Source organism: Vulpes vulpes, chromosome 1, assembly GCF_048418805.1.
Source record: "Vulpes vulpes isolate BD-2025 chromosome 1, VulVul3, whole genome shotgun sequence".
Taxonomy (NCBI): domain Eukaryota; kingdom Metazoa; phylum Chordata; class Mammalia; order Carnivora; family Canidae; genus Vulpes; species Vulpes vulpes.
The window spans coordinates 176232359-176376537 of NC_132780.1; the positions used below are offsets into that span (position 1 = coordinate 176232359).

Genomic DNA, 144179 nt, shown 5'->3' on the forward strand with positions numbered 1-144179 from the left:
CCAAAACCAGAACAGTAAGTAGGAGCTGATGCCACTTGCTCAAGGAGATTTCAAATCAAATATGTAGTTAGAGACCAGAGATTGGGACCCAGAGACATAGCTTTGTATCTGTGTGAGGTTGGAGGCTGAAAAACAACTCTATGCATAGAGCTCAAAGTCTTAAAAAGCTACCCTATTTGTCAAGAGATCTAGAAAAACTTTTCCTACCAGTTCAGAAAGACAGAAATAAAGTTACTATTTATCCAAGGCCTCAGGGGAAGGGGAAAGAGTTGCTTATGAGAAATTTAAAGCCACATGTGGGTTGTGCCAAATGTAGGTGTAGTCTGAATTTATTCTACTAGGGTGGTACAGAAAACTTAAACCATGAAATTAGCATTAGAAGCTGATTTTGGGCTATCAAATGACTTGAAATCCCCAATGAAAACACATCTGAAAGGACTCAAAAGTGTTTTATTTTTTTCTCCCACATTCAGAGCAATCAGGATCTCCAGGGAAAAATAGGCTCTGCAGAAGATGAGTTCACAAATTAAAAAATTACAAACCACACGAGGAAATGAGTCACCATGAAGGAGAGTCAAGACATAAAAACAAATGAAATCTAGCTACCACGTCTTGAACATAATAAATTTTGGATGATGCAGATTTTGAAGGCATTAAATAGAACTCCTGGAAATGAAAATAGTGATAAAAAATTTTAATGCTAAATAAAGGATAATAGAATGATGAAAAGTTTTTTATCAGAAATAGATGTTTTTATTTTATACTCTAATGATAAATATTACAAGCATAAGGGAACTTTATGTAATGTTTATTAATGTCCACTATGAATATCTATATTAAATTCTGAAGATATCAAAACCAGTTAAGATGTAGTCTCTGATCTTGCAGAGGTCCTATTCTAGAACAGACCACAACAGTGCAGAAAAAGCAATAGAATGTTGGAGATGAATAAGGTACAAAGAGGGTATTAAGGAGGCAGTGGTCAAGTCTATCTACTGGGTTTGGGCAGTTATGAAAAATTTTTTAGAATTGGATATAACTGAGTTGAGTTCAAAAGTTGAATGGGTGTTTTCCAGACCCATAAAGCGGGAAAGCCACTAGAAATAGAAGGTGCATGATAAAACAACATGGTATGTCTGGGTTACTGGGTGTGAAGGTGAAGGAAAGGGTAGAGAGGTAAGTAGGCACAGATCATGAATAGCATAGGGTGATTTTTACAGAGAGGTATGAGGGAAGCACAGGAAATCAGACTTCCTGATTTAAATCTTGGGCATAGAATTTACTAGTAATGTAACCAGTCTCAAATTACTTAATATCTCTATATGTCAGTTTCCTTAATTGTAAGATAGGGAGGAATAATACAAAATCTTCAAGAGATTGGTATGATAGTTAAATGAGATTATGTAAGTCAACACTTGGCACAATTTCTAGACTGTTTTTTTTTAATTTTAAAGATCTTATTATTTATTCCTGAGAGACACATAGAGACAGAGACATAGGCAGAGGGAGAAGTAGGCTTCCTGCAGCAGCCTGTTGGCAGGACTAAATTCCAGGACCCTGGGATCAGGACCTGAGCCAAAGGCAGACCCTCCACCACTCAGCCACCCATGCACCCTTTTCTAGGCTATTTTAATGGACATTAGACTTAGTTATTATAATTACCATTCTTATTAAGATAGAAGTATTTTGAGAGATATGGAAGCAAAAAATTAATAAATATGTCATTCAGTAAACAAATAGTGAGACACTGTGGGAGAAATTAGGATTATTGTAATGAACAAGACAGACTTTGCTCCTTCCCTCAAGACACTTACATTCTAAATGGGAAGACAAATATTAAAAAGATGCAGAGAAATATTAAAATGTTAAGGAGGCAGAAAAAATGATCATCTCAATTAGCATCACCTAGGAACTTGTTACAAATGCCATTTTTCAGATTCCGTTCCATACCTACTGAATTAAAAACTTTGTGAGTAGGTCCCAGCAATCTGTGTTTCAACAACTATTCCAGCTGATTCTGATGCAAGCTAAGGTTGGAGAATCATTGCACTAGGCTTTTATTACAACTTTAATGGAGGGAGTTCTTTATCGCAGTTAAAAACACCCCAACAGCACCTGGAAGGAAGCCACTGAAAATTACTTGGCTCCAGGTACTCTTACGGTGCCGTCAGCTTTTCATGTGTTTTTCTGAGGACTAATTTAGGTTTAAAAGACCTTGTTTTTTAAATTGAATCTTGGTAAAATTTAAGGAAGAAATCAACAGCTAATTATAGTCTGTTTGATTTCCCCTCTTCACTACCCTCAGGGGGATAGAATATGGGCCTGTTGCCTACAACCAGGGGCTCCATGATCATCCAAAGGGACAAAGAGATAAACGTGGGTCAACCTTGTAAAGAATACATTCTGTGGATTGTGCCCACCATCCAGCTGCTTACCTGCTACTTAAAGTACTTAAGTAGTTGCTCATAAAATACCTTCAAAGGAAAGGAGATTCAATTAATTGCAGAACCTTTAATTTTGTCATTGGTTGGGCATACAAATCGAAACAATACTACCTGTGGCTTTCTTTTTGTCCCTCCTTCTGAGTAATACTCAACTTTTATCTTGAATATATGTTGAAGAAATACTTAATGAAGATTCATTAGAAGGGCTGCTGTACGGCACCTGGGTGGCTCAGTCTGTAAAGCATCTCTTGGTTTCAGCTCTCAGGGTCCTGGGATCAAGCCCCAAGCCTGCTTGAGGATTCTTTGCCTCACCCTCTGCCCCTCCCTCCACTCTCTAAATGAATCAATCAATCAATCTTGGGGAAAAAAAAGAAGAAGAAGGGATGTCAAATGGTTAGCCTGCCTAGGGCTCCCACAGGCCCAGGTCAGGCCAGATCAAATGGACAATGCTATTAACAATACCATATAAGCTTGCTGACAGACAGATTGGTAGTGTATTTGTGACCTATCTCCGGGACTGCCTACCTCAAAGATAAGTCAAACTGCTGACCTCACTGAAAGTTTGAGTAACTGTTTCCCAAAAACATTGCATCTTTGAGGCTGAACCTAGCAGTGATCTTTATCCCTAAAGTTTGTTTGTAAGTTTGTTGTTTAGCACTTGGAGGAAGTTTTCCTATAGACATCTTGTTATCTATGGTCATTAGATAACCAGGTCAATCCATTCTGTGCCTGAAGAATAGCATTAATAGTGCTGCTTTTAACTAGCCATAATCACTATCTGTAAAGGACAAAGAAGAATGCAATTGGATGCCAAGAATACATCCTTCTCCCTTAATAATAGGGTCACTGAAAGCAGCATTTGGTGACTTAGCATTGGGATGGGGGAAGGATAGAGAAGGAGAAAGGAAGACATATTCCTTCAATAAGAGTGTAGTGCTTTTTTATACTTCTACCTCTCTAGAGTGGTAAAAATAGTTGATATCAAATATAAGAAGGCCTCTCTTAGTGTTCTACACTTGGGACTACAGGCATTTTAATGGATGCACAGAGGTGGAGGAGTAGATTAAGCTCCAGGTCATTTTAAGGGGCCAGGGAAAGGGCTGCTTGTTTGGCAGCATCTGAATGTGAGCCTTAAGTAAATTCCCAAGTGGAGACATTGATCTTGCTTTAGATGAAGGACAAGAAAGTGATTGACAGATGGAAAATCTTTTTAATGTAGAGTCAGAATGTTGAAAACCAATATGGGATCCCTAATATTCTAATGTAAATTCAGCAGCACACCTGGAGTTTGTTAAGGTAGCAAAATGATAAAAGTGCTCTTGATGACATTTTGCCATGAGGAGTGGAGGACTTCATGGGTCCAAGATCCCCCTTGGTATTTAACCAATATTAGACCACATTGGGGAAACAGGGGTAGGGGTTGTTTGTCACAGAGCCAAGAAACACCCCATGACACAGTGGCAGTCATTGAGGTAGAAGACACCTATCTCAATAGATTTTTCAGTATGGGAAACTGGTTATTTGGGGAACAGATGTTGGAGATAATGGTCTCATTCATTTGGGGAATATAAATAATAGTGAAAGGGAATAAAGGGGAAAGGAGAAAAAATAAGTGGGAAATATCAGAAAGGGAGACAGAACATGGAAGACTCCTAACTCTGGGAAATGAACCAGGGGTGGTAGAAGGGGAGGAGGGCAGAGGGTGGGGGTGATGGGGTGGCTGGCACTGAGGTGGGCACTTGACGGGATGAGCACTGGGTGTTATTCTCTATGTTGGCAAATTGAACACCAATAAAAAATAAATTTATTATTAAAAAAATAAGGAAAGACAAGAATGATTAGTTTTCAAGCTTCAAATGGTTGACTCATTGCCCTTTATGTATAGTTTCTTATGAGCTCTCAAAATGGTACAAGTGGAAAAAACTGGAGGTAGAGGTTAAATGACTTGCCCAAGGTCATAAAGTGGTAGAGCTGGGTTGTGAACCCAGGCACTCTGATTCTAGGACCTCTACTCTTAATCAGCTAAACTTCCATAAACTTAACTGTCTTTGAGTCTCTGGACTTTATGGACAAGAGGATATACAAGCTTTTTTTTTTTTTTTTAGATTTTATTTATTCATGAGAGACATAGAGAGAGAGGCAGAGACATAGGTGGAGGGAGAAGCATGATCCCTCTGGGGAGCTTGATGCAGGACTCAATCCCAGGACCCCAGGATCACAACCTGAGCCAAAGGCAGATGCTCAACTACTGAGCCATGCAGAGGTCTCCATACCAGCATCTTTGTAGTCAAAATTCCTATAGGTGAAGGTTCCTCTGTACTCTAAACTTTATACTCAACTTCAGTTATTTGGTAAATTCAGATATGCATGTAGTAAGTTTGAGGGAATTTTCAATGTGTTGCTTTAATTTGGAATAATGCCATTGGACTATATTTCTCCTCACTAGTCTCTGCTTACTTTCCCTACCTTACCATCACTGTATCATTTAAAGAGGATATTACAGTGGCTAGAACACTTGAATTCCCAAACCTACTATGTATTTGTACCTGACTTTAAAGCAAAGGAATCATCAGGTGATTCTAGTATCTACATTTGTAAATTGCAGTATCTATATCTGCAAATGGCAGGTAATGTCTATTGCCTGATGGGTTTTTGAAAAGCAATTTGTTTATAAGTGACTTCTGACTTCTTGGGTCAAAGAATTATATAAATTAAAACAGAAATGAAAGATCCTGCCGTAACACCAGTTATTACTGGGAAAAAGAACATGCCTTCAATAAGAATCATGGAGATCAAAGGGCAAATGCATTCAATTGAGCAAAACTAATAAATTATTGGAAAACACTTTCCAAGTGGAAGAAAATGTCATATACATGAACAACAGCATTATTACTAACTTTAAAGGAATACAGAACTTCTCACATTGTAGCCTATCAGAATAATCTTTTAATCATTTTTATTCAGAAACAATGATTTACTACAATGTTTATATAGAAACTGAAATTCCCAGTGCAGAATAAGCACTTATTTCATTGATGGAATTCTGGAAGCTTAAAAGGCATTAGATGGAGGTGGTGCAAGCAGCCTCTTGGCCTTTCCACAAATGAGATCAAGATGTTCCCAGGAGAATTACAAGAAGAACGGATGTCTGATCTGAAGGGGAAGTTGACAATAGATCAGGATCTACATAGTAGACATATATTATTTAAAGCTTAGACTTTATATAGTATCATAGATTATAGGCTCTCCTCCTTTAGTACTGGAACCATATGGCTTTTAAATCTGACTAGTGACATCATAACAATTGATATAGAAAAGCCCTCTCATTTCATGTTCAGACAGATTAAAAGAATCGAAGACTTCTTGCTACCCTTTTGGTTGTTCAAAGCCTTTCAACTCCATCCAAACACCTCATGCCAAGTTAAATCTCAGATACCTTAAGTCAGACATTTCCAGCCAATGTGCCAGAAATAGGTTACAGGTGTGTTGAATCATTGTTTCATTCCTCAGTCCTTAGAGTATCTGGATAGGGTCTTAGGGCAGTAGTTTCCAGACATGAGCTGCTTTAACAATTGACTCTAGTGTAATTAATATACAAATATTGTTTTTTATGCATGAGGTGACTTTTTTAAGTTCTTGAAGAACTGTTCTGAGTATTGAAGAAAGATTCTCTTATTATGTAAGAGGTTATCTAAAACTGATTTAGGGAACTTCTGGAATAGCGTGCAATATATAGTAAGTGAAGTAAAAGTGCTTCTTTAAAAGATACACACAATTGAAGCTAGTATTTAAAATATTTACACTAAGGTATGAATGACTGATAAATTCAATGCAACATGAAGACATTTGCAATCTAATAAAGGATCTTATTAATCTGAACTCATTTCTAATTGAAAAAAGAAAACACAGCTTCTCTTCCCCTAGCAACTGCTTGTTGCCCCCAACTATGGGGTCAGCATCCTCCACCATTTCCTGCCTTGCAAACCAGCCCTGTACAGTGTGAAATGCACAGAATCGATACTGTTTCTTAGCAGGAAGTCTTGTGTCGCTTATACTTCTCTATCCTAACACCTTTACAAGTGACTTCATATCTCAGAGGGCTTGGTAAAAATAGTCATTAAGGAGGGAGAAGTGAATGTCGACAAAACCTTAATAGATATTCTAAATCAAGGAATCATAGATCCGTGACTGCAAAGGATTACTTATGTACTATAAATTATCACAGAACCATATAACCTCCTAAGGGCTTTGAGTTATTTTCCCAGCATAGGCAATAGATTTGCACAAGTGTTTGTTGAATGAATAACATATAAATCAACTAATAATCAAATTCTGGTTGGTTCATGACAACTATCATTAAGGAACAGAGTAAAACAATTTAGTCTTTGCATAGTGTTTTAGCTTGGCTAGAAAGTTAAGCACAATGTAGCAATAAGCAATCAGAATGTGATATTTGAGAGCTGGGAATCATGGCACAATCCTGTTTTTGAAAGTCAAATGTACAAGTTTTTCAATCTATATTCCCAAAATGAATTCCCAAAATTAGATCTAAAATTGGTACTGAAATAAATACTAGTATCAGTTACATGGAGAAGTTTCAAGTATGCCTCTAAATCTACTGAGAATCATCTATATATTTTTTTATTTTCAGTGCCTTCAATTTTTTGCATATATATGATCTCTGGAAAAAAATAATATCTATAGCAAAGAGTTTGACTTTATATATGAATTCTGTGCACAGATGAACTGCTACTGAGTCACCCAGAAGGCTCTAGGGAGAGCTAGGCAGCACTGAATTTGATCATAGAAGACAGAATCATATTTTAAAAAGAATTCTCCCAGCAATGCAGCTAGATAGCAGAGGTTTGCCACTCTTCTGTTCAGTGTTGGCTGCAAACACCACACTCCCCTTCAGGCTGTCAATGCCCTTGGAGCTAGGTAGGGGAGGTGGAACGGAACAAAGGGATTAGGCCTACTGGATGCTCCTGGAAAGAGGCTGCTCTGAGATTACTTGCACGGTTAGCTCATTTCCTATCCCCGACCCCCCATAAAACCTTCCATGAATACAGCACTTTACAGCCTTAAGGTGTCACAGCACTGATATCACTTAATCACAATTCTAGCGCATCAACCCTGCAAGCAGCTAGGAGAAAGACTGCTGGGGCCTCGTACATGGGGTGGGGAAGTTCAGCCAAGGGTGAGCTCAGCTGTTATGTCAGGCCTTGAACCGGGCCTTGCATCCCTTCCTCTGCAGAATGCAGCCTCGCTGAGTCTCTGCAGCTTTAGGGAGCCGCTGTGTGGGGAGGCAGCCTGATGGCCAGGACCATTCTGGAGAGCCGTGGGAGAGGGTCCGAGGTACCACATGGTAGGCCGAGATGCTTAGTCTTCTTGGCATCCAGTGGACATGGACAAATTCATTGCTAAATGGAAGCAAAATCCCCTCTGGCTTGCTTCTGCCTTGTTTATGGTCTTTTCCTTGTTATTTAGAAGCTAATTAGGCAATCTGCCCAGTGTCTCTGCTCCCAGGCCTGGTGCTCTCTGACTATTTGCCTGCTATTTCTGTCAGGAGACAGAGGTCAGTGAGAGAAGGCATCAGCCTTTAATAGGCCCCCTCTCCCACTTGTTAGCATTGGTGGTAACATCTTTACAGAATTTTTCATATTTGGCCATCAAGGATTTGGACATCTGGGGATTATTTATGGATTTCATTACTCACTTTATTCCACTCACCATTACTGGGAAGACCTGGGGCTTGCCTATATCCTAACACAATTTCAAATTTGTGTAGGGGTCTTCTGCCCTGAAGAACCGAGCATGTTCAGCTCATCAATCTATCCATGGCAAACAATTGCGGGTTACCGAATACAGAAGGATGCAAGTGCTTGTGTGGAATTAGAAGGTAGGCTGAGTGGAAAAGTGTTAAACTGTAGGAACATCTCACTCTGAACAATAGAGCTATATCTGAAAATTTCTTATAGATTTATGAACATTTAGTTATGTTTTAAATCCACCAGAGGAATTGACAACTCAAGGCACACCCTGCTCCGAGCTCTTTCACAGGTGCAAATTATTTTTGTGAGGAAATACAATTCCCTCTCCATTCATCTTTTTTATGAATTTGAATTTGAATTTGAATATATCAAGTGGTCTTAAAACACCTGTGTAGCTAAGTCTGCCAAGATGCTTTTCATTGACTACCCGGTAGATGAACAGACTCATTCTCAAGCTGAGAAGTGCTAATTGTAAATTGGATATAGGTTTTTAATCAGCCACACCTGATTAGATTCCTACACTTCTTGAACACTCATTCTGTGTATATAGGAGAGAGCAAATGGGCCAGTTCGTACAGCAAAGTTTAGAAGCTTCTGCTTTATGCAACGTTAAATCTATTGGTTATTGTGTTTATGTATATTTGGGTATATTTGTTTTTAAGTTTCTAAACCTAATATCTTTGCAAACACTTTAATCAGTTTCTTACAGAATTTTCTTTTAGATCCTTGTTGGAGGATCTTGTTGGAGTAAGTTCATTTTCATTTCTAAATCTCCTACTCTTTTCTGTGGCTTATACCTCATTTCTGCTCTTCTATCCCTAGACAAAAGCTAGTGTTTTTAGTTCCCATTTTCCAGATGATTGCTCTGTCTCTGTCTTTGCTGTCATTTGTGCAGATGGCTTCATAGTTCCAGCACAAACATATAGTGCCGTGAAAAATAAGCCAAAAAAATTGTAAGTGTTTAAGTATAGTAAAGCTGATTTTGCCTACAGTGTTAGTTTCTCTTGGCTCAGTGCCTAACATCCATTAGGTATACTCTGAATATTCTAGCCCTGGACACAAAGGCAGGAATTTCCTTTTTAGACTGTTTGTAGTATTTACTGTCAGAGATGATAGCAGTAAGAAGAAGGGCATGAAGCCTTGCCAAGGCCCTTGGTTCATGACTGTTCCCTGACTTTGGCATTCATTTTCATGCTTCCACCAAAGATGAGAAATCATATCTTGGTTACCTGCCTAATTCCCTTAGAAATAGACCTCATTATTCTTCACCTTTAAGAAGGCGAGATGTGTGCCTTTTAGAAGAGGAGAGCCATAGAGGTTGATTCCATTGGTAGGTACTGCATTTTAACCATAGCATTATTTTTTTTCTAGCTTTAAACTACCAAGGGTAGTCTGTTAGCATGCTCACTAAGCCTCAAGAATTTTCTGTTCTACTGCAAGCATCTCTTGAGGCCACCTTGTTAAAAAATTTAATTTCATAATCAGTTTCCCAGAATCAATATTTCTTTTCCTATTTCCCTTTGCTTGGACATAATGTGATTAGAACAAAGAGCTCTCATGCTTTGGGACTTATCAGAATTGCTGCTAAAGAAAGCACTGTCCAACAGTCCTCCTCCCGTATGTGAATTCTGCTATTTCTCTTCCACTTGGGCATCACAATGGCCATGAGAGCTAGGGACCTCAACCAATCAGGCTTGGAACTGGGGCTTTTGGGAAACAAATTTTCATGAGGGGCCACAGAAGGGCAACTTGTACCAAGATATACACTGATCCATATTTGCTGTAACAGTCACGTGTCCCATCTTGCTCATCTCTTCCTAGAGGCTCTTTTCAGGAGATGGTGACATTTTTTGCAGCAGGTGTGACATATTCTGGGTCATTAAAAGAGATATTTGGATTTATCTAATTTCAGTAAATAGTGCTAAAATTCATAGGGGTTTTCCTTCTATTAGGAAACAAAGGACATTCTGTAAGGCTTTTCTCTGATTCCTCAATCACTCAATTTCAAATACTTGAAAATATTTGCATTGGATGACCAAGTAAGACAAATTGCTCATAGCCACCCAGGTTAGAAAGATTGAGATTTAACAAGACAAGCAATCAGAGGCTAAATTGAAGGGCTAAATGGTCTCTAGAATAAAAATAATTCCTTTCTAGAATAATCAGAGATTTGAATGAGACACACACCAGAAATATTATAAAGAAAAAGAAAAGAAAAGAAAAAGCATAGCAAGCCCCCCACCTCCCTTAAAAAGACACAAAATTTCTTTGTGTAGATGTTGTGAATATATGTGTGGTAAAATCTTTACAAAAACTGTAAATTAAATTAGCAATTAATTTGGGAAAGAATTGATGCCAAAATAGTTTAAAGCTTTACTCCCCTCCCCACAGCATAACTCAAAAACTGTTTTTAGTTTTTTCCTTCCCTTTATACACTCAAACTCCTAATTGAAAAGTATCTGTGTTATTCAGTATGAATGAGATAATTACACTTGGGTCAGGTGTAGGGTTGGGTTGCTTTGGATGGTTTTAAAGGATTCTCCCTCTTATTCCTTATCTATTTGTTCCCTGAAGGATTTCTGTATCTCTTTGGGCAACTAGACAGAAGCAGCAGCAATAATCTTATTTACAAAGGGGGCAGGAGGGCAGAGGGCTGGAGGCCTCAAGGGCTGGTGTTCAATACTGTCTCTGTCATCCTGAGATCAGAGGGTTTGCCCCAGCCCAGGTGAATAATGACCAGGAACACTTTGTGACTGATGACTGCTCTGTTTCGGGAGCTAATTGATGTCCCTCAGTTCCTAGTGAATAATGCTCTTTCTAGCAGTGACAGTAATGTCATCAGGAAGGACAATATGTGGCCAGCTAATTAGGAAACAGGTTATGGAGCCCCCACCCCCACCCCCACCCCTGGGTGCTCTACTGGGCTAAGCAGGAAGCTATACTCTTACATATGTATAAAATGCTTTGTAAAAATCTCTTTGAATAAGAAGAATTAGGGAAAAGGCTTCTTAAACTTTGACCTTTTTTGCCTAATAGTACAAATCTGCACAGGCCTCTATAAATCACAGTGAAGTACATTGGGAAAAATAAGTCCCTTTAGTATCTATGGCCCTTGATGATCTGGCCCCTGGCCCTCATCCTCATTACTCTCCTATGGGGACCATGTCCCAGCCACATGAGACTACGTGTCATTCTCTGGACATATGCTCTCTTAAATCTCTCACCTGCCTTCCCTACCCCACCATTATTCTTTCCCTATAACATTCTTTATCTCCATTTTCTCCATAGCATTATTTATCTTCCCTTTCTCTTTTTCTGAATAGCTCCTACTTGGTCTTCAATACTCAGCTTCAATATTCAATATTTCTAAGTCAGTTACTGTGCTCTTTCTGGTTTTCCATAGCCTCCTCTATTTTAGCATTGATTGCATTGTATTAAGATGACCTGTTTAAGTGTTCACCTTCTTTCATTAGATGTTAAGTAATTTGATGACTTATCATGGTAGATACTCAATAATTGTTGCTTGAATTGAACAGAATAAATGCACAGTACAGTTTGCTAAATGGAAATTGGCTTGTAGCTATCAACTCAGTAATGTAGTACCTAAGAGAAAATCTGAACTCTACCACTTACTAGTTGTGTGACTTTGTGCAAGCTACTGTCTGTCAAATGGAAATCATAATGCGTCACGGTCCAGTTAAGAGGTTTAAATGAGATAATGCATCTCCTAATAAATGGAATACATGCTAACCATTATTGTTGGTGCCAAGCACAATGTAGATTCTCAGTAAATATCTGCTAACTTGCATCTTACAATTTTAACAAGTCACATTTTATTGACTGATAGAGCATTATTTCCTAGGTGCCTTGTTTTATGTACAAGTTAAAAATAAAGCAAGTTTTTTAAATTAAAAGAATTAAAATGAAAACTATAGGAAGTGACTAAATTGCTAAATCCACTATTGTAGGTAGGATGAGGAATGTATTTGTAGCACACAGGTCTGGGGATAAAATAAATCAAACTTCCCCTCACCCACTGTTTCAGTTACCCAAAGTGAGTAATGAATCTTACTAGGCAAGTAATAAAGAACACAAATTTAATTTATTTTGACATCCAGAAGAGATTTGATCAAGTTCTTGAATTGCTACCATCTGGAGATGAAGGAAGGAAAACACAAGTATAGTTAGAGCCACACACCTCATCACATCCCATGCTCCCTTGCAATGTGGTGAGATGGAAAGATCCAGAGTTTCGAACCAAAGGATCTGGGTTTGAGCTCTAGAGATTCAACTTACTACTAACTACTGATGTGAATTTGAACAAGATACTTGACCTCCATGTACTACATATATGAAGATGTACTGCAAAACAATAGAACTTTGGGCATTATTTTTACTAGGCATTCTGGTTAAGTAATGGTGATGTTCTTCAACTTTGCATTTCCTAGAATATGGGAAGTTTGCAATAAATAGTTGTGGACTATATGGCTTTAAATGAATAATGAATGAATGAATGGAGTCACTGTGGTTTCATAAAAATACTATGGGCCTTGGAATCAAGGAAGACCTGGGTTCTAACCTTAGTTATGTAGTGTTTACCTCACTCAGCTTTTGACTCACCTATGTTATAAGGCTAACAAAATATACATCATAGAGTTACTTGAGGATTAAATTATATATATAAAGTGCCAATGTAAAGTGCTGGCACAATGTAGCTTCTTTATTCCTGATTATTAGTTAAAGGACTTATGTAGACATTAACCAAATAACTAAGATAAAATGAATTACATTAGTATAGCCCTTCACAGTTTTCATAGCTCTTCAAAACATCTGATATTGTCTGATCCTACTGGTATTTTCAGAGCTGGCATTTTTTACTGATGAGAAAACCAGATCAGAGGTGGTACCTTGTCCAAGGCCAAACAAGTAGACAGTGACTAATATAGAACTACATTCTGGGTCTAAATAATTTCCTCTCTAAGTGTTCTTTCTAGCACAAAAGCTGCCTCTGTCAGCCAAAGCTGGGTATCTTTGAGACTTGCTATGATTCTGATATTGGTCAAAATGTGGTTATACTGGATAAGGAGTATTTGAACATTTTCAAATGGATCAGGCTTACCTAAGGATGTTAGGAATTCTAATATATTTTTGGGTTTTTGTTTTTGAGAAAAAGAGAGAGAGAGAGAGAGCGAGAGAGAGAGAGAGAGAGAACCCCAAGCAGGCTCCATACCTAGTGCAGAGCCCGTCATGGGGCTCGATCTCACAACCCTGAGATCACGAACAGAGTGGAAACTAAAAGTCAAATACATAACTGACTGTGCTACCCAAGCACCCTTCTAATATTATTATTCTTAAACAACTGAAGTGCTGCATAAGTCATCTGTTTCTTAACAGTAAGAGCAAAGTTATTCATTTGCCTATAATTATTTGAACACCCTTGTCTAAAGCAATGAATAAGCTGCTGCAGTCAATACTGGGGAGTCCCAGAATCTCATTTTTTCTGTTAATTCAAGTCTACAGCTCTATTATTTTAATTAATTCCTTACCCCATTTCATTCCTTCCTGTCATTCTCTTTTCCTCTGGGTATGTCACAGGGTGCTATGTCTCCTATAATCCTATATATTCATTCCTTAACATTACCAGAAACTTCTGAAGAACAGTAGCCCATTGACCTATACTTTTAGATGTGTAGAAACTAACCCATTCTTCACATTTCATCACCTCCTAATCAGATACATACACTCCAAATTTCTCTCACTAGCATTCAGGCACAGGGAGTTGAACAATGATAATGTGTATTGTTCACTTTCTGTGTTCCAGTATGGAGCCAAAAACTTCACATGTATCACCTTCAATCCAGAAGAAACCCTTCTCATAGAATATTCTAGAAGTAAGGGTGGATTTTTTTCCAGCTGGAATCATCTATGGGGGACACTATGGGGACTCTTGCATGCCTCGCTTGGTTTTCTGTTTCTACATCATTCTGAATGTATATTTCACTATCAATGGCAACACGAATTATTGATGGGGGATCAGTTTTTAGGTTTGTATCTTTTTCCCATCAAGTCCCAATGTAAAATTTAAGAACTAAGAACACATGTCATTTGCTTTTTTGTTAGAAGCATTCAGATTATGCAGTTAACCACAGTGTTTCCTAAAATAGGCAGAATGATAAATTTTTTATTTTGTCATTAAAATAATAAAAAGAATCTATTTTCAAATATTTGCTAATTTACCATTTGAAAATTTTTACTTTCAAAATTAACTGATAACATACTTTCAGATAATAAGAATGTGTAAACTTCATATAATGCTTTTTTTTACTTCATAAAATTTTCAAACTATTTTTTCTTCCTGTTCAAATAAAATTATGTTTTTATAAGTTATGTTGAAAAGTATCTCTCTCACATGGTTTAGAATTTGTGTTTATAAATTCCACAGATTTATATATTTTGCTAAACCTGCTAAATTCCAATTTCATTTACACTTTGTGAACTGTGCATTTGTTTTAATTTACCACAAAATCACTAAGCCCTTTAATGAAATAATGCTTTAAAAAGGTATGGCAGGGTTTTTTCCTTTATTATATAAATAATGGCTTTATGCATCTTTTTCCCATGTTAAAAATGACTACATTAATCCAATCTGTCCTCATTTCCCAAATAAAGTCAAAAGTGCTTTTTGGGAACAAACCGGTTCTTCCACAATCTTTTAGAACTTAAATCCTGAGTGTTTTAATGTTAGACTGTGAAATAAGGCAGAATTCAAAGGCATTTTATGTTCTTCATGAGAATCTAGAATTTTTATTTGATTCCAGGTAACTTTGGACAATAAACATGATGGGATGTTTTCTCTTTGAATAAATAACAATTTAATTATATCATTGAAATAAAATATAGTGTGGGCTTAATACATTGTAAATATTACGAAAGTACTACTTTGCGCTAGTAAGTTAATGACTGAAGCTACATTGAATAACAATCTTACTAGTACCTGTGTACAAAGTATTATACAGATTACTAACGAAGATATTGCAGCGGTTGCAAGGGTGTTACCAGCTTAACAAACATCTAACAATACGATATTCTTCTAAGAGGAAAAGGAATAATGTTAGATTTACAGACAATAAAGATTTATGTTTCCCAGTTGAAACATTGGAAATAAGAATCCAGATAATCTGGTGTCTTGGTTCATACTACCACAAGAAAAGGTTTCCTTTCTTGGGGACTCTGATCCCCAGCAAGCCTAGTACACTAAGTTTACGTGAAGATAGGTTTTAGGATGCCACAGCAATGTAAGGAAACTCTTCTATCTGAAAATTACTGATTTGTAGGCCACTGCTTAACCATCTGACTTTTTTTAAAAACCTATTTACATACATTCAGCCCAAATCAGTAGATAAAATGTTTTGTCTATATTACAATAGGCATTGTTAACATTTCATCAGAAGGCCAATGCAAGACAATCGTTAATAGCCATTGCCCAGCATTTAGGATATTTTAAAATATCATACAAATATACAGTTAGATTGTGAGAAATCTAATTTTGCGCATGATATTGGTGGTCTCTTTTACAGATGTGGAATGGCAGAAATGAATCAACAGGACAGTAACTAGAGTGCTACTCATCCGGGGCCTAATTCTCATCTGGTTGTTGGACCTATTTCCTGCAATGTGGGTTTAGGCAGCCAAAATTCCTAGACACTTAATGCCAGATAGGCTTGGCTCAACGTGGTGGGGAGGCTTGGGAAACAACTCAAGTGTAGGCATATGTCTGCAGCTTCTCCCAGATCCATGTTTCTTTTACATAAATTTCATATGTAATGGAAAATTAGAGGTTCTTGGAAACAGCCTTCCTTGTTTAAATGAAATTATTGGTCTAGGGCTGAAAGATTCATCATTACTCTGAAGAAACTGAACAGGTTGGGAATTTGGCCCTTTCTGAAGACATATGTGATAGTGAAATGCATGGTCAGGACAATTATGTTACCCTCAGAGGAAGATAGGTGAGTCTGAAGTCAGACCTTATAAAACTTATTGAAATTTAAATTATATTTAAGTTAATGGGCCTAATTAAGGGACTAGGTAATGAATGATACTAATGAATGGTAATTCTAATAAGTATACTCATTAGGGAGAACATTGGAGTCTCTTGGGGTAGGAAACGATATTAAAAGCATCAAAGTGAATCAAACTAATTGAAATGTTTTAAAATGAAGGTAGTGTAACACACATGTGATGATATTTCACAGATATTTCTTAGAATATCAATAAGCACCAAGTTTAGTGCTGTCAGCCCCATTGTCCCTTAATTTATTATATATGATTTAGATCTTGAAAGCACAACACACTATAAAATCTACATTGCATACACAGAAATACAGTTTCAAAAATGAATCCTGGAATTTTTCTATAAATAACAAGAATTTCATCTCCACCAGGTCTTCACAGCTGTGAGAAGAGAGTTGGTACTGCCTCGTGAGCTCTGAAACATGTGGGTTAACATTTGGGATAATGTGGGACTAAAGACTGGCAATTCTTCAGTGGAACCAGACCACGGTGAGTTCTTGTAAATAATCTTTTCTCTCTCTTCTAAAGAGATCTTATTCATCCTCTAACACCCTGAGCCCTCCCGTGTATATCACAGAGAGGTAAGGTGAGGCAACCAGCAGGCAAATTTGAGCTGTTTATACAGACAGTTAAATCTATCCCAGCTTGGCCCACAGGTTACATTCAGCTGCAGACCATACACTGCACAAGAGGACACTGCCCCAGTAGGCTGCTCATCTATCTAGAGAGCTAGAAATCACCAGATAAATGCTAGCTCTTCACTTTAATTCGTGCTATGCATGTCCCTGGGTCCAGTGGGAACCATGCTTTATCTGTGTAAGGAGAAGACTGTTTGTAAGTAAAATCTGTCAGGGTCAAGTGGCTTCCGAAGCAATATTAATGCTTACTGGGAAAGAGCCCAATTCTGAGCACCCATGGTACCATTAAGGAGTATGAGGGTGGGGCATAAGAAGAAAAAAAGCCTTGCACATCTTTATACTTTAGCAGATCCTGCTAACCAGGAACAGGAGAGAGGCCTATTCCTTCAAATCTACCCCATCAAAGCCGGGTCTTGAGTTGTCAGAACGGGCCTCTGGTGAAGCACAGAAGCAGCCACATGTCATTCAAGCCTCAATCACAACTGTGTGGGCTCCTCGCTGCCTTTTTTTTGTCTCACCCACTGTCCGACTGGCCTCCGTAGCCACATGGACCAGACCTGGTAGTCTTACTTCAGCAAGCGAGGTCCAGTGTTACTTAATCAGGGTCACATCACTACATACTCAAATGACAAATGTTACCATGGGGCTTTCTAGAACCACTTCGCTTTGATGATTTACCTCCCCATGGACTTGGTTGATATTAGGTGCTCAGAAACCGAGACACTCACTTCCCAACACTGACATGGTAAATACAGATCTTCACTTGCATGTTTGTCATTGATTCTTCCTTGTTAGATACTGGTCTTAACAAAATATCTAAAAGTCAATTGAGTAGTTCTTGACCAATCTCTAAAGGAGGGGGCAGTTTTCTGAATGTTTATGGTCAGTATTTTTATCAACGAGGTTTCTGGAAGAACTCAATTTTAGAAACTGAATTCATGTGCAAGAGTGCAGCCAGTGGTGAAATTTACACTTGGTCACAGTTTTCTCACTTTATGACATGACTGGAACAGTTACGGGATAGAAACACGCACACACACACATTTATATTCACACTCACACACGGTATAATTTTACTGATCCAGACAATACTTCTTTTCAATTAAGAAAAAATGAAGACTCATTTGGCCACCCAGGCATGAAATCTACTTAAACCTGGAATCTAAGAATGCAGTACTCTTCAAGTAAACAGCAATTGCACAGTGATAACAATATACATTAAGATTGACACATGCTGTCTTAAGAGGTCTAGTAATAGCTAAAGACTAAAGAAAGTCAGAGATGTCAGCCAGAAAAGTCAATATGCCTTCTGTCTTCCATTCTGATTGTAATCCATCACCCAACAGAACAGCCATAGTCCAGAAGATAATAAATGTCCACGTATGAAAATGCAGGGCTAACAAATTTTTAAGTGTCAATGAATTCTGCTCAATACTCTGGATAGTCTTCAAATTCTTCTTGTTGTATTAACAGAAAAATAAACCTTTATGGTTATTTCAATGTCAAATTTAAATAGATTGGAAAAAATATTGAGGTTTCTAAAGTCACGGGCAATAATTTTTTAAAAAGTGGTCTCACTGGTGTATATCCACAGCTTATGTCCCATTGTTTTCATGAAAGTCTACCATTCATTCAGTTTTGCTGAACTAGACAAATATAAATAACACACAATGAACACTGATACACATCTCACATGACATAATACATTTTACAAAAGAGCTCTACTTTAGTAGTGTAACTTGTAAAAGTGGACATCTCCGATACTTATGGACAAATACATTTCACATTATAATGAGAGTTGTGGTTACAAAGGCATTACTCATTTGATGGTGTTTTCCTATGGGTCCTTTGACTTCAGACTGTGTAGCCACAGGTTTCTCTCCTAGTTCGCTGAGACTCGGAAAAAGCTTCAGTCACATCAGCAGCAAGCTTCCTTCACTGTAAACCCCTGAAGAACTGAGTTTCAGTACCTACACTATCGAAATGTTAAAGAACAGGTAACTGATCCTGGTGACAATCACCTTTCACTGAGCATGGTAAACTTAAAAAAATATAACCGATGAGATGACAGACTCTTCTAGATTTTTAAGCTTTAAAAAAAAAAAAAGAATTTCTTTTCCTGTGCTGCCAGGAAGGCATCAGGCTCACAGAGCCTCGGCAGACGTGTCTGTGGACACAGACATGGTCACCTTGGCAATCTTGACCGTGCTCTTGATGCAGCTCTCTGCGGCCCTGTGAACACTGGCTGCGTTGTTGGCGTGTTTGTGCAGGCAGTCCGAGTCCCCCATGCTGTTATCAAGAGGCTGTGCGGTGCCTTCACACGAGGGGAACATACTCCGGAAAGCATGTCTCAGGTCCTTGCTCCGCAGAGCGTAGATGATGGGGTTCACGGTGGAATTCAGCAGACAGAGCATACTGCAGAACGCAAATACCGTCTTAATGAGCTTGTTCATCTTCCCAAAGACATCATACACCATAATCGCAAGCAGAGGGCCCCAGCAGATGATTAAAACCACAAGGATCAGAACCAGGGTCTTGGCCAGCCTAATGTCCATGCGGGCTTGGTCGGGCCGCGTCACCTGCACCTTGCCATCCTCTGAAGTGTGGATGATGATACTCTTCTGGGTGCCGCGCTGAATCATGCGGACCGCGTGGCTGTGAGCCTTCCAGAGAATATACATGTATGCGTACACGATAAATAGCAGCAGCACGCTGGTGACCCCGATCCAGAACATCAGGTAGGTTTCATCAATGAGTGGGAAAATGTCTGAGCAAACGGACTGCAGTTTCTTGCAGTTCCAGCCCAGGAGAGGCAGCACAGCAATCACAATTGCTATGGTCCACATCAGGCAAAATGCCACCACAGCCTTGGGCCTGGTGACAATCCTCTTATAAGCCAGGGGCCTGTGAATAGATATGTACCTGTCAATGGCCGTGAGGAACAGGCTGCCTACGGAGGCCGTGAAGGAGGCGGTGACCCCACCCAGTTTGAAAAGAAACACATTGGGGCTGTCTTTGCGGTGGAACACGTGGAAGTCCACAAAGCTGTAGACAAATATGACGCTCCCCAGGAGGTCGGCCACTGCCAGGCTGCCGATGAAGTGGTAAGAGGGCCGGCAGCGGAGGCTGCGGGAGTGGAGGATGACACACAGCACCAGCAGGTTCTCCAGAACTGTGAAGGTGCCCAGTGTGAGGGATAGCACGGCGATGGCCAGCTGCTGGCTGGGGTTCAGAATCATGAAGCACTCCATGTCCATGAAGTTCTCCCCACACTGGATGTTCTCCTCATTCTCCTTGTAGGATGAAAGGGACTTGTTGTAAAATTCGGTAATGTTCACCTGGTCTGCTGGGACTAACTGGGCATTGTCTCCTGCAGTCATCTTTTCTTGGAAGGGACTTCCCCTAAAGGAAGTTAAAGGAAATTTCTGTGGGAAGTACCCTAGTTTGGATGCCATGTCACCTTTGATATCTTCGTACTGAATGTCATTGGAGCCCACGTAGAGGAGGTCTGTGGTGATGGTGCGGAAGGTGGTATCGGCAAGGCCATCTAGGATAGACTTCATAACCTCCGTCTTGGATTAGGCCAAACTCAGAATGACTGAGAAAGAGACCCGCAGCAGGGAATCCTAACAGGAGGGAAAACAAAGAACCTGAATGATGAGAAGACTGAGAGAGTAATAAATTTTTTTTTTAAATCTACTGTAAACATCCCAAATGTGTACCATCACATTATTTCATTCCTGTCTCTGAGCCTAGATAAAATCCTTGTCAGATACAGTCAACAAAATGAGTCAGTCAGCCAGAGAAAAGCCACCCAAAGTTGGTGATGTGGTGGCACACACTAGAAATATTCCTTTCCTTATTTAGGCTGTCTGGATTTAAGCCACTGTGTGATCCTGTACAGACCTCCAGGGGCCAAGAGTCAAGCTGAAGGAAATGTGTCCTGGGCATGGCATGCACTCATAGTTGCATTAGAAAGTGTTCACCACCTGGCTTCTACTATCACAGCAGTGTCCTAATGCTGGTGAGGATGGGGGAGAGCAGCATGTCACACAATTTCTGCTCTTGGAAGACTTTATCACCTTGTCACACAGCTAAGACTGAACGTACAGCACAGCCAAAGAATGAGATGGTCTGGAATCAGGGACTGTGTTATGCGGCCCATGTGCTGAGTGTGAAGGGGGAGGGAGAGACTTCTGAGCACCAGAAGAACAGATGACCATGGGGGAAGATCTGGATGCTGGCCTGATCCAGCAGGCAAGTTTCCTCTCCCAGAGGAGACATCTGGACCAATGCATGGCTGAGGTGAACTTCAAAAATGTCTACACCAACCAAGAAAAATATCATAAAGGGCAAATTTGCACTGAGGCTCAGGGGAAGACCAAGATCTTGAACACTGGACAGCAGTAATGATGGAAAAAAGTGCTTCCTGATAGTGTCCCCATGAATGGTGCAGGGACACAAGCATTCTAGGAGACAGGAAACAGGCCTCGATGCTGTATCATCTAGGCTTTCCATGTAGACAGCACCAGAAAGACGGATGACTGAGAAAAGGGGGCCAAATTTTAAGGGCTATTCAATTCTAAGATAAGCAATTTAGTTTTGTTTCAAAATAAACAGCCAAGGAATTGATTTTACTATTTATAAATGTTTTAAAACGTGGCTATTAGGCTCTTTAGTTTATAAAGATATTAGAATTACTGAGTGGTACTTATATTTAAATAATCATAAAAACCATCATTTTATTTCCTAACTGTATTTTTCTTCTTTTTTTTAAAATATAACACACTGTGGTGGGGGGAAATAGTTATTATCTTGCAACAAATGAAAATGTTCTGAGTTCTCCTACTAATATACAGGGATTCTACCTATCTGAATTGATGATTCATTCATTCATCCATTCGACAAATCATGGAGCACCCAGTACGTGCCAGGGTGGTAGGTTGGCACTAGGTGCTAGGCATTAGTGGTTTCAAGAAAGAATCCACATGGATGGCTCTGTGGTTGAGCATCTGCCTTTGGCTCAGGTCCTGACCCCAGGGTCCTTCAATCAAGTCCCGCTTCAGGTTCCCCTCAGGAGCCTTCTCCCTCTGCCTATATCTCTGCCTCTCTGTCTGTGTCTCACATGAATAAATAAATAAATAATCTTCAAGGAAAAAAAAAAAAAGAAAGAATCCCTATCACGTATACAGTGTGGCAGAGGACAGACAGCTGACCCAATAATTATGATGAAGTGTGGTGACAGCTCTGACTGGAGATATACCAGATGCTGTGGGAGCAGCCGGTCTAGGGTGGTTGAAGGGGGTTTCCCTAAGGAAAGGATGTTTATGCCAAGAATATGTAGGATCAGTGAGTGGAGACAGAACATGGAGGCAAAGAAGAAAAAATTAAATTCATACCTTAAGTATCACAATGTGGTTTTTTTCTTCTGTTTATTTAGTAACTTGGAATAGGGACACTGTGCTAAATGTGGCCCACCTTGCTCTATCCTGCCATCCTGGAGTCCAGGCTGTCTGCTGAGTCAACTCTGCTCTTTGTAAAGTTACATTTGCTAAACAACTCCACTTACATATGATAATTTTCACCCATAATCTGAGGGACACAGAAAATAGCCACAATTTGTGAAGACAGCTGTTAAGGGTCCTGGCCTATTCTCAAATCTAACTTTGGCCTCTCAACTCCCACCTGTACTCAAACACAGAGCTCACTGGCCCTAGGAGACGTGCTGCTCTTGGGATCACACCTGCACACCTTCCTCCTTCCCTCTGAGCCTCCCTCTAGCCTGAAATATGCATTTCCAAGATGTCTGTTCCATTGATCTTTCAAGACTTACCTCCATTTCTGACATCTCCTTGGCCAGCCCTTCCCTCCAGGCAGAACTAGTTCCACCAGTTTTCCCCTACATTTCAGGCCTCCCCACACGTCATTTAACTGCGAACTTACATATTTACTTCCATAACTAGAAAGTGGTTTCCAAGCAGAGGAATGGTGTCTGATAAAACGATAGACAGGAAAGAGAGGGCTGGTCTCCCTTAGAAATGTTCACATGAACCTAATAGGTGGCAGCTGAATTTTATTAACTGGTGCATGAAAAGAGTGATTTAATAATATTTATTTGTCTTTTCTAAAATTAGAGGAGAGAAAGGAAATTAATTCAATGGACATTTGGCCTGAAAACCAAAACTGGAGCCCAACATTTCTTATTGGGAGCCAGTCCAGGACTTCCAACCCCTAAGTCCTCTTATTTTTCAAGTAACTAACTCGCCTTTCACACTTCCCAATTAAAAACTAATTTATTTGAAATTTTGATCACTTATATGCATATATTACATTCATATGATTCCAATTTCAAAAGGCACAAAAGGATGTACAGCAAAGCCAGTTTCTCCCATCCTCATGTCCCAACCATCCTGTTTTACTCCCAATGGTAAGAAGGTCCTTGTTATCCTTTCCAGAGATATTCCATGCATATGCAAGCAAATATATAAATTCATTCTTTACTTGCTTTTTAACAAACACTGATATACTATATACACTGTTCTGCATCTTGCTTTTCCATTTAAAAGTATACGTGAAGACAGTTCCACATTGGTCCATGAAACCTCCATTTAGCAGGTGCCTTAAGTATCCATTAAATGAATGTGACCAGCCTCCTTCTGATGCAGGTTTGCATTGATTATCATCTCTTGCTTTAAAATAGTGCTGCAGCAAACTACCTCCAGTCCTGTCTTTTTTCACATTTCTTATGGAATTATGACTAATCGTATTAGTTGTCCAATCTTGTACCTTGAACTTACCCTGGACTCCTTTCTTGGCCTCTATAATCAAGCATACCACAAAGTCATGCTGATTTTCCCTTCTTACGCACTTCTGGAGAGCTTATTATGTGTAGGTGGCATCCTGAGCCTCTTATGTCTACCCAATTGTTCATTTTTCACAATGGCCCTATGAGACGGGTTACCACTATTATCCCCATTTCACAGATGAAAGGCACAGAGAGGGTAAGGAATTTGCCATTCACACAGCTAGTAGGTGGTAGAGCCAGAACGAACCCAGATGTTCTTGTTCTAGCACAGTGTTGTCTAATAAAAACGTAATGTGAACCACATACACAATTTTAAAGTTTCCACTACCTAGGTAAAAAGAAAAAGGGAAAAGATAAAATTAATTTTAGTAATATATTCTATCTAACCCAATGTATCAAAAATATTGTTACTTCAGCATGTGGTACTAGCCACATTTGAAATTCTTAATAGACCTATGTAACTAGTGGCTACCTTATTGGACAGAATGGGTTCAGGGCTGTTTTTAACATTAATGAACCATCATCCCTTTAACCTAAGCCAGAGATGCTACTATCTCCCGTCTTTTCCCCACTGATTCCAACTAGTCAAAACACTAGTTCAATGAAGAAAACATTGAATTAGGAGTGAGCAGACCAAGATTACTGTGAGACTTATATTTGGGCAAGTAGTTAATGTCTCTAAGCCTCAGTATTTCATCTGTAAAATGGGGATGATGATGATGATGATGACGATGTTGCCTAAGTCACAGAATTGTTCTAAAAATTAAATGAAAGAAAGAAAAGCAGATAGCACACTTCACATAGGACCTAGCAGAAAATTTAAGTCTTTAGTAAATATTATTATCATTAGTACTGTGACTCTTGCCAATATATTATTTCAAGATAGCACATTTCCTTATTAGATCATAGGCTGCTTATTCAATTTTTATTTTTGTCTCAGCATTTGAAGCATGAAGGAAATAAAAGATGCATACTTGGGTGAGGGAGGAGGAAACGTTATTGGATGTCTATTACATTCCAGGAATTCCAGAGACTTCACACATATTCTATCATTAAATTGTCATGACAACTCTATTATATCTATTATTGCTTATTTATAATCCCCAATTCACAGATAAGAAAATGGAGATCATTAGATGTTAATGTAAATTGTCCAGAAAATGAAGAGTTTGTAGCTGAACCCATGTCTCTCAGACTCCAGAGTTTTTGCTCTAGGACTTCATGCACTGTTTTAGGCATTAACAGTTAACTAGAATGAAGCCATTTTTGCTTTCTGTATTATATTCAGGTCTTCTAGCTTCTTACAAACTCAAATTAAGGCATTTTGTCAATAGTAATTAAGACTACCTCCTCCTAAATCACTATTTCCTATCCCAGCCCATCTAGGTAAATCTGCCTACTGGCATGGCCTCAACGATTAAAATTTTAGTATCTGGAAGACTTTTCTTCAGTAATGCAAACCATGTGTGCCTGTGATTTACTCTATATTAAGATCACCACATATGTGATCACAATTTCCAACTTTAATGCAACCAAGCACTTTAATTAAAATGAACTAACTTGTTAAATCTGAGCCAGAGCCTGGTGTGGTTATGAAATATAGACTAATTTCTGTCCAATATCAGCCAACTCTAATTAAGGAATACAGTTTTAAAGTATACATGGATTTTGTGCAGTTCAGTGTCAAAGTACCACTGTGCATAGGCTATTTTAACAGTTAATGGGATCATGACGGGAAAGCAGCCCTCTGCATTTCAGTAATTCTTTCCTTTATTTCTACATTTGGATTATTACAGTAATTTTCACCTGATTATTTTTTTGCATTGAGAATTTTCTTTGAGAGTTCATTAGTAATGCAGTTTAGGCTTTGGGGGATGCAGCTGCCATTAATTTTGTTTTTGTTTGCTACTGGGAAAATCATAATTGGAAATTTCTAGCAAGATGTGTAGATGCACCTATTAAAGAAGCAGTTGGTTTTTATTACTGTTATAGTAAAACAATGATGGAATGACATTTAAGGGGATTTTCCTAGAATTGTTCTTAAAAATATAAGCAACTTATTATTCTAGTAATTTAAGCTATAAATCACACCTTTATAAAAATAAAAAAAATTATACTATGCTGAATCTATTATTTTTTAAAAAAATCTCAAATGTTTAGAATGACACTACCTGTTCTGTTGGTCCATCTCACTAAATGCACACTTGTTTCTCCATCTACCAACTCCAAACTTAAATAACTGGCAGGCTGTGGTATCACATAAAAGAAATGTTCTGGGTATATCAGCAGCATGAAGTATTCCAAAGTCTACCTAGAATCCACATCTTTGTTTCTATACCCATTAAGGGTATAAAACATACATGTTATGATTAGGGTTAGTATTGAGTAACAAAACAAGATTTCAAATATTTTCTTTATAAGTCTTTTCAATATAATTAATAGCAGGTTATTTTAGTCTTCACTCCCCTACTGAAGATCTTCTTTGTTTTAGAGATACATTCAATAATTTAGATATTTATCATGGTTGTACCTGGAGTCAAAATCCTGGCAGTTCTGGCCTGTGCAGCATCTCTGGGGGGACATGCAGTAGGCAGTATCTGCTCCCTGCAGCACATCATGTCTAGTTAGGCAGAAAACCCTCTAGAAGCATCAAAAGGACCAGTGCTCCAGATATAGTTATAGACTGTCTCAGCCCCCCAGCCTGAAGTTATAAATACTTTAAGGACAAGATGACAAGCTCATAGTTTCTAAGTTGACAGGAGTCCAGGATATAAAATGCAGGAGTCCCAGGCCCTTGCTTAAATTAACCCTCTTATTCTCCCTTATTCCATTGTTGGCCCTGTGTTGTTCTACTCGGCTAGCCTTGTAAAAGAGCCTTGCAAAGCATTCATGAAAATGAAGGTGCCAGTGGATGCATTTGTTATTTTCCATTCATTTCTGGGAACAAGTCTGGTTTCTACTAATTTGATCAAGAAAAAGTAACTTGATAATGTATTTCTCTTAAGTTAGTAGGAAAATTTTAGTTGACCCTCATAATTGTATTATGTCTAAGACATGTCCTCAATATACATGGCAGATCTCATGGGCCAGCACTGTAACTCGATGAATGATGCTTCTTCTATGGTTGAATGGGCAACTGAGTCTTCTCTAATTCTTACATAACCATCAGAGTTTTGGAATTATTAAAGTAGTTTGGTCACTTTTTGCATTATCTTCTATAGCAAAGAGAAGGATTGACTTAATTATCCTGATAATTCAGGCAAAAATACATAATCCTTCTTCCTTGTATTAATGTCAGTTCCTTTTCCCATACATAAAAGAAAATTCCATTATGTAGGTAATGCTCGGTTGGTTCTCGAAGCTTTAGCTTTTCATATATTTTGTAACGTGGAATAGAAGTTATTAAATGCACCATTGTCTCTGGTCTTTGTTAGCAAGAAAATATATTTCATGAAAATATATCAATTAATATGAACTGAATAGACATTAAGGCACTTACGAGGCTATATTTCTGTTCAAATCTAACCTGAAGTATGCCTAATTATCTAACATTTAAAAGCTTGTTAAATTTTAAAGAATTTTTGGGCTTAAAAAATGATGCCTTTAAAACTACATCAGATTAAACACTCATATTAGGTGATGAGGCCAAAAGAAAAGCCTATCACAGAGGCAATTATACAAATGAAATGATTTGTTGACTTTTATAACCAATTCCATTTATCCATTTACCATTTCATTTTGTTCTACTATTTTGATGTTTCCTCTTACCAAGTGCCTTTATCTCTCTCTCTCTTTTTTTAGAGAGCTACCTCTTCTACATATCTGTAAAGAAAGTAATCAAGCATAATTGATGCAGCCTTCCCTTAAAAAAATGCAAAATTTTCAATTCAATAGAAGCCATCGTCAGTATACAAAATACTCCATAAGCCTGTCTTTATCATGTATGTAAAGTTTGGTCATTACAAGGCCAGCTCATAAGACATGTAGAACCCAGTAGACAGGCTGTCTGACAGTTCATTACCAAGGACAGCAATAGTTTCAAGTGTGTTACATGTTGTCCAGGGGTGCAGCATACCTTTCAGTTTCTTCCTTCATCTTTCAACAAAGTACATTCTCTTTGAATGCATGAACATACAACTTAAGTCCAACAGAAAAATCAAGTCTTATTTCTCTAGTTTCAAATCTTAGAGTGACGGGATGATTTGGGTGATTTAAATGCACAACAGAGAAAATTCCAATTTCCAGATATTTCAATAAGAAATATTAGATTGTTTATGTGCTAAGAATATATTTTTAAAATATTTACATGCATTAGGTGCTATCACAATCCGCATCCTACCTATGAGCAAACTGAGGTTTTGAGAGTAAAATACTTTGCCCAAGGTCTCTAACTAGAGGGGCAGAACCAGAACTCAACCCAGGGCTGCATACCTCAAAGTCCTTGCTCTTAACTTTGAGGTCCAGGAACCATATAAGACACGTTCTTTCGTTTCCAAGGGGGGAAGAACTGATCTTTGGAAAAGGAGGTAACAAACAGTACCTGATCATTTTACACAGTAAACAACTAAAATCTGAAGGAAGGAACTGTTGACAGCAAAAAAGATTGATCATAGCCCTTGCAAATCATCCTTGTCCTGTGGTCTTCAGGGACAGAGTATGATAATTAACTATAAGCCATAAATCCTAACCCTGGATTAGCACCTTATTTTCAGCGACTGTTGGCAAATAATAAATAAAATCTAACCTGTCTTTGCCGCTATTTTTTAATTAGATTTTTTCCCCTTCCATTTAGTCGATTGTAAGGATTGATGGTAATGACAGTTTCCACAATACCAGCAGGGAATGGTGAGGACACCTTCTTTAGTTCTGAATGGGATGTGATGGTTGTTAGTAAACAAAAGCTTGAAGCTTTCATTCCCATATGGAGAAATTCAAACTCACTTGAAATCACTCAATTTCCCACCATGAGCAGCATGGTTTTGTTAGACCCAGATGGAAGATGACTCTCTGTGGCCAGGTCCTAAGATGCTGGCTGGAACCAAGGGAGAAGAAATTCTGTAAACCTTAGTAAGTATCCAACAAGGGAGTGCTTGTGACAAATTCCTGGTGCCCAAAGAGCACAAAGCTGTGTGACTACAGCCATGTGGCTGATGGATACAAAGTTAAAGGCCCTCACATGTTTCATATAACACATTTTTACTGGGTGCATACTCTGTGCCTAGCACTGTAGACATTAAATATGTATTCACGTATTACACTTGTATAACGGATATGGGTCAAGGAAGCAAGAGAAATGATTTTCTGTCCCACCCCACTCAATCAAATAATGGCCATCCATCTGTCCTTCTCCCACAGATGACGGAATAGGATAGGATCTGAAAACATGTCATAGGCATATGATATTACATCACCCAACAGTGTTGGGTCATGTATCCCAGTGATTGGCTTGTATAATCCTCTTCCTATATATGCTTGAGGTTTTTTCTTCCAGGAGAGAGGATAGGCGCTGCTGAGTCATCCTGTGGCAGTCTTTCTTGTGTCTTGTGTCTAAATCCTTCACATAATGGACATCTTGAGAGGACGGACATGTCCTATATGCCTTACGTGTCCTCTGCCTGGCACAGTGCCTGGCACAGGGTACATACTCAGTACCTGTTTACTAAATGAATGTCAGTGTGCATCAGAGACAGGGGTATCTATATTAGTAGAATGACATTTAACTGTGGATAGTTTTCCCTGGCATAAAGTCAGTTGGTTATTAGGGAATTAAAACTGAGTTTTGGTCTCATGCAGACATCCACTTGAAACGAAACAAAACTGCCCAAGTGTAAAGGTCACATAAAAGGCATCAACAATTATGCATCCCTGGATCTTTTCCCCTTTTATCTCATTGTTAAACAGAAGTTATACTGATGGCAAGTGGAAGCTTTAGGCAAAGATCAGGTATATATTTTTTATTCTGATCCTTGTTAAGCCCGGGTGTATGTTACGAACTTCAACGTTTAGGCGCAAACAATGATATACAAAGAGATTTCTGTGACATGGACAACTTTGAATGAATCCTGATCACATGCTGTTGATAGACCGTTAAAGACAACGTATAAAGTTATGATTATAATGAAGTTTTTCCTTCCCTCAAATGCATGTTATTATGCATTAATCTTTCCCAAAGGGATTTCTCCATGTGCAATAGTGTTTTCAAAACCACTTGTCAAGAGAAGTTATGTGAAAATTCAGCCACTAGATGGAGTGGCTTTTATAAGCCCTTAGGAATCAATTTGTTACTCTATTCAGTGGACATAGTTCTTGCTTTGGTTGAGCAACTTCTCCTGCTACAACATTTTATGTATTTTACAACCAAATTAATTAAAACATAAATAAGAAAATATGTTATGGAGGGTTAAAATGGGTTATTATTACTGCCTACAAACCTAATTTTTAATTGCTTGTTTGGGACAAAGGGGCATTGAGAAAATTTAATATATTGATAAAATTAATTGTGAATATTTGGAATTTTGCCTCAAGAAAGTAATTAGAGATAAATAAAGGAAAGTAGTTCTGCTGAAAACAAATGATATGTTTATGCCAAGAGATGCTAAAAGTAAGATGGGAATATCTTAGGAGCCCAAAATCAATTCTAATAACAAACCTAACTCATCTCTATTTTATGAAACATTTGGCTTTCCAATTTCCAAATACAAAATCACCAACACAGGCCATAATTCTGTGATGAAAAAGAGTGGAAATTTATCATTACAGGGGCAACAATGGATTATTTCACAAGAGAAGTGAATATTTCTTCAAGTAGTCATACAAATCAAGGATATGGCAGCTTTCTAAATAATTCAATTTCCTTCCCATCATTCTCTCACTGGAATAATTTTAAATACGTTTTTATTGTGTAAATCCAGGATTCCCTTCAAACATGATTTTATAAATTAGGTACTTACGTGCCTTCTCCTTTAGCTGAAATGTTAAAAAAAAAATGGTGTGTACTAACACAAAAGATACAAACATAAAAATATACTTTCAAGATGCAAATAAATATATACAAACAACCGGAAGAAATAGGTTTCAGTAAAGATGAAAAATATGCTTTGGAAATGTAGTTTCAATTAAGACAAAAGTGTGCAAATTGGATGCAAGTACAGGATTTTGAGGTCACTGAAACCATTAGGTGGTTCTTTTGTACTCATTCAAGGTCAAATCCTTCCTAGGACTTGTATGGTGCAATTTCGGATTATGAGCAGAGCTGAGGAGCTGCGAGTATTGTGCAAAAGTGACGTGAAGATAAAGAACTAGGAAATAAGATAGGTGAGAATGGGCTGGCCATCCAGGGTAAGTACATCTCAATGAACCATCTAAGCAGTCACACAGCAGTCTGGGAGAGCACACAGAGTTATTTTATAGGCCAGTGGTTCTCAAGGGGTGGTCTCCCAATCAGTAGAATCAGCATGACCTGGGAACTTAGGAAAACAGCAAATTCTCAGGTTGTTTTTTTTTTAATTTTTATTTACTTATGATAGTCACAGAGAGAGAGAGAGAGAGAGAGAGAGAGAGAGGCAGAGACACAGGCAGAGGGAGAAGCAGGCTCCATGCACTGGGAGCCCGATGTGGGATTCAATCCTGGGTCTCCAGGATCGCGCCCTTGGCCAAACCGCTGTGCCACCCAGGGATCCCCAAATTCTCAGGTTTACCTCAGACCTACACAATCAGAAACTTCAGGGTTCGGGACACAGGTGTGTTGTCACAAGGCCCTCCGCAAGATTCTGACACACTCCATAAAGTTTAAAAACCACTGTTAAAGATTATGGAGACCAATGGTAAAGACTAAATGGAGGGGAGGGACAAAATTAACCTTTAGGAATTGAGGATAGGAAGAAAGAATATTCCGTGGGTGTAGGTTTTTAGCTCATTGAAATGGATTGCTAAGGGAGCCCGCTCATGATAAAGTAATCTCCCAAAGAAGATGTTTAAAACCGTGTGACTGAAATAGAATAATGTGGTCTAGCCTGAAAATAAACATAACATAACGAGTAGGGAACCTCTCAAGGTTTTTTGGTCTACAATTCTGGGCTTCTTTGCACTTTTCCAGCAAACTGACTGTTATATTTTTGACCAACAGAGAAAAGTGGCTTCAAGATATAACATGTACTTACCCAGCATGCAGACATAACTTAAGAACTCCACACACCATTTTCTCCTAATTCTATTTACAAAGACTACACAAAGTTTTCTAGAACTGCTAGCTATTCCTTTCAATGCCACTGTGAAGGAACCCATGATGACTGAGAATAAAAGAACGGGAAACCAGTAATGGTAGTTAACATTCAGCTCATTTTTTTAAGCTGGAAATGTTTCTGTTTCTGTTCGTCTCTTCCTCGAACTGTAAAATAATGTGTCACAGGAGATGCACCCAGAAAACAAACTAAAATGGAAATTTTGCAGTAGGCCCAAGTAATGCAGATCCGCTGCAAATTAACTTACAGAATTAAATTATGCAATTTATACTGCTTATAGCTGGCATATATCTTGCAAAAATACCTAAAAGTTATAAATATATGGAAATGTATCCCAAAGTACTTAAATATCTGACTTTGGGCAGACTGTTTCCTCTCTAATTATTTCATCAATAAAAATGGATCATAGATTACTCATACTTAGTTTCCTTAGCTGAGGACTACAATCATCCAAACGTTTTCCCTTTTCTGGGGTTGTTTGTAAGAAGTTTTGATATAATTTCCAAAACTAGTTGTCTATCTTCCAAAGTCAAATTCCCTCATATGCAAAGGCACAGAATTCTTTGGACAATCTTTTGCTTACTTCGGTTATGTATTAAATCATTCAGCTTTCCTTCTTCTCCACATGCATACTGGATGCTCACCACAACTTGCACAAATGCTAGAGAAAACATTTACAAATTCTGTAGCAGTGCATTGAAATGAGTTGAAAATCTGGTCCATTTAACAAGCCACACGAATAAACCAAAATACACAGATCATAATGGCATTAAATTAAGTGTCTTTTCTAAAGAATAAATCAGGTTGATTACTTTTAAATACGGCTGAATTAAAAGCAAACACGACTGACAAAGGCATACTACATATGGTATTGGTTCACTTACTATTGAATATCTTGTTTAACCTCTTGGCCAACAGAAATTGGTGTTATAAAGTTTTCTAGTGCAAATATCCGTACATGAAAGGAGAAATTTGTTTTTAAAAAAGCACACCGGAATTTATCACCAATTTAAACGTAAAACTCCTTGTAACTTAACTCAATTTATGAAACTCATTTTCCAATTTTCTTCTCTAAGTATATGGTCTAAAAGAACAGATGAAGAAATAATGAGGAAAGAAGGGAACCCTCCCATTTAAACATAAACTTTGAAAAACATTATTTCCTAATTATATTTTATTTTAATTATATTTAAATATACTACTGACATACACAGTTTGTGAAAGCATTTGCCAGTATATTCAACTACCACAACAGATTGCCTGGCACATCTTTGAAAAATGCCTCTGCTTTTCTTTAAAAAGCAATAGCATGGAATTTGCTAGTAGGAATAAAAAAATAGATATTACATTGTCAAATTTAGGAAACTATACTGCACTTTATCTTCTGAAGTCAAAAACAAATTTTAAATGCTTTTCAGAGTTGGTAATGATGGTAAAGAGTCAAGCCAAAGATATCAAATTTCTACCCCATGAATCCAAACTCTACACAATTAAGAATCCAAACCCAAGTGGAAAAATAAGAATTAGATAATAAAATATTGTGCTCTTAGAGAAACATGATTTGCCGTCTGTGTTAGGAGAAAACAGAGCTTAAATCCCTAGTTGCATTCAAAAAGATGCAAAATCTATCTTAAGAAGCTTATTCAAAAAATACAGAATATGATACAATTGCACAATAGGTTAAAAAAAAAAAGAGTTGGCTAAGATATATTGGTTCCCATCTAACCAGTCTCAACTCACATATTCAAAAACAAGAGAAGACAAAACAAACAAAGCAAAACTTTGAAAGCTTTCCTAAAGTGCAGGTGTGAAAATTTCTCCAGCTGGGGCTACAACAGAATTTGTAGTATTCCAGAACAACTGCTGTGACTCTGCCAGGCTCATTTGCTCAGGTTTGGTGAGTAAACAATTCTTCCTTCGAAAACCCATACAAACCCAATAATAAACCTTGTGCTAACCTGTCCAAATGAAACTTTAAGAGAGAGGATATCCGGAAGTTATTTGTTAATAATTACATGCAAAATACTTCAAATATATGGAAAAATATCAATGAAAACTAGCTCAAGAATCTATTTGTAATGGCAACTGTACTAGAAAAACTATTATAATGAAATGTACTTTACTTTCCATGATGCACCCTGTCCAGTGAAGAAATATGACCCAGGAAAGCTTTTAGTAAATGTTTTTTGTTAAGAACCAGAGGTAATAACACTGATTACTTTATGTAATGGCTTTGACCTATTATCACTGATAGGTCATAAACATACCTCTTATCCATTCAGGCCTATTTGAGATAGAAGTTCCGCTAACATCAAACTATTTGAGTAATACCAAGAGAGGCACTTGAAAACCACTAAAAACAACCTTCCCTTTCCCCCCTCACATATTTCCTATTGTTTTGACTTATTTGTGATGGCACTATAATGTGCTGTATATTACAAATATACTGATATTAATATGCATTTTGTGATATAGTAATAACCTTGTATTTTTTTTTCTCCCAACTTTCTTTCCAAAAATAAACAACTAGCAAGATTGGTGAAAACGGTATTAAATACATCAGTCGGTGTTGATGAGAAAACTGTAATCAGATGAAGTTATACCCGTCCTGGCATCTTTGCAAGATTCTCAGAACACATGAGACTGGGACGGATCTCCACTATTCCGGAAAATCAGAACGGCCCTGTTTTGATGCAAGGTGGATACTTCTTTTGCCTTGAGTCTTCTGTGTCCATCTGCACAGCTGTCTTGAATTTGGACATTTCCCCAAATTCGTAGAATTTATTTAAAATCTGAATTATATATTCAGATATATGTAGACAACGGGTCTAAATTTTTATGTCAGCCATGACACACATCTATGAAGAAGTTTGTTCATATAGATGTATACAAGTGTGTTTATATATCTCAATCATCTAAAATTATGCAGTATATAATTTGATGTTATATATTTTCTGCATGACATTTATTGTTTCTTTTAGTCCAGAACATGTCTGGGAGAAATCTGAGTTGATCTATATCATGTCATACAGTTAACCCAATCTAGTCTAAGAAGATAAGTTCCATTTCATCATCAGTGAATTAAATGATTATCAAAAACATTAAATAACAATTCAGTGGCAAAGTGTCATATCCCCCAACCCCTCAGAAACAGTGTGCATGCAGTTATAATGGAAAGTGAACATTGCTATGAGAAAAGAATTAAGGAAGCATTGGAGATGGGGGGGGGGCATGAAGTAAAATCTTGCCAATACAATGTGTATCTATTGGTTTTGATTTCCTCGGATTCTTTAACTTCTCTTCCAATCTTCAGTCAAGAAGAGAAAAAACAGCAGAGTTTGCAGTCCCTCAAAATATAGATATACAATATGTAAACTTGGCCTGAGCAGTTTTTCAAACAATGTTGGGTCCAGGTCTTTTCAGAGGCAAAAGCAGAATTATAAATAATTTAAACCCGAAGGCTGGTTTCCCTCTAATTTTTTAGTTCAATTAGAAAATGATGAATACAAAAACAGAAGAAACAGATTACACTGGTGAAGACACGGCATCCTTTTTGTAGGAAAGAAAGCTCTCATCTGTGTTCTTCAGGCAACTGAGCTAACATAATTACCCCAAGAATAACACTCAGCAACCTCAAGGACAGGCTCCATCTGACTAACCAAATTCAAGACACTATAACCAAATCTCGTTTTATTCATCACGTGTGGTTAGGTATCTCCAGATTCAATTTATTACTCCTTTCTTTTTTTTTTTTTTTGCAGCATTCCTGGAGAGCTAATTATGGGAAATAATCCCTTTTCTTATTAGGCCAACTGTTTTCTGGGAAGAAACATTTGGTAAGCGTGGTGAACTATCAACTGCTATTATAAGTTCCATTTCATCATAGTTTATTCTTCAACAGCCCAGTATTCCAATTCTACCTCCAAATACTAATATGCAAGACAACGAAGGAGCCTGTCTAAATGTCCTGGTGGTTCATGTTAATTCTGAGTCAAAGCAAAGAAGAATGTCACAAGATTGTTTTGAAAGAGTTTTTCAGGCTCTGCCTTAGTAATTAATAAGCTGACACTGCATACTAAATACTTATCAACACAATCAAAGGGGCTGCTTCTTTCTTGAGAAAAAATAGGTAAACTGAATCAAGGAGTTCTCTTTTCGAATAGACTGTAATGTGCCACAGATATAGTGGTTCTTCCAGAGAATTTCATTCCCAGCAGTTTCATCTTGGTAACATTTAACAATTTCACTATTTTAACATTTTGAAATGCCAAAAAGAACACACTGATCCTGCAGCTAGGCTTATTAGAGAGGAACGATCTCACAAGCGACAGGGAGGCACGGAGTCCACTGGGAAAAGGGTAACAGAAAAAGACAGAAAACAGTGCATAACAAACAAAGCCGAGCACTACTCCAACGTGAAATCAGATTTTCACCAAAACGTAAAACTTTACACACCAAATCAAATAATATCATCTATGGTTTATTTAAGGGACGAGGCATCATATTCTTTTAATATGCATATATATTGAAGCTATCTATTAAAATTGGGGGGCGTGAATATCTAATCTGCCTTCCTAGCAATGAGTATGCAAGCATAGTAATTTTATTTATGAAAGGTCAGAACTGAGCATTTCCCCCCCTGTGGCATCACTTTACCCCCACGGAGACTTAGGAACACAATGAGACCTTTCCCCATCAGACACTTGATACATACCTCAGCCAGGATTGCTCCTTGCTTGGAGTGGGAGACATCTTTGGAACAAAAAGAGTCTGTGTACAGTAAGTTCTCTTGATAACCTAAAATGGATTAGTTTTTAAAAAAAAAAAACACGTCCGTCCTCTTGCCTCTTGCCCAACTACAGCAACTGCTATTGTGCCTACAAGTAACCGCTTGCAGTATGCAACACTTGAAATTCTGGAGGTGTGTGGCTTCTGCTCATGTATGGATATAATCAGGAAATTATTTGTCTCACTTAAGAAACTATGCATGGCCTTTTATTTTGATAAAATTGCTCTTAACTGAGTTAGAGATTAGGGGAGGCAGAAGGAGGGGGGGGACAGGGAGAGAGAAAAATCAATCAGTATATCTTCCCTTGCAAACTGTCAGTAGGGTGGGATTAGAAAAGCAACACTTTAAATCAGACAAAGTCCTATGGGAACCTTAAAGGTTAGTTGCTCTGAGCTTCTCAATATTCTGCAAAATAGATTGATGGCAGTGGTCACCTCACTGATACTCAATGTCCACTGAGTTTACGCTAAGAAATTGCATTTCCCCCATTGTTGAAAAGGCATTAACTTGGTAATAAAATATGAGGAGAAGTTGTGGGACCCGTAGAGATATCTTTCAACACCTTTAAAACCAGTAAATCTGTTGTAATCTCTTATTAAATGCCCAAGGATGCTTAATGTATCGAGAAGCAACAACAAAGACAAGAACATTCTGCACTTAATTTAAAGGGAAATAAAAAGAGATGGGAGGCAAAATGATTAACAGATTACTATTTTTTCCCCTCATCTGCTCAATTTAAAACTAAAATTAGAAACCTGCAAGTTGCTTTCAAAGTTTCAGATGACCAAATGACAGTTTCTCGCGTCGGTCACTGCAAACATTTGCACTGGGAGAGGCGATCCATTTAGGATTGTGAGCCTCACCGAGAAATGTCTTTCACAAACACAGCAACTTTTTTTTTTTTTTTTCCCCATCTAATGGCTAGTTCTGGGTTAATGGTTCCATCAACGTTCAAATTTAGATGTTCAATGTACATTTATGTTTTCCTAAAACGGAGTGGTTCCTGCAGCTACATTTTCTACACCAAAAGTTTATTATGACATACAATTTTTTTTTTTTTTTTACATGACACTTCATATTTTAGACAGTTTCTAGGTTTGGTGCAGAGATCGATATTTCTCCGGGAACACTTAGTTGCTGACACGGTTTACAGACATTCAGCACCAACTCAAGCGCCTGTTTTTTTTTTTTCCCCAACATGCACAATTACACGTTTTCTACCAGCACACAGGCGTGCACACAAGGGGTGCACACACATTCAGTAAGCAGGGAATGGTAGAAGCCTCCAGAAGTAGCACAGACCACAGTTCACAGGCTGGGGCTCTACGGCTAAGTAAACGTCGGCGCGCGACTCGCCCGCACGGAATAGGAACTCCGCGGCGCACCTGGGGGGCGCACCTGGGGACCACACCGGTCAGTACCCGAGGGGGCGGGCGGCGGGCGCAAGCACGTCCAGAGGCAAACCCTGCCCGGTCTTACCCTTCGCATCCCCCGGTCCTCGGCACCTCTGGCCCAGCGCAGGGCGGCTTCTCTGCGCCAACGAGCGTTCCGCCCGACTCCCCGGAGCTCTGCCCGGAGCCGACGCGCCCCGCCCGGGCCCGGGGAAGGCGCTGGCGCCGAGGGAGCCTCGACCAGGCGGAGGCGGAGAAGAAGTGCAGGAGGCAGGGGCGGCCGAGGGAGTCGCCGGAGGGAGGCGGCGCCGGCGCGGGGATGCGGGCGAGGCGCGGCGCGGCGCGGCGGGGCGGGGCGGGGGGAGCGGGGTGTGCCTCCGTCGGTCGGTCAGTAAGTCGGTCGGTCCACGCTGCCCGCGCGCCGGCGTCCCCTTCCTCCAGCGCCCGCCCGCCCGCGCCCGCGCCCGCGCCCGGGACCGGAGACCCCTCGGCGGCCGCTGCCCGCGAGCCTCGCCCCCGCCCCGCCCCGCCCCCGCCCCCGCCCCGGGCGGGCCGCTGGGTGCCCCGGCTCGCCCCGCCTGGCTCGGCGCGGGGCCGCAGGTCTCCTCCGGCGCTGGCGCCCGTCGCCTCGCCGCGCTCGTGCGGTCCCCGCCTCTGCCTCCGCTGGCGCTCTGGCTCTGGCTCCCTCTCGCTCCAGTCCCATTTATGAAGCGCGGTCCCATCACGTGTTAATGAGCCTTTGTCCTGCCCTGGCAGCGGCGGCGGCACAGACCCCACGAGGGGACCGCGCGGGGAGGGACCCGCGCACCAAGCAGCGCGGCGCCCGCGGCTCCAAACTTTGCTGGCGCGGGGGACCCGCCGTGGCGCCGGCCCCGGGCGGAGGGGACCAGCCTCTCCGGCCCGCCTCACCTCCTCCTCCTCCCCCTCCTCCTCCTCCTCCCCCCGCGCCGCCGCCGCCTGGTCCCGGGGCCCCCACCGCCGGGACCCGGCTCTGCTCCCGGATACCGCACACCCCGGCCGGGCCGACGAGGGGCTCGGGCCCGCGCCGCCCCCGACCTCGGGGCCATCAGTCACGCGCGCCCGGGCTGCGCGCAGCGCCAGCACCTTGCGCGGGGGTCACGTCTGGGGCAGCGGGCCGCGCGGGAAGGGAGAGGGGGCGAGGGGGCGAGGCCGAGGCGCCCCGGGCCGTTCAGCCTGCCCCCGGTCGCCCCCGGTCGCCAGAGTGAGCCAGGCCCCGGGGACCGCGGCGCGCAGCCCCCGAGCAACTTGCTGCCTTGCGGTGGCCACGCGACCACCTGTCCTCCGGCCTCGGGGCACCGGCGGGCTCCGCGCTGGGCGCCCTCTCCAGCCCCCCGCGCCCCCCGCCCCCGCCCCCGCCCGGCGCGGACCACTCGGGCGCGCCCCACCCGCACGCCCCGGCTGCAAACAGTTGGGCTCCGTGGGCGGCCGGTGCTGCGCCTCCTGCGCCTCCCTGGACCCAGCGCCTCGCACCTTCCCGCACTAGCAGGACCCCCCCGCCCCCGCCCCCACCCCCACCCCCACCCCCACCCCGCACTCCGGGACGGGCGGGGGGCGCACGGGACTCGGGGGCAGCCGCCGCTGGCGCCTGGGGAGCCGCGGTGCGCCCGGTGGCCGCGCAGGAATTAGGGTACATGCTCGTTAATTGGTTCCACTATCAGCCGCCGTCTGCCTCCCGTGTGCACGGATCAAACCTTAATTGGTCTTTACATTTATCATGGTGAATTGCGAACCTACAAACAAGCCCTAGTCGCTGCTTCAGCAGAAAAGGCGCCCCCCCCCCCCCCCCCCCGGGGCCCAGGCGGAGCTGTGGCAGCGGCGCCGGCGGGGTTTAGACATCTTTATCTCTGTGAGGTCGAGGTCGAGGGAGAGGGAGAACTGCACGGTTTCCACCTGATGGAGGGAGCCGCGTCACTCAGGGCCCGAGAGCTTGGTCCGCTTCCCGGCCCTCCTCTCCGTGGTTGCCTCAGCGTTCATTTCATGACAGCTCGCCAGGGATCCAGCAAATTCTAGCCCCGCTCCTCATTCTGCACCCCACATTCCTCCCCGCCCACCCCGGGCAAGGGCCCAAAAGCACTTGTAACATCTGGGCCCCATATTCGGACTATGTAGCAAGAATCCGGAAAAGGCAGCCTTCGAAGGAAAAGGGGAGACTAATGGGGAGGAAGCCCAAGGGTGGAGGGTCCAGAACCCTAAAGGGCATAAGTAAGTGCCTTTTGGAAACATCAGGCCAAGCACAGGTTTCCTGCGGAGAGCTATTGAGTCTTCCTAAATCTCCCCAGATTGCTTTGGGTTAGAAGTTATTTCCCATTTCCCCATAAGGGAAATAGCCATTTAAGAATCCACCTCTGAAATGATCGATTTCCACGAGGTAGGTACATGGAACAGGTCAAAGACGAAGATCTGATGGACCCATTAGTCGATGGAAGAATAACTGGCACGTGGGTAGATGCGGGTCGGGCCGTGGGCATTGAACCTGATGCTGGTGCAGGCCCTACCCACAGCAGAGGAAAGCAACTTCAGCCTACCTCCCCCGGGGAGACAATTTCATTTAAAGATGTGAAAGGCCAGTAGGGAGGCTTCAGCATCTGTTGCTTCTGTTTTCTTTTAGGGGTCATGGTTGTTAGGTTTTTTCCCCTCACCTGCACCCTTGGCAGGAGGGCAGATTCACAGTTTTGCCCTCCTTGTGACTCCCAGACTCTAACTTCCCAAGTGAGCTGGTGACTGGACACCAACCTCATAGTGTTGCCACTTCCGTGTAGCCCAGGTTCAAATGATTGCTAAGCCATTAAAAGAAAGGATCTAGGTGGGTCTTCTTGTTGTGATGAGCACTTCTTTCAGGTGACAGGAGAGCTCCTGGAAGGCTTTCCAGCAACAGGCTTTCACATGGGAGCGGTCACTCTTCCCTGGAGGCCGGTGATCTGTGTTCTTGGGGTGGCCCAGGTATTTAGCATCCCTCCCATACACAATTCCGACACATCCCAGGGTACCCCTTATAGGAGGACATTCTTCCACTCACCAACCTACCCCTGTGGTTTTCAATATCGAATCTGAAGGTGGAAACCATTTACAACCTACCGAGGGTACTCCATGGAAATGTTGTATCTCAACTCATTCACACCAACTTTTGCTTTTTCATAAAGAGGAGCAGTCTAATTACCTTAAGGGTCTCTGAGTCATCCTGAGTTTCCTTTGAAAGATGGTGAGTTTGTCCCCCCCCCCCCCCCCCCACTGGATTTTATGAAATTCCAAGCAGAAACCTGGGATCCAAATAGCTTAAGTCTATCTACTGAGTGACTCACTGAAGTGACCTGCGGACAGAGCCAATCATTAAGAGTCTAATCGAGTAGTGACTCCAGCAGCTATAACTATTTGCCTGTGAGTCTGTTGTTGTTCAGGGCTGGGCGAAGGCTGGAGCCTGACAGCTGGTGAATTGTACTGCCTTTCCGTTTAGAGCTCAAGGATAATGCTCAGTAATGGAGTCAAAATTTGACTTGTGACCTGGCATTTTATCACCACATGTGAATGCTCTGTTGAAACGGAGTTATTTTGTTTTCTGAAAAATGCAGTTCTTGTGGGCATGCTTGTACATGTTTAAAACTGAAAAAAGTCTGTCCTGGGCCCATCAGGATGTTAGAGCCCTCAGTCAAAGAGCAGCTAGACTTTTCCCTCAGAGCTGGAAGAGGAGCAGACGGCAAACAGCGTGAACTCAAAATGGGTTTTAATGCCTCAGAGTTCACCTTATGCAAGGGTCAACTTTAAATGGGGCAAAATGACTTAGTTTCCACATGTGGTTGGCCAACCACGATACTCCTGAGACAGCAAGAGTGACAAGTGCAAGCTCTCAGCATCCGTCTTAGGAGCATCATGTTTGAGGGCGCTCATTCGTCCAACGCAAAGGCATTGGCTGGTTCTCGGTCACCACCAACCCAGGTTGATTTTGAACCCGTGACCGCCTGGAGAAAGGGTATGGCAGCCCTTTAACGGGCTTCACTGGTCCCTGCACTGCTACATGTGAGGCTTCTCGGTTGTTAGTTCTTTATCCTTTTAAAATTAGAACAGGGCTATGATGAGCCAATTTACTGCCGTTCTGTGTAATTTAGGTTATTCACTCAGTGAAATGTAGAGGATGAGAGCACAGTTAAGGCTGCGTATTTCAACTTCAAAGAAAGATCTCAATTTATTTCTGCCAAAATGTTAATAGTTATACTGGACATGGAACATTAGAGAAGCGTGCCCGGCCTCCCTGAGATAGCTGTTGATCCAAAAGGAGCTATACCTCGAGGTTTCTTTTTTTACTTATGGTTGGTCGTGCCTCTCTCCCACTCCCCACAGGAGTGGTCTGTTGGGACTGATGAGTAATGATTTCCTGGTTTGGGAACTGGCGAAGCAAAAACATCCCTCTCTCTTAGAGTTTTAAGAGTTCTATCCAAGTTTGACCCTCGTGTTTTCTTTGGTATTTTCACTGTGACGCTCACACCACAGGGCTGGAAGGCTGGCTGATTGAAGACATTTTTGGGAATGATATTATGACTGCACGATTTCATTCTAATTCGGAGCATTGCTTTAGAGTTTTGACAGCTATTATTGGTTCTCCTTTGAGGCAGTAAAGCATTTTGTTTTGCAGTGCCTCTGCATTGCCGGATGGGAATTTGTTTCCTCGTTCCCAGTCTAAAGGGTAAGTGTCAGCAAGCCTGTGGACGGACAGACGTGGCTGGGGCTCTGTCATCCCAGGCTTGAGATCTGGGGTGCTCGCTCACAAGACGCTCTACCAGTGATGCAAGTAACCTGAAGAACCTCCTGCGCCACTTCCGCATGTTACTCAAGAGTTACAAGCTGGAGATGAAAAATGACATTCTTTCTTACTCCACCATCAAAAATAAAATCTGGTCTAGGTGCAGAAGCTGGTTGCCAGGGTAGGGAATGAATGGGTGAAGAAGGGAGGACGATGGGCTTCCTTGACCTTGGGGGACACTGCGTTATATCAGGCACAAAGAAAATCACAGCCGCTTCTCAGTGATCTTCCCATAAAACTAAACACATGCTCATTAGGGCGGTTTTTTTCACCTTCTCACCTTCTTTCATTAAACCCCACTCTTTAACGTCCCAGCTGAGCAGCAGCAAAGAAGGCTGAGAAATGACAGGAAGGCATTTTTCCTTTGTTCATATGTTTTGTTTTGTTTTTCATCACCAAGCGGAGGATCGGTAATGAGGAGATGGATCATCCTTTCATTTCAAACCATATGAGGAGTATGTGCTAACAGATAATAAACAAACACATAGTGCAAATAAAGGGAGTGAGAAAACAGGTTAATAAAGCTTTTGTTCCCCCCCTCGCCTTGATTAAACACTTGCAAAATAGTCATCAAAACTCTATAATTAAAAAGGCTACAAACATTCTTTGTCTAAATATTTTACTTTTTTGAAAAATGGGGCAAGCCGCAGTATTAGAATGTCAAAATATGGCAAATAATGAAAAAAATAGTACTAAAAGACAGGTACTTCTTAGTCACTGGGACTGCCCCCTTTTTTTTTTTTTTTTTTTTTTTTTTTTACTGGGACTGCCTTCTGAGTGAATTCTTTTCCTAATGCTCTTCATGGTTTTCTCAGCTTCAGGTAGGACTTTAAAAAGGAAAATGTCTTTCTATCTCGGGTTATAAGGATGAAATGAAACAATAATCACAAAACGCCCATCCTGGTGCCTGGAACTTAGGCTCTCACTAACTGAGAGTTCTTTTTATTTGTCCTGCCACTACTGCCATCCTGTAGCTGCATCTGTATTAAATATCTGGAAAGGATCACAGTATGGCTACAGGATATTTCATTCTTAAACCAGAGGGCGGGCAGCTGATTTGTAAACAAAGTGCTCACATTTTGAGGGTTTCTTGGGGCTCAGCTGTGACTTCTTTGCTGTGGCGCCCATTCTAAACACATGCCGTTGATTATCTGCTTTACACAGAGGTCTGGGTGTCCTGATACCTTGAGAAGTCCCCATTATCTACTCCCTGCAGTTCACTAGCTTTTCCTTGAGATGCAGCTGCCAGTAAAAATGAGAATTGGCAAAAGCCAATGGGGTATATGATTAGTCTGTGGGTTTGTTGTCTTATCTGTTGTATCCAAAACACATTAAAGAGACAAGTAGAGTTCAGACTTCATTGTTTCAACAGCATTGAAGGACTGAAAGTATCGTATTGTTTTCTAATTCCTGTTTAAAGAACTATGGATTTAGAGAGGACATAGGTGAGGTTTGCAAGCAGAACATCCCCCCTGGCACTGATGACCAGGCTGTAATTTATCATTTCTAGACCTTACTTTTCTAGTCTGGGAGATGAAAATAACACTAGTCTGTCTAACTTGTTTTTTACGCAGTCTTCGAGAATGTTTAATAAGATAATAAAGGTAGAAATACGTTGGAAAGCTTCAAGAAAAATTCGACGAAGGATTTTATTACCATTAATAATTTATCTGATGTAATGGTCCACTGATTTCTCAGTTGTATCAAATTACATGGAATATTTTAAATATTCTCCTCATTTTAAGAGATAAAATAAAAAATAATAATAAATAAATTATGAATCTTAGAGCTTTGAAGGCATTGACTTTGTACCCAAGGCCCAGGGAAGAGCAAGTAGTGTGCTAATAACCAAGTTGCAGACTCCTAAGCAAGGATATTGGATGTATGTAATGGGTGATTACATCTATTGAAAGGAATTTCAGTTTGAGGCATGATGGTATGCCTCTCCAAGCTGGTACATTGGCTGATCTACTGGTTGTTTTCGCTACTGCATGCTACAAATTGTTGCCCACTGGGGGTTACTTTTTCAACTCAAGGAGACACAGTTTCCTTATACATAAAAATATGGGAAAATGTGCTATTTATTATTTCTTTAAAAATATCATTTCCTTCACAGTGCCTGGGTGGCTCAGTCAGTTAAGTGTCTAACTATTGGTTTCAGCTCAGGTCATGATCTCATGAGCATGGGATTGAGCCCCATGTTGGGCTCTGCACTCAGTGGAGAGTCCGCTTGAGATTGTCTCTCTCCCTCTCCCTCTGCCCCTCCCCTGTGCACTCTCTCTTTCTGAAATAAATAAATAAATCTTTAAAAAATATATGATTTCCCTCAAGACAGGTTGCTGAGTGTTAAGACTGCACAACTCCTACTTTCCCTTTAGTAGCTATTGAGCAAAACAAGGGTAACTTTATCTCTATGTAGTATGTGTTTCCCAAGCAAGGAAACTGGGAGGGTAGAAAGTTCATTTAGAAGCTGTTAATTGTTTGTCACATGTGATAGCAAGTGTCAACTCAGCACAGCAGTCCAGAAAAAGAAATAATGTAACAATTTTGTCCTGTCAAAATTATTAAAGAATAAATGGGGGGAAATGAACCATCAGTAAATGTCATTTTAAAATAACTCCAGTTCTCGGGTATCTGGGTTTCAGTTGGTTGAGTGTCCAGCTGTTGGTTTTGGTTCAGGTCATGCTCTCATGAGATTTGATCATGAGATTAAACCCCCATCAGGCCCTGCCTCAGGGTGGAGTCTGCTTGAGGTTCTCTCTCCCTCTCCCCATGCCCCTTCCCCTGCTCTATATCTCTTTAAAATAAATAAATAAAATCTTTTTAAAAATTTAAATAACTTCAGTTCTGAAACTTTCTATGATGATCTGTTATAAGGAGAATCCTAATGTCAAGACGACACCTCCAGTGGTCTGAAATATTTTCTACTCCACTACCTTCTAGAGGAAGGCTTTCTTTTCCCTTTCTCTAGTTCTTTCTCCCTTTAATAGATGTTTTTATTAATAAGGAACCCATTGGGTGGGTGGATGAGAGATATAGAAAAAGAAAAAGAAAAAAGAAATAAGAGGAAAGTAGAAAATAAAAAAGATTACTCCAGAATATCTATATCTCTTAGTGTCCCTGAAGTACTAAAAATGAGAAGCTTGAGATGATATGTGAAATTTGTGGTCTGATACTTTGCCTACTATGAAGCTCAGCTTTCATAGGCAGCCCCTGAGGTCTGTTTTTGGAGAATTCCTGTCATACTCCCTAGGGTATCTCCCTACTAATTCATTTCTGCTCTGAAAGGCCTCAGAGTAATGAACTGGTTTAGGAATAACCCTGAAAGAGCACATTGAGACAAAGCATGGATATTTAATTTTATTTGATTAAAAAATGATTCACAGATAATACAATGTCAAGACGACATTTTTTTTTGTGACATCACAATAATATGTTGGGGCTAACGAGATCAACTGTTTGAGTCACTGAAGCAAGCCATGGGTTCAACACTCAAGTTGATCATTTCATTCTCAGGACTTAAAACTTCTGTTTTAATAAAACTAAAACATGCTCATCATAATGAAAAGCTATGTAATAAAAAGTAAAAAGTCCAGGTCTCATCCTCCTACTTCCATCTCTCAATTCTTTACCTAGAAGGGTTTGCTATTAAGAGTGATGTATATCTTTTTTTTTTTTTAGAGTGATGTATATCCTATTATACATTGTTGGTATATATAATTGGTTGAGAGAATAAAAGGACAAATTCCCAGAAATGGAATTTTGGAGTGAAAGTTTTGTATATTTCAAACACTGACAGAAAATGCCAGGTGTATACTGAGCCCTTTATTTTATTTTTTTAAAGTTTATTTTATTTATTTTAGAGAGAAATAAAACAAATATTTTACTTATTTATTTGAGAGCACAAGCAGGAGGAGCAGAGGGAGAGAGAGAGAAAGGGAGAGAATCTGAAGCAGACACTGCACCGAGTGTGGAGCCCAACACGGGGCTCAGACTCTCAACCCTGAGATCATGACCCTGAGATCACAACCCTGACATCACAGCCTGAGCCAAAACCAAGAGTAGGCCACTCAACTGACTGCACCACACATGCACCTCATACTGAGTCCTTTAAAAGGACATGATCAAGCCCTATAAACACACAGCTGGAGTGACGTGAAAACTCAGTCTAGCCCCATCTTTAAAACAGCACTGGGTTAACTCAAAGATAATAGACCAGTACTGCCCTTCAAGGGCTTTGGAAATTTATAGGGGAAGGGATGCACTCTTGTCACCATGGTTGGAAGGGTAGAATAAAAGGCTGGGATGTTAGACATACTGCAATTCATAGGGCAGTTTCACACAATTAAAAACTGTCCTGTGTCTCATGCAATTTACAAATGTTTTTGTGGGCATTCATGTTGGTGAAGTGTCTTTATTATTCTGGGCCCAGAGCCTAACTACATTATTTATGTATAAATCCATCCAAAATTCTTTGTTGTTTTTTTCTTTGTCATGTTTTTAATACACATTGAATTTTCCAGGAATACCACCACCATCTAATTTGAGAGTTAAACATTTTGAAAAATTGCATCACTATGGCATTTATGCCCTTAATCAACAAATCTTTAGCTTTTACAGAATATTTATATCACATGACTTGCTTCCTTTTGGTTCTCTTTTATACTTTATTAGGGTGTGGTGTTAGGTTTTTTTTTCCAAAAAGCAGGTATGTAGTAAATAATATTATTTATAATTTTATTTCACTTCAGTTAAGGTTATAGTACAAAATATTCATTATTGAAAAAAGGCACTTGTGTCTGACAAGGGTGAAACCCACTGTTCTTGGGAATGTTCATGTTTCCTGGCTTCCAATTCTCAGACAATACTTGACTTGCTCAGGCTCTGAGATCCTTTCTTCACCCTCCAGGGCCCTGAACCTACAGGTAGAGTGTTAGTTAAATCTTCTACAGCAGTTCCAGAGAAACAGCCTAATCAGGGCAATTTTGTCCAATGTTCACCAAAGGGACAGGCAATTTGTGGATGAAAATGCTTCTCTCTATTCCTAGGAGAGAGCAGATTGGTTAACCTTGTGACCACGAAGCATGCTGATGAGCAATAAAAACATGAAGATACGTACTTCCTCGAGGACTGCCAAGTATCTGAGAACATGTATCACTGGTCACCCAGGGGATAAGAAGCTACATGGATTGGCAAAAATTCTCCCCACTACTATAAGTAGGTTAGTAGTATGATCTTCGCATATAAGCAGAGAACATTGTTGTTGCTACAATTACTATTTTCAGTTGAAAATACTGTCATAGATTTTTTCTTATTATAAAAGTACCAAATGCCTACTGTAAAAATTTACTTATAATCTTGTTACTCAGAAATGCTTATTAGTATTTAGTGTGTATTTATCCAAACTGGTTACTCTACCCATATATATAAATAAGTATGTGCATATTACAAATGTGGGCAATGTACAATCTGACTTCACTTTAAAGGGAATACATCACCTAAAAGTACATATTGGATATTTATGTAATTGTGTCAGTGACTACTGCTACTGTGTTAGTTTTTACCTTTGTTGTTGCTTAAAGTCCATCTCATGCTTATCATATTCTAAAAATATTTAACCATGATTTTCTTATAATTTCTATAATAGCCCATTTTTAATGCAGATAAAATTTCTTTCAATTTGTTACACTCCACTAGAACATGAGCTTTCATATGATGGTAGGATTACTGTAACCTCAAAGACTAGAATAGAGCCTGTTAGGTAGATGCTCAATAAAAGTAAATGGATTAAATTATGTATCTATCTATCCCCCCCAAATATAAGATATTACATGTATTATGTAGGAACATAAGGAATATATTTCTTTTATTTCATATAAGAAAAAACTTTTTGGGGGCTCTGAACAAATTCATATTGTATGGAGCTGGTTAGGATTTCATCAGAGAAAGATAAAAGACTGGACATTCAAGGCAGTAACACCTTGATATCTCATGGCCTGTAATCTGACCCTCAGCTCTGCATGATAAGAAATACCATCTCATCATTGGGTCCTTAATTGATCTAGATCTTCTAAGAGATGCCGTCTTATGGTAACCAAACTCACAAGAGAATGATGTACATAAGCTGAAATGGTGATGAAGGGTGAGTGCTGCACACTTGAGATTCTTCTTATCAGCACAATCTCTCAGTACATAGGAATAAGTAATTTAAATTACTCTCAGAAGGTAGTTGGAAGGCATGGGAAGAGAAGGGAAGGTTCATGACCTCACCAGCAACTGTCATGAAGCTAAGAGAGGCTAACACACACATATGCATCACAAGAACCTACTGAGGGAGTGGAGCAGCCCTGTCAGCTGCTCGGGGCACCTGTCTCCTGAACCACAGTGACAGAATCAGCCCTCATATAGTCACCCCACGTTGGTAACGGAAAAAGAACATATGTAAGTAAACTATGAAACATTAATAAAGTGAATACTCATGAACATAATTATCCAACTTAAGAGTCAGTAAATTTCTAATACTTTAAAAAAATGTGTATTTATACTCCTCTCCTATCCTATACACTATCTCCACCATCAGAGTAACTGACCTGAAATTTGTATGATCGTGCCTTGTTTTTTTAAAAATAAATTTTATCACGTATTTATCACCAAAATACTATCTTTAGTGTTTATAAAAAATGACATTGCATTGTAGATTGCTTATTTCATTTAGCATTTTGTAGATACATTCACTCAAGTTTTTTTTATTAGCTGTATTTATTTTCACTTCTAAATGGTCTAGCTTTGTGTGAATATATGCAGGATGCTTGTTGCTATAAACATTCTTATAGCTGTCTCTAGATCAGAGATATGAGTTTCTAATGGATAAATATGCCTAAGAACAGAAATGATGGGTTATAGAATATGGGCATATTTGAATATGCCGCTATTTCCAAAAATGCCTGTACACTTTATTCTCCTGTCTTCACTTCTGCTTGCATCATTCACATCACCATCAAAACTTGGTGGTGTCAAACTTTCTATTTTTTTTTTTTTTCTAATTTGCTAGGTATAAAGTTGTATCTCGGGATCCCTGGGTGGCGCAGCGGTTTGGCGCCTGCCTTTGGCCCAGGGCGCGATCCTGGAGACCTGGGATCGAATCCCACGTCGGGCTCCCGGTGCATGGAGCCTGCTTCTCCCTCTGCCTGTGTCTCTGCCTCTCTCTCTCTCTCTGTGTGACTATCATAAATAAATAAAAATTTAAAAAAAAAAAAATAAATAAATAAAAAAATAAAGTTGTATCTCATTTTGAGGCAAAACTGGGTTTGGTGTTTCCTATATAGGAAGATTTTTAAACTACTGTTTCAGTTTTCTTCAAAAGGTTACAGACATTTCTGGCTTTCTCTTTCTTCCTCTTTGGGTTGATTAAGTTGTATTCTTGCAAGAATTTGTCAATATCAAGTTGCCAGGACAGCCCCAGTGGCCCAGCAGTTTAGCGCCGCCTTCCGGCTGCTGCGGCTGCGGGTGTGATCCCGGCGATCGCGGATCAAGTCCCACGTCCGGCTTCCTGCATGGAGCCTGCTTCCCTCTCTGCCTGTGTCTCTGCCTCTCTCTCTCTGTGTCTCTCATGAATAAATAAATAAAATCTTAAAAAAAAATGTATATCAAATTGCCATAAACTTACCATATGTAAGTTTATCTTTTAAATTATCTACCATTTATCTTTTAAAGTTCTAGCAAATTTGTATTAAGTCTGCCATTATTTCCTAGTATTATTTATTTATGCCCTATTTCTTTTTTCCTTGATCATTCCTGCAAGAGGTTCATTTGAGAGATATTCAAAGGCCAGAAATTTTTTGAAATTCCACAAAGAGCTTCAATGTGCCAAATCATTGATATTTGCTTTGGTGCAATTATTTTTATCCAAGAATTTTCAACTGGTCAATCAAATTACTATTACACAGTATGCTTGTGCTACGAACAGAAAACCTGTTATATTTTTGTTTGTTCTTCCTCTTTTTTTCCTTTCTTCTTTTTCTTCTTCACTTTTTGATGTAAAAGAAATTTTTCCTATTGGATAAAATAATTTTTGGATTTTTTAATTGTGAAACTAATATGGAACATAGAAAAAAATTGGGGGTATAAAATGAAAAACCAAAATCTTCCTCGTTGTCCCAGATCCACTATCTCTAGAAACAATCTTCATTTGTTGTCTCTTGTTTCCTTTTAAAGACATATTATATTAAAAAAGACATATTATACATATAGATGTATCATCTTAGTTTTTACACAATCCTGATCATATTATTAGTGTGATTCTTCACCTTGCTCTTTATTTAATAAGAGATCATAGAGATTTTTCCTTATCAACAATTGTAACTTTATTTTTATGTCTATCTAAATAATTTCATTAATGTCTGCTCTTATCTGTATTATCTCCTCCTATATACTTGACTTTATGTTTTTCAACTTCTTGAAAGTTGATGCTTGACTTCTAAATTTTCAGTCTTTTATTTCTAATATAAGCCTTGAAAGCTATACATGTCTTTTGAAATATATGTTTAGTGTATCCCATAGGTATTGATATATTGTGTTTTCATTTTTTAGTACTTCCATGTGTTTTAAAACAAATTTACATTTTTCTTTCTTTTTTTTTTTTTTTTGCACTGTGACTTTTTAGAACATTGTTTCCTTACCAAATACCTGTGTGAAGACTTTTTACAGTGATCCTTTTGTTATGGATGTCTAACTTAATTGCATTGTGGTTAGAGAATATGATTATGTGGTGGAAATTCTTTGAAATTTGCTAAAACTTGTCCTGTGGCTGAGAACATACTCATCATTTTTAAATGTATAAAATAATGGGTGCATTATATTGTATAAGTCAAAGAGACCAAGCTTGTTAATTTTGTTATCCAAATTTTCCATAGCTTTACTGATTTTTTGTCAGCTTGCCTTGTTAATAATTGAGAGAGATGTATTGAAATTTTCCACTATGATGATAGATAATATCAATTTTTCCTTAAAGTTCTTTCAAATTAAAAAAAAATTTTCTTACTGTGGTCAGAACACTGAACATGAAATGTACCCTCCTAATAGATTGTTTCAGTATACAATACAGCATTTATTGTTAACTATAGGCACAGATCTCTAGAACTTATTCATCTTACATAACTGAAACATTATACCTCTTGGTTAACCACTCCCTATTTCTCCTTCCTTCTGGGCTCCTGGCAACCACTTTTCCACTTTGCTTCTATCAGTTTGACTATTTTAGATACCTCACAATAAATGGAATCATGCAGTATTTGTCCTTCTGTGACTAGCTTATTTCATTCACATAATATCCTCCAGGTTTAGTTATGTCATCACATATGGCAGGATTTCCTTCGTTTTAAAGGCTGAATAATATTACATTATATATATATATATATATATATATATATATATATATGTATATGACATTTTCTTCATCTATTCATTTATCAATGGACATTAAGGTTGCTTCAAGGATGCCACAATGAACATAGGAATCCTACCTCTTTGAGATCCTAATTTCAACTATTTTGGATAAATACCCAGAAGTGGATTGCTGATCATATGATAGTTCTATTTTTAATTTTTTGAGGACCTCTTTTATATAATTTTCCATAGTAGCTATACCATTTTCATTCCTACCAACAGTGTATAAGGATTTTGGTTTTTCACATTCTTGCCAACACTTGTTGTCTTTTTTTAAATATAACTATCAACAGGTGTGAGGCTATGTCTCATCTGATTTCAGTTTGCATTTCCCTAATGATTAATGACATGGAGCATCTTTGCATATAACTGATGGCCATTTGCATGTCTTCTCTTGAGAAATGTCTGTTCAGGTCTTTAACTCATTTTTAATACTTTTTTTCTTGGTATTGAATTTTAGGAGTTCCTTACATATTTTGTAAATTAACCCATTATAAGATATATGACGTGTAAGTATTTTCTCCCATTCTGTAAGTTACCTTTTCATTCTGTCAGTTATTTCCTTTACTACGTAGAAGATTTTCAATTTGATGTAGTCCCACTTACCTATTTTTGCTTTGGTTGTATGTGTTTTTGATGCCAATATCCATGAAATCATTGCCAAGACCAATGTCATGAAGCTTTTCCCCACATTTTCTTATTGAGGTTTTATAGTTTCAGATCTTACATTTAATCTTATAATCCACTTTGAATTGACTTTTGTGTATGGTATATGGGTCCAGTTTCATTCTTTTGCATGCCAATATCCAGTTTTCAACACCATTTGTTGAAGAGACTACCCTTTCTCATTGTGTATTCTTCACACTCTTGTTGAAATTAGTTGACTATATATGTGTGGATTTATTTCTGGACTCTCCATTCTGTTCCCATTGGTCTTTATGTCTGTGTTTATGCCAGTAAATACTGTTTTATTTACTGTAGCTTTGTAATCAGTAAGTATTTTGACTCCAGCTTTCTTCTAATTGTTTTGACTATTTGGGGGTTCTTTCCGGTCCCCTGTGAGTTATAGAATTGGTTTTTTTATTTCTATAAAAATGCCATTGGAATTCTGATAGAGATTACATTGAATCTGTAGATCATTTTGTGGGTAATATGGACATTTTAACAATATTGTCTTCCAATCAGTGTACATGAGACATCTTTCTATTTGTGTCTTCTTTGATTCCTTTCATCATGTTTTGTAGTAAGTCTTTTATCTCCTTACTTAAGTTCATTCCTAAGTATTTTATTCTTTTTGACACTATTGTAAATGGGATTGTTTCCCTAATTTCCTTTTCAGATAATTCATTGTTAGTATATAGAAATGCACCTGATTTCCGTGTGTTGATTTTGAATCCTGCAGTTTTACTGAATTTGTTTATTACTTCTAACAGTTTGTGTGTGTGTGTGTGTGTGTGTGTGTGTGTAGTCTTTAGGAAACCTATATATAAAACCATGTCATCTGCAAAGAGGGACAATTTTACTTTTTCCTTTCCATTTGGATGCATTTTTTTCTTGCCTAATTGTCATGGGTAAGACTTCCACTGTTATGTTGAATAGAAGTGATGAGAATGCGAAACCTTGCCTCATTCTTGATATTTGAAGAAAAGCTTTCAGTTTTTTACTATTTAGTATGAGGTTAGCTGTGGGCTTTTCGTATATAGACTTTATTATATTGAAGTAATTTCGTACTTCTTGTTATTGATCTATTCAGGCTTCCCAGTTCTTCTTGATTCAGCCTTGGCAGGCTTTATATTTCTAGGAATTTATCCATTTCTCCTAGGTTATTCAGTTACTTGACATATAATTGTTTATTATAGTTTCTTATGATCCTTTTTGTTTCTGTGGCATCTGTTATAATGTCTCCTCTTTCATTTCTGACTTTATTTGTTTGAAACGTCTTTTTTGCCCTAGTCTGGTTAAAGATTTATCAATTTTATTTATCTTTGCAAAACACCAACTCCTACTTTTATTGATTTAAAAAATGTTTTTGTTCTATATTTGATTTATTTCTGCTCTAACCTTTATTATTTCCTTCGTTTTCCTCACTTTAAGCTTAGTTTGTTCTTTTTTATCTAGTTCCTTGAGGTATATAGTTTTGTTGTGTATTTGAGATCTTTCTCTTTTTTTCTATGTAGGAATTTATTGCTATGAACTTCCTTTACAATTGTTTATGCTGCATCCCAAAAGTTTTGAAATGTTGTTTTGTTTTCACTTGTCTCAGTTTTCTAATTTCTCTTTTGATTTCTTCTTTAACCCATTGGCTATTCAAAAAGCATATTGTTTAATTTCTGCATATTTGTCAATTTTCCAGTGTTCCTTCTGGTATTGATTTCTAGTTTCATTTCATTATAGTCAGAAAAGGTACTTGATATGATTTCAGTCTTAAATTTGTTAACACTTATTTTGTGACCTAACACATGTCTATGCTAGAGAATGTTCCATATGTACCTGGGAAGAATGTATTTGCTGCTACTATTAGGTGAAATGTTCCATATATGCCCCTTAGGTTCATTTGGGATATGGTGTTGTTCAAGTTCACTGTTTATTTGTTAATTTTCTGTCTTGTTGTTCTCTCCATTATCAAAAGTAGGGTATTGTAAAGTCTCCTACTTCATTATTATATTCCTCTCTATTTCTCCCTTCAGATCTGTCAATTTTTGCTTTATACGTTAGGTATCTGATATTGGGTACAATTATATTCATAATTGTTATATTCTCCTAGTGAATTTACCCTTTTATCATTATTTTATGTCCTTCTTTATCTCTTGTGACAGTTTTTGACTTAAAGTCTGTTTTGTCTGATATAAGTATAGCCATGCTGGCTCTCTTTTAGCTACCATTTACACAGAATATTTTTTCATCTCTTCAATTTCAGCCTATTTGTGTCCTTAAATCCAAAGTGAGTCTCTTTTAAATAGCATATAGTTGGATCTTATTTTTTTAAATCCACTCAGCCACTCTACGTCTTTAGTCATAAGCAGCAGCCTTTTTCAGAAATCATGCACACCACTCTACCATCTATTCTTAAATTAAGAAAGTTTAAAGTTAATTCATTCTTACTATCATCTTGACAAATATATAGACGTTAAAGCAATTTATACTTAGAACATAGACTTATAACACTACTCCCTTTGAATTTATATGCAATTTTTATCAATTTTTTTAATTTTGGAGAAACGATCTTGAAGGCAGCCCGGATGGCTCAGCGGTTTAGCGCCACCCTTACCCCAGGGCCTGATCCTGAGGTAAAATCATATAAGATTTTTAACTCCACAGATTAGAGAGCATAATTATTAGCATTATCATTTTATATAGACAACATTAGTTTATATATACCAATATATTTACTGGTTTCTTTGTCCACTATTTCTTCTTGAATCTCAGACCTTTCTGGTAATATTTTCTTTTGTCTCAAAATGCACCTTCATTTAGGCTTACTTAGACTGAGTTCAAACCCTGGAGCTGTTATTTACTAACAGTGTGACCTTGGACCTTAACCTCACTGTAAAATGTGGATAATGATAGTGACTACAACAGGGGATTATTTTGAGGATGAATTTGCTAATAAATATGAGGAACCTGGCATATAGAAAATGCTATATAAATGTTAAGTATATTTTTGAAGTTTAAAAGTTCCTTTACTGAAAGTCTGCTAGTAATAGCTTTCTCAGTTTTTGTTTGTCTGGAAATATATTTATTTCACATTAGCATTTTTCAAAGATTTTATTTATTTATTCATGAGAGACACACAGAGAGAGCCAGAGACATAGGCAGAGGGAGAAGCAGGCTCCCCCCAGGGAGCCTGATGTGGGACTCGATTCCAGAACTCCAGGATCACAATTTGTGCAAAGGCAGACACTCAACCACTTAGCCACCCAGGCACCCCAACATTAATTTTTGAAAGATAGTTATCTTGAGAGATAATTTAGTTGAGTACACAATTCACTTTAAAGGTAAATTACACTGTCACTGGCTTCCATTATTCCTGTTAAGAAGGGTGCTTTGTCCAGCTGTCATTCTCTTTTAAATGGTTTATCATATTTATCTCTTCTTTCAGGTTACTTATAAGACTATTTTTCTTTGATATTTGTGTTAGTCAGAGTTCTCCAGAGAATCCAGAACCATATATACAAAATAGGAATTGGCTCACATGATTATGGAGGCTGAGAAGTCCCACAATCTGCCATCTGCAAGCTGGAGAACCAGGAAATCTAGTGGTATAATTCAGTCTGAGTCCAACAGCCTGAGAACCAGGGGGTGGAGGGTGGTAACGGTCTAAGTCCCGGCCCAAATTTTAAGGCTTACCAACTAAGATCACAAATGTCTGAGGACAAAAGAAAATAGATGTCCCAGCTCAAATGGAGATAGTGATTAGCCCTTCCTCCATCTTTTTGATCTATTCAGGTCCTCAATGGATTGGATGATGTCCAACCACCCTGAGGAGGACCATCTGCTTTACTTAGTTCATGAATTCAAATGGTAATTTCTTCAAGAAATATCTTCACAGATATACTCAGAAGTAATGTTTTTACCAGTTATCTGGACATACTTTAACCTAGTTAAGTTGACACATAAAATTAATCATCACAACATGCCACACTTTCATTACAATGCTTATAGGTATGGATTTATTTATTTATCAATCATACCTTCTCTTTTTGTGGATTCATGTCTTTCATCAAATTTGGATATTTCTCCAACATTATTACTTCAAACATTGCCTGTTTTCTTTGACCTCTGTTCTCTCTCTCTGTGAGATTCTAATTAGATGTAAGTTAGACCTTCATATTCTACTTCACCCTCTTCTAAGGTCTTGGCTTCATATGGAAATCTTGGGTGCTGCCCTCTCACCTCAGAAGATGTCAAAGTTTCAGCCCTCAGCTATAAGTGTATATCCTTCATGTATAAATGTATATGTCATATGTGTGTGTGTGTGTGTGTGTGTGTGTGTGTGTGTTTTCCTTCAACCTATGCTATGTAACTGGTATTTTTTTTGTAGTTTTCAGTATGGAAGGAGAGTACAAAGTGCAAGATATAATTGGTTTACTATACAATGCCCTAACCATAGCTCAGGCTCTCATAATTTCAGAATGAATTTAACTAGTGTTAAATTACACAACAAAATTTTATTCAGCTGAGCTTTAAATAGTTTTTAGTCTATCCTTATATAATAATAAACATCCTTAGATAGTAATAATAAATATCCTTAGATACTAATAAATCTTAAGATGATTTATTGCTGTTCACTGACTTTCATTTTGCAGTGTCAAAATCCTTTTTTTTTAAGATTTTATGTATTTGTTCATGAGAGACATATATATAGAGAGAGAGAGGCAGAGTCACAGGCAGAGGGAGAAGCAGGCTCCATGCAGGGAGCCCGACATGGGACTCCATCCCAGGCCTCAGGATCAGGCCCTGGGGTAAGGGTGGCGCTAAACCGCTAAGCCATCCGGGCTGCCCTCAAGATCGTTTCTCCAAAATGTTGACTATCTATAGTATTTCCAGAAGACCTGGAAATTAAAAAAAAAAAAAAATAAGAAATTGCAATCATCACTAAAATGTCAGCTTCACCCACCAGAATTCAAGTTCTATGAGTGCAGAGTTCTGTAAGTTTTGTTCATCTTTTTCATCCCAACACCCAGAATAGTATCCAATATATTCTCAATAATATTTATTGAATTAATGAATTAATACATTCTATTTGGAGTTAATTCCTTATTTTGAGATTATAGAGAGATATGACATGTTGCTCTTATTTCACCATACAACTACACATAAGTTTCAAAGGTCAGAAACATTTTTGTATGACTCTTCTTGTTTAACCCTAATATACTAATCTACTCTAATGATCATGAAGAACTGGTGTTCTTATGGATCACTGTTGCAGAGGAATATTTCACAGAGTTATGCATGTTTTTCTAAATGAGTATGATCTAGGAATCATGAAATCCCTCTTATGGCATTTCATTCTTGATCCTGGTTTTATTTATTTACTGTTACTCTTTGTATTGCAAGTCAAATCTGTTGCTCTTGAGTCTCTTCTAAAGCAATGTGAAAAATGGAGTGCTGCTTCCACATGTTGTTGACACTGATAATATTTCAGTGTCTGGGATTTGGTCCATCAGCTTTGTCTCCTGTGCTCAAGATTGCTGTGCCCTGGAGTGTGTCAGGCAAATTTTCCTCAGCCTATATTGTAACTGGTACTTTTTGCAGTTTTATGTTTGCAAGGAGATGGCAAGTAGCAGTAGAATGATAGCTTGACAATGTTCAAGCCTGCTTTGCTTTGTCAAAGATACATGTTTGGAAAAACTGACATATCTGACCGGATATCACTTACCCAATCAAAAAGGTCCACATAACAGTATTTATTGTTTCTAGAAGAAATGGAAAATAAAGGGCACTTTTGTTGTATTACTTATTTATTTAATAACCTTAAGGATGGCCATTGAAAATTATATATTCCCCAAACCTTTTATCAATTACAATCTTGAAATAATCATCTATTTTAAGAACTGAGATAGATCCAAAAGTTAATTAGATGGAGCCTCTGGCCTTGAAGATCTTACAGTATAGCAGGGAAAATAGACATGGATACATAAACTTATATGCAATAGAAGTCCTAGAATTGGGTATAGAATGTAATGGAAACACAGAAGAAAGAATTAACTAACTCTTTCTGAAGTAGTAAGAGAAAATTAGGAAAGGTCTCACGAGAATGAGATTTGATGTTGACCATGAAGAATAAAAGGCAGTTTAACAGATATTCTAGCCATAGAAAACACCTTACATAAGGCTCAGAAGTATAAATAAGGGTGATATGTCTCCCAAATAGAAGATTTGGAGTACCTAAAGAAAGGAGTGTGGAAGCAAGGGAGAAGATAAGGCTAAAAAGGGGATTTGGGGAACTTTTCTTAAAAGGTATTGTACATTGGTCTTAAGAATTTTGGACTTGGGATCCCTGGGTGGCTCAGTGGTTTAGCACCTGCTTTTGGCCCAGGGTGTGATCCTGGAGTCCCTGCAGAAGCCTGCTTCACCCTCTGCTTGTGTCTCCTCCTCTCTCTCTCTCTCTCTTTCTCATGAATAAATAAATAAAATCTTTAAAAAAAAGAATTTTGGACTTAAGGACTTACCAGATTCATTATATGATAGGCTGAAGACATAGAGACCAGTTAGAATGCTTTGGGGAAAGCTTTGAAGGAGCAATATAGCAAGGGCATCAGCTAGGACACTGGCCTTCAGCAGAGGTCAAAACCTCAAAAGCCTTGAAGGCTCTGCAGGTAGCTTGAATGAGTAAAAGTTTGGGTAGGAGATAACCAAAGGTTATGGGTACTACAAAGACCAACCAAAAGACTACCCAAAGACATTCAAATTCAATGTAAAAAGTAACAACTTTTTGTTGGTCAAATAAAGCTCATCCACAATGCAGATTTGACCTGCAGTTGTCAGTTTGCCATCCCATGGTCAACATAGAGTGGTCTATTTATTCTCCTTTTGATTTTTTTTTTTTGTTTTTTTTTTGTTTTTTGTTTTTTTTTTTTTTTGTAGAGGGAGCTACCCTGATCTCAGGTAGATTGTATTGTGGTCAGTTATTCTGAAAGGTGAGGATTTTATTACTTTCTGAATTCTGCCTCTTGCTGAAACTCACTTCCTTTTGTTCCACTTCCTTGGCAGCCAGAGATCAGTTGGGTTTTTCCTTCCATTTTTGAAGTTTTTTGTATTCTTTACTTTCTAATTCAGAGAACATTTTGTTTACAATCAATACAGTACATGAAATTATAATAATAACTACAACTGAGATTTGCATAGTACTTCGTAGTTAAAATACACTTTGTCCCCTTCTTTTAAGATAAATGAAGCAGATTTTTCAGATAAGAAATCCAAGATTTTTTTTAAGTGACACACCCACGTCATATGGCTGGAATAGTGGAAATGGGACTTTGGTCTACTCTCACAAATTGGTTTGCTCTTTCCTTGACACCATCATGCCTTGCATGGCCTATTTGCAAGTTGGATGATTCATCTGCATATTTGTTCTTTCCAAGTACAGAGATAAAGACTATTGACTCAGGACTTAGAAAACAATGACATTTAAATAAAAATGACACTTTGGAACTTAAAAACATTAAATTAATTTCTTCTTTAAACCCACAATTTATTGAGCTGACAGTGTGTTAAAATAATGAATATTTAAAAGTTTGATTATTTTTTAATATGGAAATTTCTTTCAGTGACTACTTTAAAAACTCTTGAACTCTGAACTCACTCAGTCGTTCAATCCATCAAAAACTTTTTTTTTCCTTTCTTTTACCAGATATTGTACTAGGAATACAAGGAATAAAACATGGTTACTGGCAGCAACTCAGGCTGCAGGTTATTTCTGACTCATTCCCTGCAGGATTCTGTTGGTATCTTCTGAAGCCTCTTTCCCTTTATTTCTTTAACCCTGACTCAGATGCCCCTCTGAATTAAGGGTCTGGGCAGAAACTCACACCAATATCTGATAGAACCTAACTCAAGTTTTACTTAATTGTAAGCAAAACCTGAGAAGTATATAGCACCCCCTAAATGATGGGTAAAGAGAATATTATATTGTCTACAAATGTATTTTTAAGCCAAAGAAAAATAGGGAGGGGGGTAACCCAACTCAGAGAACTGCAATTTTCAGTAAACTGCTCTGGAAAATATCTGATTTTTAATCTTCTCATTAAGATTCAAGAGGGAATTGCATTTATATAACTTGAATAAACAATTATGAAAATCTGAAATAATGAAGGATTGCTTGAATTTGAAAAACACGACTGCCAAGTTTAAAAGAGATGGAAATAGCAAAAGAAGGAAAATATCAGTGAATAGAATTTGCAAAACTCTCTCAGAACACAGAAAAAAATGGACAAAAAGATTAAAGTTATGAGAAAGATAATTTAAAACTGGGGAAAAGATCAGTGAGATCCCACTAAGGAATATAGAATTCCCAAAGGAAAAAATAGAATAGATGGACCAGAAACAAAGATCAAAGAGTTGAGAAGAATAATTGGATGATCCGAAGAAACTGAATCTAGAAATCTAAATATTTAAAGCATGAATAATATTCCCAGGCAAATGTCATAACAAAACATCGATACTCAATAATATTTGGTCATTTTCAGTTATTAAGGATATATTGAAAACCCTAGCATTTTTAGCACTCCCACTCTCCTCCCTACTTTCTTCCACAAAATAAAACCAACAACAACCCATCAAGTTATTTATTGTGTTAGTTGTGGTCCCTTCAGGAAACAGGAACTACTGATAGTTCAGTGAAGAGATTTTAATAAAGGCATTAACAGAGAGGGTTCAAGGTGCAAAAAAAGAAGGTTAGGTACCCAGAAATTAGTAGCAATGGGAAATTGTTGATACCCTTGGGCTGAAGGAGCAAGGAGAGAAAGTGGAATTAGCAGAATCCAATAAACTGGAACCTGGAAAGAGGGGCCCTGTGTGGGCTCCAAAATTGCAAAGGGACACACTACTACCAGAGATGCTGCACTGAGCAGGAGGGAATGTAGAAAATGTAACTTTGACCTCTCTCTCCCCTCCTACCCTCTGATTTCCTGCTGGTACCTCTCATTGGTCAAATTCAACCAGGAGCCAGTCAACCAGAGTGCCAACATAGGCAGAAAAGAACTGTCAGTCTCCTAGTGGTCAGTGGATCTGGAAGGTGAGATAGGGATGTGGATAAGAAGAATCATTGGTATATTTAGCAAGGATCAAATAACTAGTTCAATTAGGAAATATCTAGTTAGCTTCAAGGGGAAAATGACTATTTTATGTGAATTTTAATTCCAGTAACTTTGTTCAGGTGTGAATGAAATGAAAAAAATAATCAAGGATAAGCACCAACTTAGAGAACCTTCTGGGGGGATTCAGTGAATACAAGACAGACTTAGTCTCTGCTTCCAGAGAGTTTATAGTCATGTTAAAATCAATTTGTAATAAACAATGCCATGTGTTGAGAGGAAAGCTTCTCTACCAACTTAGGTTAGACTGGTCAGGGGCCTGCAAATTAACCAAAATAGAATTATTAACAGGAGAAAAATACTACATACGTAGGAGTACCCTACCTATAGAGATAGTAGCTCTTGGGGTAAAGGTTTTTGTATCAGTTTAACAAAGGCTAGAAGGGTGGGTGACTCTTAAAGGTTTCAAAGGATGGAAGGTCCTGATGGGACTTGTTTGCAAAAAAAAATTTTTTTTAACACAAGGTCAGTGCATCTCTGAGTGACTTGTGGTGGAGGGAGATTTATGGCAGCTGACTCTCATAAAGTTCTGTTCCAGTTAGATAAGGGAAGTTCAGGTAGGAATTCCTTTTGCATCTTTCGTATGTCATATGCATTCACTCTGAAGTAATCTCAATACTAGTTTGATGGGTTGCTGGTCTCCCACTTGGCTACGGAAGTAGAAGCCCAGAGTACGATGGGAAGCACAGGGTACTATGGGAACACCTTGAAGGGGAGCAACCTGGTCAAGGATGACCAGGGAGTATCTTGATCTTAGTTGACACTTCAGGTCTTAGTTGAGACAGAAGGATGAGTAAATGTTAATGAAGCAAAGCAGCTTAGAAAAAAATACAATCAAGTTGGCACTTAGTAGGTGTTAAGTAACCATGATACAAAAGTTAATTTAAGTCATCTAAAAGTCCTCAGAAGGTTTTCATAGATAACTGTTTAGTCTGTGTGGACTGTTAGAACAAAATACTGGAGACTAGTTGGTTTATAAACATCAAATATTTCTTTCTCATAGTTCTGGAGGCTGGGAAATCCAAGGTCATGACACCAGCAGATTTGGTATCTGGTGAGAACCTATTCCTCAGAAGACCATCTTTTCTCTGTAATCTCACATTGCAGAAGGGGTAAGCTAACTCTCTAGGGTATCTATTTTTTTTTTCATTTTTTATTTTTTGTAAATTTATTTTTTATTGGTGTTCAATTTACCAACATATAGAATAACACCCAGTGCTCATCCCATCAAGTGCCCCCCTCAGTGCTCATCACCCAGTCACCCCCACCCCCCGCCCACCTCCTCTTCTCCCACCCCTAGTTCGTTTCCCAGAGTTAGGAGTCTTCATGTTCTGTCTCCCTTTCTGATATTTCCCACTCATTTGTTCTCCTTTCCCCTTTATTCCCTGTCACTATTTTTTATATTCCCCAAATGAATGAGACCATATAATGTTTGTCCTTCTCTGATTGACTTACTTCACTCAGCATAATACCCTCCAGTTCCATCCACATCAAAGCAAATGGTGGGTATTTGTCGTTTCTAATGGCTGAGTAATATTCCATTGCATACCTAAACCACATCTTCTTTATCCATTCATCTTTCGATGGACACCGAGGCTCCTTCCACAGTTTGGCTATTGTGGACATCGCTGCTATAAACATCGGGGTGCAGGTGTCCCGGTGTTTCACTGCATCTGTATCTTTGGGGTAAATCCCCAGCAGTGCAATTGCTGGGTCGTAGGGCAGATTTATTTTTAACTCTTTGAGGAACCTCCACACAGTTTTCCAGAGTGGCTGCACCAGTTCACATTCCCACCAACAGTGCAGGAGGGTTCCCCTTTCTCCACATCCTCTCCAACATTTGTGGTTTCCTGCCTTGTTAATTTTCCCCATTCTCACTGGTATGAGGTGGTATCTCATTGTGGTTTTGATTTGTATTTCCCTGATGGCAAGTGATGCAGAGCATTTTCTCATGTTCTTGTTGGCCATGTCTACATCTTCCTCTGTGAGATTTCTGTTCATGTCTTTTGCCCATTTCATGACTGGATTGTTTCTTGGGTGTTGAGTTTAATAAGTTCTTTATAGATCTTGGAAACTAGCCCTTTATCTGATACGTCATTTGCAAATATCTTCTCCCATTCTGTAGGTTGTCTTTTAGTTTTGTTAACTGTTTCTTTTGCTGTGCAAAAGCTTCTTATCTTCATGAAGTCCCAATAGTTCATTTTTGCTTTTGTTTCTCTTGCCTTCATGGATGTATCTTGCAATCTAGGGTATCTCTTTAAATGGGTGCTGATATCAGTCTTGGGGATTCCACCCTCATGACCTTATCACCTAAAAAGGCCCCACCACCTAATAGCATCACATTGAGCATTAGGTTTTAACATATGACTTTTGGGGAGAAGCAAACATTCAGGCCACAGTTAGGAACTGATGTTACATCTACATTTAAAAAGAATTTACTGATCACCCATTAAAGAGCTGACACCGGGGAAAATACATTCAATCTCATGCTTTTGGATGAGCAATACCAGAGGAAAGCAAGTAAGCCTAATACCAAAGTTTGTCCAGAGCTGTGTGTTCAAGGCAGCATGGAAGAGCGCAGGTGCTGGGAGGTTCCCCATCATCTCACTTAGTGGCTGGCAAGAGGTTTGCTTTAGGTTTGCTAAATTTGGCCCCCAAATCATCTTGTCCTCAAAATTTGGTGTCATGTTTACAGGGACTCTAAATAAAGTGGTAAATTTCATTTTAATATCATCCTTGTCAATGAGGATCTACTCCTGAAAATGTGTCAGCAAGTTGACAATACTAACTCTACTATCTCCACTTTTTCTTCTCTTTTCACCACTGAGATTTATCCCAGTTTAAGAGAAGTACTGCAGCTAACAGTAAGTTTTCCAGAAATTTGAATAAGTGAAGTTACTAGGAGGATGTCTTGTCAAAAAGATTTTTTTTTTTAAAAAAAAACTATTTATTCAAATGAAGAAAGCATAAAAAGTGTATCATGTATTGGCACACATTTTGGTAGACATTTTTAATTCTTTAAGGGACATACAAATTTAAAAAGCACAAAAAAAGCAAAGAATCACAGAAATGTACTTGGTAATAAACTATATATAACCTGAAAATCAGACCAGTAGTTAATTAGAACTGTTCAAAGTTCTTTCACTCGTGGAAGACCAAGACTTTTATTAGATTTTTAATTAAATTTATAATTAATACTCTGCATATCATGTATGAAGGCATGTTTACACAGTGTAATTTTAATCATTATTATATTACTTCTCAAAAAAATAAGCAAAGTATAAGAGGTTTCCATGTTCAATATACAGAATCTTATCTCTCACACACTGTCACTTCTGTGGGAAAACAGAAACTGGTTGGATAAGAAATACGCTGATTTTGCTTATTTTTAAATTATGAAGGTAGTGTGAGCTTTTGGTAGCTCTGAAAATAGAGTAATCTTTAATGAAACATATGCATGAAGGGAGCCATTAAGACATATTTTATCTTCTTTATCTAGGCTTGTGATAAAATGTTCCCTACTGATGAAAAAGAAGAAAAAGTGCTGTGAATTGAAGAGCTGAGCTCTCTCTGTCAAGGGACTAATGATTCTTGCGTTAAAATGTAAATGGGGCAGTCTTGAGTGCTTTAAAATTTGTGAGGAAAGACTGGAATTGTCATTATGGTGTCATTACTGTGGCTCCCCACAGGAGTGATTATAAAGATGGGGGTGGGGGTGGGAGTATGAACTGAACCTCAAAGTGCCAGGAGGCTTCCTGCAGAGTTGAGCCCCATCAGGAGTCTGCCAGGACCACGAGGATTGGGGGATTCTGAAGAAAGCAAGTAAAGAAGACCAAGGGAATACATTCCAGAAGGTCAGCCTGGAGAGACAGAGAAGACTGGGATAGAGGCCCATGGCCACCGGCCGCATAGGTATGGATGGGAGTGAAAAGACTATGCTTTAGGGGACAACCAAACTGGATCAGTCTAGGGCTCAATCTGAGAAGGATTTTATTCTTCCAGAAGCAGAAAAGGGCTCAAAGGCAGTAAATTGTCCTTGGACTGGGAAGTAAAAATGTAATGAACCAAAGTAGAGGTCCATGCCCTTCTGAAACTATGAAACTCCTCCCCTCTCCCCCTCAAAACAAAACAACAAAAAAAAGCGCACAACAACAAGCCACTGACCTAGAAATGAAATGATAAAACTTAAGTAGGGAGTTCGTATGATCTGAAAAAAAAGTGTCAACAAGACTACCTGAAAGCATTTATTGTTTCAGATTTGTGCTAAGAGATTTGATTAACTCACGATTATATTTGTGATCTGCCCCTCCACCCCCTGCTGTTTATTCCTAAATTCCTTTACACTGAAGTAAAATTTAATTGTGCATTTGAAATGAGTCTGTGTTAAACTAATGGATGGGATGAAAGGAAGGCTTGTCTTCTGAGGAGAAATGGAAATCCATAGCTTAAAAATTAGACTTTTAATCAATTCTTGCACCCCTCTGTCTCCTCTTTCCACCCCCAACCCCCTAGACCAGGTGTGGTGCTAACAGAAGCCAGGTTTTTCCTATCAAATTGCACCACCCACACACATTCCTTTAATCTTTGCCTGTAAGATTCATTTTCCATATCATATAGAGCCTTCTCCTTCTGTCCACATTCTATTTAATGTGGAGTAACAAAACCTGGGTACCACATATGAGCAAGATGTCATTCTCAGTGTGGCATTTGCTGTCCATGTCAGGTTGGGTTTGCCAGGCAGCTTGCAGCCCAGGCATCTACAAGCTGCTCTTTGCACAAGGTTAGATGTATACCCCCTTCTAGGGAGGTAAGTAGCAATAGAAGCCACATAGAAATGGAAATGGTGGGCCCTGAACTTGGTGACTGGGCTTGTTTTAGATCGGTTAAGGATTTATTCATCATCTAGCTGGAGGGGAAATGTGTACGTGTTCTCGATAGTTATGAGTTAAATGCCAAAATATAGGCACACATTGCTGGCAGTCCTTTTAATGATAGGATGAAAAGCTTTCAGAGATGAGAAGGTAATGGTGGGGAGCAAGGCTGTGACAAAAATAGAGACTTCATAATTTGTCTCTCCTCCACACTCCTGAATTAGAATGTATGGGAAATTGACTCTGGGGTAAAGCTATTTCTGCTCTCCTCTGCTCTCATCCATTTGAAAATGGATGAAAATGCATTGTACAGATGAAAATGCTGAAAAATTATAAACCCAGAAATCTTAAGTACCATGATGTAACAAAATATAAAAGAAATGAACAGGGATGTCTAAAAAATATTTTACTTAATACAAGTCTGATATAACTAGGAAATTTAATAAGGCTGGAAATTAATCAACCTATTATTCTGGAAACAGAACAAGTTAGGCTAAGGATGTGTAGTAGATAATGTAGAAAAGAGGACTTTTTCCCCTCTCTGGAAATACTGTTATTCAAAATAAGTTTTCAAACTTTTAAATATGAAAATTAATATGAGAATTTTATGTATAGATATCTCTCATAGAGTAAGAATTTATAACAAAAACTTAAAATACTTCCTGAATTTTATATTTTTTACAAAGGCTATTGACTTAAATATATTTTCAGTTGCATCATGCTTTTCCAAAATCATTTTATTGTGTATGCACACTTTCTCCATTTCATATTTTTACAAAATATAATTATATACTTGTTTTTGTCTTCAAGATGATTTTAAAATAATTTTATATTATGATCAATTCTACTGTTTGTAAATTCATTTGTAAGATTTTGAATATGCCTTTCAACTGAACAGTTTATTTATTTATTTATTTATTTATTTAAGATTTTATTTAATTATTCATGGAAAACATACAGAGAGAGGCAGAGACAAGAGAGCAGGCTCTATGCAAGGAGCCCGATATGGAATTTGATCCCGGAACTCCGGGATCACACCCTGAGCCAAAGGCAGGTGCTCAACCGCTGAGCCACCCAGGCATCCCTGAACAGTTAATTATATCAGAAGAACAATTTTTCAAGTGGAATCTTTTCTCATACATTATCTCCCACTATTATAGTCAGAAGTTTGAAAGTTTTTAATAATGTAATTCCAAAAGTATACGTTAAAATATCTGTTCCAAAAGGCAGATAGCTTGAGAAAAATAGATAAAAAGCATTTAACATACTTGCTTATATTATTAAAATAAATATATATTTTGTACACTAGCTCTATCTACTGAAAAGACCTCAAAACAGTGACAAACCCAATAGCAAAGAACACTTCTAGTACCCAGATTGTGTCTCTAATTAACCATTTTCCAACAAAATGAACCAAGACTTAAAAGAGAAATGGTTGACTTAAGGTCCAGGGCAAGAGGAGTTTGGCATATCATATATGAAAGCTGGGAAGTGGTTAAAGTCTGTTGGAGTCATATCTACAAAGCCAGGAAGCCAACTCGAAGTGGCCTCCACCCACTCATGCAAATATGGGATCACTGGATTATCAGATATATGAGATGTTTGAAATGAAATCCATCAAATATATTTAAATTTCAAGTTCATAATAACATAAATAAAACCTCATGGGTCAATGTGGAAAAGAATCAATTCATTTTTAAAACTGGTAAATAAGGGGAAAAATATTGAACCTGAATCCCATCACCATCTGCATATAGCTACCAAATTACAGGAAATACTTAGAAGAATGTGTTAAACTATCTCACGGGGATGCAGTTAGCAGATCCAGAAACTCTATAGGGCAAACAAATAAACCAAAGCTCTTTTTAATAAATAAATTGCAAGGAAAAAATAAGAAGAGAGGCACCAGTAAAATAAATAATTGAGGCATCAACCAATTGCAGTGCACGGTCGTTATTTGATGCTGATTCAAATGAATGATTTTAAAATTTGGGGTTAAAAGGAAGATTTGAACACTAACAAGTTATTTGGTGACAGTAAGGAATTACTGTTCATTTGTTTAGATGTGATATGGTATTACATATTACACTTTTCAAAAAGAGGTCTTATCTTTTAGAATTATATATTTACAGATAAACTTTGCTTCAAAGCAATCCAGATGGCCAGCAGAGATTGGAGACGTGAGTGGGAATATAGATGAAACAGGTTTGACCATGAGCTGGTGATAGTTGAAGCTGGGTGCTTGTCCCTGAAGAATCACTATTTTACTTTCTTTGCTCCTGCATATGTTTGAAATTTTCCATAATTAGAAGTTCAGCAAGTATTTTAAAGAGTTTCTAATACCTTTTTTTTTTGCCTATGTAAATTAAAGTAAAAAGAGGGGAAAAACCCATGACCAACTAAGAAGATCTCAAAGAGAGATGACTCAGAAATCTTACTTCTTTTAATTAGTAAAGTCAAAGCTGAACTCTATTTCTGAAACTTTTCTTCCTCTGCCAAGACTTCTGTCAGTCATTGTCAACCTGAGGAGTTAGAGAAGGTATGCACTTCTGCACTTCTCCAAAGGGAGGTAAGCTCTGTTGCAATAGCAAGCTGTGCTGCTGAGACATGAAACAAACTCTTTTATTCTCAAAAGTCTCTCAGGATGTTCTTAATAGTAAGGACAATAAGTTAATAATGTATGTGTACTTAATAAATGTCCATTTATTTAAAAGCCTCCAGAAGAAAATTTTCAGAAGGAAATGTAAATAAGTATGAAAACTGAACTTCAAATTTCAAAATATCATAAAGGAAAATTTTATCTATTTATTTATTCATATATCTAACCACAAACTTTCTTTGCATTCCTATCTTTTGGTAAACAAGATAAAATCTTTGTCCTCAAGGAATTCAAAGTCTTAAAATGAAAAACAAATCAATGATTACAATTTACGGTTATAAATATTATAATAGTGTCTGCTTTTTCACCCTTCTGCCTTAGCACCTAGCAATATGTGGCATGAAGAGAATCTAAGTAAATATTTTATGGATGGGTAGGTGGATGAATGGTGTTATGGAGGGATGTGGTGCAAGATAAAATAGGAGAGATAGATAAAGGTCAGCCTGAAGAAATGCCAGGAATACCTTGCTGGAAAAAGAATCTTTGTTTTGAAGAGTAGGGCTTGTTTGTTTTTAACACACATTATCTTTTTAGAGAAGTTTAACATTCACAAAAAATTGAGCAGAAGGCACAGGATTTCCCATATACTCCCTGCCTCTACATGTGCACAGCCTCCCCTTTATCAATATCCAGAGGGTACATTTATCACAATTGATGAACTTCCATCATTAAGAACTACCCAGAGTTCTTAGTTTACATTAGAGTTAACTCTTGGCATTATACATTCTTTGAGTTTTGGCAAGTGTATAATGGCATGTATCTACCATTATAGTATCATACAGAGTTCACGCATACGTTGAAGATACTGCAGGTTCAGTTCCAAACCACCACAATAAGCAAATATCACAATAAAATGAGTCAAATGAATTTTTTGGTTTCCCAATGCATATAACATTATGTTTACCCTATACTATCATTTATTCAGTATGCAGTAGCATTACATCTTTAAAAAAACAGTGTATATGCTTTAATTAAAAATACTTTATTGCTTAAAAAAATGCTAACCATCATCTAGCTTTCAGTGAGTCATAATCCTTTTGCTGGTGGAGGATCCTGCCTTGATGTTGGTGGCTGCTGACTGATCAGAGTGGTGGTTGCTGAGTTTTGGGGTGGCTGGGCAATTTCTTAAAATAAAACAATAATGGAGTTGGCTGCACTGATTGACTCTTCCTTTCATGAACAATTTCTATCACATGCTGTTTGATAGCCATTTTACTGGCAGTAAAACTTCTTTCATAATTGGAGTCAATCGTTTAAAACCCTGCCACTGTTTTATTAACTAAAGTTATATAATATCCTAAATCCATGCTATCATTTCAACAGTTTTCACAGCATCTTCAAGGAGTAGATTCCATCTTAAGAAACCATTCTCTTCACTCATCTGTAAGAAGTAGTTCCTCATCCCTTCAAGTTTGATCATGAGGTTGTAGCAATTCAGTCCCATCTCCAGGCTCCAGTTCTAATTCTAGCTCTCTTGCTCTCTCACCACATCTGCACTTACTTCCTCCACTGAAGTTTTGAACCTCTCAAAGTCATCCATGAGGGTTGGCATCAATTTCTTCCAAACTCATATTAATGTGATATTTAAACCTCTTCCCAGAAGTCATGAATGTTCTTAATGGCATGTAGAATGGTGAATTTTTTCCAGAAGGTTTTCAGTTTACTTTGCCCAGATCCATCATAGGAATCACTATTTATGGAAGCTATAGGCTTACAAAATCTATTTCTTAAATGATAATACTTGAAAGTCAAAATTACTCCTTGATCCATGGGCTACAGAATGAATGTTGTATTAGCAGGCATGAAAGTAACATAAATTTCATTGTACATCTTTATGAGAGCTTTTAGGTGACCAGGTGTATTGTTAATGAGCCGTAATATTTGGAGAGGTATTATTTTTTCTGAGCAGTAGGTCTTACAACTGGGTTAAAATATTTAGTAAAGCATATTGTAAATAGATGTATTGCAATTTGGGCTTTTTTGTTCCATTTGTACAGCACAAGCAGAATAGATTTAATAGTTTTAATCCTTAAGGGCCCTAGAATTTTCAGAATGGTAAATGAGCTTTGGCCTCAACTTTTAGTCACCAGCTGCATTAGCACCTAACAAGACAGTCAGCCAGTCCTTTGAAGCTTTGAAGCCAGGCACTGACTTCCCTTCTTTAGTTGTGAAAGTCCTAGAATGACAAATTCTTCCAACATAAGACTATTTAATCTGCATTGAAAATCTGTTGTTTAGGGATGCCTGGCTGGCTCAGCGGTTGAGCATCTGCTTTCGGCTCAGAGTGTGATCCTGGAGTCCTGGAATCGAGTCCCACATTGGGCTCCCTGCATGGAGCCTGCCTCTTCCTCTGCCTATGTCTCTGCCTGCCTCTCTCTCTGTGTCTCTCATGAATGAATAAATAAAATCTTTAATTAAAAAAAAGAAAGAAAATCTGTTGTTAGTATAGTTACCATCATTAAGCACCTGAGATAGATCTTAAGGATAACTTGCTGCAGCTTCTCCATCAGTATTTGCTTCCCCTTAAACTTCATGAACCATTGATCTATGCATCTGTTTTTGTGCCAGTACCACACTGTCTTGATGATCACAGCTTTGTAGTACAACCTGAAATCTGGCATTGTGATGCCCCCGCTATGGTTTTCTTTTTTAATATTCCCCTAGCTATTTGGGATCTTTTCTGATTCCACACAAATCTTAAGATGAATTGTTCCAATTCTTTGAAGAAAGTCCATGGTATTTTGATAGGGATTGCATCACATGTGTAAATCTCCCTGGTAGCATTGACATTTTCACAATATTAATTCTTCCAATCCATGAGCATGGAATATTTTTCCATCTCTGTGTCTTCCTCATTTTGTTTCAGAAGTGTTCTGTAGTTTTTAGGGTATAGATCCTTTACCTCTTTGGTTAGGTTTATTCCTAGATATCTTATGTTTTTGACTGCAATTGTAAATGGGATTGACTCCTTAATTTCTCTTTCTTCAGTCTCATTATAAGTGTATAGAAGTGCCACTGATTTCTGGGCATTGATTTTATATCCTGCCACTCTGCCAAATTGCTGTATGAGTTCTAGCAATCTTGGGGTGGTCTTTTGGGTTTTCTATGTACAGTATCATGTCATCTGCAAAGAGGGAGACTTTGACTTATTTTTTGCCAATTTGAATGCATTTTATTTCTTTTTGTTGCCAGATTGCTGAGGCTAGGACTTCTAGTACTATGTTGAATAGCAGTGGTGAGAATGGACATCCTTGTCATGTTCCTGATCTTAGGGGAAAGGATCCCAGTGTTTCCCCACTGAGAATGATATTTGCTGTGGGCTTTTCGTAGATGGCTTTTAAGATACTGAGGAATATCCCCTCTATCCCTACACTCTGAAGAGATCCATCCAGGAATGGATGCTGTATTTTGTCAAATGCTTTCTCTGCATCTATTGAGAGGATCATATGGTTCTTGTTTTTTCTCTTGTTGATATGATCTATCATATAGATTGCTTTATGAGTGTTGAACCAGCCTTGCATCCCAGGGATAAATCCCAATTGGTCATGGTGAATAATCTTCATAATGTATTGTTGGATCCTATTGGCTAGTATCTTGTTGAGAATTTCTGCATCTGTGTTCATCAGGGATATTGGTCTATAATTCTCCTTTTTGGGGGGTCTTTGGGTGGTTTTAGAATTAAGGTGATGCTGGACTCCTAGAACGAGTTTGGAAGTACTCCATCTCTTTCCATCTTTCAGAACAGCTTTAGTAGAATAGGTATTGTTTCTTCTTTAAACATTTGATAGAATTCCCCTGGGAAGCCATCTGGCCCTGGACTTTTGTGTCTTGGGAGGTTTTTGATGACTGTTTCAATTTCCTCCCTGGTTACTTGCCTGTTCAAGTTTTCTATTTCTTCTTCTTCTTCTTCCAGTTTTAGTAGTTTATGGTTTTCTAGAAATGCATCCATTTCTTCTAGATCACCCAATTTATTGGCATATAGCTGCTCATGATATGTTTTTAAAATCGTTTGTATTTCCTTGGTATTAGTGGTGGTTTCTTCTTTTTCTTTTGTGATTTTATTAATTTGAGTCTTTTCTCTTTTGTTTTTAATAAGGCTGGCTAATGGTTTATCTATCACAGAAAAGAGAATCCAGGAGTGGCCCCTCAACTCTATGGTCAACTAATATTTGACAAAGCAGGAAAGACTATCCACTGGAAAAAGGACAGTCTCTTCAATTAATGCTGCTGGGAAAACTGGGCAGCCACATGCAGAAGAATGAAACTAGACCATTCTCTTATACCATACACAAAGATAAACTCAAAATGGATGAAAGATATCAATGTAAGACAAGAATCCATCAAAATCCTAGAGGAGAACACAGGCAACACCCTTTCTGAACTTGGCCACAGCAACTTTTTGCAAGATACATCTATGAAGGCAAGGGAAACAAAAACAGAAATGAATTATTGGGACTTCATCAAGATAAAAAGCTTCTACACAGCAAAAGAAACAGTTAACAAAACTAAAAGACAACCTACAGAATGGGAGAAGATATGTGCAAATGACCTATCAGATAAAGGGCTAGTTTCCAAGATCTATAAAGCACTTATTAAACTCAACACCCAAGAAACAAACAACCCAATCATGAAATGGGCAAAAGATATGAACAGAAATCTCACAGAGGAAGACATAGACATGGCCAACAAGCACATGAGAAAATGCTCTGCATCACTGGCCGTCAGGGAAATACAAATCAAAACCACAATGAGATACCACCTCACACTAATGAGAATGGTGAAAATTAACAAGACAGGAAACAAATGTTGGAGAGGATGTGGAGAAAGGGGGACCCTCTTACACTGTTGGTGGGAATGTGAACTGGTGCAGCCACTCTGGAAAACTGTGTGGAGGTTCCTCAAAGAGTTAAAAATAGATCTGCCCTCCAACCCAGCAATTGCACTGCTGGGGATTTACCCCAAAGATACAGATGCAGTGAAACGCCAAGACACCTGCACCCCGATGTTTATAGCAGCAATGTCTACAATAGCCAAACTATTGGAAGGAGCCTCGGTGTCTGGAAGGAGCCTCGGTGTCCATCGAAAGATGAATGGATAAAGAAGATGTGGTTTATGTATACAATGGAATATTACTCAGCCATGAGAAACGACAAATATCCACCATTTGCTTCCACATGGATGGAACTGAAGGGTGTTATGCTGAGTGAAAAAAGTCAATCGAAGGACAAACATTATATGGTCTCATTCATTTGGGGAATATAAAAAATAGTGAAAGGGAATAAAGGGGAAAGGAGAGAAAATGAGTGAAAATATCAGTGAGGGTGACAGAACATGAGAGACTCCTAACTCTGGGAAACAAACAAGTGGTAGTGGAAAGGGAGGTGGGCAGGGGAATGGGTGACTGGGTGATGGACACTGAAGGGGGGCACTTGATGGGATGAGCACTGGGTGATATGCTATATGTTGGCAAATTTAACTCCAGTAAAAAAAAAAAAAACCTTTATGAACCATCCTCTGCTGGTTTCAAACTTTTCTTGTGCAGCTTCCTCACCTCTCTCAGCCTTCATAGAATTGAAGAGAGTTTGAACCTTACTCTGGATTAGCTTTTGGGTCAAGGGGATGGTGTGGATGGTTTGATGTTCTATTCGGACCACTAGAATTTCTGCATATTAGCAATAAGGCTATTTCACTTTCTTATCAGTCATGTGTTCATTGGAGTAGCACTTTTAATTTCCTTCCAAAGCTTTTCTTAGCATCCACAACTTGACTAACTGACACAAGCGGTCCAGCTTTTGGCCTATCTTGGCTTTCCATAAGCCTTTCTCACTAAGCTTAATCATTTCTAGCTTTTGATTTCAGGTGAAAACATGTGACTCTTTCTTATACTTGAACACTTAGGGGCCATTGTAGGGTTATTAATTGGCTTAATTTCAATATTATGTCTCAGGCAATAAGGAGGCCTGAAGAGAGGCAGAGAGAAGGGGGACCAGCCAGTTGGTGGAGCAATCAGAACACTCACGACATTCATCGATTAATTTCACTGTCTTATATGGGAGCAGTCCATGGCAGCCCTAAACAATTACAATAGTAACATCAAAAATCAAAACTAACCATAACAAATATAATAATAGTGAAAAAGTGAAATATTGCAAGAATTATCAAAATGTGACACAGAGACACAAAGTGAACAAATACTGTTGGAAAAATGGGGCCAATAAACTTCTTAACACAGACTTGTCATGAACCTTTAATTTGTAAAACAAAACAAAATAGCAGTATCTATGGAGCTTAGTAAAGTGAGGCATAGTAAAACAGGTATTCCTATAGTTTCAGTGTCCTAATAATCCTCTGTGTTTTTTCTATTCAGCTCTTCCTCTTCTGGCTCCTAGAACTGATTTTTATTGTCTCCATAGTTTTACCTTTTCCAGAATGTCATGTAGTTGGACTGATATAATTTAATGTAGTCTTTCCAGAGTGGCTTCCTTCACTTACTAATATGCATATGTTTCCTCTGTGTCTGTTTATGGCTTGATAATTCATCTCTTTTTAATACTGAACAATGTTCTATTATCTGGATGTACTACAGTTTATTTATCCATTTACCTATGAAAAGATATCTTGATTAATTCCAATTTTTGGCAATTTTGAATAAACCCATTATAAATATCCATGTGCAAGTTTTTGTGCAGGAGGACTTAAGTTTTCAACTGATTCTAGTAAGTAGCAAGGAGAGCAATTGCTGGATCATATGGCAAGAGTATGTTTATTTTTGTAAGAAACTACCAAACTGTCTTTCAAAGTGGCCATACCATTTTGTATTCTCATCAGCAAATAATGAGAGTTCCTGTTGCTCTTCATCCTTACCAACATTTGGTGTTGTCAGTGTTTTGGATTTTTGCCTTTTTAATAGACCAGTAGTGGTATCTTATGTAAATTAGCAGTTCATATGATGATATATGATGTTAAACATCTTTTCATATTTATATTTGCTATCTGTATCTTCTTTGGGGAGGTGTCTGTTAAGGTCTTTTGCCAGTTTTTTTAAATAAATTTATTTTTTATTGGTGTTCAATTTGCCAACATATAGAATAACACCCAGTGCTCATTCCATCAAGTGCCCCCATCAGTGCCTGTCACCCAGTCACCCCCACCCCCCACCCACCTCCTCTTCCACCACCCCTAATTCGTTTCCCAGAGTTAGGAGTCTCTCATGTTCTGTCTCCCTCCCTGATATTTCCCATTCATTTTTTGCCAGTTTTTTAATCAAGTTGTTTATGTATTGTTGAGTTTTAAGAACTCTTTGTATATTTTGGATAACAGTCCTTTATTAGATGTTTCTTTCATAAATACTTTTTCAGTCTGTGGCTTGTCTTCTCATTCCATTGACATTGTCCCTCACAGAGAGGTTTTTAATTTTAATGGAGTTCAGCTTATAAGTTATTTCAATTAATGGATTCTGCCTTTGGTGTTTTATCTACTGAGTTATCTCCATACACAAGGTCATGAAGATTTTCTCCTTTTATCTTTCATGAGTTTTATAGTTTTGCATTTAACATCTATGTCTATGATCCATTCTCAGTTAGTTTTTGTGAATGTCTGTGTAAAGTTTGTGTCTAGATTCACTCTTTTTGCATGTGGATGTATGTAGATATCCAGTTGTTCCAGCACCATTTGTTGAAAAGACTTAGGAGGGATTTTTTTTTTTGTTTCTTTTAACTTTAGGAATAAGATGATATTTCTTAAAGAAGCCAAAGGAGAAGCTTCTAGTCTTTTATTTAACATTCCAGGATAAAAATATACTTTTCATAATCAAAAAAGGGACTAATCACCAATATTGATCATTAAAGCAACTAATTTCTCTATCTCAGTCCTCTCCAAACAATTATTTATATATCCTACTATCCTTAAAACAGGATGACCTTACAGTTTTCAATTGTTATACTGGGCTGAACCATATTATTGTGAATTTAAAATATATAATTTATTTAATGAAAAAACAATCACATGAGATTTCTAACTCAAAACAATTAAAATATTTGTAAAACTTAAAGGAAAACTTAATTCACAATATGATTATTTTTATAATAACTGTTTCAAATAACATGGGATTTTTATTTTATTGTTTAAAAATGCAAGCTGTAAAAGATAATTCATTCCAATAAAATTATTATAATTAATAGCATAGAATTGTTGGTGCCACTCAAAAATTATAATAAAGGGAATAACTCCATTACACTAAGGAGAGACAAAGAGAGACAATACCATTAAATATAATTCACATGGTTCCTTGTATCCAGATTGCAAAACTTGAAGTTCACAATTGCTGTGACTGTAGGTGCAATATAGATGAAGCAAGTTTGTAAACATGTCCAAGTCTTTTCACTAAGTTTTGGGAACAAAAAAGAGAAAGTAAAATTCATTCACTCATTCATTCAATATTTACTAAGTCCCCACCACAACTAAATAAGTGAAGAGACAGTATTATAACAGATACAAAGATGTATTAGAGTTCCACTCTCAAGGAGCAAACATTCTGTTAGGGTGGATAAGAACCTATCAAAACAACTTAGAGTTACAATAGAAAATAATCTGGAAATAAAAGCACAAATTAGTTGCTAGAGGTTTTAGGGAAGAAGAGAATTATTTCCAGCTGGGAAAAATCAGGAAATGATTCATGAAAGAGAAAATACTTGGGCTAAATCTTAGGAAAGGAAGAAAACCTACTATCCCTTTCCATGCAGATGCCATTCATGAAGAGCCTGCTTATTTCCCAAATCTCAAGTACATTAGTGGGAGGAGGTTGATGTCCTACTCTTGCACCCTAGTCTTGCTTCTTTTTTATTTATGTATTTTTAATTTAAATTCAAGTTGCCAACATATAGTGTAACACCCAGTGCTCATCCCATCCCCAGTCTTGCTTCTATACTATTAGCACTCCTCCATTTCATGAAAGCTCTGTTCCTCAAAGATTCACACCATTGAACTTTTCATCCTCTCCCCCTCCTCATTGCTGTCAACCAATAGCCTCTGGTCATTTTCTGTTAATTACTACTGACCGTGGTTCCTAGAGTGTCTTCTTCCTCTTCACTCTGACCTCCCCTTATTCTTCCTGTATTCAACACACATATAGACAGGGCTGGCACTTAAACTTGTGCAAGTCTGGAAGACCAACTCTATCACCATTGCTACCATTGATCTGAGTAGTTATTTTGATAAATTCTGGCAGGTGATGGTAAAACATCTTGTGACAGAGGTGCCACTTTCTAACTTGCATAAAGCTGCCACACTGTCTCCTGGCAGGGTTGTTTATGGATAATTCATTCAATACTTTGGCCCCTTTGTTTTTTTATCTTATTCTCACCCATTGCCTTGACCACCATTTTACCTCAGCTATATGATCTCAGAATCATGCCCTAAATTTTATCACCCCAGAGACTAGACTACCTCACAATGAATCCAAAGACTCTGCTTCTCTGTATTATCCTCCTGTCTTCCTAGCTCATTTACTCATATAATCTTTGAAACAATTTTCCTAGCTAGTTAATGCCACTAAGTCATTCCCTCTTCTATTTTCTCTCTGCCCATTATTTATTGTCATCTTTTATTCTCTCCTATCTAGCTTAGATTTCATGATCTTTCATTAGAATCATTCTGTTACATATACTCTCGACATCTTTTCCCTCTCTTCCCCTTTCACATTTTCTTGAGGGGGAAAAAAACCCACACAATCCTAGATGAACCCAACATCTGCCTTCTCTGGCTGGCACTCATGCAAATGGGCATTGATGAAGAAAGCTCACAGTCACCAGATGGTTACTTTTTAATCCATCCCTTAGCAGTCTTCTCACTCATGCAATTCCAGCAACACCTTTCATAGACCCTATAACAAACTGAGTTCTATTGCCTTTGCACATGTTGTTCCCTTTTCTTGGAATGATTTTCCCCCAAACTCCTGGCATGGTTTAACCAGTATTTGGCCATCAATTCTCAGCTTAATAATAATAATAATTAATAGCTAATATTCACTGAGCACATTTTTTGGGTCTGGGGATTTACACAAATTAGTCAATCTTCTCAATATCTTTAGTTTTAGATAGTATTACTATCTTCATTTTAAAGAAAAGAAAGTTAAGGATTAGAGTAAATTAAGGATTAGAGTCCAGTAATTTATTCATGATTGCACATGGAGAATAGTACCTACAGAATTTGGACCCATGCTAGCTGACCATAGGTCCTATGTACTTAGGTAACCTATTCTGTTGCCCTATTTGGGGCTGTCTCCCCACTCTCTCCTGCTACTCCTCCACAGATATGTCTTCCTAATGTCACCCTAAAAATATTTTCCAGTAAGTTCCTCAATGTGTAATTATACATTTATTTGCTTAGTTATGCCTTGCATCTTCATTGTTTCCCTCCTCTAAGTAAACCTAAGCTCCAAGGGGTCATATGTCTACTTCACATATTACTGTGTCTTTAGGGCCTAACAATGTGCCTGATTTATGACAAAATCAGTCAATGCAGGACACCTGGATAGCTCACTGGTTGAGCATCTGCCTTCAGCTTAGGTAGTGACCCTCGGGTCCTGCAACATGATCCCTACAGGGAGCCTGCTTCTCCAACTCTGCCTATGTCTCTGCCTCTCACAGTGTCTCTCATATAAATAAAATATTTTTTAAAAAATCAATCAATGCAGAGTAGGGCACACCTGGCAGAGCTGAGTGTGAACAAAAGGCCTGGCAGGAAGAATTGGGGCACACTAACATGATGGCCTCACGTAGTTGTGAGATGATAGACTTTCCATCCACAGGTTGGCACTGGCAAGATAAACAAGGCTAGAGAACTGACAAATACCATATCAAACCAAAAAGTGGAAGGCATCCTATTTTCCAGAGCTGAGGATCCCCTCTATTTCTTGGGAATATGGGGCTGGCTCACTTCACTCTGAGTTGTGAGCTGAAGTGGCATCAAAGTGGACTCTTTCAGCTCCTCACATGGGTTCCTGTTGATACTCAAGGACACTTCCCAGACAAGGAAGGATGGAACTATCAGGGCATAGATCACCACAGCAAGAACTTCTGAGGAGGCAAAGAGTGTGAGATAGATAAGTAAGACAAGATGAGTAAACAGCAATAGGGTAGAATTTTATCATATTTGACCAAAAGTCATTCCAATGCTCTTGACACAGTAAAGGGAAGGTACATGCAATCTTTAAAATAACTTACAAAGGTCAAAACAGAACAAAGCTAAAGTGAACTCTTGAGTGTACAGAATGGTAACATTCACAGCATTAATTTTATGAGGGGAAACTTTAGGGCAATATTCTATCCCTAGGTCATTTTAACTGCACTAATATTGCTTTAACTCTAAATTTTAAAGTAGAAAGTGCAAAGAGTCTCTAAAAATTGTGACATGTTTATGTGCCACGATAAATTACTTTTTTTTTTATCTTGTTTAAGAGTTATGCTTTACAATGTCCTGGAGAAATCTGCAGCTTGATACCACATGTTTATGGCAGAATAAAAGATGCCAGGAAGGTGTGGGCTTTATGGGGTAAGGAGACTTAAAGCTGAACTGGAGTTGCAGCAAACATTAAGGGAGGAAAGGCAGCAGGATGATTAAGCCACAGCTTTCAGATTTCTACACCCATTCTGTGCAGAGCAATAACTTTTGCCATGGAATCCAGAGCTCATCTTGGCTACTAAGATTTCTGTGATAATGAGGTCCAGAAGATTCTAATTTACATTGACTTTCAGGAGGAGTTAATGAAGAGAATCAAGGAGGTCTAGAGTCCAGGGCAAGTCAGCATAGGTCTGCCTACCTACTTCTGACCACCAAGTAGGTGGTAGACAGTTGCTTCTGAATGCTGCCTCTAGCTGGTGTATGCCTGAGAGATGACATCAGGAGCACAGAAGACCCCATTGGTGTCTGACTCCAATTCTATGGGGTCTTATTCCTGCAAGTATTCATAACTCCCCACAGGAGTGTACTTGACCCATGCAGGACAGGCTAAAGGGCTACAGAACAAATGCCTATGGGAGCAGTCCTCAAACAATGGCAGCTAGGAGGTGGTGGATAAATGCATCTCTCTGGGACATTGCTGAGGTGTGCTGAACCCTAGAGGATTGAGACCCTAACTACCTTTTATAGGGATATTTAAAGTGACTATGGTAAAATGAACAGAAACTTGTGAAAATTACACTCATCCTCTCCTCTCTCTTGGTTATTATTATTCAATTTTATAAATATGGAAACTAAGGCTTAAAAAGGTAAAGTGACTTAATTTTTTAAAACAGGTTTATTGAAGTATAATTCATGTACCATCCAATTCACCCATTTAAAGTATAAAACTCTGTAGTTTTTAGTATAGTCACAGTTATGCATCCATCACCATAATCTACTTTTAGACTATTTTTGTCACTCAAAATGGAATTTGTTTTTGCAAGAATAATAGAAAAATATTTAACCTATGTATAAGGTCCTATGCCAGGATCTGTGCCAGGCACTGGACATGTAGGTAAACAAGAAAGACAAGAAAGACATGTTCTCATGCAGCTAAAATTCCAATGGAATGGACTGATAAATGCATAGAAAAATATGGTAACAAGATAATTGTTGGCTGTGATATGTATTGTCAAGGGAATAAACAGGGTGAATGAGAAAAAGAGAAATAAGGACAAAACTTTGCATCATAAAGTTGAGGACAGCCTCTCTGAGGAGATAGCATACAAGTAATTATTGAAGAAGCATCAGTCAGATGAAGAAGGGGACAAGAACATTCCAGACTCGAAGAATAACAAGCACAGAGGCCCCAAAGGCTGAGTAGGCAGTGATCTGAATTGATGTTGGAGAAATAGGAAGAAGGAAGATCCTGCAGGTCTGTATATACCATGAGAAGGCATTTGGATTTTAATCTAAATACATTGAGGCACCACTGAAATATTTTAATTATCAGGTGTCATGACCTAATCTATGCTTTTAAAAAATTTGTCTGGCTGCTCTGTGGAGAGTAGACACTAGACAGGCAAGAGTAGAACCAGGAGGACTGGATAGGAGCCCACTGCAATTGTCTGGGCAAGAGATGATGTTGACTTGGACTTGGTGGTAGCAGAGGAGATGGAAAGGAGTAGATGATAGGTTAGCAAATTGAATTTAAATATTTTTTTAGGGGGATCCCTGGGTGGCGCAGTGGTTTGGCGCCTGCCTTTGGCCCAGGGCGCGATCCTGGAGACCCGGGATCGAATCCCACATCAGGCTCCCGGTGCATGGAGCCTGCTTCTCCCTCTGCCTATGTCTCTGCCTCTCTCTCTCTCTCTCTCTGTATGACTACATAAATAAATAATAAAAAAAAATTAAATATTTTTTTAAAAAATAACTAAAAATGTATTTCAGAAACAATAGGAAGTGAGAAAGTCAGTACAGTATGTAGAGTTTTCTGAGAAGGGTAGGAGAGAAATTAGGTGGTAAGCTGGAGTCAAGGGAAGGATGTTAGAAAATGAGAGGTACTGAAGCATGTTTGTGATTTTGGTGAGAATAACACAATGGAGAAAACAAGAGAGCATTGATGCCAAGAGCCAGCAAGGGAGAGCTGGAATGGGTGGAGTCCCCAGCAACACAGCAGAGCCTGGGTTGGTGGCAGAGCCTGAATGGAATCCAGTTACCTTTGTGGCTGTCAGTGTTCTCTGACACTTAGGATCCTTAGGTATCCTCAGACTCATTCATCAGGAGGCTGAGCAAGTAGGGCTCCTAGTCTTGCTTTAACCAGAGCAGTTCTTGTTTTGTTTATTTTATATTTGGGGCTTATGCTTACATTATCATTTAAAGAAAGTGTTCTGCATTCAGCGAACTTTGAGAACTATAGCACTATACTATGCTATTTGCCAAGAAGTAATTTGTTTGACAAATATCTCTTTAATTTTGAAGACATTCAAAGTCACACCTAAAGGAAAGAGTGCTTCCAAATGATTTCATTATCTAGGACTTACAGATTTGCCAGGATTGATGAAAATTCAAGTGTGTGGCAAAGTACTCTTATAGGCCCAAGAGGCCAGACTCCAGTTGGCGGATTTGTTGGATGGACTCAGGCTGACAAAGCTGCTGGTATCTCTGGCTGGGAGTGTGGGTGTGCTGGAAGGTGACTCAGGTGACCTCCACATGCAGGCCATGGAATCAAGTTTGGAATCCACATTGGATTCTCCTCCAGGAAATTTTTGACTCCCAGACAGCTCCTTCAGGGGGATACAGCTGTTTCCAGAGGCATCATTTCTAGATATCACTGAATTGGCTTCTACCCAAGTTCTCCCATAAAAGTGAGTCAAACATGTGCAGGTCACTGGGAGTAACATTGTCACTTCCTAGAACATCATGATATTGATTTGGGGGGGCCCTGGTGAAGGAGTCTGCTCTGATGCCCTTCTCATCTTCATTCTCTGAAAGAACTTTGTCTTGGCTCAGCATGCATTATGAGAGTATCCTGGTTGTTCTTTTATTTAACACCATGAAAGAGTCTGGCAACATACACAAATATTCTGCACATATACAGATACATTCCAGCATAGTAGAAATAAACAAAAAAGAAACCACCTAGTTTACAGACAAAAGTTTATTAATGCTCATAAATTATATTATTTAGCAAAGAAATATTTAATAATTTATTCAATGAATATTTAAAGAGCATATCATTTGCCAAACATTGAGAGGAACTGACATAATAAAAAAGAATATGATTTCTACTGTCTTCTGAAAGAGATAAATAATTATGATAGTGTGTAATGCATGCTGTAATGGAATTAATTATAGAGTTATGGAGGCAGAAAAGTAAGTGAATAACTCTGTCACAGAAACTCAGTAATGGCTTCATAGAAGAATTTTGCCTAAGCAGGTCCATGAAGGATGCATAGGAGTTTTCTAGGTAAAGAAATGGTGGAGGGGTTTTCTGGAACCCTTCTGTTTTATAAGGAAGTGTACAAAGCCATGAAGACCCTACAGGAGTCAATGGGTCTGAGACACAAATACTTCAGCATGCCCTGGATAAGGGGTAGGCCCAGAGACAGATGAACATGAGGCTAGAAAAGGAATATGGTTCTAGATCATTGCTTTCTATGCTAAAAAGTACCATTGAGTATTTCTAAGCTTTCTATGCCAAGAGTACCACTGAATATTTCTAAGCAAAGAGAGAAGCATGATCAGACTAGAATTTTAGGAATCTCTCTGTTGAAGAAGTGAAACTGGGAGGTGTTAAGGAAAGCTGTCACAGCAGCCTGAAAGAGATGTGAAGAGGGTAGGTAAGGCAATGGCAGGGTGACAGGAAAAAGACAGACAAGTTGGAGACTTATAGGGGTTAGAAATGAAAGATCTAAGGAAGAATGGATGTAGAGGGTGAAGAGTTGAGACTGATTCTAGTTTTCTGATCTGGTGACAAGGTAGTTTAGAATGCCACTAAGACAGGTGATTAGGAAAGACCAGCTGGTTTGAAGGCAGAGTGGAAAAAGTCCAGGATTTAATAATTATGTATGCAAACACGAGAGCATACATGCTTTATTTACTATCTATGTATAGATATTATCAAGACATTTACATTTACTTTGATAATCCTTTTGGCTACCATTGATTTGAGTTATTTTTCTGATAATAAAGACAGATTTGCATTGACTTTTCTACAGTCAACTATTCTCCTTCTGTAATCACATCTGTGCAAAATCTGGGACCATGACGAAGGTTATAATCCACAGAGGAGAAAATCATCCTGCAGGATGGAACTCCCATCTTTGGAAGATTTTTAGCAGTATCTCTCATCAGGGGTTAACTGACTATGGATAATATCACAAACAATGCATTCCTATTGCCACTGGATTAAAAAAAAATACCCGTTCTGCTATTTCCACATCAAAGCTTGTAGGAAATAAGCTGTAAGTGGGTTTCACACCATTTAAAGAAGCTCCTGACATTTTCGAAGTTCCCCTGGGGTTTGCAGTGAGAGTCTTTCTAGGAATACTGATCTCTAGGAAATGAGAGGAAAATTCCTTGCAAAATTTTATCTAAATAAAATAACAAAAGGAACACTTGATATTCAAACTTTTTGAGGGAATTGCACTTTTTTAAAAAATTAAAGAGTAACAGTCGTTGCAGTTTGCAACTTGCTTTTTGCTTTTGATTTTGTGGCAATGTGTATGCCGAATGGGGAATTTGATGAAGAGCGGTTGAGCATAATGAGCAGAAAATTGCAAGTGATCGATCCGTTATATACATTATCTCCGTGCCTAAGTGAAGAAGAAGGTGGTGAAACTGTCCTTTGAATTCAAAACCATGCTAATCATCAATCTAGATAATTTTTCCAGTGGTATGTTTTGTTTGCTTAATTACCCAAACTGTCCACCCAGTGACTTCAAATCCATTACTAACTGCACAGCCCTCTGCTTTATCCTTGTTTCGTAGATAAGTATTTCATCTCTCTTTTTAAAGAATGATATGCTTTTCATATGATAACTTAATACTATTCTCAGTGTATGATTGAGTAGCAGAGATATTACAATGCTTTACCAAGTCCTTGAACTAGAGAAAAATATGGAGAGATCATATAATTCATCTTTGGTCTGTACCTAAGATATAGATTTGTTAGTTTGGTAATTGATTTTCAGGGAAAGGTCCGTGGGTGTGTCTGTGCTGTTCATCACTGTATATCCAGCACTTAGCACACTGTTTGGCACATTGTAGAACCTTTTTTGAATGAACAAAGAAATGAATAATAAATGAATGAATGAATGAATGAATGGTAACTTGCTATTTCTCCTCCTTATACCCCGAACTGCTCCACATATTATCACCAACAAGAGATGTTCATTCACTGATTTTCTTCATATAGTGTCTTTATAAGGTGATCATATAAGTTATAGGCCAAACGAGGACACTTTTGAGAATGAAAGGGATACTGCTAGTAATTACACCAAGACAAGAGGCACAATCTGGGACCATCACAGGCAAATTGGGACATATGATCACCCTATACATAGAGGATTACAAAGAAACTGGAGGATCAGAGAACATTGTTTTTGCCTCTAGCTCATGTCTTATCTGTTTTCTTGATGCCTTACTTGGCTTGATATAATTGATATGACCTTATGAGCTGATTACTGAGTTTTCCTTTTTTTGCTTTCCAATTTGAATTTTGCATTAAAGTGGCAGGAAAAATGAGACTGTTCTAACTCCCATGCCTAGCTGCAGTTAACATACAGCTCAATGAGTGTTTGCTTAAAAAAATTAATTAAAAAAAATAATAAAAATACTAAATAAATAAATAAATAAATAAATAAATAAATAAGGAAGAAGAACATTCTGGTTTCAAAATGGTAGAATGCAGAACTGGCAAACACTACTCCTACCCAAAATCCATACAAATAATTAAAAGACATAAAAATTATTTAAAATTACATAATTTTATTTATAAAATACAAATTGAGAGGAATTTTTACTTAAGAAACCAATGAAAGCTTGAAAAATGAAAAGCATATGGTTTAAGATGAAGTTGGAAAGTCAGTTCTCAGAACATGCATAGGAGTAGCACCAAAAGAAGTCAATTGCCAGAAGGGCTTAGAAAGAACACCAGAGGTAATTAGCAAGTGTACCAGAGTGGCAGTAGCCAGACAGATACACACACACACACACACACACACACACACACCAGTTATATCCATCTCTACCCAGGAGCAGTTGAAGCTGGGGACAGAATAACAAGGCAGTTCCTCTAGGTGTCCTCAATGCCTCAGAAGAATCAGGAGCATCTTTACCTCACCTGGTATCATGGCTTATCCCTCCATCACTCTCCCTAGAAACAGCAGCTCCCTAAAGCCCACCAGGCTATCCAAAGAGAGTTAACAGAAAATCTAATAGAGAAGTTCAGTTACCAAAACAAACTCATAAGGAATTGATATCCAAAATATATAAAGAACTTCTACAACTCAACACCAAAGGACCACAAATAATCCAATCAAAAATGGGCAGAGAAACTGAAACTCATACAACACTGAATATTAGTTATACTTGAACTTAAAAAAACTCATTAAGAAAGATGAAAATATTCTCAAATTTGGGGACCACCAATACCATAAAAAAATGACTTTTCTGGAAAAAAAAACAAATGAAAGGATTTACACTAGCAGAAGTAGTGTGGAACTAAACTTAAACTTCTTTTATGTCATCAAGGAAGTAAGGAAACATTGCAACCAAAAAGCTAGAAAGGATGATTTTGAGATAGAACTGATTAGTTATTATGGAAGTGAAATAAATAAACCTTTAAACCTTTGAAATGAGAAAATATAAAAAACGTGCTGAATAGCAGAATAAACACAATTAAAGATTAAATTAGGGATCTGAAAGACTTCACCAAGAAATTATTCCAGAATATGGCACAAATGGAAAAAGTAAAGGAATAGTACAAAAGAAAAGTTAAAAAAAACAAACAAACAAACAAGCAAACACATAGAATAGGCCTGGAAATCAACCTCCATCCATTAGCGGTCCAAACTGAAAGAATATTGAAAATTCAGAGAAAACAATACTTAGTGACATAAAAGCCAAAAAATTTCTAGACCTGAAAGAAGACTTAAGTCCTAAAATTGAAAGGACTGCCAAGGAACAAACACAACAACAATATCAGTAGTGGTGACCAAACCCAGTTCTAGATGTTTCATTCCTAGGTCAAGCCGAAATGGAAAATCTTAAAAACTAAGATACAGAAAAATAACAAAATATCTACAAAAAATTGGAATCAAATTCACAGCATACTCCTCAGCAGCATCACTGTACACAAGAGCGTATTAGAGCATCCCCTTCAAAAAGCTGAAAGGAAATAGACTTGAGCCTCTAATTTTATATACAATGAAACTGTCATTCAAATATGAGAATAGACTAAAACATTTTCCGACATACTAGTCCTCAGAAAGCTTATTACTCATAGATGTTTTCATAAGAATTACTAGAGGATATACCCAAGGAAGAAGAAAATAAATCCCAGGAGGAAGAAGCTGGATACATTAGTTGTGTGATTTAAAATGGATAATAAAAAAATAAATAAATAAATAAATAAAATGGATAATAAAAATACCATTTATTTCTAGAGAGGTAATTTGATTTTTTAACCCAATAAATATGAAATTAGATACAATTAGAATTTTGTAATTTGTTTCAATTATATAATATCACAAACCCATAAAGGTACAAACTGAGGAATAATCATAGGCCTAGAATCCTCTGATAAATGAGACTGTGGCTTTTTAAAAAATAATTTATTTATCTGAGAGAGAGAGAGAGAGAGAGAGAGGTGAAGGGGCAGAGAGAGAGGGAAAAAAAGAGGGACAGAAGCCCAAGCAGACTCCCTGCTCAGCAGGGAACCCCAGTGCAGGGCTCATTCCCAACACTCTGAGATCATGATCTGAGCCAAACTCAAGAGTCCAACGCTTAGCCAACTGAGCCACCCAGGTGCCCCTAAACCAGACTGTGGCTCTTAAAGGGGGCCTGCTTGTCCTGATGCAGAAGAGGGGGAGGCCAGAGGCCAAAGGCTAGGACCCAAGCAGGATCTAAATTCCCCACAAAAAAAAGATATGAGAGCCAATGTATGGCAGAATTCCTGGCACAGAGCCACCTTTCAACTTTCCTGTAGCTTCCTGAAGATCTGTATTTCTAATTTCTGTCAACAGTTGGTTCATTCTCTATGCCATTTTCAAGGACTTCTCAAAGGTTAGCAGGATTTTTATAGAGAGAAAATTCGATAAACCAAATCAAATTGGGTATTAACAGAATATTGTGATTCCCGGAAATATTCTGACTTGCACTCTAATTCTTTATCTAACTTCCCTAACTCTTTCCCAATCAAGACATAAGGAGTTTTGAATGATGTGGGATTTTTTTTCCCTTTGGGCATGACTCCCCACTATTTAGGTGGCAGATGGCCTCAAGGAGTGAGTTCTTTCTCTTGGCAGCTTAGTATACAAGTGGAAGTTTGTTAAAAGAGGTTGCTTGGAATTATTACCTAATTCAGGAGAATGTTAGGTTTCCCTTTTATTAATGTCTTGCTTGGTATTGTGCCGTTGGTGGACATCTGTTGTGGGGACTGCCTGGCTCACCTCCATCTTCCTGGAAGCACTGTCCCATATCTCTCCGTTTTCCATAGCAGAAGCTTCCCTGATCCTGCCCATCTGGCCTCAGTGATTGGCCCAGAAGATGAGCTCATTCTTTGTGGACCAAAATCTTTCTCCAGAACTTTCTGTTCACCCCTAGAAATGAGAGAGATAGAGGCCCTTTCTCTCTGGAAATCTGTGAGGGTATGATCCTGATCATGGTCATATCCCCAATCTGTAGAATACGAAAATTTGCAAATGAAGGTATGAAGCCAGGAAAGGAAAGATAAGGGATAAAGGTATAGAGAGTCCTGGTGGAATGGGTCCCTTGGCTCCTGTGGCACTAGTTATACCCCTACATCCTAGATCTTGGGCCAATAAATTCACCCTTTTGCCTAACTCCTTCAAACTGACTTTCTATCATTTGCAACCAGAAGAGTCCTCTCCAGTTCAGTACCTTTCCCAGAACAGGTGCACAATAAAGGTCACTGGATCCAGAGGAGCAGGCCAAGAATTAATTCAGCATGAGATCAGGTTCCGGAAGAGGGAGGTAAGTGGGCCAGTCCAAAGCATCATTTTGGGGACAGAGCACGTGTGTGGGGGCAGGGGTAGACCATGTGGGAACAATTTTACCAACAGGAGGCAAATAACCAAGCACATGGCTAAAACTCATGCCAACAGAGCACAGCAGAGGTGACAGTAGGTCCCAGTAGGAAAAGGTCCTTTATCCAGAAATTGAAAATGACATTTGGGGAATTATGTTTTGAGTAGTGCAATATTTGGGACTGCTCTGATCTTTCTGTGGTCTAATACCTTATTTGCATTGCCTTTCTTTTTTTCTTAATAATTATGTTTTTGTTACCTTGTGCCAACATCCTTATATGTGAGTTTTCATGTGTAATTCCAAAGATGAAGGGATGAATTGATTTGTCAGCCAGTTGGACTTCCTAAAAAAGAGATATTCTCAAGGTTCTAGATGAGAAGAGAGTAACTACCCAAAGAATAATCCCAGCCCTTGAGAGCACAGGAATCTCTAACCAAGGGTCACCTCTAACCTTTAGTATTGCTTTTTAGAGCTACAATTTTCATTTGTGACAACTCATACTTCCTCTATTCCAGTTTCAATAGTTATTGAAAAGTTAGCAGGATTTTTATAGGAAGAACATTTTATGAATCAAATAAAACTGACTATTTGAAAACTATATAGATTCTAGATGTGTTTGACTTGTCATATGTTTCTTATACATGTTTTTTGGCCTCGGTTTCTTCATCTGTTTATAGGTGGTGATAAGCTTTGATCTGAACCAGGAGAATGGTATGGAAATGATTATTTAATAGGATGTTAGAAAGGCGGTCCTCCTGTCTCAGTTTTGACTGAAGTGTCAACAGAAAGCCAGAATGTGAGACAGACTCTCGTTGGTAGAATTTACAAAAGAAATTATGGAAATATACTTCTAGAACCTAGGAACTCCCAGTAAAGTCAGAGATATAAATAGAGAGAGTGCATGAAATGAGGAAAAATGTGGGGATGATATTTCCTTGAGAGAGAGCTACTGCCACTCTGTGAGGGCTCTAAGACAAGGGTGGGTTTTAGCTTCATAATCTTAGCTTCACCATCTTAGCTTCGTCTGATGACTTGCAGAACCTTAGAAATGATGGGAGTTGGAAGACACAAAGACTGATGTCTGAAGAAGTTGAAGTATCCCAATGTCAACAGGGTTAGACGGCTATACCAGGAACAGCCTGAATTTCCAGAGTTAGCTGGGTCAACAGATCCATAAGTATTTTCTGTGGAGCAGATAGGAGTCATGTAGGAGACACAATTACTGTGAGGTTATCATATGTCCTGTCCTAATGGGCTACACAGAGGAGGGGAGGATCTTAGTAACAAGAAACCGGAGACGAAATTCAGAATTGTTAAGGGCTGTAAGAAGAGTTGCAAGTGACAGCCTGGAATAGAGATATACTCACCAATGTCATGAAAAGTGCCAGCAGGAATTCAATCAGGGAACCTCTGAAGAGACCATGAAAACACCTCTTGAGAGAAAGAGTTGGCTTCCCTCAGCTTGGTCCAGAAAGTGTGAAGCCAGCTTATAGCAGCACCAATGAGAGTAAGACCTTTTCTATTCTCCCATCACTGATCATCCTCTAATTCTCTCCTCTTTTCGCCTAGAGAGGTCAGGAATTGGCTAGAAAGTATGAGTGAGAAGAAGCCCAGTATGGAAAAATAAAGAAAACTCTATCTTCTCCCTCTGCCCCCCTGTAGGCTTCAAGCCTCAAGAAACTCTAAGCTAAAGAGGGGGGAAAGATTTTAATGCTAAGTAATGTTTAGTGATTTGAATAATATCTCAGACTGGATGCTGTAATTATTGAATTAAAATGATTTGGGGGACATCAAATGACTGTGCAGCTGTCCATTACTTAAGAGTGAGTATAAAAGCCAGGGGTCTTGACCAGGTTTCTATGCTCAGGCAGGCTAAAATTAACCTCATTTAATGTGTTTTAAAAATAAAGTTGTATTTTGAATGCATCATCACTTAGATTTGTTTAACATGGCACTAGAAGCCACATGTGGAAAATCAAACAAATGTAATACTCCTTAAGACATGTGAACAATCATGTCAATAAGCATAAAAAAAGTCACTTTAATTATTCTCAAAATTAGTCAGGCATTCCTGCACATGTATTTACTCCTGGGCTTTATAATTTAAAATATAATTTGCCTTTAGAAGTGTGATGAAAGAATAGAAATTAAGGCCAGGAAGAAATGTTATTCCTGTTAGCTTATTTAACAGGAAAAAATTGAACTTCTAATGCCACCAATTCTAAAAAAATTTCTGTCACCTATAGTTAGAGGTACCAAAGCAATACACCCATATGTCACAGATACAGTTTAATTAAATTCTTAATATAGTGGTACACTAAACAATCCAGAGAGCTCCAGGTATGACAATGGTGAGGAATCAAGTATCTGAGGATCATAACCGACAGCTTGTGATTGGCTGGCGTCTAACATTCATTAGTTGACATATACCGTGCAACTATTATAAGCCAGACTATGTAGTTAAGGAGGCAGACAATCACAAAGTGACTTCAAAGGGTCAAAAAGGAAAAAAGCAAATACAAGAAAAATGAGGCTTCTGAGGACACCAAGCCATCTTAATCCACCTTTACTCAACTAATCAGCCAGATTTATAGGCCCTCTTATGTCCTCTGCAAAACATGCAGATTGAGGTCTTCAGTACTCTGAAATGCTTTCAGCTATTCTCTGATATGCCTGTGTGCTTCTGCTCTCATCTGTTGAGTTGTTTGTTATTGTTGTTGAACAAGAGTTAGTTGTGTTCATTTCTCAAACTTATTTATGCCAATCATACTTATTATTGTAATGAAAATATGTAAACAAATAATATAAGACAGATGATATATGAATATTACAATAAGTACTGCTATTTCTTTTGAAAATTAAATGGAATACTTTGGAAATACATAATACAGGCAAGTCCCTAAAAAATTAGTATTTACTAATCCAGATTCTTCAATAGGTCTTGAAGGTTTATAACTAAATGGAAGAGTGTACCTGCCATTCTCTCACCTTTTCTACCCAAAATGCTATGCAAATGAGCCAATTTTTCAGTTCTAGTCAATGCCAAAATGGGACAAGACTGGCAGAAGACATTATCATTTTCTCACATAGAGGAGCATTGTCAATTGCACAGCCATTATCTTGGCTACCAGCTAAGCAAAGTAATAACCTCCAGAAATTTTATTCTTTGTGTGCCAGTAGGGCCATATGACCATTGCAAGGTAAGTCTTTCAGCATCACCTACCCCATACTTCATGTCAGTTCACTCATTCATTCAATTAATATTGATTAAGCTCCCATAGGGAGTCTGGCAGAGAGACAATGCCTCTTATTAAACAAGCAGGAAAGAAGATTGTGTGACTCACCTGACTCTGAGTATGCTTCCGTGGAGGAATCCTGAAAAAGGATATAGCTTGTGGTGGCCTCTTTCATCTCATGAAGCTCACTGTGCTACAAGGTTACTAGACGAAGACTGGCCTCCCAGGTTTAGCATTCAATTAATAATACCCAGTTTGGTCTATTTTTGGTGAGAGAATATACTCCACCACAACACAATGGAGTATTGATTGCACTTGGGGTGGCCACTAGCCTGGCTTTAGTGCAGAACGAAGAAGCCCAGACCAGTAGTGGAGAGGTACCTTGATAACTCTGAGAGTGCAGGGGGACAGCTGATTCTTATGAGTAAAGCAAACTTCATCATTGATTTCTATAGCACTGATCAACTTTTGTTGAATATGCTAATATTCAAAAAATTTAAGAAATTGAATGCAAATTTTTATGACACTCCTTTTTTATGAAGTGTTGAAAAATTCTAATACATATTTGTGACAGAGGCTGTAAGATTACTGACTTCTAGGTAACTTTTTTTCTATTTCTAAGATACCGTAGATATCATATAAAATTATAGATCAACACTTTCTTATCTTAGAAGGGTGTTTTAAAGACTGAGACCTTATTCACATGGAACTTATAACTTCGTTAAAAAAGGAATTAAGTAAATGAAAAGTAAATTGACATAAGGATTTGTAAATATTCTTGATAAATTGGGGAATTTGAAAATAACTCTACCTCTGTGTGCCATAAGTTTCTAACTCTATGAAATGCAGTGTCATAAATAGGTGTTGAGAATACATCCTGTTCATCTCACATTATGTGGCTATAAGCTTTTATTTTAAGCAAGCATGATTAGGATAGATGAAATTGAAATGGGTGTTTCACCAACTCTGTGTGCTGTCTCAAGTTAGCTATTAGAGAAGAGTAAATTGAATCATCATAATACTTTCTTACTATTAATATTAATTAAAAATTCTCTTAGTGTTCTTTCTCAATTTGGTACATGCCAATCTGTATAGGAATGAACTTTATTTGTAAGAGCACTGAATTCTTACCAAACATGCATTTGGTGATAGAATGGAGGAAAAAGTGGAGATATGCAAATATTCAGTATTCCTGGTGATGGGCAAATCTACACTGGCCCTCTCTCTGCTTATTATTGGACTCATTCTTTACAAGTTCTTTAAGGAAGAGAAATAGATGAGCTGAGGAACTCCTCTAGCTCATTCTTGAGTCAGAGTCTCCAAAACAGCATGCAAGCATAAGCATGGAAAATTAGGCTGTGCTTTGTTCTGATAGGACCTGGTACCTCTACTTGCCTTTGTCCTATATGTTTCCTGGGTAGCATCAAAGTTACTGTGAAATGCAAGAGTCCCTATGTTCCTTTCTATCCCCTTTTCTGTGTTCTTTATTCCTCTGGAGTGAACTCAAAGGTACTTGCCCATGGTGTGGAGGCTACAAAGGAGTCCAACAGGGCATGTCTGTGTGTTGACTCTCCTTGAATGGAGTGGCTGTTCTAGTAGGAGCAAATGCCTCTGCAATATTCACATGGAGGACATGAAACAGTTGATTCTGACTATGTAGAATTTGGTTACAAATGGTGATTTTTAGTGTGGTGGTGTGGCAGCCAGCAGCATTTGCAAGTGAGAAGAAATAATGTATAAAACACCATATGGGGGGCATTTGACAGATGCCAAGCACAATATTATAAGTATTAAATACACAATCACATTCTATCCACACACCTCCCCATGAAGTTGGTATTATTTTTATGGCCATTGGAAACTGAAGACCAGAGAATCTACCTAAGACCTCATAACTAAGAGACAAAAATACAGAATTATTTGTATTCAAAATCTGCACTCTTGACCTCTACTAGGGATTATAACTAAATGGGAGGAACTCTAAGAGCAATATTATTCCTTAAAAAGATTTTTCTAACCTAAAACTATGGAGGGATTATTAGGTTAAAATATATTAAATTGACAGTATTCAACGATTTGTCGTGCACAAATGGCAATTTCATATGGTTCAGTCATATCTATTTATAACTTCTTCTACAGAAGATATTCACAGATTGGGGAACACACTGTATGACATATTCATATTGAGAACCCCCCTCCTCTGCCCCATATTTCCTATGACTCACAGACTTCTATGGTGTAAAGTAAAAAGGAAAATAATCATATCACTATAAAGTCCACTTAATTAAATATGTATAATTGAGGCAGAACATTTCTAGGCCTTAAAAATTAAAATTTTAACTTCTGAAAGAAATTGAGGGAGATATAAAGATATGAAAAAATATTCTATGCTCATGGATTGGAAGAATTAATATTGTGAGTATGTCTATGCTACCCAGGGCAATTTACACATTTAATGCAATCCCTATCAAAATACCATGGAATTTCTTCAGAGAGTTGGAACAAATCATCTTAAGATGTGTGTGGAATCAGAAAAGACCCCAAATAGCCAGGGGAATATTGAGAAAGAAAACCAGAGCCAGGGACATCACAATGCCGGATTTCAAGTTGTACTACAAAGCTGTGCTCATCAAGACAGTGTGGTACTGGCACAAAAACAGACACATAGATCAATGGAACAGAATAGAGAACCCAGAAATGGGCCCTCATCTCTATGGTCAACTAATATTTGACAAAGCAGGAAAGACTATCCACTGGAAAAATGACAGTCTGTTCAATTAATGCTGCTGGGAAAACTGGACAGCCACATGCAGAAGAATGAACCTAGACATTCTCTTACACCATACACAAAGATAAACTCAAAATGGATGAAAGATTTAAATGTGAGACAAGAATCCATCAAAATCCTAGAGAAGAACACAGGCAACACCCTTTTTGAACTTGGCCACAGCAACTTTTTGCAAGATACATCTATGAAGGCAAGGAAAACAAAAGCAAAAATGAATTACTGGGACTTCATCAAGATAAAAAGCTTCTACACAGCAAAAGAAACAGTCAACAAAACTAAAAGACAACCTACAGAATGGGAGAAGATATTTGTAAATGACCTATCAGATAAAGGGCTAGTATCCAAGATCTATAAAGCACTTATTAAACTCAACACCCAAGAAACAAACAATCCAATCATGAAATGGGCAAAACACATGAACAGAAATTTCACCAAAGAAGACATAGACATGGCCAACAAGAACATGAGAAAACACTCCGCATCACTGGCTGTCAGGGAAATACAAATATATATATGGCCGTCAGGGAAATACAAAACCACAGTGAGATTCCACCTCACACCAGTGAGAATGGTGAAAATTAACAAGACAGGAAACAAATGTCGGAGAGGATGTGGAGAAAGGGGAACCCTCTTGCACTGTTGGTGGGAATGTGAACTAGTGCAGCCACTCTGGAAAACTGTGTGGAGGTTCCTCAAAGAGTTAAAAATAGACCTGCTCTCCAACCCAGCAATTGCACTGCTAGGGATTTACCCCAAAGATACAGATGCAGTGAAACACTGGGATATCTGCACCCCGATGTTTCTAGCAGCAATGTCCACAATAGCCAAACTGTGGAAGGAGCCTTGGTGTCCATCAAAAGATGAAAGGATAAAGAAGATGTGGTCTATGTGTACAATGGAATATTACTCAACCATTAGAAACGACGATTACCCACCATTTTCTTCGATATGGATGGAATTGGAGGGTATTATGCTGAGTGAAATAAGTCAGTCAGAGAAGGACAAAGATTATATGGTCTCATTCGTTTGGGGAATATGAAAAATAGTGAAAGGGATTATAGGGGAAAGGAGAGAAAATGAGTGGGAAATATCAGTGAGGGGGACAGAACATGAGAGACTCCTAACTCTGGGAAACAAACAAGCAGTAGTGCAGAGGGAGGTGGGCAGGGGGTTGGAGTGACTGGGTGATGGGCACTGAGCAGGGCACTTGATGGGATGAGCACTGGGTGTTATGTTATATGTTGGCAAATCAAACTCCAATAAAAAAAATACAAAAAAATTAAAAAGAAACTGAAAAAAAATTAAAATTTTACCATTCAGGAGCAAAATCTGAGAACTCTTTGCAATAAATATGTCAGCTATGATAAAGGCTGACAGTATGACATAGGGTTGCCCTGCATACCAAAGCTGGACAACAAAATAAGATTATCCAAACCAGGCCTAGGAGAGAGTTGCTTTTCTGGCCACTAATCATTGGAATTATTTATAATTTGCTATGCATTTGTTTCTGACTAACTCAACTACTTAGCAACATGCATGCAATTCTTTTATTTTATATACATACTTAATTTTAGCTGATGATTTGTACTCATAAATTCCAAAGTAAAAGAGAATGCTTTTAGGCACTGCACTTGTCACTTATGCTATTGGCCAAATATCTCCAGTTTTCTCTCAGACAATAAAAAAATAGAGATGGCATTTCTGAGGCCCCTATAGTTGGGTGAGCCCTGTGATTACTTTTGACCATTGAGCTGTGAGCAGAAGTAACATGTATCACTTCTGGGCTGAGCACTGAATTGCTGGTGTGAGAACTTCCAGGGTTCTCTTTTTCCTCTGGCATGGTGATTGACAGTACTTGATACAAGGAGTACTTTCTCAGGCTAGATCCTGGGAGAGGGAGATTTGGAGTATAGCTCCTGGCCCATATACACAAGAAAGAAAGAAATTTTATTATAAATAAGTCACTAAAATTTTGGAGTTGCTTATTATGGTCATGCCTTAGCCTATGCTGATTGGTACAACTGTTTTTAATGGTCTAACTACATTTTTAATACCTTTTCTGAAAATAGGTCTATCTGGGTCTATCAGGGTCAGTTATTTCTGCTGGTTCTGCTGGACAAATCAAGTACCTGACTTACAAAATGGTGCCTGAGAAGGGCGTTTATCAAGGGGGGTATAGCTTTTCTTTCTATACCATAGAAGGATCACTAAAGTTCAAAGACCAGCTCCCCAAAAGGAGTGCCCACTGTTGGAAGCAAAACCTTTACAAACATAGAAAGACCCCACAGCTTCTTAAGAAATAAATTTTAATAGGAAACAGAAGCTCCATCTGGGAAGGAATATTGTTCCATCCACCATCTACCATGGAGTCAGTTTACCTCCATTCATATCTCTTATTTAACCTGCAGCATCATTACCAAAAGAGGGTGATAACAAAGATGATGCCTAGAAAGGTTGAAACTCCATCATAATCCATTAATATATTATCAAGAATTGTTTATTAACTAGAAAATCCACAGTGCATAGAGAAAATAGAATATCTTACAAATAATTTTTTTTTAAGTTTAGTTATTTAATCTCTACACCCAAAGTGGGATTCAACTCATAACCCCAAGGTCAAGAGTTACGGGCTCTTCTGACTGAACTAGCTAGGTGCCCCTCTTGCTACAGATGTGCCCCTCAGATACATCTTAAGGCAAGAGCCACCAAGGTCCAAAGCACTGGGTAGTGGTCCAAATGAACCGATACCACACTGCAAACAATATCAGATGTGGAGGAGCAGACAAAACTGATTTTGTCAACTTCATAATTTCATAATTCTTCATAATTTCATCTTAGAGAAAAGCCAGTTTTAACACTGATTCCAAATGGGGTTTTTCTTGAGAGAAATCATCATAATTGGAAATATAAATCAGTAATATAATACGAGGAGAAATGATTTTCTATTAAGATCTTGGAGTCTCTGCAACTAAATTTATACTTTTTTTGTCTATTAGGTAAAAATTTGCCCTTTTATCAATTGCTTCCAAATATGTACTATTTATTCCAATTTATAGAAAACTTTTATTAAAATGTGTAGCTTTAGCATTGCCTATGTAGCCTCCTCACATTTCAGCAAAACAGTGAGTCTTATCATAATCTCTTGATATCTGCAAGATTCAAAGTACTGTTACAGGTCAGGCCATGCCTAGCAATCATGTGATTAATTGGAGCATATCACAAAAAAACAAAACTTATATAAAGGCAACATTCATCTCAAGAAAAAAATATGAAACAAAACAGAACATATTTTATTGACAAGAGAAAGAAAGGAAGAGTCTCCCTCTCTCCTCGCCATGCTCACCATATCGGTCAGAAGCGATCTTTGAAAGAGCTAGCCATTGCAATAGGTAATTTATGCAGCTCTTGTAACACCCAGACACTAATGCAAATTCCCTACTTAAGAATGCTGACCTTCACAGCACCAACAGGACCCAGCAACCAGAAATTTCCCTTAGATCTTGCATGGAGGAGTCACATTTTAAAGCCTGTCATTCTGCATAGGGAACTACCATTTAACTGTCATTAATATGGCTTTTAGAATTTAAATTGAATAGGAATAGCATATAAAATACTTCTTAGTAGCAGATAATTGTAGCCTATAATTTGTATCCTCCTTTGAACATTCCGCTATAAGATTCTGAGCCTTACATACTAGTTTTGATTGTGATTTCATTTTGGGGGGATTGGTCAAGAAATAAGGTTTTATAAAAGTTAAACCTTTAGACCCTGAAACTTTTCACTTAAATTACACTGAATTTTTTTTTTAATGTATTATACTTGTTTTTAAGTGCCTTTAATAGTTTCATTATGGCTGCCATAATGAAATACCACAAATCAGAGGGCTTAAGGTACAGAATTTTATTTTCTGACAGTTTTTGGAGGTTGGAAGGCCAAGATCAAGGTGTTAGCAAGTCCAGCCTCTCTCCTGAACTTCTTGTTGTGTCCTCAACTGGTCTTTCCTCTGTGGATACGCCCCCATGGTATCTCTCTGTGTCCTAAAGTCCTCTTTCTATGACGACACCAGTCAGCTTGGAATAGGGCCCAAGCTAACAAACCCATTTTAACTGAATCACCTCATAAAGACCCTCTGCAAATACAGTCACATCCTGAAGTACTAGGGCTACCTAAGATATGAATTTCAGGGGGACACAATTTATTCCTCAATAGTTAGCAAGTAGAATATTAATGCAGTCCTTTCTTGATCATTCAGGATCTGGGTGTGGACCCTCAGATATATTTCCGTGCCATGAACATCCCTAAAAATATAGGTTATTTTTTTCTGTATTAAAAAATCATTTATTTATTTGAGAGAGAAAGTAAGTGAGAGAGAAAGAAAGAGAGAAAGAGAATGAACACGAACATGGGCAGGGAGCCTGATGTGGGATTCGATCCCAGGACTTGGGATCATGACCCAAGCCAAAGACAGACACTTAACCAACTGAGGCTTCTAGGCACCCTAAGTTAGGGGGTTATGATGAAATGTGCTTTTTTAGAGAACTCCCTAGAATCACATTGCCACCTGAAAGTCCTAGATGATATTTGATAGTGGTCACTAGCCACATGTGGTTATTTATAATTAAATCAATTAAACAAATAAATGAAAAATTCAGTTTTCATTTGCACTAGGCACAATTCGAGTGCTCAGTAGCCCCATGTGGTTAGTGCCACCATATTGGGCAGTGTAAATAACAAACCTCTCCATTACCACAGAATTCTACCAGCTGCAACCCAGGACTGTTGCTGTCACCCTGTTGACAGGAACCCACTCTTCTTGGCCTTGTGACACACTTAAGAGAGCGCTGCCCAGCTGGAGTCGAGAACAGCAACAGTGCTGTTCTAGCTGCTAGTTCTTGTCTCTTCATCACATTCCTCTCAGTCCCTCATTGCCAGTGCTTTTGGTCGCTGCCTACTCTCCCTCACATTTTCTCCTAATTCTACTCTCTTGACCTTTAATTTCCCGCCTTTTCCCCTCTTTTCACCAATCCCTTCCTTTTACTTCATCTTTTCCCATCCTTTTCTTTGTTGGAATGGTGTGTTCTGCTCTGAAAAGTTTACCAAATACTGAGAAACCGGGACACCTGGGTGACTCAGTAGTTGAGGGTCTGCCTTTGGCTCAGGGTGTGATCCCGGGTCTGAGGATCAAGTCCTACAACATGCTCCCGACGAGGAGCCTGCTTCTCCCTCCACCTATGTCTCTGCCTCTCTCTCTCTCTGTGTCTCTCATAAATAAATAAATAAAATCTTAAAAAAAAAACAGTGAGAAACCACCTTTCTTCTAATCAGTAAATGCCATTAATCTTCTTCATGTTTTTGGCCATCTTGATATTTTTGTTGGTATTCCATTCAGATGCAACTTGTGTCAGAGTATCTGATGCTTGAACAGTGGTTAATATGGAGCCACAACATCTGTTTGGTAAACAAAGCAATTGCAGGAAGTTTGTTTCCTATTATTCTTCTTTTTAACTCTAGTATCATCTCTTGGAAGGTGGGTTAATCTAATAAAGTCAGCCTGCCTTAATTCAAATTGTGGTGTTATTCCTAATAGCTAGTTGCCTTCTATCAAATTTAACTTCAGTTTCTTCATCTATCTATTGTGAGTTTAAACTTTCATATTTTCTTGCTTCCTTGACATCCTCATAGACTTTCCCCCAAGTGACCAGGTGTACCGATATAAGTTCCTTTTATTAGCCCCTGCCACAAGTTCCTGTTCTTGCCCTACTGTGACTATATTCTAGTGATAGTCAAATGTGTTGACAAAATCCCACATACCTTTTATGCATGTACTCCATCCTGACCTCCAAAAAAAGCACTTGCCCGTGAGTCCTCACTTTCATCTCCCCATATGCGTGGTTGCACCCAAAGCCTGCTCTCCCCACATGGCTTCTTTATGGCATGCAGAGACCATCTCTTTAGGACCTGTGAGTTTAATAAACTTTGTTTTTCTGAGCCTCTCTTGTGTCCGTCCCTCTTGTGGCCACACCTAACTGACCATCTCATGAAAGTACAAAACAGTCTTTAAGATGGAGTTTGAGAACATTACTCATCTTACAAAGTTGTTAAGATTAAATAAATTGACCTAAGGAAATAGTGCTTCAAATATAGCTCAATAGGTGGGAGCAATTATTTCTCAGGAAAAATTTAGCACTTCACAAGATGGCTATGGACCTTGTCTGCTGGACTTCTTGTGGTGATCCTAAGCAGAGGAACACTCATTTGCCACATAGACTCTATCATGCATATCTTTCATGCTCAAGTTCTGCTAGGCACTTCTTCCACTTGATGAATTTATCATCTATACAGGGAGACAAGATTTATGCAGAGAAAACAGAGATTAGTATAAAACTGGGCATAATCAGATACTAAATTATATCGGACAGATAATATATTCTGTAAGCTCTTTTAAAAAGAAGTGCTGACTTCTGGTTTCTGGTTCCACATATAAGTAGCTTGGAAGTCACCACTCCAACAAGGTTGTTTACCTAACAACAAGTAAAAAGCTGAATAAACTGAAAAATCCACAACTCTTCTAGGATTTGTAAGAGAGGTGAAGACACTGGGCAAACCACTGCCCCTAAGATTGGAAAGGCTGACAGGTAAATATAGAGAGTAACAATTTACTAGAACAGAGAGAAGCAGAAAGTGCCCCAGGAACAAGTAGAGGTAGGAAAACCTGTACTACAATTGATGAATTGCTGGAGGCTCAGTTAAGACAACTCAGAGAATCAAAAACTCCAGCAGAACTAAAGACAGAGGAGCTCCCCAGCACTGTGAGATTTATCACCAGGAGCTTGACCAGATTCCCACAGTAACTATTGAGGACAAATCTTCTGTGCTTCTGACTAGGGGAGGCAAAAGGAACCATTTTGAAATACAAAAGAGCCTTCTGTTCTTCATAACAAGGCCTACCCTTAGGGGAAATTAGTTAACCAAAGCCTAAACGACTGGGATATTATCAGAACCTAACTGACCTAGGAAAGGAAAATACTTAACTGCAGCCATGCTAGCCATCTTCTCCAGCCTAATAAGGAAAAATACTGAGAAGCACTTGTGAAGTTCACAGTCCAAAGGAATAGGCTCACTAAAAGACTGAGAACTGATAATAGAACATTAAAACACTTCCCTTCCCCAACACCTCACTATCACATTACTTGAAGGTCTATTTACAGCAATTCCTTTTTCCAAATACACCATATCTGACTATCAAGAAAACATTACAAGACATACCAAAAGGCAAAAAAAACATTTTGAAGAGACAAAGCCATATCAGAACCAGATATGGCAAGGATACTGGAATTATCAGATTAGGAATTTTAAATAACTATGATTAATATGCTAAGGGCTGTTATGGATAGTAATGGATAAAGCAGACAACATGAAAGAACAGATGGACAATGTAAGTAGAGAGATGAAAGAACCAAAAGAACTGCTAGAGTCAAAAACACTATAGCAGAAATGAAGGATGTCTTTGATGGGCTTATTGGTAGACTAGACATGGTTGAGGAAAGGATCTCTGAGCTCAAGTTTATCTCAATAGAAACCTCCAAAACTAAATAGCAAAAAAAAAAAAAGAAAAAAAAAAGAAAAAAAGAAAGAAAAGAAAAAAAAAGAAAAGAAAAGAAAAGGAAAGGAAAAATCCAGAATAGAATATCCAAGGACTATGGGACAACTATAACAGGTACAGAAATGCATAATGGGAATATCAGAAAGAGAAAGAGAGAGAGGAAAGAAAGAGACAGGGAGGGAGGGTGAAAGAAAGAAAAAATAATAATTGAAACAGAAATGACTAAAAAATTAGAGACATATGAGGAAAGTGTTGAGTCAAGATAGACAGGAGTGTATGTGGAGGGATGTGAAGAGTGAGGGTAAAAGGGGCTGCCTTTGGGATGAAGAAGCTCTGGAGTAGGGAACAGAATAGATGCATGAGAGTGAGATTAGGCAGACCAGGAGGTTCAGGGTTAAAATCCAAGTGAGAACCAGAGGAGGACATTTTAATTCCCTCAAAACGTTCCTGAGGAGTTTTCTTTAGACTGTATTTTTACGATATATACTATAATGTACTTTTCATTGTTTGATTTATTAAGGTCACTTTCCATGACCACCTCCAAGTTAGAGCCTTCCAAATTCTCATCTCTCTTTAGGTTACTATGAATGGTTCCATTTTATTGTTATTCACATATGTCAGGAAAATTCATCTTGCCAAATATATCATTAACAAAAAATTTAATTACAATGAACCCCCAATTAACCAGAACATGTGATAACCCCTATATAGACAAAGATTTAATCATTCACAGTTCTTCAAGGTGAGTATACATTAAGAGGGATTCAAGCAATGAGATCATATCAAATCTATGTTTATTTTGTACCCAGTATGTACTAAGGAAAAGTATTTGTATATAATAGAAATATAAGAAGTACCTTCACCTTCAAATGGTAACAGCACACTTATGCAAAGGAAAAAATAATATCAAACAGTTTATGCTTAAATGACAAGTGAATAGTAGAGAATTAAATAATGAAAACGAATTAATAGGAGAGATTAATGGAGTAAAGAATAATTACAAGTATTGTCATAAGAGTTGCTAATATTTGAGTGTACCTTAAAAATATGTAGCATTTGATTAGGTAAAAAAGGAAAAAACCTGTTGCTTTTGGTAGGAAAAAATCATGGGTTGAGTATAGAGGCAAGAATAAACCAAGGCTGCCCCAGACAATAGGAAAATTAGAAGGAAGGGTCGTCATGAGAAATCTCAGATGATAAGGTGAGTAAGAAGTTAAAGGAGGACCTTCAATGCCAGATTAAGATTTCTTTCTCTGAAACCCAAATCCTTAATAAGTATTTTACCCTAGGTGCCTAAGAAGGACTCTCTGACAAAGTCATAGAAACACTCTAAATAGTTCCAAGTACTGATTGTAACACAGAGTACAAATGTTAAATGTTGCAGTTTTTAGAAGTACCCCTCAAAATTAGTGGTCTGGGGCAGAGGTTTGTATCTTCTGGCAGCACCTCAGATACCAATTAATTTTATCCAATTTTGCTTTATCCATCATAACACTTCTCTTAAATTATCATCTTTTTTTGGTTTTATCTTTTTTTACTTTTTCTTATCCAATTGTCTTTTGATCATATGTCTCTCTAGTACCTACAAATATCCCAAGGACATTTTTAGCTCCAAACTTAAGAAATTTCTTCTCCCTGGCTCATTTATTTGGCAAACATTTGAAAACTTACTATGCTCTGAGAGACTAGTCCAAATTCTTGGATAGATCAGTGAACAAAACAGATAAAAATTCCTGCCCTGAGAGAGCTTTCATTGAGGTAAGTAGAAAGAGACAATAAAAACAAACCACAGGAGATACTTATTATCATCATCTCATTTTTCAGGTAAAAAGTCATTTGGGAAGATAAGTGAATTTCCCAAGATTATATGGTTATTGACTAGTAAAATTAAATGCAAACTTTCCTGTCTTCAACCGCAACTACTTATTGTGAAATAATTGACTACTAAAATGAAGAAATACAACTCTGTAGTTGTCTTTTGGCATCTGAGATGAACATCTTTTGCCCCCACCAATTCTGCTTATTCTCTAAGTCTTAGTTTTGAAAGACTGGAGTTAATGTGTGTTAAAAGTTCACTGGAAAGCTGCATTATGATCTCTGGAGTCATTCTATTACTAATTCTTACATGTCTGGAAAACAGACAGATTGAGAACAGGTGTTATTTTGATCTCTGATCTTGAACTCATTGCCCACTTAGCTTCACACCTGTCAGTTCCTGGCTATCAGCACCATGGAGAGCTGCTCTCCAGCGAGACCCTTTATTTATTTATTTTTTTTAATTTTTATTGGAGTTCAATTTGCCAACATATAGCACAACACCCAGTGCTCTTCCCACCAAGTGCCCCCCTCAGTGCCCATCACCCAGTCACCCCAACCCCCCGCCCACCTCCCCTTCCACTACCCCTTGTTCATTTCCCAGAGTTAGGTGTCTCTCATGTTTTGTCACCAGTCAGACCCTTTAAAAAGATTCTACAGTAAAACACTGCACATGTTCTTCTGTTTTTCTGGTTTTAGGTATCATATGGCTACTATGAAAAATGACAATAATTTAGAATTTCCCTATAATTAATTGTCCATAATGTTTCTCACCTTTACATGCTCAGTTAGTAAGCTGCAAAAATGCATATGATTGGCATTTGAAATTAATATCCCAAACACAACATCTTCTGGGGTTTTAAAAGCGAGTCAAACAGTAAAATTTACACATTCTATAAGATATTATGCTATTTTTCATTAGGGCACTATTTCTTTTTATTGACCATGGTTGCCTTAAATGAATTAACAAAATATTATATTTTAAATCCATATTTGGATGTGTAGGAATCAGATGCCAAAGAAATTCTCTGAACCTAAGTATACTCTATAAATATTAATGTTTTCAGCATCATCTCACTGGTTAATAGGATTGTAGTTTAGGTAACTTCACTACTGTAAGATTATTAAATAAACACTTCCAAAAGGGAGTATAGCCTCTCAAAGTAGAAGGGGTTGTTACAAAGAAACTCAGGAAATAAATGTAAGATAATCTGTTTTCTTCATTTTGAATTAGCAGTGGTGGGGAAATTCTTCATTATTTATAAGTGGAGGAGTAGACTTTCATGCTGGCATTTTGATAAATGGTAAGAATTAGAGGAGAGAAAGCCTGTGAATACCAAGCAGGAACTTCTATTAGTTACTGTATGGTCATTCATTTCTGGAAGGAATACTTTTCTGAACAACCCATGCTATGGTCTGACCATTGTAACTGGCTATAGTATGGTTTGCATATAGAACAAAAAGCCATTTGTAGATTTTAGAATCAATCACCTAAATGAAGGTACACGTGTATAAAATCCTTGCTATTAGATAAGATTAATAACCTTACAATGCAAAAGATGGAAGGGAAAAAGGAACAAAGGAAGGAAAAGAAGAAGAATCTTATTTTAGTAAACCTTATAGCAACATACGTGAAACTAATTTGTAATTTTGGCAGTGTCACCTAATTTCATGTGCTTTATGTATACAACATGTGATTTTAAGTACCAACATGTACCAGGTACTGTTCAGAGCGGTGTAAAGTTTGTATATGACTTGAAATTTTTTTCAGCCCTAAAACATGTTTCTTTCATGTACTGGTTGCTTTGATAGAGTAAATGATGGACGATTTGCTAGGCTGGTGATGCTCCTGCATGTGATCAGCTTCTCAGAGGCTCTTCTATTGTCATGTAACCTACAGAGGCATGAATCTGACCATGAATCAGCTGTGGGATTAGGCTTCAGTCATGGTTGTCTATGCACTTGAGCCTTCCTGAAATTAGCGACCCGATATTGTGGCAATAGCTGAAAACAGAAATTTTAAAAAATCCAATGTTCAAGAAGTTCTAAGTGTAGAAATGCCATCCACTGATCCATGACACAGGTGTGGTGAGTGATATATATGGACACGAAAGCCATGTAAAAAGAGCAAATGTCTCTGACTTTGTTTATGGTCCTCTGATAAGGCACTTAAATTCCCTGAGGCCCCAGTGTCTTCATCAGTAGGTAGTCATATCTACCTCAATACATCACTGTGAGAATTACATAAAACTGTTTATGTGAAAGCACTATGTAAATTCTAAATCATTCTAGAAATATTATGAGAGATTATATATCCCTCTGAGACAGGCATAAAGGTAAAGATATAAATAGAAAAGTATTCAAATTTTTTGTTCCATTATAAAGTGCAATGCAAATCTAAGGCCTCCATGTTTTACCATGGCTTATTTACAACATGTAATTTAGGTTGAGAATTATGAAATATCAGGACCAAATCTCCATTACAGATTTCTGTTAATGCATAGAGTGGCGGGAAAATAATAGAATATTCTGCTGAATGCCTCTTGCCTATTTATTTTAGGCTGACAATTGAATATATATAGAAGTGTGTGTGTCTGTGTGTATGTGTGGGTATATGTGTGTATCTGATGTGTAAATGTGTAGTAAGTATAGAGTATATGTGTATAAGTGTGTGGTGTGTGGATATATATGAATTTTCTGTGTGTGTGATATACATGTTTCTGTGACTGTAATAGGTATGTGTGTATATGGTGTATGTGTGACCTATACTTGTGGCATGCAGATATATCTGCATGTCTGTGTATGTGTGTGGGAAGGTCTGCATGTAGGTATATGGTATCGTTTGTGAATATTTCTTTTTTTTAAGATTTTATTTATTTATTCATGAGAAACACAGAGAGAGAGAGAGGCAGAGACACAGGCAGAGGGAAAAGCAGGCTCCATGCAGGGAGCCCAACGTGGGACTCGATCCCAGGACTCCAGGATCACACCCTGGGCGGGAGGCAGGTGCTAAACCACTGAGCCACCCAGGGACCCCCTGTGAATATTTCTGATATGAGGCTCTGGAATTGACATTTTAGTTAACTCGAATGTTCTCTGGGAACAGGATTTCCATGGGTCCACATCATTTTTTTTCTCCAAGTGTCACAACTTAATTTTCACTAATTTCTCACACCTTTGAACCTAAAGTTAGTTGCCTTGGCTAAACATCAGTAAACAGATGTTTGATAACCTCTAAATTAAACATAAAGGTAACAGCTAGGCGGTTCAGTTGGCTGTGTCTGACTCTTTATTTTGGCACAGGTCATGAGTTTGAGATTGAGATTGAGCCCCATGCGGAGCCTCTCCAGATTATCTCTCTCTCCCTCTCTCTGCCCCTACCCCTGCCTCTCCCTCTAAAAAGAAAAAGAAATTAAACATGAAGATTTGATCTTTATTTTCTCATTCCATAAAGGACATAAACGAGCTAAATACTATGATTGTGGTACTAAAAGCTTTTCAAAGAAGCAATGCTGATTTTGTGTATACTTGTGTATTTTTCCTAAATGTTCTTATACCTTGAACTTTTATCACCTTCAAACTCTGAGACTTAAAATGTTTAATTAGTTCCTGCAAGCAAGATGAAAGACAATAGAGAACTTAGTAAATATTTGTTTTAAAATAGGCTATTTTTAAAATGTCTACCAAATACACATTAAAATGATTTATAGCTCTACCTTTTCTAGAGGATCATTTCTTTTTAAATTCTTCTTCTCTGATTTATTTCTTGGAATAAATAACTACTGATTGATAATCTCATCGTTTAAAGTAGTAAAATGATATACTTAGCATTTCCAGCATGAAAGAAAGAGATTAAAGTTGTTTTCTGATGGTAATGATTACTCCTTTTATTTTATTTTTTATTTTCATTTATTTTTTTAAAAGATTTTATTTATTTATTGAGAGAGAGAGGAAAGCAGGGGAAAAGGGTGGAGGGAGAAGGAAAAGCAGACTCCCCACTGAGGAGCATGCCTGACATGGGGCTCAATCCCAGGACCCTGGGATCATGGCCTGAGCCAAAGGCAGACACTTTAACCAACTGAGCAACCTAGGTGCCCCTATTTCATTTTTTAAAGTTTTATTTCTTTAAATAATCTCTACACCCAACATGATGCTCAAATTCATGACCCCAAGATCAAGAGTTGAATGCTCTTCCAACTAAGCCAGCCAGGCACCCCACCTTTGTTATTTAAAAGCTGCATTTCTGAAAATTATTTTGGTCTGATCTCAAGTGGCATCCTATTCAGCTTTCATGCAACAGTAAGAACCAAACTGAGATAGAAAGGACATGCACAGAGTTTAGTTCTTATTAAAGATTTTAAAGGGCATTATAGAAAGTATTTTATAGAAAATCTGTTTTAGGCTGTATATTTTTTGAAATATTGAGGAAACTAAATGAAGCTCTTTTGCTGACTTAGCAATTGCGCAGACTGGAGTCTTTACCTTCACTGAATTTCAGTGTCTAAGATCTTACACACTTTGGTACTACAGACCTAGTGGCTGATATAATATTTCCAGAATCCTCGTAGCCTCAATCATGGTCAGAAAATATCCTCAGAATAGGCCAGTGAAAATGCTCCTTTCCTAGGATTTCCTTTCAGTTATTGCAATATATACACATTAATACACGTTAATTAGAAAATCAGATATTTTCTATGTGGAGTAGTCAAGAGGAAAAGCCAAATGGTCACATTCCTTCATCTTATTGTATTGCTTATTACAATAAGCAGCTTATTAGGTGTGTGTGTGTATGTATGCATGTGTGTTTTGTTATATTATTTTACCTTTATTCTTTACCCTGGTTCTATCTATTACTACTGCCAAAGATATATTGAAGTCAAAACTTACTTTTCTTTTTTCTTTTCTTCTTCTTCTTCTTCTTCTTCTTCTTCTTCTTCTTCTTCTTCTTCTTCTTCTTCTTCTTCTTCTTTTGAGAGAGAGAGAGAGAGTAGGGGATATGGAGGGGCAGAGTGAGAGGGAGAGAGAGAATCCCAAGTAGTCCCCACACTTGATGCAGGACTTGATCTCAGCAGTCACCCTCTAAGATTAAGACCTGAGCTGAAATCAAGAGTTGAACATTTAACTGACTAAGTCACCCAGGTGCCCCCAAACTTATTTTTCAAAACAAAAATATTTTCTATATGTCTTTTCATAACCATATTTATAACCTTTTATAAACTCAGTAAGCACATTTTTTGTTCCCTTATTTAAATAATGGACTAAAAGTAAGAACAGCACAAAAGGTTTGGCAATCTATTGTGTGTACACTAAAGCTGATATCCTGGCTGGTGAATGGCAAAAGCATTAGCAAGTCCCATCAACAGAACAGTATGTTCAAAGTAAAAAATGTTCGTTACTCATGCCTGGTAAGCATAGATAAAGAATGTAGGCCACTGATGGGGGGTAGGGGCTGCTAAGTTTATATTTTCTTCATACCAAGCAGCCCGGGAGGTATATCTTCCCACTCTCCATTCCCCTGTTCCTACTCAACATCACTGCTTCTCAATTTGCCTTCAAAATAAAAATATGATGATAAATACATGTAAAATTTTTGGTAAGTGAAGGTGGTTATAAATACCAGGGCACAAATGAAGTGATTTGTCCTGTGATAAACAATAATGATATGGTTGCTGAATATATTTTATTCAAGAGCCTCCTCTACACACACACATTTTATCATTTCCATGGTTCATAACTTAGAGATGCTTCTTTGATATTTTTAATGCCTGGGGATCACAAGTGTTTTGGATATTATAATGTGATTATTGGTTGATTATTAAGAATAAGAAATTCTTTCTTTGAGTTTCCCCAATCATGTCCACACACATCATTCTTTCCTTAAAGGACCCATATGGCAAACACAGACTAGCTGCCCATCAAATCCATTTCCCTGTCTTCTTGGTTTGACTGCATTTCTTAGCCTCCCTTACAGCTAAATAAGATTATGTGACTGAATTCTGGCCTGAGAAATGTGGGGAGAAACTACAGCTACCAGGCATGGCCAATAAATACCTTCAGTATGATCTTCCACTCTCTTTTTCCTTCACAGGCTGTTTCTTGATCCCAGGTCCATCTAGGAATCCATGTGTTGAAAAAGGTAAAGAATTTGCCATCCTGAGTCTCTTAATGACTGTGTGGAGCTGACTCTTCTATTGCACATTAGACTCCATGTAAGCGAGAAATGATTGTCTATTGTGTTAATCGAGAGATGTTGTAACAGATATCATAATTAGCTGATATAACAGCTAATATTACCCTAACCTATACAGTCAAAAGAAACTAGTGAATGGTCACCTCGTACCTGGTACACAGAAGATGTTTGATAAATTATTATGATTATATAAAAGTTGAAAAATATTGTTTTACCTAACTTGTGTATACAAGCCTCTATAATATTATAACATACTATAGTATAGGAGACAGAGGCATGTAACCATGTGGGGTTCTATTTTGCTGTCATCCATGGACATTTCAGAATCCATTATGTATTCCTGCTGGAAAATAAGTAAAAATGGGGATAGTTAGGGATAATATCCAGCCCTTTCATGGTGTCCTTCATGTGGAAAAATCTTAGTATTGCTTTTTCATTGTACTGATGAAAATAATAACAAATGCCTTCCCTGTGCCCCTCATTGCCCTGTCATTAACTTGTGACTGGTAACTCCTGCAACAGACTGCAGAGAAGCCAGATTGACTATGGTGCCATGGTGAGGCAAGAAGCTTATTTGAAAGCAAGGGCTCCAAGTACATAAGAATAATTTTATATTAGTGGCAGAAAACAGTTGTTTTGGCTGACATTTAAATCATGTCTAAGTATAATGCTCCAACATACAAAATAGTACGTAAAGTAATAATTGGGAAAATGTCAAAATTCATAGCTTATTTTCACTTCAGTATGACATTTTTGTCAAAAACCTGAAGTACCCCTTTGAGATTTGGCTGTGTTTAGATCTCTAACCTAAATTCACACAAACTGAAACTTCCGTGCTAAAGTGTCCATTCTTTTTTCAATGTGTTACATCAGAAACATAACATAGGGCAGTCATTGTTGTCTTAAAATACCATCACTGCATGTCCAAGTAGTGTTATTAGACCATAGCTTTTTTGGACAGATGTCTTAAATGCATGAACTAGACAGATGGGATGATTATTTTGGACAAATCAAGACTTCTTACTTAAAATAACAAAGCATAACAACAGGACTCTGCAATTAGGCCGTAAGAGGCCATTATTTACCATTTCTTGACATATAAATCAATTCCCCCAAAGGAAAGCAATATACTGTTGTTTGAATTTGTTACAATAAACATGTGCTACATTTTTGTGGCATAAACTTTTTATTGACATATAACACATATGCAGAAAGCACTCAAATCATAAATATGAAATTCAGTGAATTTTACAAAGCCAATCCACCAGTGTAGTCAGTCTCAAATTGAAATATAGAACATTATTAGCCTCCCAGAAGCTTATAACTCCTTCTAGTCACTAATTCTTTGTCCCAAGGATAACAACTTACCCTGACTTTTAACACTATGGTTTGCTTTTGTTTCTTTTTAAACTTTATGTAAATGGTGTTACGTAGTAGCTTTAACATATATTGACAGTTTTCTCAAGTGTTTGTACCAAATTACACTCCTTTCAATCATGTATAAGAGTTCCAGTTGTTCCCATCCTCACCAAGACTAGATAGTGTTCATGTATTACTTTTATAATAATAATAATAATATTGATGATTAATAATTATAAAACTATCTCAATCAGAGGAAAAATATGAACTCTAGACCATTTATAAAAAAACAATAAAAATCATACACAAGACTCCAAGTATTTTATTTGAATTTTAAATTTTTTATTATGAATATGTTTTTACATACAGAAAAGTAGAGAAAATCCCCTATATTTAATAATAGTTAATAGTCTTCCACAATGCTTCAACTTTTTTTGGTTCAAGTATTAAAGTAAATTACAGAAGTCAAGACATTTCAATCTAAACTTTTTAATATACATCTCTAAAAAGTAAGAATATTTTCCTACAGAACCACAATAACATTGACATCTAACAAAATTTATAATTCCCTTATAACATCTAATATCTAATCTCTGTTCAAATTTCCCCTACTTTTCCAAAAAATATATTTGACTGTTTTGTTTACTTAAACTGGGATTTACTCAGGGACCACACATTCCATTTGGTTCTTATGTTTCTGAACTCATGCTCCACTCCTCTTTCTAATAACATTGACTTGTTGAGCAAACAAAGCCAATCATCCTGTAGGATATCCAACTTTTGGATTTACCTCCCTGTTTTCTGATTACATTTGCTCTTCTACCCCCATGTATATCTTGTAAACTCAAAGTTAAAACAAGAACACTTCATGGAGGGGCAATGACCTTCACATTGCATCACCTCAGGAGGCAGACACCATCTGGTGTCTCACCATTTGCAATGCTAAGACTGACCACAGGGTTAAGATGGTGGCCCCCAGATATTTCCATTGTAAAATTACCTAGTCAGCCTTCCAATCTTTTTTTTTTAATTTTTATTTATTTATGATAGTCACACAGAGAGCGAGAGAGAGGCAGAGACACAGGCAGAGGCAGAAGCAGGCTCCATGCACTGGGAGCCTGACGTGGGATTCGATCCTGGGTCTCCAGGATCGCGCCCTGGGCCAAAGGCAGGCGCCAAACCGCTGCGCCACCCAGGGATCCCAGCCTTCCAATATTTAATTAACCTGGAAGATTATTCCAACTATTTTTATATTAACAACAACAAAAGATACATTTAAAGGGAATATTAAGATATAAAATATACCCTTTTAAAATTATCAGAGAAAGCTTATCTACAGCACATACTTTCCTAACTTCCACCTCTTTGACTCTTTTTTTTTCTTCTTCTCCAACACATCTGATGCCCCCTCCTTACTTCCTAGGTATATTGCAGTGCTAGACAGAAGATGACAACTGGGGAAGAATCCTAGCTCTAAACTCCTATGTACAACCTCCATGAGTTGGAAAAGAATATGAACCTCCTTTAGCAGTTATTGTTTGTTCAGTGGCCTTCATCCTCAAGATATTTTACAAATATTTGCTGTTAGAACAACTTTATCCACTTTTGACAAAGTTCTTTTAAAAATAATTTATTTTACAAATGTGGAATAAGCTGTTACCTATTAAAAGTAGTTATTATCATTAGTCCCACAAGAATATCCATCTGATGAGACCAAGAATACAAGTCATAATATTATGAAGAAGGTTGGGATTTCGTGTGTGTGTGTGTGTGTGTGTGTGTGTGTGTGTGTGTTGGGTGTTCTTTTTTAGTGGTTGTTTCAATAGTTTGGAAGAAGCCACAATAAGGAGGCAAGACTCTGATTCTGCCAATATACATGAGTTGCACAATTACTCAGTGAACATTAGTCTCTTCAATTCACTGTGTCAATCTCTGATGTTGTTTTATTGTCCCATGAGGCATATTACTGGGTCTCAAGGGTGCAAAAGTGCTAGAAGGATATTAAGCCCAGAATATGAAGGATGGACATTCACCATGTGCTGAGCAGCCTGGAAATTATTGTTTAATATTAATTTATTAGAAGATTGCTGAGCCAAAAGGACATAATATCCATTATGTAAATGTTCAGTCATGGACACTGTGCCCCAATACTTATTAACTCCAGGCTGAATGTTGAATGACATGCATCCAAAGCTAAACATGTTCAAGCAGACAAGTACTTTGTCATGAAAAAGCAAGATCATTCAGTAAGTAGTACATTATGTCCTACAAATGAGACAGAGCTTTTTCTTGAACACTATTAAAGGCTCAAGCCAGAAAAAAAGGGGGTACTAGGGAAAGAAGCAAATAATATGATGGAAAAGGAAGAGCATGTCATTGCAACACATTAGCTCACATTTTGTCCCACCTCTATTTCAACAAATGGCCTAGAGGTACAGTGCAATTTTATGTGCAGAGAGCTTGTGATTATACTTTGCATGTCTTTCAGGAGTTTATAAAAGAATTTTCCTCTTTGTAATGCTATGCTTGACAGTAGGTGACTTGTATAACTCATTGGTTTATCTGCACACCTTAGCATTTTCAAAAATGAATTTGTGACTCTGTAATGCACTTTTTGTGGAGTCTTGAGCTTTATGCAGTTGGCCTCACAACCTTTTATATACAGTAGCCCACAGAGAAAAAGAGATTTTTCTATTTTCTGAGTTTTCCTATGACTCTGAGGGAGTCCCTGTCACATAGAATTCTCTTCATTGCTACAAAAACCTACAGATCTTTTAAGTGACCAGTGTGGGTAGGACTTTTTGCCCCATTTCTCATACGCAAGGCTTATCTTTATTTTCAGTTGCTAGCAGCATTTAGCATGGAACAGACATCTATGAAATGTTTATTGAATGGATACATAAGAAAATAAATTGTTGTAGCATGTCAATAAGGGTATGTGTTTTGGGCAAATCTTGAAGCTTAAGTAGTGAGACTGTAAAGAATTTGGCCATCTTAATCATTTCTTGAGCAATTGAAACTATTTCATCCTTCTGATGATGGTTTTCTGTGATGTTGGGGGTAGGATATATAAGTAGAGTGCCCTAAGGGAACTGCCTTTATAATTATGTTTCTTTGCTCTTATAAAGAACCACTGCATACATGTGTATCTCATATGGACACTGCATGTTTTCAGAAAACATGCAGCAACATGTGACCTAGCAAGAGAGAATAGGCATGAGAATTTATATTGGTGAAGGAATTGATGAGCAGACATAGCAGCTAGCTGTGTGACTTTGCCATGTTTCTCACATATTTTCAGGGAGGAGAATCCTGTTCCCAAAATACAGTCCAGGACACCTGCTGTTTTGTCCCTTGAAGACAACTGACTTCCTTTAGTCTGCAAATTCCCATGGAACCATCTTTTACTTCTGAGAGAAAACTCTCTCCTAAAACTTTCAGCTGGATCTCTCTGGGACTGGCTGTCTCTTGGTTTTCCTGAGAGCCATTCCAATCATCTGCCACAGTTCACACCAGACCTTTAGGTCCTGGTCAACTCTCGATTTTCCAGATGACAGGTTGGCCAGGATGGGAGATATGACCATTTCTGGAAGAAGCTACATTGTCACAACTACCCTACTTGGAGTATAATTCCTACCTGCCCTGCACAAACCTTAGCATCCCATCCACTTTGCTATACCTGACCATGTCACTGGATGCCATCGACTGCTGGGCCTGCTACCCCTTGGTTAGTAACACTCCAGGAGCTCCACAATGGAAAGTGTGCTTACCTATTCAGGCTCATTTGGGCCATACCAATCAGCATAGCAGGGGTGTTGTATTATGTGTTAGTTGTGTCCTTCTTTCTTGGATGTGATTATAATAAAACCACCATTTTCTAGAGACCAATCTTCCAAAAGCAGGCAGGAAGAGAGGAGGGAATGTAAATAAAGAGCCCTTGAATACCCAGGAATAAATGATGAATTTAAAAACCAAAGACCTAAAATTTTTTTTTAAATAACACTGCACAGTAAAAGAGAAACCTCTTGACCAGTGGCCAGTATCTCTAAAACGTGAATCTTTGTTGTGATCCCAGAAGTAAGAAGCAGTAGATAGGAAAGAAGCGGGCACGGTGACTAAATGGGAGAAAAAAATCAATGGAAATGAGTAGTATAAGCTACTACCAGTGACATCAGTAAGAGGAGGTGATGGAGGCAGTGAGAAGGGCCCTTCTGACCACTGGAAGAACCAGCACAAATAGGTGGAGAGAGAGAATGAGGGGCTGCTCAGGCTCAATCTTCAAGTCTTTGAGGAGAAAGCAGAGACAATCTGTTACTCCCATGAAAGAGCTGAAAATATATCTCTACTTCACAGCATATAAAAAATAAATTCCACATGGATTAGGGACTTTAATGTGAAAGACAAAACTTGAAACTTTTGGAGAAAAATATAGGATAAAATTTTTATGACTTCAAGGCAGGGAAAGATTTCTTAAACAAATTATAAAAAATGTGCAATGCTTACAAGAAAAGATTGATGTTTGACTTCACTAAAATTAAGAATTTCTGTTCTTCGAAAGACATCAAAAAAGAGAGTGGAAAGATAAGCCACCAACCAGAAAGTATTTATAACAAGTATGAATAAAGATGTTATTCAAAATATTTAAAAGTATAGCATAAGCATCATCAGTTAGCCTGGGTGCCAACCATAAACAGCTATTACCACAGCATCAGTATATTCCAGCTGATATCACTATATATCAAAGGATTAATATCCACACTATCTAAAGAACACCCACACACATACAACTTGGCATTACCTAGAATAATTGAATATGCACAGTATTTCCACTCCTAGTATAAACCCTGGAAAAATTCTTGCTTGTGTGTACCAGGGTACATATACAGAACTGTCCTTTAAAGTATTGATTGTACCAGAAAAATAGAAATTATTCAAAAACCCCTTGATATTAAAATGGATAAATAGCTCGTGGTATTATATATTTATACAGTGGAAGCTCTACATATGAGAGTGAAAATGAATGAACTATGGCTATATGTATGAGTCTCAACAACATACCATTGAATGAAAAGGTAAGTCATAGAAGAATATATACATTCCTTCCATTTATATAAAATAGAAATCAATGATAATCAAATAATAACCCTTTAGGGACATGTGTAAAAAACAATAAAAGAAACATAATTGGGATTATGCCTAACTCTGGGGAGAACAGCATAAGGAAGGAGTAGTAAGATCTGAGAGGGGCACACAGAGCAACCCATAAATTGAGTGGAGAGACAAGGTGTTTTATTATTATTCAAATATACATACGAATATTCAAATATACATACATGTACTTTAGAATGTCTACATTTAGAACTTTCCACATTTTTTTAAGATTTATTTATTTATTTGAGGGAAGGGTGTGGCGGAGGGAGAGGGAGAGTCTTGAGCCCCTCTGAGCAAGGTGTCCTGTGGAGGCCTGGATCCCATGACCAATAAGATCATGACCTGTGCCAAAACCAAGGGCCAGGCAATCAACCGACAGAGTTACCCAGGTACCCCGAGGATTGTTCACATTTGAAAATAAGAAAAGCAAAACAAAAAAATAAGAGTGGTTGTAGAAATGTAGATGCAGTAGAAAATATTAGCCCATCAGTGAGTCAGCATAAAAATATTAGCAGTATATGTACTCACTGACTTCAGAGTATTAACTACCTCTAAGATGAGAGATAACAGGATAGGGATAAGTACAAAATGGACTTTGTCTGGATCTGTAAGATTTTTTCTTTAACAAATCTAGATTTATATCCAGATTAATGCTTGCTACTTTATTTTCTGCACTTTTCTTTATATTTTAATTTAAAAAAGAAGTAATTCCATTAAATAAAAGCCAAAGTGTTGGTGTTCTGGCAATTGAATGGTTAAGTCTCAACGAACTGGAAACCTCACCTTGCTGGAATGATGTAATTAAGAGAACAGGAAGGTGTAGGGAGGTAAAGCTGAGTTCTATAGGGAGTCACATTGAAATGTAATATATATTTCATCATCCCATGCTTAGAGCCCCGAGTTTAAATGTAATTGCAGTTGATTCAATTCAAGAATTTTGTTTTAGACATATTCTCTTGATCCAAAGAAGTGAGCAAACATGGACATCATTTAAAAACTTTGATTTGTATGATTACTTAAAATATATCCCCATTATATGATTTTAAAGTTTACTTTATGACTAATCATTTTTCTTATAATTGTATTGCAAGACTAAAAAATTTGTTTTATTTAAAATTCCTCTTTCTATATTTTAAATAAAGAAAATAATTTTTAGCTTTGTGCATTGAGTGATTTTTGTATTAAACACATGCAATTATATAACTATTTTTAAAGGCTAGGATTTCTCCATTTAAAATTAACATTCACAATTTTATGAAAAAATTTAACACATTTGTTCACAACTAACAATTACTTTTAACTTAATTCAATTTAAATTTTTGGTCTTGAATATTTCATTGCTTTTGTGAGACACTTTAAAGGTTAAATTACTCTCAATTAATTGGGTAGCTCTATTAAAATTTGAAATTGTTTTAATGCATAGGTAAGTTTATTTCCAATAGATGACATTTTTAATCTCTTTGTATTCAAACATGGAATAAACTAGCTTGATATAAAGCACTCAAATTGCAAATTGATTTATTATGTATAAAATTAACATTTACTGTGTATCTATTAAAATAAGCTTAAAAATCTGTAAGATAATTATTTTTGAATTATCATAAATTGAACAAAAACATGTAGACTCCTGCCTAGAAACATTCTTATAATAAAGTTTTCCCTACCTTGCAAAAATTAGGTAAAGACAAATAAAGCTACTTGTACTGCTCTACTAAACTAATATGTTTGAATTTTAGTTTTGTTCTAGAATGGGAAGAAAGTTTATAATGCTCTAAAGATTCGAATAAATTCATTTTGCATTTCTGTAAAATATTAGATTAATACTTTGCAGCTGTTTTATAACTGCCAATATACTAAAAGCATGCTATGCCATGAAGTACCCCCATTTTATTTTATATATGATTTTCTTTTTACATTAACAAGGCATAGACCATTTGTAATACAGTGGCATTGTTATATTTCTTTCTTTTCTATTTTTTTTTTTTTTTACAAATTTTTATGATAAAAAGGCAATGATCATTGCATTCTCAATTTTCAATTACCAGACAGGTAATTTTATTCCTGCATTCAAGCATTATGTCACTTCCAGAAGTGTTGAAAAACTGTCATGTTGTACCTGCATTTCATTCTTACCAAGTCTGGCGTTTGGAAACTCTAGAATGTACTGTAAGTAAAGCTATTATCAAGTGAGGAATCAATTCTCTATAGAAACAGATTGAGATCTGGGACAAGTGAAAGAAAAAAGACCTACTAGATGGAAATTAAAATAGCCTCTCAAAAACTCAACAGTGAAACAGCTCCAAATTACATTCCCAGGCAGAAACACCACAAATGGCTCCTGGCTCACAAAGAAAATCAATCCAAGAAGATGTGTTGATTTACATAGCTGATACGGCTGAAAAATGTAGACAGGAATAACACAGCTTTCAACACACAAAAAGGCAGGTGAAGAATTAGATTTGTAGTGGGAGATGCATAACAGGAGAAAGTTCTACTGAGTGAGTGCCCCCCAAAGGGAATGTGGGTCTAGAGTGAGGGCAAGGGCAGCTCTGCCTGAGTCCTATTCTGAGAGCTGCTCCTAGGAACCTCCGCCAGAAATGATGCTTTAAGAGGGATTCGATACGTTTCGTTAATGGGCACCCAGAGGTGATCATAAACTTGCAAAGTAAGTCTGTCACTTAGTGCTATCTTATCACGATCTCTGCACTAGGTGTTATGCAATTTCCCATTCCTCTAGCAGATTGAAAAAGCACACTTTGATGTACCTTTTATTAATTTCACTAGATTTAAATTGTCTGAACTGCAGGTGCCCGCTATAATGTATCAGCCTGTTCATTACAGTTCTTGTCTATTCATCGTTTCCAGAGAATGAATGAAATAGCCTAGAAATTGAAATATGTACAATTGTTAAATTACTCACAAGGATAGGGACATATATGCCGCATACTTGTGATTCCAGGGAAAGGTGATGCTGAATAGATTCACTGCTTTTTTTGAAGGCACACATCAATCCCTACATTTTCAGCAATCCCAAAGAGCATATGATGGCATTCATAACACCCTTTCACCACTTTTTTTAGTTTCCTCTTTCCGTCTCTGCTTGATAAAAGTGAAAGGGTGAGAGGTGGTAGTAATCAGAGTTGATGAAGACTGCCATTTCCAACACGGCATCTCCTTCTCTCTGTCACATACACTGTAGTCAGCTGACCAAAAGTCACCACCCCTAACTGCCTCATAAAACCTAGGGATGAGGGGAAGAAGTATCCCACACTTTAGAAATGAAGCTAAACCCCATATCCATAGACCACATCCTCATGGAATGACAAAGATAACTCTGTATTTCTGACTTGGGTTCAAATCCAGGCCCTAGCATGTACCGGATGCATGGCCTTGGATAAATTACTCAACTTTCCTAAACCTGGCTTATCCTCCTCCCCAGAAGGCTAAATAACCAACATCCACTGAGGTTTTTCAGCCTCAGCATTACTGACATTTGGGGACAGCTGATTCTTTGTTGTGGGGGCTCTGCGGCACATCATAGGGTGTTTAGCACCATCCATGGCTTCTACTCACTTGCCGCCTCCCACCACCACCGGCCCCACTGAGACAATGAAAATATATCTCCATATATTGCCAAGTGTCCCCTGGGGGGTTGGGGAGAGAGCAACATCACTTTTGGTGGAGAACCACTGTTCCGTTTGGTATTTTGATGAGTGCCAGGCACTTTCCCAAAAGCTCTTCTGGGGTTTATTTATCTATTCATCCCAACAGAGAGGTAGAAACTCTATTATCTGCATTTTGCAGGTGCAGAAACTGAAGCACAGGGAAATTAAGTACCTTTCTGGAAGTTATACAGCTTTAGGGGCTGTGCCTGGACAGCAAGCAGATGTTTCGCTCCAAGTGTATACTCTTCACCTCTACTTTCTATTACCTGGGATGATCGCAGCGCCAGGCTCATTGAGCTGTTGGGGACATTCAGTGACTTGAAGACTATACAGGCTATTGCTGTTGGTGTTGCTGTTGTCACCATCAAGGGCACAGATCATCCATTCTGTAAGGCAAGGCTTTCTCCCATGGATTCAGAGACAGCTACTGCCCCACCACACCCCCAGCCTGTGCCTCAGGAGATGGAAGAAGGGAGCAACCCTATTAGACTTCCCTCTCCAACTGCTAATTCCCACTTTGGGTCAGTCCCACCACCCCATCTTGTTCATTGTTTGATGCAAAGATTCAGAGAAGTCAAAAGAAATTTCACAAACAGTAAGGGACTTGATATAGAGCCAGTGGTTCTCCAGTTTGGCTCCACATGGTAATTACCTAGGAAGTTTGACAATAGCAACTGGTGCTCAGAACCTCATCCAGAGATTCTGGTTTAATTGGACTGGGGTGAGGCCTGGGTTTTAGGATTTTTCAAAGCCCCCCAGGTGGTTCTAATGTGCAGCCAAGGTTTGAAACCACTGACCTAAGATATCTTTTTCAGTAATAACCTTTAGTTCATTGTTTACTAATTAAGTATTATAGTTTACTGATTAAATTGGGGTGTTATTTTATGTCACCACAAAGTAACTAACCTAAAATTTACTTGATTAAAAATAATCACTGGCAGTTGCAAGTGTGCAGAAAGTAATGAATGCAGAAGAGAAGAATTATAGTTTAGATTTGCTGTTTTCATGAATGCCACCTGGAGCATGATCCAATTCTAGATGAATAGCCCCTGTTCTCTGGACACAAAGTCAGCAACAGTGAACTAAGGGATTTTACCAAGCTAAAAACAAATTAAAATAAAGTCTTTAATGTCTAAAAATAAGGGATTGCCAAATAAGTAAAGGTCATATTATGAAATGCCATGTTTCCCTCATAGTGATTGTTCAAGGTGAAATAAATATACTGATGTGGGAAAATGCTCACAATATGTTATCCAGTGGCAAAACTGGGTTAAAAAACAGTATATACACAAACACCTGTATTCTTTCTAAGATAAAAATAGATATCCATAGAAAAGTATCTAGAAGGATGTATCCCTAAACATTGAGTAATTGCTAAATGGTGAGATTAAAAACCTTTTTTTCCTTTTATTGTCTCTTGAGGTCTCATAAGCTTTCTACGATGCTTATGTATGACTTGTGTAATGAAAAATATAGTTAAAAATAAAAATCCAACTCTCTGTTCTAATTTTACGTTCAGGAAAGCAACTTTTTTGGTCTATAATCTGGCAGATACAGTGCATCTTACCCCAGACAGAAAAGGCTATCCTGGATGGCTTCAGGACCCTAGTCTTAGTCCAACTAAAACTACTGTAGTTTAATTTTTAAAAAAGATTTTATTTATTTATTCATGAGAGACACACAGAGAGAGGCAGAGACAGGCAGAGGGAGAAGCCGGTTCCCTGTGGGGAACCTGATGTGGGACTCAATCCCAGGACCCCCGGATCATGACCTGAGCTAAAGGCAAAAACTCACTGAGCCACCCAGGTGCCCACCCACTACTATAGTTTCTTAAAGTGAATTTCTGCTGTAGCCAACATCAGCCCTGCACAAGTCAGGGAACCAGGATATAATCCTCATCCTGCACAATGGGACCTATCTGGGATGCTGCCCTTAGACAGCCAGGTGGCCTTATCCTGTCTCCTCACACACAGGATCCTGCACATATGGCTTTGTGTGTGCTTTCATTGAGAGACCTCACCTTAGCAGCTGTGTTCCTGGTTGGACTATTTGAAGATTTCAGGCCACTTTAGCATGAGGTTGATTTTGAGCTATAGTTGGGCTTTGCCTTTCCTGTTAAAGGTAATAGTAAAAACAGCTAAAGACCTATGTTGCTAGAAGCATATAGAAACAATGAAAATACAGAAAGTAGGCTTTTTGCATTAACAGTCTTTTCTTTTAAAGCAAGTGTCTAATAAAACCATATCACCGACAAAGAGCTTTGCATGCAATAAATATTTGATGAATGAATAAATGAATGAATGAACAAATAAACATAATCAAAAGCCATCCATGTAGAATAAAAATGAATCTTACCTAGTGTGGGGCAGGCCCCTCAGTGAGCCAGGCTTATCTGTTTTTGCACTTTTAGTTTCAGACTTTTTCACAGATGAGTGACACACAGCTCCTACGGTTAGAAGCAATTCACAGACTCTTTATACCAGAGTCCATATGATAAGCCATGTGAAAATACTTTCTGAATGAAAAGAAAAAGTGGAGAAAAACCCTTCCTCTAACATACCTGCCTTTGTGGGATTTTTACGTCCTTTTCAGAAACCCTTTTTGTTGTCTAACATGCATTCTGGCCCTCTGTGCCAGAGTGTAATCTGTAATACTGGCTTGGTCACCACATTCAGGAATTAGAAATATCTTCAGGAAACCATTTACTTCATCTTTCCAACCACTGGCCTCCCTGGCCCCTTCTCTGTGAAAGAAAACACCTAACTCCTATACTCATGATGTCTTATTGAATCTCAAAGACCTCTAAGGAAGGAGATACTATTATTTTTCTTAGTAACCTTTTCCAAAGTCTTATTTATCAAAGTGAAATTAAGAGGGATTGTTAATTTGATCCCAGATATTGGGGTTTATAATTATCATAATACATTATTATCCTATTGAAAAAACTAAAAATAATTTCCTTAATATAGTCTTTCTAATCTGAGTCAAATTTAAAATTAATCATCTATAATTACCAAACCTAATTTAATTAAAACTAGCTGTTCACCATCTGGTCTTATTTGTATAAATTTAAGAATCTACCATTTCATAAGAAATTCCTCTATTTAACCAATTATGTTAAGCATAATTATTATGTAATTAATCTCAGTTCAAATTACATTTGTTGTCACTTGACAGAGAAGTAATTTATGTGATCAAAAAAAAAAAAAAAAAGAAGCAGTTGACCAACTAATTACTCTGCCAAACTCGGGTCTTTTATCTCAATGTCTCACCATTTTTTTTTTAAAGGTATTTTGTAGGAAAACATTCTTTTTGAAATATGAGACTAGCTATTGTCAGCGCAAAGTAAACATAAGAAATAGTGTTTGGAATGACTCATCGTTACATTTTGTAGTCTCAAGACCTTTATCTGGATAAATTAGTAAGCAAGGGAATAAATTAGTGGTGGAAGCAGAACACAAATTATAAAACTAAATGCAGTAAGCCAAGAAAATTCATAAGGAAATAGGAACCAGGTAAGAACGTATGTCCTTCCAGAAGCAAGCTTCCTGTAGTATTCTTGATTGCCAGCCACTTTCAGATGCCTGTTTCCCTCTTTGTGATTGATAAACCTGCTAATAGAAGAGATGAATAGTTACTGATTATGAAAAAGATACCTTTATAAATAATGCTTATTCCTATGCATTTCCTTTTGAAGACGTCTGAAAAATCAATGATGCTATCCTAAAGAGTCTAAAGAGTACATATTGTTCACCTAAAATCTTATCATATGGGAAGGAGCTTGATCATTGAAGCAGTGGGTGAATTTCTGAATAAAAAGAAACTATTTGAAATACAAGCCTTGCTTGAATAAAGGCTGGGTAGAGAAGCCAGAGAGTAAGGCAGAAAAAATAAAACTAAGGTACTTAGGATTCTTACTCTAGCTGCAACTGTACAGTAAATCCATGAGGCCAAAAAGAGGAGAGAAGTGAGAAACTGACATGTGTCTGAACCTCAGAAACACTTTTTAGGACGAAGGACACATTGCTTTCTACAAATTCAGTATGAGTCAAGTGTGTAGGGTGTCTCTATGTGTTGCCCATAGCACTGATTTTGTGCTATAAGTTGCAACAAGTGCATGGTACGTTCAAAAGTTAAGCTTGCATAGTAGAAGGGGACATATGATAAGAGGGGCTATAAATAAAAATGTTACCAACTTGATTAAGAGAAGAAATATGGTGGAGAAATTTTGTAACTTCAACACTGCTTTTAAGTCTTAAAATTATGAGTTATGTTTTAGAGACTAGTTTTATACCAATTTTAATCTCCTGAACTTGATAACTGTACCACGGTTATGTAAAAAAAGTCTTGTGCTTAGAAAATCTATACTAAAGTATTTAGGGGGCAAAAAGGGTACAATTTTTAAAATTAACTCCCAAGTGGTTCAAGATAAACATATATAAAGTGAATGTGCCAAAATGTGTAAGCCATGAATGAATCTGAGTAAAGAACATATGAAAGTTATTTGCATGTTCTTATAATTGTTCTGTAATTGAAAATTATTTCTTAAAAACTTCAACAACTAAAAATGACAACCTCAAAAAAGTATTCTGCATCTAAAAAACTAAAAAGTCAGGATTGGTGTGTTGGGCTAAATCATGTAAGGTCTATAGATTCTGTGTTTGGGACAGTTGTTCCTCCCTCTTCCTCCCACCTAACCCACATCCCAGCCTCGCTCCACAGAGTGTGGAAGGCTTCTTAACATTTCTGATAAAACAACTCTAATGATGAAGGTATATGCTATGAGAAAATTTGATACAAAGAACACAACAGCTGATGCTCTGTCCCTGATGGGAGCAGAAAACATTCAATTTTTTTTCTCTGAACACACATCTCAGCGGTAAAACATAGACCCCCACTTTTCCACCAGCTTCCGTGAAAACCAGATGGCATCTCTCGGATAGAATACTCATGACTACAAAGGTGGCATATGGGTCAGTGCCAAGATGATCACTTACACGGCATCTGCAGATGGTGGTCCACCACATCCTGAGGCAGGAATAATGAGAACAACATACACTTCATCATCATCTGAATATCCAAACAAACACCAGGGGAAAGTTAATGAAAACAGCACTGGGGCATGTCCCGAGGGGGATGAGGGGGGTCGCTGGCTCACCTGAGATGAAATGAGATCTGCAGCAAAACATATGCAAAATATTGAGTTTGGCTTTTAATTGAGAATCAAGGATGATGGATCTAAAAAGAGTGTTATAAACTATAAAGCACTATACAAAAGGAAGAAATTACTTCTGTTCATGAAGCTTAATAATGAAAACAAATATGTCCTCAAATATTGCAGAAGTGAGTAGAACTTCTCCAAAAATAGTAATAGAAGGCTTTTGTCAAGACAGATAGGATTCATTTAATGTAATTTCAGAAGCTGAAATAGCAGTTTCCATAAATATAAAAGTAATGCAAAATGATAAAAAAAAATGTTATTAGATTAAGCCTGATCATTATAGCTGATTATCTTTAGTTCTGAGCCACAACATGATAAACTAACTAGGTGACTACCGGGACTATAATAAATGATGCAATTATATATCCTCCAACTTGCCTGAAATTGCACACCTAAATACATCTTGATTTCCAGTGCTGTTTATTCGTAACTTCTTATTATCCACAAGCAATTAACTTAATTGAGGAGAAAGAATAAAGGGATTGTAGGATGGGTAGATGGATGGGTAGAAGGATAAATGGCTAGACGAAGGTATGGATAAAAGGATGGATGAGCTGAAGGATAAGTGGGTGCTACAATGGATGAATGGAAGGATAGAAGAGGGACAGATGAAAGGATGAAAAGATGGATGGACAGTATGATAAGTGCTGTGAAGAAAGGGCGTGTTGCAATTGAATAAAGGCACAGGTTTGTGAGAAATCTGGTTGAGACATTCGATTCACCATTAATTAAAAGTTGTATTTAACTAAGACGGTCTTTGGCTGAATGGAACTGAACTTACGTACGAGCTGAAAGGCTAACCCACTTCTGTTTCTCAGGGACTTATGTATTACTGTGGTGTCTTCCACAGCTTCATGATGGTTTAAGGATATATTATATTCATAATCATGAAGCTCTCTTAAGCTTTTGTCCTATGGAAACAAATACATTACTATCAGCTAAGTCAAGTCAATATGATTGGTCCTTGTAATATCCCAAAAGGATATACAAATTATTAAATGCATATATTGCTTTTAATGTCTGGCCCTCCTTTTCCCATTGAGACTGAATCTGTGGCTGTTTTTTTTCCAGCTCTTCCCCCCTCACTTTGATAGGATCTCCTCCTTCTTCTTTAAAGATTTTATTTATTTATTTGAGAGAAAGTGCATGAGCAGCGGGGAGGATCAGAGGGAGAGGGACAAACAGACACCTCACCGAGCAAGAAGCCTGATGCAGGAATTGACCCTGGGATCATGACCTGAGCCTGAGCCAAAGACAGAGGCTTAACCAACTGAGCCACCCAGGCACCCGGCAGGACCTCCTTCTTAAGGTACTTGCTACATAAAATGTCCTGAGTGTCCTCTGTTTTCTCCCTGGGTTTTAAGAATTTCTAGCTGTTTTTCTTTTTTGTTTATATGGTTTTAGGTATAGTTAACATTTGTATCAGTTAACTTAAAATTTATTCTTTTAAGTTTAATTTCTTTCCAATGTCAGCCCCCCCTCCACCAACCCCAACCCCACACACTACTTTCTATTCCAAGACTCAGCCTACAGATTTCCACTACTTAAATCTGCCTTTTACTGGCATGATGAAAAGAGCACAGGATTAAGGGTCTGGAGATTTGAGTTAAATGCATTAGTAAAGATTTACTTCTTATAACTTACCTGTCAGATGTAGATAATATCAGTTATTTCATAGAGCTATTGTGATAAATAAGATTAAGTATTTTCAAATTCTATGAAAAGAATTATGCCAATTTAAGGCATTGGCATTTAAAATGTAATTATTATCTGCTTGCATTCCTTTCCCCTGCCTTTGCCCATTTTGTTGGAGGCAATTGAGCAAACTTCAAAAGGGTAACACAGTGCCTAACATATCATAGACTCTCAATAAGTATGAACTTCCCTTCTCCTTCATTAATAAACATTTAAAGTGTCAACTTTATAATAAACAGAGATTAATGGAGTTGGTTGTACTAATTCCCTTAAGCTATCCCCTGGCTGCAATTCTTTTTCCTCCTGGCAGGTGGGTCTAGTGTCTGATGATTGCCAAACAGGATACTTGCTAGCATAGAGGGTACTTTAGTGTAAATATCATGAAAGTGTCTCTTCCTTATAGCTTAGCTTTGTGCCAGATGTGTTTCACTGGATTCCAGCTCCCTTTGTCCAGTCCACAAACTGCACAACCAGAGGCATCCCTGTTACTACCTTGGGGCTGAGAGATTAGAAGCTTCTACCATTTAACTATCACTAAAACATTAGTCAAACTGAAAATATTGGCTTAGCTATTTCTAATCATACAGATTTTTCACAGACTTTTCTCTACATCTGTTGACTTAAAACCATGAAATATATATATTTAACAAGCTTGTTTGTCCCACCATAGAACTATGTCTTTTAAAATATTTCTTTTATCATTTTACGCTGTTATGGACATCAAAATGGTGCCTATCTTAGCTGAGTGATTAACAAGTGTGCTTTTCACTTTAGTGTTCTTTCAAAAAGCAAAAATATCTCCTCTATTAAAATAACACAAGAATTTGTGGTGAAGCAATATTACATGAAGATCTTTAATTTACAAACTTCTCAAACTAATGTGTCTGTTTGGCCTGTGCTAGGGGAAGGGGTTTCCTATCCTGGAAGTTTTGGGGAGGAAGCAAACATCCTAAGCCCTTTATTTCCTCTGGCCCCTCCCCTACATGATCTGGAGTTTCTTGGATATAAGACAGACATTCCCTAATGGCTATATCTCCTATGGAAGAAGAAGGGTCCCCATAGGAGCCCTAGGAGTGGCTGCGATTTTGCTATGATGCTACTTTTCTCAAGAATTTATTTTCAAAGACTCACCACAACCCAAGCAAAAGTATAGGTTGAATAGAGAAGAGATAAGGATTCTTAGTATGACATGCGCTGGATGAGGGCAGGTAGGTATATGGATATTCCAAGTAGCCATATTTCCTTCTGATCATGCCCTGGGGACATGGAGAGGACACAGCCACTACCAGAAATTCCACAGTTCTTTCTCCTACGTTCCAAAGAGCAGCAAAAGCATAAATGATCTCCAACTTGTAGTTTATGCTATATGGAAACACTAGAAAATGGCTAGGGTCCTGGACCAAACTGCAAAAGCCTGACATTTTAGTTACTTTTGGGTAGTCTTTACAGGGTGTGCTAGAGACAACCACCATTTATAGCATTGTTCTGTGGGAAAATATGCCAGACATTTCAAAAACTAATTTGCAAGTAGATTTTAGAACATAGCACTAGAGCAAATTGAGATTTACTTTTAAAAATAATCCACATTCAGGATGGAATTAAATAAACACTTGAGTACAATTATAAACTTATTTGCTATTTCTTACACATCGTATCTGTCAAACTTAAGACTTACGTTTAATTAAAAATGCAAACTTCTGGTTCTCAGCACCTCCCCTCTAGTTATTACTGGATATTTGCATAGATAATTTAGGATATTTTTAGCTCACAGTGCCCTTTGACAGATCTGAAGTTTTTACAATAAGCAGGTGAACTGGTGACTACTGTTAATCTTGTTTTTTAAGTGAGGATACTGAGGCTTGGCAAGCTTGGCTTGCTCAAGGTTTTATAAGCACTGAGTGAATAGACCTGGAACCCAGCCCCAGGTCTAATGGCAAATCCCATGCAGGCTCTTTCTACAACATCTCACTGTATTGCACAAACCTTCTGATGATGAGAGAGTGAGAACAATCAAATGATGCTGTTTGTGTAAAAGAAAGTCCTTGATCACTTTTTCCAACACGAAAACTGTTAGCAGGTTGCTTCATTAACTAGCTGGAAGCCTTCCCCTTTTCTTATAATCAATGATTGGCTTGCTCTTGTACCACATCCTTGGCAATCAGCAGCTTGCCTTTGATGCAGAGCTTGGGCATTTTCTGAAAGCAGAAGTATATTTTCAATAATGAACTCCTCAAAACAGCATTTAAACCAAAAACTTCGGATTTTTAAACAGAGGCTTAAAGCCACTTACTTCTCTTTGAGCAATATCCACATCCTTCTCTGGTTACCATTACGCAAAGAAAATGGAAGCCTTTGCCTCTAGCAAATGACTCAGAGGTCACCCACAGACAGATCCCAGTGTGAAAAACCAGCTGAAACAAGACAGACTAAAGTAAATGGATCAGTAGGTACAATGAGTCTCATTAGTATGATTTTGTTTTGGTCCTGAACCTAGTGCTTATGAATAATCAACCTATCTTATTCTTAAAAATACTCAAGAAAGAAGGCTCTATAAGCAACTGTAATATCCTATTTCATTATTTAATAGATGCTATCATCAACAAATTCTTCTTTACTACATTTATTTCTCTACAAATAAAGCTGTATTACTCATTCTTTTTATGTGAGAATCCTTCTTTTAAGAAAAGACTTTATATTCCTTTGTCACGTAAGAACCTTTTATTCTCTATCTCCACTGACCGTTGTCTAGCATAGAGTAGGCACTCAATAATTGTTGTTTGAATGAATGTTAATAGTATTTATTAATACAGTATAATATAGATAAATTAATTATAATTATAATATGGATATATAAATATAACGTGGATAATATTATAAATGTTAATTTATCCATATTATACTATGAGTACATCTTTATCAGAGATGTCAGAGTCAAATGAACAATAAGAAAGTTATTGTTACAGAAGCTTCTATGGAGTGGTGACAATGACAGCCAATGAATGTGAGAGACATTGCAAAGGCAGAATGACTTGACAATTGAATCTAGGAAGCAAAGAGGGAGAAATCTAAGATATCAATCTTTTTGAGCCTGGATGACTGGGAAGACAGTGATACTGATAGCAGAGTTAGGGAACATAAGAAGCCGGTTTTGTAATGGGAAGATAATTATATCTCAAACCCCTTATGCTCAAGGTACCAGTGGGAAATCCATGCAGAGTCTAGCAGGCTGATGTGACAGCTTGGGAAAGAACTCAGAGTAAGGCCAGGATGCAAGCCTGTCTTCACTGAGGTGTCTGACATCCTGAAATCATGTGGGATACCATGTGAAAGAGTGTGGTGAGAAATGGTGATGCTGAGGGAGCAAAAGGAGAATGGAGAACCAAAGAAGGAGCACGCTGACAGGCAGGAGGAGAAACAGCAGACTGAAGGACCACAGAAACCAGGGAAGACACCCTGGTTGGTGCTAGTCAGCAGTGGCCAAGATGGATATGAGTAAGAAAAAGTGACTGGGAAAGAGGCCCCAGTAGCCTTCTACAGAGCTGTCTCTAGAGATAATGGAAGCCAAGGCAGAAAACATGGAATCCAGGGTGAGGAAGTGTAAAGGGAACATAGAGACTCTGCTCTCAAAGAATTCAGATTCCGGGAAGATCAGGGCTGTCAAAAGTATTATCCCAGGAACTTCAGTCACATTCATCATTCTAAAGGTTTGCTTCTCTAGTTCTGCTGTAACTATTACTACTTCCTCTTTTTAATTTTTTAAAAGTCTTCTCTTAAAACTTCTCTAAATTTCCCTCTTTTCCATTCTGTTTCCAGACAATGGCTATGCTTCCCATTCCTTCCCCATAGTATTCTGAAGTTACTTTCTTCCTCCCCTGCTTCACAGTCAAGACATTCTTCTGTCCCCATTATTCCCCCTCTTAAATATTGTACCCCCAATCCGTGATTTTCTCCTGCTCCAGACTACTTCCTATGAAAATCTGCCCACCTCTTCAGGGACAGATTCCACTCACAACTACACTCCAACCTCCATCTGGGTTTAGTTTGCATACTAAAATCCAATTCTCAATATTAGTAATGTAGCCTAGAAGCTCAAGAAAATGGCAAACTTCATTTTTGACCTTTGTAATAATTGTATGTCCTTTCTAGACCTTACAGAACCATCATACTACTTTCTGGAATACAGCTTAGGCAAACACAACCTCACAAATGCATCAGTGACATCCATATTTTCTGAATCATCTGACTTTATTTCTGTAAGAATTGTTTATAGAAAAAAAAGGCTACATGGTAGGATCATCCAGTTTTTAGTGTAATTTTTATCTATTCTTTAGCAAAGAAAATAGACTAGTAGAATTACTATCTGAGTAAACAGAAATTTATCAGGCAGTATTGAACTTTGTAGGATAGAATTTTTCCTTCTTTAAAGACAAAGGCATAAACTATATATCACAGGACTAGAAAGTTTGGGGTCAAATTTCTACAATTATAAGAGTTAGTACTTTAACTTTCTCTTCTCTAAAAAAAATAATATTTGAATTTTGTTTTTAAATAATAGCTTCATTTACTATTTTCTCTTTTCTAAATACTCATGATTTTTCTTCAGTTTTCAATAGATTTTAGGCCAAAGGATGGGTAAGGATGGTTAGACATAAACAGCCTTGAGATAGTAAAAGGACACTGTAGATAGTGAGTGCAGTATATTAAGAAACATAAAGAATGGTTAGATTGTATCTGTATTATGTAAATTTTGGATGTATTTTGTAAATTTTGTCTCTGGGGACAATTTCACAAAAGCACCCTCTTCGTACTTTAGATTAACACTTAACAATTGTAAGAGTTTATTTTTTTCCCCCTTGTAAATGTCTCAAAAATCTTTCTTACTTTCACATCCCTGGAGATAGAAAAATGTTTCATTAAAAAATCAGCTGCAGAATTTATTCCAGGCTAATTATGGCTGCAAGACTTTCTGAAGACTACCTTGCAGCCAGGGTTATCGACGGTTCATAGCTTACTTTTAGCATAAGCTAATGAATTTGAAATAAACCTGGCCCAAAGATGTTAGGAGACAAAGCTCCATTATTACCCAGCTCTAAGCTATCATTTATTCACTGAGAAAAAAAATTCAAGAAGAAGCTTGCCAACAAACCAGATGTCACCATCAGTAGACAATTATGTTCCACAGTTTGGCACCTGGGGCCCACAGTCATCATCCAAGGAAGAGGAGAAATAAAAAGTAGAACATTCTGGTGAACTACAGACTAAAAGACTCCAAAATGGCTCAAAGGAAAAATGGAGGCTGACGGGTTGCTCCCTTCCTTCTCAACAGGGAGGTCTTGGGACCCAAACCTGCTCATAATCTACTTGTTGAGGATGCCATAATTGTGACAGATATCTCTGAGTCTTTAAAAGCACTTAGATACAGAGGCTGTCACTGAAGCTAGTATATCAGCATTTTGTACACCAGAAAATTTGCCATCTCATCTAGAAGACATCTTTCTGTGGGGTAGACTATCAATAGAATCTAAGAGGTTTCCTTCTCTGATAAATTCTTTAAAAATGAAGAGGGAAGCATCTTGATTTGGAACTGGTTTCAGTGAAGCACTGACCAAAAAATATGGATGGCATTGCATAAAATACCTTTTTAAAAGCCTGTATCAGGGCACCTGGGTGGCTCAGTAGTTGAGCATCTGCCTTTAGCCTGGGTTGTGATCCAGAGGTTCTGGAATTGAGTCCCACATCAGGCTCCCCGCAGGGATCCTGCTTCTCCCTCTGCCTATGTCTCTGCCTCTCTCATGAATAAATAAATAATCTTAAAAAAAAAGCCTGTCTCATCCCATAATTAATATCTGATTAAGAAGCCAGAGATTTACACTGAGAATTTCATCAAAGCCTCTCATAGGTTCAACTGAGAAGAAAATGAACTTTCTCGCTTGATTGTGTTTTCCAATGTAGAAGAGACACTTTACGATCCTCTAATGGCTCCAGATAAATGCCTAGATGACCTAATCTATCTTTTTTTACTTCTCTGTAATCTAAGAAGTAAATGAATAAATGAAAGTTGAAAGAATTCATTTTCTTTAAATTTTCATAAACACTACTTGATATGTGTTTATATTTTTATCAGTTTATCCTTACATGGAAATTGACTAGCTGCTCATATTCAGAAAAAAAGGAAGGGTTGACATTAGATTAATTGGTCACATCTGTGAGCAAACAGAACAAACACAATCCTAGTCAAGGGGAAACTACCTTTTCTACTTTTCCCAGAAGTCACCAAATTCTGAAGAGCATAAAATAAAGTATAATTTAATTTAAAGATTATGCTTATCATGCCCATCACATTCCATAATCAAAAACAGATTTTTATAAAATCAAGGAAATATTTGTGTTAGTTTTGAATAGTTCTTAGTGTTTCATGTAGATAAAGTTAACTGGATCACTTAAATTAGTCAATGAATCCACAGATCGTTCTTTTCCACAAACCGACATTACCATATTTCTTAAAATATTCTACATTTTGGGTAAGGGGCAAGATTTTTCTCTCTATATGATGTATATAATGCCAAGTGTCTAGTTAATTAATATAGTCATTTTATATAAATACATATTATATAATTAACATAAATAATATAATTAATTATACATTAATATAAGTCTAAAAGTTGTGTTTCCAGACTGTATCTTTCAGGCTTCCAATGACCATGTGTGTTATTTCATGATAAGGTAATATATTAGTTTTCTGCTGGAAATGACATGCTTTTAATGCAGCAGTTTTCATGTTTCTATTTGTGAATCATTTTATCAAAGGTTAAAAACAAAACAATGGGCCACATATCTCACTACTACTGTCACCTCCTACTTTGCCATCAGCCCCCTCCCACTGAAATAATTCATGAGCATTACTCGACAGGACATTGCTGGGTGTCTAAATGATACACATGAATTATATCATAAATAATTTTCTAGTTTGCCTCTAATGTGATAAACATTATGATTCTCTGATGGTTATAAACATTAATGCTATAAGCCTGTGTGGCACTCTTGACGGATGGGAAATTCTTTTCTCAGTGACTGGAAACAAGCAGAGACTCGGAAGTCTCCAGTCCTATTGCAGAATTTGCACCATCAGATGCAGAGCCTCACTGCGCATCTGAGTTCCTTCAATTTACATAGAGAATTATTATTCCTGCCCCTAATTCACAGCACGGAAATAATGAACTCCATTCTCAGGACCATGGAGAGTGATGGCCCTTCCTCAGACATGTGTAAATTGAAAAAGCATTAGCAGCAAGCCACAAAGCAGTCTTATGCCACCGAAACCTCGCACACCCCCTTTATGCTCCCTCTGACACCTGTCTATCCTATTCTAAAGTGGCAGAGAAAATGCCTGGAGATAATGGCCACACTCACCACCAGCTCCAGCTGAACTACTCTTAGAATGGATGGAAAAATAAAGACAGAATGGTTTCTCTCCTCCCCAGCTCTAGCGGGAACACTGTAGCACTCTCTCAAGGTCGAGAGTAGAGAGTACTGAAGTGGGTGGAGAATTTTTGCAAAACACTTCAAGGCCCTTTGAAAACTGAAAAGGACATATTTTTATAATAGTACATTCGGTATTGTAAACGTCTCTGCAAAGTTTCTCGACAGGAATGATGACTTTGATTGCTATGTCTCTGATATACAGTAAAAAATGGTAGGAAAGTGGTAAGATAAAAGAGAAAAATATTATTTAGTTATTAACATCAGCTTTTTAAAAATTAGTATCTATAATCTTTGATTTAAGGAATTTCTTTAGTTTGAAGCTCCATGGTGAATTTCTTCATGCAATTCACAATTCAAAATATTATTATAATGTCTGTTTCCATATAGTTCAGCATTTTTCAGTAGAGGAGGAAAAATCCAAAGGAAAGTTTTAAAAGCCTGCATAGAACTGTAGTTCAATGTTTCTTGGCATTAGGAAGATGACTTTCAATTTTTCAGTTTCTTACCCTGTAGAATGGAAGTAATTAGGATAAATGTGGAGGATTCTTCACAGTATAGTGGAAAGTAGTAGAAATCAAGAGACCTGGATTTTACTTCCAGCATTCTCATCTACCTTCTGTATGCCATTGAGAAAGCCACTTAACCTCTCCAGGCCTTAGTTTATTACCCTGTAAAAATAAGTGGCTCATTTTTCATTCATTTGAAAACGTTTGTTAAGCACTCACTAGATTGAGATACTGCTAAGCTCTAGGAGGAAAAAGCCAAATAAGATGCCTTCTTTGCTCTCAAAAGACATGCAGCCAAGCAGGAGATAACAGCAGCACCATAAAGTCCAGGAAAGGAATAGACACTCTCATGTAAAAGTTGGCAGGGAGCCAGGTCAACCAAGAGGATGTATAGGTTAGAGTGGGCATAGAGTAATTTCTGGGGGTAGTAAGTCTAGAGTCAAGGCTTAAAAATAGATAATAGTCAGGAGACCTGCAATAGAAAAGTGAGTTGGGGAATGCTGAATGACTTTGCGAGCACAAAAAGCAGTAACAGAAGAAGCACTGAAGTTATGAAACACTGTGGCCTGCTAGGAAAACCACAGGGGTTCCACTCTGGCCACAGAAGAAGTTAGGAGCCAGGTGGCAAAGCATATTAAGAAGTTTAAGTTTTAGCCTATCGGAATAGCAGAGCAGATTTGCACTTGGAATGATAACTCTAGCAACAAAATGGAGGAGACTTGAAAGAAGAATGAAAAATGCATGGTCTTGCCTCAACCACAAACACTTCTAAGGAGAAGCTGCCGCACTCACTGCCCTTGCTGAAAGCAAATAAGCAATATTATCTACCATGTTACCCTACCTTTCACTAGCTACATATGATTGGAAAAGGTACAGACACCTGATCCAAGAGTGGCTAGTCTTAGATCTGGTTGAACTGGTTTGAAATGATGAGTTATATTGCAAATCTACTTTGGCAAAACTCCGAATGTACTATTAAAAATATTCATGAGGATGTAGAAAACAGGGGAACCCCTCAAACACTGTAGAACTGTAAATTGGTAAGCCATTCTAAAGAGTAAGTTGGCAATATTTAACAAAATTAATTATGCACATACCTAACAACCCTACTTCTATATATGTAAAGCGGGAGACTAATGTCATTGATAGATAAATGGACATATGTAAAGTTGTTTTTGCAGCACTGTTTCAGAAGCAGAGAAGTTGGAGGCAACCCATATGTCTATCAGCGAAGTGGATGAGTAAAATATGATAAATACATACACTGGAAAAGCCTCTAGCAGTCACAACTAGATGTATATACAGAAATATAAATTTTAAAAACTATGCTGAGTGAAAAAATAAATAGAAAGCAATAATATAGCATCATTTATACATCTTCCAGAGACACATACCATCCAAGGACACATATCGCACATATTAAAGTCAATGCCTTTTGATGCAATTCCATCAAATGATGGAAAGAATAAGAATGAGAAATAAGAAGAAAAATTAAAACAATTAATTTGGCCTTGCACAGGCAAATTATAGTGTGTCTGAGTATAATTAACTCAATCCCATACACTTGAGGTCAGGGGGAAGGAAAGTGAAATATGAGTTTAAAGAGTCATATTCTCCCTTAGGAAACCAAGAAATAAGGCAAGAATTTGCATTTTTAATGAGTTAGAAAGGGGGTGAGGCCATCACATTTATAATAGGACATCAGAATGAAGACCTGAAAATTTGCTTATTCTTACTTCTAGTGTACAAAGACTTCTTAACTGCAGAACCTTTTAGCTCCTGTCTCCTTAAGGTCCAACTTTGCTGTAGCTTCTCTTTCCTGACCTATTAGTGGTTCTCTGTTCCTGTTCTCAAAAGAGCCAAAATTAAAATGTGCACAAACACGGCCATGGGCAGGATTACCTGTCAGGACTTTGCTGACCATCTAAGGAGGACATACAGATTTGGGAGTCAACAGGTCACAGATTATTGAAGTCCTCTAGAAGCAAGTAAGATCATGGTTATAAATGTAGAGAAGAGAGAGTAGTCTTTTAAGGATTGTGTAAAGAGAGATAATCCAGCAAAAGAGACTGGAAAGAAATAGGTTAGAGAGGGAGAAGAACCAAGAGGGAATGCCATAATGGAAACCAAAAAGAGAAAATGAGTAGCCAATTTTGTTTACTGCAAAGCCATCGAGTATGTTAATGAGAGAAAAGGTTCCATTGATCTTCCAACATAAGATAATAGTGACCTTTTCCAGAGTAGTTTTTGTGCTATGGTAGTGGCAGGAGTCTGCTACGCCCCAGTGCAGGGAGTCAAGAATAAATGGGGTGCTCCTCAGACCAGCTCCTGGGCTGATCTTGGCTTACCTGACCCCAAAGAGCAAAATGCAGCCCTCAGACTTTACTGTAATGACATAAGGAAAAAAATAACAGAGTATAAAACTTAATGATATTAAATTAAATAAATTAAAGATACTTAAAAATAAAGTCAGAACTATTGTAAGTGTGATGGAAAGATAAAGCATTGGAGACAATTAAATGTAGACTGTCCATTATAAGGATTTGGCTAGGGAAGTTGCACTTGACTCTTAAGCCCCTTCCAATTCCAATAGTGAATGATTATAGCTCACAAATTATAGTTCAGAAATATGAAAATGACCTTAAATATGTTAAGAACTAAAATAATAATTTACTTCTTTATGTCAGGATGCTTACTGTAAAAGGAATACATGCTTATTGTAAATGTAAGCAATACAGAAATATATAAAGTAAAAATTAAGTTCCCACTTCTACTTGTGTCCCACCCTTCTCTCAATCCCCAGAGAAACCGCATTTTCTAGGCACATACAAACCTTTATGGATATACATACATACATAATTTTTTAAGAAAGCGTATCACTCCACTAAAAAATGTAGTATGTATAGGCATTAGTGATATGAAAAATATTTTTTAAATCAATATGATGGGGCAGACATGGACTAATTGGAATGGGCGCTAGTGGGAAGTAGTTAGGCAGCCCAGTGTGCCATATTCTTTTTTAACCAGTCTCAGCACAGGCGCTGGGCTAGTGGCATGTTGGTGAGAGCTGCCCCCAGTGTTCAGCCACCAGGGTCCCTCCATGGAAGCCATCCTCCATGGAGTTTGGACATATTCCTGGCTGCACAGCCTCCTAGATTCACTCTTAGGTTCTACGAGATTTTACCATGTCTTGTATGATAAGCTTTAATAAATATCCTTTTTATGTAAATTAGCCTGTGCAGTTTGGTTTTTGCAAGCAGAAACAGAAGTATTTTAAGAGAATTAAAAGCCAGATTCTTTAAACCAAGAGTTTTGAAAACCAGCAAACTTGATATGTAGCCATCTGCAAGAAAGTGACCAAATCCATGTGATTTGTACTTCTCTTTTCCACATAAAGAGTCTGCATTTGACAGCTGTTGATGGTCAGACCCTAGATGAAGACTGATCTATGATCAGGACAGCTATTTTGAATAACACAATTTCTCTCCTTTAGCTTTAAGAATTATAAAAAATATGGATTGCCTTATTTTAAATTTTTCTTTTGTAATTTAAAAAGAAAAAGCAATCAAGAGAAAAATAAAATCTTCATTTGCATATGTCTGCTCTGGAGGAAAAACATACTCTTTTTTCATGTTTTCTTGATTACATCAAAAGGCATCAGGACACAGTGTGTTCAAATTACTGCTTCAGGTCCTGATTATTTTTTAAGTTTCCATGAAGTATTAGCTATAGGAAAAAATGAAGAAGGAAAATTCCCAAATTTTTCTCAAATATACCAACGATGCATATGTTCATGTTAAGAAAATAAACTTAAAATTTTGATGTAATGTAATCAACTGAGAATTTTCCTATATATGAAGAAAAGGGAAGGGAATATTCCAAGCACAGAAATATATTTCATATGTTCGTTGTCTTTGGTTTTGATATATGCTTAAGTATATTGCATTCTAGGAGCAGCTAATTTCCATATAAAGTGTAGCTACTTTCAATTTTACTATGTCTTGTCTGCAGTGGAGGCTTTGATTTGTGTGCCCTAGGCTAGATCAGAGCAATGCATAATTTTCTTTAAGTTCCTTCTGTCATGCACAATCAGTGAGTTCCAGAACCGATTATAACATGGATGTTTAGAAAGACATTACTAAAAGGGGAAAAAATAAGATAAATGGCATCAAGAAAGGTTAGCAAACCAAAGAAAAATTATCCGAGAGAACCTGATGGCAATCCTCCTGAATTGTATACATTTGAGCATATAGGCTCACATGAATCTTGGTCTGTTTGGTGACTATAACAGCTATTTCAAGCTTACTCACAGAAGGGAAATTCTGCAGAGTCGTATCAAAGCATCAGCCACCAGTCAGTTCTTGTGTGATGGCTACTAAATGCTAGTAAGGGTTTTCTTAGTAGAACTGAAGGTGAAGTGCATGTAGAATTGTCTGGTTCGTGCAAGATGTGACTTGTGCAATAGCATAAGAACTCACCCCCCAAATATTTCCTAAGGGCCTTCTTTCACTCAATTTGCTTCTTCAGTTCCCTTTGAAGATGTGTGCTTTTGAAGTAGTAATGACTTCTATTATCCAAAGGGATAAAATCAACTAGCCACACAGTATCAGCTTATGCCATAACCTAGTGACTTTTTCTGATTACCATTTAATGGAAAGAGCTCCAAACTGGGAATCATATCTGAATTCTAGTCCCAGATCTGTGGCAGTGCAGAGATAATCTGAGATAATCACTTGTCTTCTTTGGGTCTCAGTTTTTTCATCTGTAAGATGATGACATAACCATGAAGATCTCCTACAGTTTGGAAATCCTGACTTTGAGACTAGATTATCATCACCCTTGTAACTTAGCACCCTGAAGGAACAGGAATTGGATGACTTCAATTTTGATGGATCCGAGGATAAGAGAGAGAAAACAGAAGATGAGTCATTCTCAGACCAGAAGTGAGAAGAGATTTGTTAGGAAAAAGACCTAAACAGTGAAAAAAAATAAAATTTGGGAAGAAAAAAACTTCCCTTGCTTCTACACCTTGAGCCATTACATATATATTTTTAGGTATTTTTCCTTTCTGATAACATTAAAAACATTGAAATCTGATTGCTTTCTTTTTTAAAAAAATCTTTATTGGGTTGAAATTTATTAGTATTATTATAAAAATAAAAAATAAACCATGTGCTCCCATTCTGATTATTGTATACTCTACAGGAAAATCATTGTTAAAATCTGTTAGATTTGTTTCATACCTACACAATACCCAAGGAGATTTATATATATTTCCACACATACCCCTCCCATAACTTCCTTCTTTTCATTTAATACTATAGCAGGATGATCCTCTCTGCCTATTACAAGGAATACTGCAGGTAACATTCGTGCAGGTGTCTTTCTGACACATTTTGGTGAGCTTGTCCACAGGAGAGAGTCCATAAGGCGAAGGCTAGTCACATGCACTCTAAAGCATGCTAGCTCTTATCTGCCTTAGCCAGGTTCACACAGAACTAGAGACAACGCTTACATGTTAGTACCTTCTGAGAAGCGTGATCCTAGGGAGCAGGAATGAAAGGAGGGAACGAAGTGGGGAAGGAGGAAGAGCCCATATTAAGGTATCTTATTGAATTAGCCACTGCTTCAGATGGCCATTGTTTAAATCCACAGAAATTTCTGAGTAACCATATGAAATGTATTCCAGTACCATCCATTTGGGCAGGGGGCGAGGACAGCGGGAAAGGGAAAAACATTTATAGATGAGTTCTGTCCCCCATTCATCAGAGATTTGCCTGATGGGACGTGCACTCTCCAGCACTTTTGGTTTGTGTGTTGACCCTTGTGGGCCATCTGAGAAGTCCTGAGGTAAGGTAAAGAGCTAGGTCAACTTGCATTGTTTGAAGTCACACTGGGTCACCACAGCTGTGATGTGAATAAGGTACAGGTGAAGTTAAGATTTGAAATGTGCATAAAAGGTTTCAGATTCACTACCAACTGTCACACAAATTGTACAAATTTACATTTCCACCAATCATGCAGAAGTGTCCTTTCCTTTAACAAAAGTGGATCTTGTCAAAAACTTTTGCCAGTAGGGAGACATTAGTACAATCTCCTTCTATTCTGCATTTCTATATCATTGAGGCTGAATATCTATGCATAAGTCTATTACCCTTTATATTTTGTCTTCTGTAAATTATCTATAATATTCTTTGCTTTTTTTCTCTTGGATTGTTCTTCCAGGCTTCATTTTTTTAAACCAAAAAGATTACATTATGAAGTTCATTTTCATGAAGACCAGTAAGTCCTCTCCCTTCTAATATAAAATACAAATATACTGCTTCCCCTTTGCCCAATTTCTAGCATTCAGTGTGCACTGATAACAGTACTTAATCACATATGCCCTCTTTGTATTAGCAAAGTCACTACTACATTTTTTTAGTACTAGAATAAAACGCATCCTATTTCATATGTAGTAACAGATACGATTTTTATTTAAGGATGAATGCATTCTACTTACAAATGCTTTCCAGAACAAAGTCTCAGTTTTAAGCTCCTCTTTACATTCTTTGTTCCTTGAGGTAATGACTGCACATCTTTTTTTTTCCTGGCAGAAAAATCTATTATCCTGTCATAGTCCAACTCCACTCTTATTTGCTGCTTGTTAAATGGCTTCTGAAAGAATACAAGGACTTTTCTATAACCTGCTCATGATTTCACTTCAGATCTAATAGTGCGACTGCCACATATGATCTTGTCATTCAGTTATCAAGCAACCAAGCAAGGTCTTCTTGGTTTGATCCCTTGTTCTTCAAACCTAACTTTCTGTTCTCTTCTGCCATTTCCATTATCATAGAAAAGCATTAAGTACCTGGAGTTTCAAGCGGATCAAACTCATTGCACTAAAGTTATAAAAGATAAAAAATGCAAAGTTACCATATGATTTTATAAAATGTGTGTGTGTGATTGTAGGAACAGTATAAAATGAAACTGATTTCCTAACTATGGATTAGATCAAAACACC

General features: G+C 37.8%; 1 protein-coding gene and 1 long non-coding RNA gene across 4 annotated transcripts; one reads left to right on the top strand and one right to left on the bottom strand.

Annotated features, from left to right (window-relative positions):
* Positions 1-14989: 14989 nt before the first annotated feature.
* Positions 14990-38608, bottom strand: CNR1 (cannabinoid receptor 1). 2 transcript variants are annotated; one of them, XM_072737002.1, is made up of 3 exons: positions 38237-38608; positions 36683-36765; positions 14990-20549 (listed from the first exon to the last, which is right to left on the bottom strand). In XM_072737002.1, exon 3 carries the CDS (start codon positions 20484-20486, stop codon positions 19068-19070), a length of 1419 nt encoding a protein of 472 aa, XP_072593103.1. In that variant the 5' UTR covers positions 20487-20549; positions 36683-36765; positions 38237-38608; the 3' UTR covers positions 14990-19067. The 2 variants fall into 2 exon arrangements, with proteins under 2 accessions (XP_072593103.1, XP_025839624.1); XM_025983839.2 differs by lacking the exon at positions 36683-36765 and having other exon boundaries at positions 38237-38602.
* On the top strand, positions 38012-75033 carry LOC112908383 (uncharacterized). 2 transcript variants are annotated; one of them, XR_011997063.1, is made up of 5 exons: positions 38012-38170; positions 42794-42844; positions 48010-48182; positions 63224-63332; positions 73847-75033. It is a non-coding gene; the product is annotated as an uncharacterized lncRNA (long non-coding RNA). The 2 variants fall into 2 exon arrangements; XR_003232916.2 differs by lacking the exon at positions 73847-75033 and adding an exon at positions 65720-66132 and having other exon boundaries at positions 38049-38170.
* The last annotated feature ends 69146 nt before the right edge of the window (positions 75034-144179 follow it).

Excerpts from the sequence above, each read along its gene's own strand:
- CNR1 (XM_072737002.1), bottom strand. The coding sequence starts at position 20,486 with ATGAAGTCTATCCTAGATGGCCTTGCCGATACCACCTTCCGCACCATC.